At 29.8% G+C, this 144,179-nt stretch overlaps 2 protein-coding genes across 11 annotated transcripts; one reads left to right on the top strand and one right to left on the bottom strand.

Annotated features, from left to right (window-relative positions):
- Window positions 1–77,571: 77,571 nt before the first annotated feature.
- On the bottom strand, window positions 77,572–81,256 carry LOC147806288 (uncharacterized). Its single transcript, XM_087149443.1, has 2 exons — window positions 81,016–81,256; window positions 77,572–78,428 (listed from the first exon to the last, which is right to left on the bottom strand). The coding sequence occupies exons 1-2, from the start codon at window positions 81,186–81,188 to the stop codon at window positions 77,891–77,893; spliced, it is 711 nt and encodes a 236-aa protein (XP_087005569.1). The 5' UTR covers window positions 81,189–81,256; the 3' UTR covers window positions 77,572–77,890.
- A 4,897-nt stretch (window positions 81,257–86,153) lies between these two features.
- Window positions 86,154–139,818, top strand: LOC107444174 (vacuolar protein sorting 15). 10 transcript variants are annotated; one of them, XM_087169102.1, is made up of 35 exons: window positions 86,154–86,538; window positions 88,336–88,445; window positions 91,002–91,046; window positions 91,130–91,209; window positions 91,349–91,404; window positions 91,494–91,643; window positions 91,734–91,835; window positions 93,157–93,389; window positions 93,541–93,667; window positions 95,813–95,982; window positions 97,823–98,072; window positions 99,503–99,597; window positions 99,684–99,723; window positions 102,108–102,190; window positions 104,431–104,515; window positions 106,021–106,168; window positions 109,664–109,710; window positions 110,775–110,876; window positions 110,963–111,097; window positions 112,960–113,097; window positions 115,400–115,576; window positions 115,661–115,717; window positions 116,382–116,425; window positions 119,918–120,052; window positions 120,149–120,200; window positions 123,256–123,457; window positions 124,148–124,349; window positions 125,421–125,551; window positions 126,162–126,246; window positions 127,400–127,497; window positions 130,255–130,359; window positions 130,796–130,921; window positions 132,955–133,115; window positions 135,508–135,686; window positions 139,282–139,818. In XM_087169102.1, the coding sequence occupies exons 2-35, from the start codon at window positions 88,354–88,356 to the stop codon at window positions 139,517–139,519; spliced, it is 4,170 nt and encodes a 1,389-aa protein (XP_087025228.1). In that variant the 5' UTR covers window positions 86,154–86,538; window positions 88,336–88,353; the 3' UTR covers window positions 139,520–139,818. The 10 variants fall into 10 exon arrangements, with proteins under 10 accessions (XP_087025228.1, XP_087025225.1, XP_087025226.1 ...); XM_087169099.1 differs by having other exon boundaries at window positions 86,188–86,538; window positions 120,131–120,200; XM_087169100.1 differs by having other exon boundaries at window positions 86,201–86,351; window positions 120,131–120,200.
- Window positions 139,819–144,179: the final 4,361 nt, after the last annotated feature.

Here is a 144,179-nt window from a genome sequence, read left to right as displayed (position 1 = left end):
ACTGCCCGACTGTTCCGTCAACGCTGCAACTGTGTCAATCGATGGTGCACCAGCTGTTAGTTGTTCCATATAGCATAGAGCCCTCGCCTCCTAATGAGGTGACCCGGGTTCGAGTTCCATCGATTGCTAGTCGATACGAATTCCACACTTGGTCGGCACCGGTTACAGTGCTGATATGAAATATAATTAGTGGTAGATTGACCATTAGTCTATATTGATCATTGGTTTAGAGTCCTCTTGACGGGAGTCTAACTATGGGTGGTTCTGGTGAATTTATTCTCCGCGTAACTCAAATACAGGTTAATTTCCTAAACAAGTCCTCCGCGAAGGCAAATTTCTCTCACTATTTAATCCAGGAATTCCCTTCTCTTCTGGGTGGAATTCAAAATGACAAAGCTAAAAGTTTGACCATAGGTAGTGCAAACTCAAATTTGGTCGGCTGTTCTGTTGTCAACTCCTCCGACTACAAAGCAAAACCACATAGTGAAAATTAAAAGCCTCTGTAGTCACTCAAGCTAATTTCTACTGATTCTCCTTCTGCCGAAACCATACGTGAGAGTCTGTTCGACAAAATGGCGGTAGCTTCAGAGTGACACGTGCCAGCTGCTGAGTCTTACCTTCAGAAGTTCAGGGAGTCTCTTAAACTCTAATTTATTAATGCTGATTTTAAAATGATGAACATTTAAAACTAAGGGAATCACAAAAACATGCATAATTCAATATTATCTCTCGTCCATCTGTAGCAACAGCTTCACTGCCGAGATTCAACTGTTAAGTGTCAAGTAGAAACTATATATATATATATATATATATATATATATATATATATATATATATATATATATATATATATATATATATATATATATATATATATATATATATATATATATATATATATATATATATATATATATATATATATATATATATATATATATATATATATATATATATATATATAATACGCGTCCATGCAAGTATGTATATACACACGGTATTAATAAGCTATCGTTAAAATGGCAATGTTGTATTGATAGTTTAGGATCATATTTTGATTAATTATATTATTTCTTGCTCAAGATATAATAAAGCAACCTTTCTGTCTCAAATCGGGCGTTTCATACTTAATACCGATATATATGGGCAGATCTCAAGAACCTTTAACTTTTGATAATAAAAAAATAATGATAAAAAATAATAGGCACACTATTTTCACACCTCCATAATTGTTTGAAACTGTATAAAATATCAGAAAATAATCGTGAACATCGAAAATTTTGATGCCCTTATAAGTATAAGCAAAAAATTAAAATTTTTGAATTTTCCCAATTTACCCTTTATTTTTCATCAAAAATTATAAGTATCATAAACGAATTGAAAAATTTTAATATTAAGTTAAATTGTTATAAAATGTATAAAAAGGCTTACTTTAATTATTTTCAGTCAAAAAATATCTTCAATTAGTAAAACATAGGGAAAAAACTAATTTCTGATATGTTAAATTTAATTAATTAATCCTGAGGTTACGGTTTGACAGGGTTACGGTCTGGACTACCTAGGGAATAGATCGAAAACTTTACTCAGATACAACACAATGCGATGCACACAACACAGAAAATAAATTAGGCAATGACAAACGTATGATCAAAATTTTGGTTGCTTTTAACATTTACATTTTTGATCTGCATCTGGTTACGGTCTTGACATCGTTACTGTTATCTCACCGAATGACAGTTTGTGATAAATTCGATTAATTTATAATTACTGCAAACAAAAACATTTATCTATAATAATGATACAAGTTTGTTCTACTTTAAATAAGCTTTTGGAATATCACTAACATAAAACAGAATTGGATTGTATACCTTTTTTTTTCAATTTTCGATGGTTACGGTTTGACGTGCCAAAATTTGGCCTCAAACTTTAAGTGTTTGCAAACGTCAATATTCACGAAAAACATCACTCAAGAAAATATGATAGTACAGCTGAGCTACTACGTTATGTTTTTAGTGATTTTCCGTTTTTTTTAAACAGAATATATATTGAAAAAAAAAAAAGCGTGCTAAACACGCTAAGCGACACTCATGAAAAGTTGTCAAATGTAGGATTGAAGTAAGAAATTAAAACCAAAAGCAAGTTACTCGCGATGGAAACTATACGTAAGATAGTAATGAATAGTTATTCCTGTAATTTTATTAGAATTAATTTTCGCTTATTATGTTATATATTTATGAGAAAAGTTTGAAGACATATAGGTTAATGATTCCTGAGATTCGCCCATATATGTATATATAATTGTAAATATTTTCAGTCAACCTTATTTAAGACAACGATATATTATGTATGCAAACAAAATAACAAAAAATAAATGATAAAAAAAGGTTGCCTTGAATAGCTGTTAACGAAATTACTAAAGTAAGTTATTTTAAAATTACATTTAGGTAAAAAAAATATTACATCTTCTAATATTTTCTTATTATATCTAGTTACATTTTGGTTAAATATCTAATGCGAAGGAAAGCACTTTCATTTTATTTCTTTTATTCAAAATTTAAATGCGAATGTTGTTTAAGCGAATCAAAATTTAATTGCAGAAGTAAAACTTGAACGTGATGATTAATATCTGAGAATTAATGGGTACTCTAAAATATGTCTCATTTATTACGCATTTATATACTTAAAAATGGTGTTTAAATTATGGGAAATTTATTTTTCCACTTTATGCTCTTTCTTTTGCGCTTTGAGCTTCATACATTATTTATGAAACAATGAAATCATTTTAAAGTACATGAGATCCAAGAATGTCCAAAACGAATATTTTTATTTACCTTCAATGGGGAAAATAACATTTTTAATTTCCCTACAATCATTTTATCATCTTCTTTGGTCACACTGCTAGTTCTGGTAAGGTGCATAAATAACCGTAAAAAAGTTCAAACACTTTTTTTAAATATATCTTTTAAAACATTGAGAAGCATAATTTTTTTAAGAATTCTCAAATTAAAGATGTCTAGAATATGTCTGGAGATGTTGAGGTTATATGGTATTAAAAATAAGGAACACAAGGTAGATTCCAAATGCCAGATCTTTTTGAGAGTTATGTTTTTTGCTACAGTAATTTTAAGTCAACTTCATGCTCTTATAAAGTTATTTACAACAATGATGCGAAGCTGTCAAGATGCATTTTGTCTAAAATGGTTCATATTTTATTTACTGTGGAGAACATTTGTCACTGGGATCTGGATTAGCCTGTATGCTAAACGAAATAAAATTGGAAATGTACTGCTAAGATTTAAAAATATAGAACGATTCATAAAAATTAAAGTATATAAATCTATGAAAATAATGAATATTGTCTTCATTTTACATCTTTTGCTCTTAGCTGTTTTAATTTGTTTATGTATATACAAGTATATTGATCCGAAATCAGGAGATAAATGCTTTTTGTTAGTGATGTTAGGTAAACAGTTTGAAGTGAGGAACGAAATAAAGATTGTATTTTGCACCTGGTATTTAATTTATTCGAGATTCATTAATACCGTTATGCCAACCTTGATAAGTTTAGTTTTCGTTTTCTGGTGTCATACATTGACCCAAAGTATAAAAGAATGTGGTAAAAATGTTTCATTGGTAAATAGTTTAGACACTACAAATGCAGAGAATAGTTTTATTCGACAATACAGTCAAGTGCATCGACTTTACATCGAGATGGATTCCAGTATGTCCTTACCCCTATTCTGGATACTGGGATGCCATTTCACGGTAATTTTTCTCAACTTCGCAAGAAGTCTCTTTTTTAACTCCGTCAATTATGAAACTTTGCATCTTTGTGATTTGCTTTATGGGTCCACGACGCACAGTCTTTTGTTTTTTCTAATTCTGTACTTTGCATCGAATGTTAATGAACAGGATCAAATTATGCGGCAGGATGTTAAGAATTATGCTTACATTTTAATTGCATCGAATGACTATCATAAGCTGGGGAAAAATCTAAACCATTTCCTTGACTCGAGGCGTAACATACTCTTAAACGTCTGGGGATCATTCTGCTTTACTAAGAGTGTACTGATTTCTTCAGTAGGTATTATTGTATCGTATAACCTTCTCATTTTACAATTTACATAACTTTATGTTCTATTTTGATAGAAGATTATGGGTCATTCTCACTGAAAAGGTATAACTAGACTAAAATTTTTTCTTAAATTAAAATAGTTAAAAAAGTGAAAAAATTACATAAATACCTTTATTTATTTTTGTTATATGTCCTTATAATAATGGTCAAGTTTTCTGTTTTATTTTTCACAAGTTTTAAAATATTTTAAATTCTGTCTTGACCACGGAGGAGATGTAATAGTCGACGGAGGAGACATTTTATGTTATAAAATGTCAATGAAAAGGAAGACTGATTCATTAATTCTTGGGTACAACTGATACGAGTTTAACATTAATGAGTAAATAATAATATATTTCATTATTAGAGCTAGAGCAACTTTCGATTAATCATGCTATTATGAAAGGAAACATTTTTAAAGGAAGGAAGCATTTTTAAACTAGGTGTACAATTTAAGTAACTCTTGTTGAACATTAATAAATTAAAATGTAAAGATTCTTGAGATAAAAATTCAGACTCCTCATGAAAGTAATTTATGTTTTCCAAACAAAGAAAAAAGTATTTTTCTCAATAAATATTAGAAAATATAAAGATTAATAACATAAATTTTTTAAAAACTAAATTTCTTTCATTTCAAAACTGTAATGACATCTGGAGTCCAAAACAGGCTGTTTGAGAATATGAACAATGTCAACAAGAGAAATATCATCATCAGCTGTAAACACAAACTTGTTTTTCCTGCTGATCTTCTCATAAATTTAATGGTAACCTCACCTAAGTTTTCTGATACAATTAAGCCTATGTAGTATTTTATGCTTTTTACCCATAGAAACTGTGCTACAACATAATCTTTGGTTTTGGGTATTTTAAACTTGTTGGTTAATTCTTCTGCACTCTCTAAAATTTCCTTGTCACTTTCAAAACATCATTAAAAAATAATTAGTTTGTTGGCATTTTTTCTCGTAGAATCAGTTCCAAATGGTAATGTTTACGTTGATCACTTTGGCAACTTAGGCAGATGAGGGATCTTGCTTCAATATCTATTTGGTCCTTTTTAAAAACAATTTCATGAATTTTCATTGTTCCAGGAAATTGTGCAATATGCTTCGGAATTTTAAATTTTTTTTAAGGCATTTATTAAGTATTTTTCTTGCAGTAATTTTTTTATCTGATTGTATAACCGATACTTTTTAATAATTTTATCGGTCAATACTTGTAATATTGTCTTTTTCACTTTGTAAGATTTTGTGCTTTTAAAGTTAGATTGAATTTGTCGGCCAATAACTTCAGCAAATAACAATTTTCTAAACACATTAGATTTGCTTCTTCTATCTTTACTATTCTCTTCTGATTTTCCTTCTTGGTGATTCATTTTTCTTCTCTTCACTTTTCTGAAATCTGCTTAATTTTTTTTATATATCTTCAAGTCCAGTATTTAGTTTTTTGTTTCTCTCATCTAATTCTACTGTCTTCTTTTTAAATTTATAACGGTTTATTCTTACTGTTCCTTTTCCTCTTAAAATTCCAGAATTACTTTCTTTGACAATGCTACCATTATTCAATTCTGTCTAGCTTGTCTTATGCTAAGTTTTTCCTGTTCCCTCCGCTTTTAGATTTGAACATTTGATTGCTTTCTTTTTTTTCACATTTTAATTTTGCCATTTTTTTTCCTGAAATTTGAAGAAAAGAAAATGTTAAGCATCACAGAAATTATTTAGAAAAATTGTCAATATTTACTTCTCCGATAAGAAAAAGTTAAACTTAATTGATTTTTTTTAAAAATACAAAGAAATTAACACATTTGTTCCATTTTAAAAAAAATATCAATTAAAAGAAAATAGTTTTTTAATTAATAAAAGTGTGTTATTTGGTTGTCTAACACATTGTCTCTTCCATTGACTGAGTCATCTCCTCCGTGGAACTGTTTTGTCCACGGAGGGAGTCTACGGAAGTCCACGGAGGAGACAAAAACTAGTTCTTGAATTTTTCTGGTTTCTAATTTTAAAGTTACAAAAAAGGCGCAGTTCTTTTTATTAAATATACTATTTTTGCAATCTAAAATTTATATATCAAAAAAATAGTTTTCTCTTACCTTTTTAATGATGACCACGGAGTTATACATTGAGAACTTTGCCAAACCTCAGTTGAACACAACAATCCAAAACTAACACGAAAGAGAACAAAAGCAACTGACAGCTAACACTAGAAAATTAAATGGTTACCTTCTCCACCAGCTGTCTTATAGAGATTACACATATGCTGCCCTCTATTGCATATTTACTGAATTATATTGATTGTCCATGAAGAGAGGCTTCATTTTTGATGGACAAAGTTTACTAATCATTTATTTTATAAAAATAAAACTTTTTTAAAAAAACATTTCATAAAAAGCTACTATAAACATTTAACTAGTTAAAACTACAAAAATCATTAAAACAACATTTAAATTGTTTAACAGCAATTAAAAATTATTTTGTGTCACAGAGGTAGGGACGTCAAAGGAGGAGATTTTGAAGTTATGTTTATTAAAAAATAGGAATGAAATATTAAATGCATTCAGAAGAAATGCATATTATTGATTAGTTAGACCTTTACGAAAAATGGTGAAGAAAAATATTAAGAAATCTGCTGTATTTCCTAGTATTTATTACTAAAGGAATGAAAAAATCACCTTTTTGTGAGAATGACCCTTATACAGATATTTTAAATTTGTTGTAAATCAGCATAATATTCAATTGCATAATTTTCCTTCTCATATAGTATTCATACAGTGATATGAAGTGTAATTTGAGAAATCAGCATGTCTTAATTAGAATTTAAACGAAAAACATTTATTATTTTGATAAAAATGGAATAATTATTTGCAAGATTGAATCATTGTCAGCATTTTTAGCTCTGGGAGTAAGTAAATTCCATTCTTCAAAAGTTCTCATTAAGGGCACATCAACTTTCTGCTTCACAAGCTTATGTTACCTCAACCCCAACAATACTTCAAGAATACATTACTCAAACTACATCATAGAATGCTCTAAATTCTTCTGCTATGATAAAAATCGTGTGAAAATCTCTGTGTGAAAATATATATATCAAGTGATAGGCAATTGAAAGTATGGACAGAACTAGTTTACCATTTATACTGACAAACTTAAACATTTCTATTGTTTTAATGCAGCTTAAATATGTAGTATTGCCTAAAAAAATCTGGTGCTTTCTTACGTGATATATCTGACCACGACTGTCTTCATAAGCATCAAGCTTCTGATTCACTTTGTTTCCGTGTAATTTTAAATAAGACATGAACTTTTGATTCCAATTTGCAAGCACTACGGATAACTCTGAATCCCTAGATGGAGCACTGAGTCCATAGATGGAGCACTGAGTCCATAGATATAGCACTGAGTCTGTAGATGGAGTACTGAGTCCCTACATGGAGCACTGAGTCCCTAGATGGAGCACTCAATTAATAGATGGAGCACTGAGTCCATAGATACTATATTATTAATGTGATTCTTATTTTTAATATATTCTATTTGATTGTCAGCTGCCATGTTGCGTGTCATTTACCAAAAAAAAAATCCATAATTCAAGGAATACCGATAGTGAAATATGCTTAAAAGCACATTTTACATCGACTAACATTCAATTATCTCATCTTTTACCATTGTTTATCACAATCAGCCTTCACATATAATCTTCAAAAAGGCAAAACACGCAAAGAAAATATATATTTCGAAATAAAGCAAATGATAATTTAAAAAACAAATTTATGTGTAATCTGTGCTACTTAATTCCCATAATGGCAATTTAACACTTCATTGTAAACTTATAATGGGAATAGAAATCATTAACATATAATTGCAGATTCTTAAATTACATTCTGTGAAAGAATTATGCAGAAATGCTTAAATCATACAAATGAATCCACAAAATGACGTTGCCTTTAATTTAGGTGGAAAATAGCAAATCTTTAAAATCTCTTAAGAGAGAGCAATGGTGTAGACTGTTTGTATGTTACCCGCTTCATATACAGCACCAAAAAGGCCAGACCTGTAATTTGCTGTAACTTGGAGAAAGCAAGTTACTAACTGTCATTCGTTTTACTAGCCTGTACACCGCAGTAATTAAACTGGGTGCAAACTATTTCATTTTCGTCAAAAACCATATAGCTGTGTCCTTTATTAAAGAAGTCTCTAATTCTATTTTCAGAATAGAAATGCATAACTGCATGTTATCCGGACTTTTCCAGTTTTTCTTGAAAGAAAATATGTCTATAGTCGCCAGGAGAGTCCTGGTGGCTCGGGAGTTTGAGCACTCGTCTACCAATGAGGCAATCCGGGTTCAAACAATAGCGATAGCTGGCCGAAAAGAATTCCTCACCATCAAAAGGCTTACAAGGCAAATTTCTCAAAATACTTAATGAAGGAGTCTCCTTATCTCCTATATTGAATTCAAAATTACAACGCTTTAGGCCTGCACATTGGTAGTCGTAAACTCTAAATTAGGTCGGTTGTTCAACAACGGTTATAAAATAAAATAAGACAGCTCCAGTGGCCAGCCGTCAGCTCCTGGTTGCCGAGTGACTGGCGCTTCTACTGTCAAATGACTGTTGCACGAGATTCCCGGAAACTTTATAAAACCTATATTTGCCTTCTAGTACAACTAGATAAGGACTGTTATTTCCGCCAGGAAATGCGACTTTCGATAATGCGACTTAAGATACGAATGCCATAATTTCCTGCAAAATTATTCACTTGTTCTTTAATCGAAAAAGCATGTACTTAAGAAATGGTGTTTTTCATGATTGCCAGCAGTCTAAAATAAGTCATGTAAAACTAAAAATGCCATCTTTGATAGGAAAAAATTTAAGTTCTGAATTTTTTATAACTTTAAACATGCATAGTAAATGTATTTAAGAGTCAATTTTTTTTTTTTAAATTCAATTTTTTTTTGAAAATTTCTAGGTATATTCTTTAAGTAAAACTATTAGATTTTCCTTTTATTGTGATCTGAATATTAAAGTTTAAATCTTAAGGTTTTAGAGGGCATGACTATGCTTGTCTATTATACGAAACACCGCCGATTTACACATGGTAATATTTTTGTATATATATATATATATATATATATATATATATATATATATATATATATATATATATATATATATATATATATATATATATATATACATCAAAATGAAGAATAAAACAAAGAAAAATTATAGATTATTTCCTTTAATATGTCTATAATGTTTCTTTGTTTTATTCTTCATTTTGAACTTATCAAATGAGTTCTGATTACTTGCAGCTTAAGCGCAATAAATGAAACTCATTGTTTTTCTTAACTTTCTCCGTGTTTTCTTGTATTTATATATATATATATATATATATATATATATATATATATATATATATATATGTAAAATGATGCAGTCGGACCGAGCAGGAAAACAGACACAGGATTTTAATTAAATCAGAGTAACTTTTATTTGATTATTCTTAGTTGAGTGGGAGCGAAAAAGTGATGTTTACTCCATCAGCAAACAGTCTTTCTGGTAGGGAAAATCTTGCAAAAAATCCTAAAATGTCTCTATTTAGGGAAAAGAGGGAAATCTCAGAAATTACTATTGGTTAATTAAATAGATCACGCGATTCTCACAAGGCTTAAAAGGAAAAATATCTTCATTTAAATTTATGTATAGTTGGCTAAAAATAGATTTAGAAACAGGATGTGGTTTCTTAAAAGTATCATAACGTGCTTCGATTTGAAGAATTAAGTAGTAATAAATTAGGAGTTGTTTTATAACGAAGAAACTAACATAAAAAGATTAATTGAAGCTTTTTATGTTACATCCCCCCTCGCCGAAAATTTTTTGACTACTATCAAAAATTTTAAAAATTATCCCTTTGCAAAACTTTCCCTATGATGACACAATTAAAATTAAAAAAACCAATTTGCACTTTTAACAAGATTTCAAATTAATATGAATTATACATATATATACATATAAGTACACAATATGAATATACATATAAGTACACAATATAAAAAAAAATTTCATGAAAGTCTCGAGAAAAAAAATTTTTGAAGTAGCGCTACCATCAAATTGAAGTGTTAGATCTTCATTTTCAATAGTTTTTGTGATTTAAGTTTTTTCAGTCCTTTTTGAAAATCACAGTAAATAAAATTATTACTCATACTAACACAATTAAAATAAACTTTTCACTATAAGAAAATTTATAAAAATTTTCTTTAAAATGTAAATATTCAAAAACATGAAAGATAAAAAATATGAAAATACAAGTGATATGAGATATACAAATACAAATTGACACTTTTTCCAAAAAAATTTTTCTTCAGGATTTGTACATCTTGAAAATAAAATGTATAAAAAAATTTGACACAATGGTCTTTAATCTGAAATTTAGGATTTCAGTGTTGTTAGGGGAAAATTTTTGCTGGATTAGGGGCTGTATTCCCCAAATGGAGGAAAACAGTCCCTAGTCTCAACAATGATGTGCTGGAAGATCCTAGTTTCAATAGATGCTTAAGTTTAAATTTTTTTGGTTTTCACCACAGAGAGAAACTACCATCGCCCCATATCCTTTTAGATTGGGTAAACATTGAACTTGAAGAAGAAAATTTGAAAGGTCGGATCTTCCAGAAAAAAGGGGACCACATGTTCATTGAACCATGTGTAATGTTGTCATATTCGGTGTTTTTAATTTATTTTAACAATGAAAAATCATTAAATTTAATATAAATATATATAATTATTTCTATTATTTAAACTATTACATGTTTTTTATTCGTGACATAATTTAAGTTTGTCAGGTGGGTGGTACCTTCGCAATTTTGATATATGAACTATTTCTGTATTTTCTTTATTATGAATATTCTTTTTATTTATTTTATAATTAACATCAGAAATTTTTTCAAGAATTATATATGGACCGGAAAAAGTTGGGGTAAGTTTCCTAGTATTGGGGTATTTAAAATCTTCATACATTACAGTATCACTAGGGGAAAATTCAATATGAGTGAATCTTGCATCATAATAAATTTTATTTTTTTCATGATATTGTTTAGTTCTTTCAACTGCAATTTTCCTTGCTTCTTCTATTGGTGGAAAGATTTCTTCAGATAAAGGATGATTAAATGGGAGAGTGCCAAACATTAAATAAGCTGGTGGGAATTTAGTTACTGAATGTGGAGTTAAATTATATTCTTCGGTTACTTCTTTTAATAATTTAGGCCAAGGAATTCTTTTAGAAGAATCATTAATTTTACATTTTAAACGTGTTACAATGGTTTGTCCTAAACGTTCAACTTTTCCATTAGTTTCGGGTCTATGGGCTGTAGTTAACAATTGTTTGATTTTGCTATGTTTACGAAATTTTTTAAAGTGGGAAGAAGTAAACGCGGCGTTTCTATCACTCAAAATACTTTTAGGGGTTTGAATTTGAAAAATTTGGTGCAAAAAATTTACATAAGTTTCCGTACTTATTGATTTAGATGCAAAAGACCACATATATCGAGTGTGATGATCAATTACTAAAGTTAAATATTTTTTGGTAGAATTGTAATAATTAAAACCACCTACACTATCGATTGCAATTATTTCAAAAGGTTTGTCAACTGGGGGCATTTCCTGAAGTAACCCAAATCTTTTCTGTCTAGGTTTTTTATTAATTTGACAAGTATGACAATGTTTGTTAAAATTTGTAATGTCCAAAGTAATATTTTCCCAATAGTAAACAGGAGTAAGTAAATTAATAGTTTTTTGAATTCCGGGATGGCCAAATTTTTTTATGAGTAATTTCAAGTAATTTATGCCTTAAAGAAAATGGAACAACAATTTTGGTAAAACCCTTTTTATGTATACACAAAACATTATCTATTTTAATAAAATTTCCAGTTAAATTATCATTTTGTTGGGCTTCGCGAATTTCGTCTAATTGCAAAAGATGGGAAAAATGGCTTACATTATTTAAATCAACATTACTATTGTGTTCAATATTGTCAGGAATGTCTCTGGATAACATGTCAGCTTCAAAGTTTAAGGTGCCTTTTGTGTATTTTATATCATAATCATACATACTTAATAGTAAGGACCATCGGAACAATCTACCTTTCAGATTTTTAACATTTTTTAACCAAACTAAAGCTGCATGATCTGTATGTATGGTAAATTTATTTCCAAATAAATAATGATAAAATTTGTTTAATGCATCAACAATAGCAAGACATTCCAGTTCTGTGATAGCATAATTTTTCTTATAGTCTCTAAGAGAACGAGAATGGAATGCTATTGGATGTAAGACACCTGAAACATCTGGCTGTTTCAAAATTGCTCCAACACCACTTTGACTTGCATCAACAAAAATATGACATGGTAATTTAGGATTAAATATTTTCAAAATTGGTTTACAAACTAAAGCATTTTTTAAAAATTCGAATGCTTCTTGACATTTGGGAGTTCAACACCAGGGTGTATTTTTCTTTAAGAGATTATTTAATGGTGCTCTAATTTTAGCATAATTATTTATAAATTTATTATACACATTTATTGAACCTAAAAATCGTTGAAGAGATTTAACATTAGTTGGAGGTTTCAAGTTTTTAATTGCTTCAATGTTGTTGTTATCAGGAGTTACTACACCATTAGATATTTCATATCCTAAAAATTGAATTTTAGTTTGCAAAAAAGAACATTTAGAAGCTTTTAATTTTAAGTTTTCAAATCTACATATTTCAAAAATTTCCTTTAGATGATTTAAATGTTCTTCAAAACTATTAGAATAAATTATGATATCATCAAAATAATTAGCTGCAAATGAAACTTTATATTTAGTGAGTATTCTACGTATTGTTCTTTGAAAAATACTAGGGGCGTTCTTCCACCCAAATGGCAATCTTAACCATTCGTATAACCCACTATTGGTGACAAAAGCAAGTTTTTCAGTGTCTTCAGGGTTGATTGGAATTTGCCAATAACCACTTACCATATCAAGCCTACTAAAATAAACACTGTTCCCTAATTTATCTATAAGAGTTTCTATAAGAGGTAATGGTTCTGCATCCGATTTAGTAATTTGATTTAATTTTCTGAAGTCTATACACAATCTACTTTTTTTATTTTCATCTTTTTTATAATCTAGAGTTACTGGAGCAGAATAGGGAGAAGAGCTTTCTTTAATTATATTATGCTTTAACAATTCTTCAATTTGTTTATCTATTTCCTCTTGTTGTTTTGGGGAAGTTTTGTATGCTCGTAAGGATACTGGTAAGTCTGATGTTAATCTTACCCTTTGAGGTTCAATTCTTATTGTCCCTACATCATACTTATCTTTAGCAAAAATATCTGAAAAATCTTCTAAAATTTCCTGAAGTTGGGAATTTTTTTCATCATCTTGAATTTGCATAATTCCATCAACATGGTTTTGACAATGTTGCGCACCATTATCACCTTTAGTCTCAAGAACATTTGAAAATTCAAGATTATTTTCAGTTTTGCTATTTAAATCTTTATTTTTTATCCCATTTTTCTTATTTTTCCTTAATTTCACTTTGTTTACATTTTTATCTTTGTTTATTCTCACGTCCAAAATTTTATTTTCCATAACAAATTCTTCCTTTTGTTTATTTTGATTTGATTTAACATTTTTTCTTTTATTTCTGCTTTCCTTATTTTTATTCTTAGCTTTATTTTCTTTATTGGTATTTTTATTGCAATCATTAACCTGGATTTCAGGAGAAATGTGTAAAGACAAGTTGCTTTTATAACCCGAAAAAGTGGTCAGTTTTCTTTGATTTTGCATTACAACTTGTTTATCACAATCAATCACAAATTTAAACCCATTACATTCCTTTAAACCCAATATGGCATAAGGTAGATCAGTATTTAAAATATAAAATTCCACTGACCTAGCTATATTTCCAATTTTTAAATTTAAAGTACAAATGTGGTTAAGTTGCAAAATACCTTTTGTTTGTTTTACATTAACACAGTTCTTTCTTTCTTTTTGGACATTAAGTTTTTCAAAAAGTTTAGTTGGGATGATATTTAAAGTACTACCTGTATCAATATTTAACAAGATAGTTTTATTTGTCAAAATCGGGTATTTGTCACTTTTATATTTATATTTTTTATTTTGTATGTATCCGGATACAATTAATTGTCAATTTTTTGGTTGGTCACTTTCTTGTTTATGCTGAGTTTGATTCTCAGTCATAAAAGAATTCGGTTTGTTTACACAATTTTGGCCCCAATGATAAGCATTGGTTATACCGAGCTTATCACAGTATTTACATGGCTTAGGAGGCAACTCCTGGGAAGCCTGGGCGAAATGACTAGTTTGTTGTTTATTTCTTTGAAACTTTTCATTTTGAATTCTAGGTCTAAATTGGGATTGTTGGTTATAACTTTGATTAGGCCGGGGAAAATTTTGATTTTATCGAGGATTATAATTTGGATTACTTGAGTTGTTAAAGAATGGCCGCCTTGGTACCCAGCCTTGATATTGTGGTCTATACCCATTAAATTTAGACTCTGGTAATTTTTCAGTTTGGGGTAAGACCGTAGGTACATCATGAATTATTTTCGAAACAATAGTGAGCCATTCAATCGGGGTTTTAGGTTCTTTTAAAACCAAAAGTGCTTTAATTTGGGGAGGCAAACCTATAGATAGACCCTCAATTATATGTTCATTACTTAAATTTATTTTTCGACCTAACTCTACCTTTTCAGTAAAATATGAATTTAGGTCTTTAGCTTGGCCAGAAAATTTTAAATTTTGAAAATCATTAAAGCCAAAGGGAGGTGAAAAATAATGCTCTCTAAAAATTTCGACAATTTCTTGATAGGAATTACAATTAAGACAGTTATTAATATACAATTTTAAAGCTGAACCTTTAATGAATTTTTGAAAATTTCTAACTTTCCATTCGTCATTACATTTAGCATCTAGAGTTTGTTTTTCGAAATGTTTGAGCCAGGATGTGAATTGAACACCAATGTCAGGCTCAAAGACTAGTATGTCTGGTTTATTCTGTACACTTTGATCCATACTTAATTTTTGTAAATTATCACTCAATTCTTTTTCAGAATTATCTGTATTGCTTTTAGCGTTTTCATCCATGTTAAAAATGTAGTTTTTGCCACTCCGTAAGGGCATTCAAATAATAATCAAATTTCAATAATTAAATATAACATTTAGAAGGAAAAAAAACTTAAATATATGAATAGTACATCTTTAGCTTTTTCAAACACCTTAATAAAATAAAAATTTAAATTTATCTTCTACAATTAATATAATATACATTGTGATATATAATGCAATAAAAAGAGTGATTCCTTAAATAATTAAAATTATAATCATACTGAATCGAAAGTGAAAAAAAAAATATATGATGGTAATACTAAATTTTAATATTATTTAATTTAAACAAATAATATTGTAAACCATTGAATAATAATATCAATAAATGGAAATATTATAAAAATAAAAATATCAATAGCCATAAATTAATTAGTTCAAAATTCGAGATATGACCGTGAATGATTAGAAAGTATTCACGTTTAAAAATTTCACCATTAAAAATCAATTAAAAATTTCATCATTAATATCAATCATTAAAAATATCAGAGCACGATTTGTCAAGTAAGTATAATTGATATAAAATGTGTAAAATATTAATCCCCCCAAAGAAGATTTTCATGGCACTATCTATTTTTGTTCACGAGTTTTCATCACTAAGCACGATCCACTAAAGTTCACACACTGAACACATAGCACCAACAGTTGAGGATTTTGTTAACGGGTGTTGAAAACCATTCAAGGTTTTGTTTTTGAACATATGAGCAGACAGACTATCTGACCTCTGATGACGCATCGCGTTGCACAAACCTATCGTAAAATCATTTTCTTTTTATTATTATTTTATATTATGACATTTCCATCAAGTTGATATACACAAATGGGATTCCATCAAAGTGCTTCTAGCATTCAAGTGGGTGAGAATCAAACCAGGCAGCGTTGAGATCCACTTCTGTAATAACGGAAACGAAGACGTCAGGCACTGTTAAAATACAGTTGAGACCACTCCAATGGATACTTGAAAGAGAAGTCCCAAAAATCTTCTTTTAATTATTTTTGGCATCAAATTCCTTTAGTCATGTTTCAAAAGAATAATATAGTGTTTCACGAACAATGTCAGTTCAGCAGCAATTTTATGATTCCGCCAATTGTATTTTTATTTTCACTTTTGAATTATATTTTGAAGAAGCATTTTAGCAATTATTATCCTGCGCCCGTTTCATCAGTTCTTATAATCCTGCTCGGCTTGTAAAATGATGCAGTCGGACCGAGCAGGAAAACAGACACAGGATTTTAATTAAATCAGAGTAACTTTTATTTGATCATTCTTAGTTGAGTGGGAGCGAAAAAGTGATGTTTACTCCATCAGCAAACAGTCTTTCTGGTAGGGAAAATCTTGCAAAAAATCCTAAAATGTCTCTATTTAGGGAAAAGAGGGAAATCTCAGAAATTATTATTGGTTAATTAAATAGATCACGCGATTCTCACAAGGCTTAAAAGGAAAAATATCTTCATTTAAATTTATGTATAGTTGGCTAAAAATAGATTTAGAAACAGGATGTGGTTTCTTAAAAGTATCATAAAGTGCTTCGATTTGAAGAATTAAGTAGTAATAAATTAGGAGTTGTTTTATAACGTAGAAACTAACATAAAAAGATTAATTGAAGCTTTTTATGTTACATATATATATATATATATATATATATATATATATATATATATATATATATATATATATATATATATATATATATATATATATATATATATATATATATATATATATATATATATATATATTGTGCTATGTAAAGAGATCATATTTAAAGCAGCTTTAGCGCTTAATATTATCTACTATTAGCTTACTTTTGTTTTCTTTTTGTTTCCGTTTTTAGTTTGTCTTCTAATTTCGTGTGTTAAGGACATTGCTCTTTGAGCCTAATTTTTGGATTTCAGCAGCAATAATAATTTGGCTCCTGCCAAAAATCAATTCAAAACGAGTAAATCCTGTTTTTTTTTTTTTTTTTAAATAATTGTTTTAATTATCAAACTTTTTAATTATGAACTTTAAATTATCCTGTATTATATTATTGCCTTGCGCGCATCCATTTTCGGGCCCACCCAAGGTAACTAACAAATTAGACGCGCTTCAGTTTTGCAGGAAGAACGTGCCATAAGATATCACTTTATTTATGCTTCTGTTTTCATATATTGTAATCTGGCAATCGTATTACGAAAATATTATAAATCATTCTTGAAAGATTCCGGTACGGGTAAGTTCATTTAATTCGTTCCTCACTATGTAGATTTCCTTTAGTGTACTGTTCTCTAAAGTCTTTACATTTTATTTTCAGTTTTTTGCTTGATATATTTGTTTGCTTTCCGTACATATTTTTTACTTAATGTGTTCCAATTTCGTTTAAATTTTTTTTAGTGCTCCTCACACTGTTGTATTGATATATTTTGCTTTGGCTATATTAATACAATATTAGAAAGCACTCCTTTTGCGGATATGATCGTGTGAGCTGATGAAGAGATTATATCTTTTCTTAGTTTTGTTTTCCAAATTTTAATAATTTTTTTTTTTTTTTTTTTTTTTAAGGTATTAAAAATTATGTTTTTTAAATACTTTTAAAAAATTTTTGTTAATAATTTTCTTCTCTTGTCTTTATTTTTTATTTTTTTCCATATTCTCTGAATTTTTTAGCTTATTTTATGAGTTCTATATACTTGCAGCTTATGCGCAGTTAATAAAACTTATTAATTATTTTCGTTTTTCGCTTTGTTTTTATAGTACTATATATACAGGGTGTCTATAAAAGAACTCCGGGGTTTTAAAAATTCATATCTCACTAACTATAAAAGATAGCAAAATTTTGCCGATTTCTCTGAAAAGAGTAGCTCAAAAAGTTTTACTCATACCAATTGGGAATGTTTGTATCAACTGTTGGCGGCGCTGCAGGGCGTTGACCTTGAAATGGCGTCGCGAAATTTTAAATGATGGCGACTCCGCAACAAAAGGCTCAATGTGTTATTTGGCTCATAGAAACGAAGTCTTTAGTTACCGTACAAAGAAACTTTCGACGTAACTATGGTTTTAACCCGCCTTCTGACAAAACCATTCGTCAATGGTTCGGTGCATTTAAGGAAACAGGAAGTGTTTTGAAGCAAAAGTCGCCGGGTAGGCCGAGTGTGTCTCAAGAGAAAGTGGACAGAATCCGAGCTTCATGCCTTCGAAGCCCTAAGAAATCGTTGACAAGATGCAGCCTGGAGTTGGGATTACCAAGATCTCAGGGAACGAATAGTCAATTGTGTGGCAACCATCCCCCCAGACATGCTCGCCAGGACATGGGAAGCGGTAGAATACCGTTTAGACGTCTGCCGTGCCACTAACGGGGCTCATATAGAACTTTACTAAGTGTTAAAAAAAACTTGATAATGTAAGCTTTTCAGTCATGTATAAAACATGTATGTATGTTTTTTATTTCATTAAAATATTTTGCCTCAAAACCCCGGAGTTCTTTTATAGACACCCTGTATATATATATATATATATATATATATATATATATATATATATATATATATATATATATATATATATATATATATATATATATATATATATATATATATATATATATATATATATATATATATATATATATATATATATATATAATTGTAAGCATTTTCAGTCAACCATTTTTTAGACAACGATATATTATGCAAGTAAACAAAATACGAAAAAAAAAACGATTAAAAAAAGGTTGCCTTGAACAGCTGTTAACGTAATTACAAAAAAGAGTTATTTTAACATTACATTTAGGTAAAAAATATTACATCTTCTATTTTCATATTATTTCCAGTTACTGTTTGCTTAAGATTATACGAAGGCACTTTAATTTTATTTTTTTCATTCAAAATTTAAATGCGAATGTTGCAGAAGTAAAACTTGAACGTGATATTTAATATCGCAGAATTAATGGTTACTCCAAAATATGTCTCATTTATTACACATTTATATACTTAACTATAATGTTTAAATTATGAGAAATCTATTTTTCTACTTTGTGTTCTTTCTTTTACGCTTTGAACAAAGAACAGAATGCTTCATACATTATTTATGAAACAATGAAATCTTTTTAAAGTACATGGGTTCCAAACATGTCAAAAGCGAACATTTTTATTTACCTTCAATGGGAAAATAAAAATTTTAATTTCCCTACAATCATTTTATCTTCTTCTTTTGTCACACAGGTAGTTCTGGTGATATGCATAAATAACCGTAAAAAAGTTCAAAAAAGTTTTTTAAACATATCTTTTAAAATATTGAGAAGCATGATTTTTTTAAGAATGCTTAAATTAAAGATGTCTGGAATATGTCTGGAGATGTTGTGTTTTTATGGTATTAAAAATGAGGAACACAAGGTAGATTCCAAATGCCAGATCTTTTTGAGAGTTATGTTTTTTGCTACAGTTATTTTAAGTCAATTTCATGACTTTATAAAGTTATTTACAACAATGATGCAACACTGTAGCGAATCGTTCTGTCTAAAATGGTTCATATTTTATTTACTGTGGAGAACATTTGCCACTGGGATCTGGATTAGCCTATATGCTAAACGAATTAAAATTGGAAATGTACTGGGAAGGTTTAAAACTATGGAACAATTCATAAAAACCAAAGTATATAAATCTACAATAATAATAAATATTGTCTTCATTTTTTATCTTTTGCTCTTAGCTGTAATAACTTATTTATTTATATATGAAGTTACTGATACGGAATCAGAAGATGAATGCTTTTTATTAGTGATGTTAGGTAAACAGTTTGAAGTGAGGAGCGAAATAAAGATCGCATTTTGCACCTGGAATTTAATTTCTTCGAGATTCATTAATACCGTCATGCCATCCTTGATAAGTTTAGTTTTCGTTTTCTGGTGTCATACATTGATCCAAAGTATAAGACAATGTGGTAAAAGTGTTTCATTGGTAAATAGTTTAGACACTGCAAATACTGTGAATAATTTTATTCGACAATACAGTCAAGTGCATCGACTTTACATCGAGATGGATTCCAGCATGTCCCTACCCCTCTTCTGGATACTGGGATGCCATTTCACGGCAATTTTTCTAAACTTCGCTAGAATTTTATTTTCAAACCGTTTTGGCACCCTTGACACTTTAGAACTTAGTCTTGTACTTTATGGGTTCGTGACACACAGTCTTTTGTTTTTTCTAATTCTGTACTTTGCATCGAATGTTAATGAACAGGATCAAATTATGAGGCAGGAAGTTAAAAATTATGCTTACACTTTGATCACATCGAATGACTATAATAAGTTGGGGGATAAGCTGAAAAAGTTTCTTAAGTCAAAGCATAACATACTCTTAAGTGTCTGGGGATCATTCAACTTTACTAAGAGTGTAATGATTTCTTCAGTAGGCGTTATTGCATCGTATAACCTCCTCATTCTACAATTTACATAACTTTCTGTTCTAGTTAGAAGGAAAATTTTACAAATATTTTAAATTTGTTGTAAATCAGCATAACATTCAATCAAGTATAATATTCAATTGCATAATTTTCCTTCTTGAATATTATTCATATAGTGTTATCAAGTGCAATTTGAACAATTGGCATGTTTTAATTGTAGAATTTCAAACGGAAAACACTTTTTATTTCCAGTTTTTTTTATAGAATTTCGTGAATATTTTAAAAATATCTTGCAAATTATGATAAAAAAGGAGGTAATTCTTTGCAAGATTGTATCATTATCAGTCACTGGGAGTTGCGAATTGTTTTAGCAGCATTTTTAGCTCTGGGAAAAAGTAAATTCCGTTCTTCAAAAGTTTTCATTAAGGGCATATCAACTTTGTTCTTCACAAGCTTATGTAACCTCAACCCCAACAATATTTCAAGAATACATTTCTCAAACTACATCATACTATGCTCTAAACTCTTCTGCTATGAAGCCACTGCGATTATGAACATTGGTAGAAACAGGCAATTGAATGAATGGACAGAACTGGTTTACCATTTATACGTGTTGACACTATCAAACTGTGTACAATTTATCAAAAGTGACAAACTTAAACATTTCTACTGTTTTAATGCAGCTTAAATTTGTAAAATTGCCTAGAAAAAAAAATCTGGTGCTTTTTTACTTGATATATCTGACCACGACTGTCTTCGTATGCATCAAGCTTCGGATTCACTTTGTTTCCGTGTAATTTTGAATAAGACATGGACTTGTCATGTCTGTCTTGCTCTTCTTTTGATTCCGATTTGGTTGCACTACAGGAAGAACTGAGTCCGTAGATGGAGTACTGAGTCCCTAGATGGAGCACTGAATCCATAGATGGAGCACTGTGTCCCTAAATGGTGCACTGAGTCTGTAGATGGAGCACTGAGTCCCTAGATGGTGCACTGTGTCCATAGATGGAGCACTGAGTACCTAGATGGAGCACTGAGTCCATAGTTGGAGCACTGAGTCCATGGATATATAATAAATGTGATTCTTATTTTTCATATATTCTATTTGATTCTCAGCTGCCTTGTTACGTGTCATTTACCAAGAAAAGAATTCCATAATTTAACGAATACTGATAGTGCAATATGTTTTACACGTTTTACATCGACTTACATTCAATTATCTCATCATTTACCATAGTTTATCATAATCAGCCTCCACATATAACCTTCAAATAGGCAAAACACGCAAGGAAAACACTTAATACAAATGAGATTTCAAAATGAAGGTAATGATTATTTTTCATAAAATTGTATGTATAATATGTGCTACTTAATTCCCGTGATAGAAATTTAACACTTCATTGTAAACTAATAATGGGAAAAGAAATCATTTAACATATAATTGCAGATTCTTAAATAACATTCTGTGAAAGAATTATTCAGAAATGCTCAAAGCCTACAAGGGAGAATCTACAAAATGAAGCTGAAGATTATTTTGGTGAAAATAAATAAATGCTTAAATTCTCTTCAGAATGAGTGAGAGTATAGACTGTTTGTATGTTGCCCGCTTCATATACAGCACCAAAAAGGCCTGAACTGTAATTTGCGGTACCTTGTAGAAAGCACGTTTCTAATTATCATTCGTTATAGTAATCTATACACCACAGTGATTAAACTGGGTTCAAACTATTACATTTAAGACGCGTTAAAAACCATAACTGTATCCTTTATTAAAGGAGTCTCTAATGCTATTTTTCAGAATAGTAATGCATAACTGTCCGGCGACCCGGCCAATGAGGCGACCCAGGTTCAAATAATAGCGATGACTGGATGAGAAGAATTTCGCACCATCTAAAGTTCTACAAGACAGATTTCTCCCAATACTTAATCCAGGAGTTTCCTTGTCTTCTATATTGAATTAAAAATTACAAAGCTTTGGACTTGTACATTGGTAGTCGTAAACTCAAAATTAGGTAGGTTGTCAACGACGGTTATAAAATAAAATAAGACAGTTGCAGTGGCCAGTGGTTGCCGAGTGACTGGCGCTTCACTTTTCAGCAATTACTACTGTCAATTAACTGTCGCATGAGATTCCCGAAAACATTATAAAACCTATATTTGCCTACTAGTACAACCAGAGAAGGACAGTTGTTTCTACCGGAAAACGCGACTTTCGGTAATGTGACTCAAGATACGAATGCCATAATTTTCTGCAAATTTAATCACTTGTTCTTTCCTCTGAAACGCATGTACTTAACAAATACTATTTTTGATGTTTGCATTACTTTTTGATGCACCAGCAGTCTGAAATAAATCATTTAAAACTAGTAATGCCATCTTTGATAAGAATAAACTGAAGTTCTGAATTTTTATAATTTCAAACCTTTATAGTAAATGTATTTGAGAGTCAGTTTTTTTTTAGATTCAATTATGCTGAAAATTTCAAGATATATTCTTTAAGGAAAACTATTAGACTTTTTATTTTTATTTTGATCTCAATATTAAAGTTTAAATCTTAAAGTTTTAGAGGGCACGACTGAAACTTGTCTATTATAAGAAACCCCGTCAATTTATACTTGGCAATATTTTTGTGCTAAAAGTTAGCCACGAAAAAGTAAAAATTCAAAAAGTAAAAAGTGTCTATAGTGTATATAAAAAGTCTCTCTCTCTCTCTCTGTATATATATATATATATATATATATATATATATATATATATATATATATATATATATATTGTAGCCTCTTAAAATTAATTTAATTTTAATTGTCCAGTATAATAAACAGTTTATTTATTTATTTATTTAATTATTTTTGTATAAGTGGAATGGGCTCTGGTTCGTAAAGAACCACCCCAAATGAATGCAGGTGATACGTGTATACTTTAAAATTATGTAAGGTTGTATGAATGAAGAATAAAACCTATAAACGGTTTTCTATTCCTGTATGCAGGCTCTGATTTTTAAATAAGTCACCCTATGAAAGATGGATATGTGTATTCTGTAAAATTATGTTAGAATTTATGAATGAAGGATAAGTCTATAAACGGCTTTCTATCCTGACAGACTGACTTTTAAATTAATTTCCCTATAAATGAATTTTTTTTTTTTTTTTTTTTTTAAGACTGCTAATTTATTCAATCCGTTAAACATTTTTATTATTATTTCAATTTTATTACCTTTTTACTAATTGTTTCTCATAGATGGCAGCACTAATATTTTACCTAAACATTTTTTTTCTTCTTCTTCGATAAAATGTTTTTTTAATTTTATTATATTCGATTCAAGCTATAAGCAATATTTTACATCTTCGCGATTTTTGTTAACTGTTTTATTATTGTACTTTTAAACCTAAACCGCGTTTTAATTCACGCCGGTAAGTTTGATTTCCTTTTACATTTTTCTGTTATTTCATGGTTTTTTACAACATAAGGTTTTTTGCGATATCGACACATATAAAGAATAATTTTTATCTTAGGATAATTATTCTTTATTCAGAAATATCGCATTTATAGCAATAGATGTGTCTTGACAACGACTATTTGCTTTTACCATTCTTGTTTCTCTACCATTTAGTTTTTATTTTATTCATGTTTTTCATGTTAATTTGTGTATATATATATATATATATATATATATATATATATATATATATATATATATATATATATATATATATATATATATATATATATATATATATATATATATATATATATATATATATATATATATATATATATATATTCCTATAACAAAATTATTTCGGACATATTTGTGTTAATAATCATAGTTTATTTTTTTATTTTCCTTTAAGAAAATATTATTATGCTTGTGCCAAGAGCTTGACAACTGTTGGAATCAAATCAGACAGCACTTCTTGGCAAGGAATGTTAATTTGAGTTTATTTAAAAATGGTTAATATATTAATTTGCTTTTGTCATACTATATATTTTGTCATAGCACTAAGACAGGCTTTTATTTCTTTAGAGAAAGCGGCTGTCAAGATGGACCTGAGAATAAACGAGAGCAAAACTAAATATTTGCCCTGTACTAAAACAAGATTCAATAACACCCATTTAAAAATTGAGGAATATAAATTGGAGGTTGGGGACAGTTTCGTTTACCTGGGTTCTGTAATCAGCAACAGGAACAGTACCACAATGGAAATGCAAAGAAGAATTACTATAGCCAATAACGGTTTTAATGGAATTCGAAAATACATAAAATCTAATGTAATTCATAGAAAAACAAAAGTTTTTTTTTATATAAATCTCTTATAAGATCAGTTTTAACAAATGTTTGTGAAACCTGGACAATATCTTGTACGGATGAGGCTATTTTGGGTACCATTGAGAGAGAGATCTTGAGAAGTATTTTTAGAGGAATTCAAAAAAATGGTGTGTAGCTTAGAAGATCAAATCTAAAGCTTTATCACTCATATAATGATCCTGACATTATTAACTTTATTAAACGACAAAGAATAAAATTGGCAGGGCTACTTTATCAGAATGGACAAAAATTATACCACAAAGAGTTTTCATTGCCAGATCAGTTATCACACGAAAAAGAGGCAGGTCGAATTTGAGATGGATAGATGGCCTAGAGCAGGGGTTGCCAAACTTTTTTGATCATCGACCCCTGCATAATTTTTCGAAATCGCCATCGACCCCCATAAAAGTAATTTTCTGTTAATTAAAATAAAACTCTATTAGATACTGTGTTGTACATTTATTTTGTGATTTTGAACATTTATTAAAGTAATAGTACATAGTATAACAATAGTTTTTTGAAAAATATACTAATGTTGAAATATAAATACCTTAATATTTATGAAATAATAAGTAATTATAAGTAAGTAGAAATGATAAGTAAAGTAACTACGGATTTATTGCTTCTTAATCAATGACATGGGTGTGCCTGGTGTTTTTTTTTTTATGCAAGGTTCGTTATATTGAGTTCAAAATTGGTCAATTTTAATCTTATATCCCCTCGAAACTCCACATTTAATATATTTCTGTTCTTAGTTAAGATTGAATTTACGTGACTGAAACCGGCTTCAACCATATAGGAACTTGGAAATGCTATCATAAATGGCTGAGCTATTTCGTAAAGTCTTACATATTTTTGCATTATATTTATATTTGTCCAAAATTTGCTTATTGTTAAGTTTTTAAAAAGCGTCTTTGCTTCAAATCCCCATAATAATTCAGCAAGCTCATCTTGCAGGTTGATGTCCACGTTTTCAATTTGAGCAAAAAAAGGCCCAATAATCCAATCAGGGATGTCAGTGCTTTCCAAATTAACAAAACGCAGTTTAAAATCGTCGCTCAATTTTTGAAGATTACCTGTATATATTTCCAAGTCTTCTTCTTTTATTTCTAATTGTCACATATCTGAAAAATACTGATAATCCTTCGACCAATCGACTCTTCCGGTTCGGATCGACCTCCATTCGATCCCCTGGCTCAGATCGACCCCCACTTATGTTAAATAGACCCCTGGGGGTCTATATAGACCACTTTGGCGACCTCTGGCCTAGAGAAAGACCTTTTGGTCTTAAAAACTAAAAATTGGAAAACACTAGGAGAAAAAAGTCAGCCTGGAAAAAACTTCTTAAGAAGGCCAAAGCTAACCCTGGGCTGTCGAGCCATTGATGATGATCATGATATATTTTGTCAATTTAATTAGAGTTCTTTTATATTGCATCTTTGAAAAATATTTCCAAATTAAAATGCGTATTTTATTTTAATATAAGTTCCCAAAGGAGCAAGTACGCAACTGAAAACCTTTGTTACAAGTATTTTAAAGTTAAGAAATTGAAAGTTTGTAATATAAATAACTGCAGTGCAAATTACTGAAAGTTTTTATTTGTATTTTGATAAAATTTATAACTGGATAGTAAAATAATCAGAGTTAAATTTCATATTTTTTCCCTCCTTGAATCTTTTTATTGGTTCATAATATTGCCGCACACGACGAAATCTTTTTAAACATTTTATAGTAATGTTTTTGTGTCTGAATTAACTTTTAACCAAATCAGAATGGAAAGAAAAATTAAGATTTAATAATAGTATTTTGAAAGCCCAGGTGCCATAACCAAATTTCGAAACTATGCCTAGTTGCCACGCACAGTGTTATAAAACTACCTGTATGTTTTAAAGTAGAGTTATAATGAGATTATGTTTCTTTCAAGAACTCGTTGCTTTCATCTATTAAAAAAAGAAATTTGCACACTGATACTATCATGATTAACACTATACACATGATTAACACTATATACTTTCAAAACAGAGTTTTTGGAATTGAACCAAGACTCACAAAAAATGCACTTTAATTCAAATCGTTAAATTTGCAGATTTGTGATTTTAATCATTTACATTTAATCGCATGATAAAGTATAACATAGTTTTGAAACATCCTTTATAATATACTAAAGATAATACATTTAATAGTTCAGTAACTATCAAACCATTACACTCTTTCTTTTATAGCTAAAACCATTTCTAAAAGAAGTTTACGTAATGAAAGCTCGTTCGAAAGATGTAGTTTTGATAATGTAGTTTTGAAACGGCAATTCATCTCAAAGCGATCCAATTTATTTTATAAATACATTTGCACGCAATACTTAAATACTTGTTTCTCAACATAATGCAGTTGCAAAAGCTACAGAGAGAAAATTGGAATTCAATATATCGTTTTCTTATTTGAGCATTTATGTTAAAGGAATAAAAATACTGCACTTGACAGGAAATGAAATTCTGTTTCATTATAAAATAGGATAAAAAAAAGTCGTAACGCCTACTCTAAATTATACATTATGCGTTTTCAAATTATTGAATGATACCTGAATGATACATTACTTAGAAATGAATTGGCATAAACATTCGAAACATTGAAATGCAGTAGATTCAGGTATTTCGAAGGTATTCTCACTATAAGGCCTTTAATTTTTATTTTGCAGAATTCATCAACTTCACAGTTTGGTACTTATATATCCTCACAAACAAATATTTTATATGGAAAATCCTATGCATTTTCGAAGAACGTGTAAACAATTTGCAAAATCATGCTTTTTCACACGGATTTTATGCCTGTATGGTATTAAAGATCCAGACGATAAAGAAAAATCTAAATGCCTAACATTGCTGCATGTTTTTTCTTTTGTGGTCGTACCTTTATCTGAACTACATGCTCTAATACTATACATTATAGACATAAAACTATCATGTTCAAATACGCAGTGTCAGAAAGCGTATGCGTGCTTTACATTATGGAGATTATTTGTATTTTGCAGTTGGATCAGTTTATTTGTCAAACGAAGAAAAGTGGAGAATTTAGTACAAAGCTTCAGATCCTTAGAAAGATTACTTGCAATCAATGTGAAGAAATTTACAGTGGTTTTGAATTCTATCGCCATTTGTTTTCTTCTATTCACAACAATTTTGCTGTCCTTCTTAGCAAGTTTTTTTATTAAAAACAAGAGTGTTACAGAAGAATGGTTTTCATCATTGGTGTTAAGAATAAATTTCGACGCAAGCGACGAATCAAAAATTATATTTTGCCTCTGGTACTTGCTTTCATCTAGATTTATTAACACGGTGATGCCATCGTTGGTAAGTTTAGTTTTTGTGTCCTGGTGCTACGTGCTGAGCCAAGCTATAAAAGAATGCCGCAAAATCATCTTATTTACTCACAAATCAGACGCTACAATTGCAGTTACAAATTTTGTTCAACAATACACTATTGTTCATCGATTATTTATTGACATGGAGTCTACCTTGTCTTTGCCTATATTCTGGTTAATAGGGTGCCATTTCTTTGTGCTGTTTAATTTCTTCGCAGAGTTCCTTGGGTACAACTTATACCAAGATGATATATACGACATTGAAAATTATTCCACTTCCGCAATTCAAGGTCTTTTGTTTTTCATGATCATATACTTTGCATCAGACGTGGAAGAACAGGACCAGGTTATGAGGCAGCATATCGAAAATGTCGCGTTTATTTTAGCTTCTTCAAAGGACAATGATAAAAACGGGAAACACTTAAAAAGGTTTCTGCACTCGAAGCAATGTATTATTTTAAGTGCTTGGGGTACATTTAACTTTACCAGGAATTTACTGATTTCTTCAATTGGTGTTATTGTAACTTACAATCTTCTTATCTTACAAATTAATATAATTTTGCCTTAATGGATGTCTTAGGCATTTGTTTACGCTATCAACTGTTCTTTCCATTCTATTTCGAGTGAACCAAGCCCATCAAGTATCAATTCTCTTAAGTGACACATCCTGAATTCTTTCACAAGGATTCTTTCTCAAAGATTTCAATTCTTGTACTGTATATTTACACAGACTGTTAAAACAATGTGCGTATCAAAGTTGCCAGGGACACGAAACAAAAATATATCACGATTACAATAAAATACATAAATAATAAATATAAGTTAAATAAAGAGAAGTAGACGAAAAAGAATTATATTTCCACTAATTCTACGTGCAAAGCGGCTCAGTATTTAATTAACTTATCGTTAATTAACATTCTAAACTTGTGTAAAAAAAACTTAGCTCAACTTAAATACGCCATTTTTTGATAAAGATTAGCTGACGTCATTGGTCACATGTGTGGGTATAGGAAGTCTTCTTCTTCTTGAAGTGCGAGTACCCAGTTGTTACATGTGCATATATAATTCATACATTACTTTAACAATAAGAGCATAGATACAGTGACAATATTATAATTCATGTTTACACTATCTAAGCAGGCATGTGTGTTATTTCATGTTCTGTGTATATTAAGACATATATTTAAATAATATGTCAATGCTTGCATTTATTTTTGTGGTATATAGAGTGCTTAGGTATTAATGTTCGCTAAAGTGTGAAAACTTTCGCAGAATCCCTATGGAATTCCACCGAATTTTTAATTTTATTAATGGTCAGAAGTATTGTTTTTTCAGAAGATATAGAATATATTGATTTTACTGAAACCTTCCGATGAATAATCACGAGCGCATTGAGATGACAATTAAGATATGAAAAGAAAAAAAAGTTTTCGTACAGCACAAAAAATTACAGCAATGTTGAATTTTTTTGAGTGATTACAAACATGTTTCAGTAACAATGAGATTAAAATATATCAAAAAGTGCTTACAGAAACATTTTCCGGTATAACCATTTCCTTATAACAGCCGAATTTTTGTGGGTTTACGACTGCTTACGTTCAATTCCGAAGTCCTGTAATTTTTAACCCAATGCAAAAGAAAAGGAAAGTCCTGGCTCAAGTATTGGGAGAAATTTGCCGCCTGGGAGTACTCTTTGAGGGAATTAACCCATATTTGCGTTGTATGGAAATGAAAACCACGAAAACCTCCCACGGTTACTTTGATGGCAAAGAGACTCTAACTCATGATCGGTCTACCACTGACAATATTTTACATTAGCACTGTGGTAGTTGCAAGTCTGATATGGAACTCGTATTGACAAAGCATCGCAGGAATTCGAACCCTGTTCACCTCATTGGAAGGAGAAAGCTCTGTCCCCTGAGCCATCACGGCTCCAGGCCGAACCATTTTTTATAACAGTTGTTGAACAGCTGAACCGATTTTTGAGTATACGACAAATAATGTCCATCTCCGTAGCCGTGTAATTTTGAACCCAATCCAGAAGACAAGGAAACTCCTGGATCAAGTATTGGACGAAATTTGCTTTCGTGGAGGACTCTGTCAAACCGTTTGAAATATTAGAATGCAGATAATAATAACTATGTTTTTACAGCTTCTATTCTTGATATAAAACTAGCCACCACTACGCGTATGCATGCAAAACACGTAGCTTAGACGTACGGTGCGTACACGTATCTTGCTGAGAGCCATTTAAGACAAAAAAAATTATTATCGTGTTGAGATAACTATTAAATTATTTTAAAAATTAGTATTTGTCTGTCAGTAAGTATTTTAGCATTTAATTACTTGGATGCATTAATAATGGTTAAATCTTTTTTTTTGTTTGTAAGTAATATCATCTTGTTAAAAAAAAATACGAATGATCTTATTGACCGAAATTATTTCAAAAATTTCTAAATATTACTACCCAAACCATATTTCGTGAAATAATTTTCATATTTCAAAGCTACTACTGTTTTTCCTATTAAATTTTATACATTAAAAATAATGCGATTAGGAAATAAAACAAAATAATATGTTTGATTTTACAAGAGAAAGTAAAGTAAATTCTTTAGTCCTCCAGTTCGGCTTTTGTTTGCATTCCAATTTCCGTAAAATAAAAATGATTAGATAATCAGATTAGACAATGATCAGATGATTAGATAAACAGTATAATTATATAGCTACTATAATTTATATAGCTATTAATTTTAACTCAGTGTTTTAATATTAGATTACATATAGTCGAACTCAGCTGCGTTGGCGAAAGATGCTGATTTTTTTATAAGTAATGGCGCCATTATCATTCGTTGATATTTTGTGTTCCCTCATTTACAAGTGAAAAAGACGTGGGCGTTAAAAGAGTCCGAATTGAGAGGGGGGTGAAATTAAATTATGTGGTCACAATACTCTTCTAAACTTCACGCATAAAAAAAAACATCTTAAATGTCTAAATACCTGCAAGATGATAAATTATTTTTATATTTTTCTCGCATTTAAGAATTCGAGGATAATTCTCGAAAATTGTATTTATGTGTCTGAAACATTAAAAGGGATTTCAAGAGATTTCTAAATAGTGAGGGGAACACACACACAATCCACAAAATTGGTCCACAAAGTCCCGGTCGGCACAATCCACAAAATTGCGTAAAGGAGAATTTTATTCCGTCAAATTGAGCCAAAACGCACCAAATCAACACCAAATCAAGCGTTCATATGTGATTTAAAGGGTTTAGTTAAAGTTTAAATTCTTAGAATTGAATAATATTATAACAAATTTTCACACTTTTACACCATGCAAGAATTAATTTCACTTCCGAAACCACCAGTGTTGGCGGGTGCTGAGAGCAAATCAGACTGAAAGTCACGTAGAATAAACTGAAAACTTAACTTTTATTTACATAAAAAAGAATATAAAAACAATAAGATGTTGCCAGCACAGGAAACTCAAACTATCTAACTAATCTCGAACTCAAACCTCAACATCCTCCTCACCCTGGTCGACCTCGAGGGTCATGACCAGAGCTACCGGACGGGTTATATTGTGACCATTAACTCTCAGCTCACAGGATCTTATTTTTCAATCTCGTCCTTCATGCAAGTTCACCACTCTAGCTTTCTTCCACATGTGACGTGGTCGGACATCTTCTTGTAGAAGTACAATATCGCCAATTCGAACGTTAATGATATTGTCCTGATTACGAACTTGATGAAATGACCGCATTTGAAGCAAATATTCCTTGGACCATTTTTTCCAAAAGCAGTCGAGTAAGTCCTGCTGCTGCTACTTGTAGATTTTTCTTAGCTTTGTGTTGTTATTTGGGCTGGATGGAATGGCCGTTAGTGCTGTCCGCTGTAGTGCCGCCGTAATGTCCTGTCAAGAAATGGCTTTAATTTTATCTTGTAAACGTTCAATGTTGTATTCTTTTTCAGTTTGTGTACTAGCAGCATCGTTCAATTTCGTCGTTAGTTTCGTAATGGCGGTACGTAGCGTTGTTCGTTTGCGTTTAAATATTACAAGTTTTTCACTACCGGTAGCCATTCCAATTCAGATTTTTGACGAAAGTAATTATAACAAGTTCAGTATGACTTGCCGAGTTATTTCGGCGGGAAAAATATACTTGAGGGTGCACCTTGGCGAAATTGGCGACTTATGTTTGGCGCCATACTTGTTTGCCCGTAACGCCGTGGTAACCCACAAACAGGACATTTATATTTATTACTAATTAAACCTTCATTCCTACACCAGTCAATCACTGTTTTTTTTCATTGTTATTAAAATTGTACAGAAACTTAAGATTTATCTTATTGACAGTATTCATTTTTAGTACCAGAAGCAAAAATAACCTTACCAGCCGGTATCCAAAGTAGAACTAACGGATCTTTGAAATTACATTTAAAAATTCATTTAAAAACAACGCTAAATTCTAAACTAATCAGAATCACGATTAAAATCTAAACCAATCAGAATCACGATTGGTTTTCAACATCACCTAGCTTGGAGATCAATCGCGATCACAACTTGGCGGGGGCACCCTCAAGTATAGTCTACCCATTTCGGCACCAAATGTTGGATTTTCTTGAGAGCAAATCAGACTGAAAGTCACGTAGAACAAACTGAAAACTTAACTTTTATTTAAATAAAAAAGAATATAAAAGCAATAAGATGTTGCCAGCACAGGAAACTCAAACTATCTAACTAATCTCGAACTCAAACCTCAACAGCGGGCTTTGAGTATCAAAAAACACCAAGAAAAATAGGATTAGTTTGCTTACTATCTTGAATGAACTGGTGAGAGTTAGTTGCCATTTTCAACGCAGATATTTGTGAACAGAAACTAAAATTCGTCGTTATAAATGTACGTATGTTTTTAGTTAGGTATTAAGGGTAGTTATATATTTATTTATAAATCTCTCTGAGAACTGTATTAACTGAGTTTATTATGCATAATTTCTATCCGCTTCTGTTCTGTTAAGCCCTCTGTGCTGAGCGGAAGTTTGATTCGCAAACTTATTTTATTTTAAGAATTAGTGTATATATCTATTCTAAGGCGATGATTCCTACTTTGTGTTAAAAGAATAAATTTATCTTACAGTAATTATAAATTTTAATGATATTGAATTATAAAACTGGAGGCGGCTATTTTACACTAAGTTGTTCAAAAATAAAAACAAATACAAACATTGGTGTAATAAAACAATAGATCGAAGAGTTTTGTATACTATTCCATTACAGCCGTGATGGTTCCGTGATGGCTACAGCCGTGAGCGTTCGCCTTCCAATGAGGCGAACCGGGTTTGAATCCCCGTCAATACGAATTCCGCATCCGGCTTGCACTGACCACAGTGATGACGTGAAATATCCTCAGTGGTAGATGGATCATGGAGAGTCCTCTTGCCGTCAGGCTAACCATGGGAGGTTCTCGTGGTGTTCCTATAATTAATATTTAAGCCGGGAAAAACAAAAACAAAGCAAACAAACTACTACCTAGAAAGGCACGTGTTGGGTTTTTTTTCTCCCTGAATGAAACAAAAATGAGCAAAAAGGCAAAACTTTATTAGGCAATTAAACTTGTTTAGCTATTTATTATACATTTTCTCTTACTTTAAAGTATTTCTATTCAAAGCAAATTTCTTGTAGTTATATTTATCCATAAAATGAAATTGCGTCTCATTTTTTATTACGTTTTTGCGTTTTTCCTTAAATAGGTTCTTAAGCGCAGCGAAAAGTCTTTCTACATTGCGAAAAAGAAAAAATTGTCCACCCTGAATAACTTTTCAACCAATGATCGGATCCTTGCGTTCTAGGACTCAATCTCAATGGTTCAAACAGCTAATCATGAGAGAGATGACCTCAGAATAATTAGCTCAAACTATATTTAAAATTTCGAAATCAGAAACAAAAGCGCACTTTTTGTGAATAGACATACTTTTTTCCCGTTGGATTCATATTTCTGACTTTCAAAATATAGAGGGTAGCCGCAATCATGGTAAATACGGTCACAATAGTTTGATCATTAAAGTGGTTCAAGGTTTGAACCCTTTAATGTTAATTTCACTTTGTGAGCATTACGCCATATCGCGAGAATTTTTTAAGGGAATATAAAAGTTTTTGCACACAATTATGAAATTTGTTTATCCAAATTCAATGCAAAAAATATTTTTAGTGAATATTTATAATTTTATTTAATAATCGCCAAAAAAATTTGAATTGTGAGATATAGAATAATTTACATCATTTTAAAGAATGCAATTTTGCAATGCAGTCCAAGAAACCAAATTTTAAAAAATTCGTATTTTTCATTCCTCCGATCACTAGATCAAAAGTTATTCAGGGTAGTCTACTTTTTTTCGCACTATACGCAATTATAAAATTATTTTCCTCTTCTTTTTCCTCCCTGTATCCCTTGATAGTCTTTAGTTATCCACTGTATTAGAATTCCAGTTATTATTTTAATTTTTTTTCAGGTCTTCTTCAACCTAATCTAGGCAACTTGTCTTTAGTCTTCCTCTTTTCCTATTATTATAATTCTTTCAGGATTTTTTTTAAGCATGTCTGCTTCCTTCATTCTATTGATATGTCCTATTCACTGTATTCCTTTAGCCTTCATAAATCTTATGTTTTTCTAGTATTCCTCATTTTATTCATATTTGTTGTTCTATCTTCTTCTTAATGTGTTATTTTCATAAATAAACTAAACTCAGTGGCGTGACACAGCCCATAGAGAGCCAAGGCCTACTGCGCCCATCTCAGTTTTCTTGACCTTGGGCTCTGGGGTGCAGGAGCAGATGTTCCGGTTAGGTGGTCAGCCGAACGCGAAACCCCCAGCGTTTAGTTCCCAAGCATGCTTGGTACTCATTTATCGACCCACTGAAGGGATGAAAGGATGAGTCAACCTTGCCCAGCCAGAGGATTATTTTCATAAATAGCTTCATAAATTATTTTATATTTCATTTTATAACCGGCGTCAAACAGCCTACCAGTTTTTAGAGCCAGAGTTTTCGATTATCAATGTTTAACACCATAGCATTTTAATTTTTCCCCCAACCCAGAAGACAAGGAAACTCCTGGATCAGGCATTGTGATAAACTAGCCTTGCAGACGTCTTTTTCATGAAACTAATTCGCATTTTGCGTTACATGGTAAGAAAATAACAAAACTCTTCCACTGTTAGCCCGACGACAAGGGGATTCTAATCAATGATACATCCATTACTGAGAATATTTTAAGTCAGCACTGCAATCGGTGAGAGCCGGGAGCAGAATTCGTATCACCCAGCCACCGCTTGGATGCGAACATGGGTCACCTCATTGGGAGGCGAACGCTCTATCCTGTGTCCACCCTTAGGAAAATTTGCCATAGAGAAGCCTATGGTAATCTATGGCAACCTATGGCTACCATAGAAATTTGTATGGCAAGATACCATACGCCTATGGTTACCATAGAGATTTGTACGGCACAACACCATAAGTCTATGGCTACCATAGAGATTTGTATGGCACAACCCCATAAGCCTATGGCTACCATAGAAATTTATATGGCAAGATACCATACGCCTATGGTTACCATAGAGATTTGTATGGCAAAACCCTAAAAGCCTATGGCTACCATAAAGATTTGTATGGCAGTATACCATAGACTAATGGTAACCATAAGGATTTGTATGGCACGTCACCATTGGCCTATGGCAACCACAGAAATTCGTATGGCAGTATACCATAGGCCAATGGTAACCTTAAAGATTTGTATGGCAGTATACCATAGAGAAAAGCTGATCTAGATCTCCACCAACGAAACAACAACTTCTATGGAGTCCTGAAAAACATCTTCTAAAAGAGATAAATATCCATTATTTCACCCCGAAGTTAATTAAATTCAACATGTAAACCCACAAGGCATTCCTGGTGAGTCTTTTCCGGCCTCCGGGTGGCCAATTTTTCCAATTTTGAGTGTTTAAAATCCGATGTTCCATTGATTTAGGCTTAGAGTATCAGACCGCCATATTGACGTGTCATCCACTACAAGTGGAATCTTTCGCTAACTTTGGCTACTTATTTTTATATTTTTTCTATCTCATTCTTGGTCAAAAACGTTTTATTGCAAACGCCTATGCAATTATCTATCTGAATTTATTAAGTTTTTTAATTTCCGGCTGTCTGGTACTTTTATCAGTGTTTACATTCTCATTAGTTTTTTATTTTAATTCCACTTAGGTTCTGGCAATGCTTTTTTACATTATCTTACATATGTTAGGGCTTTATATTTATATTTTGTGTTTAATTTTTGCTTACCATTAAATTGTTTTTTATCATGTCTCTGTGTTTTACTATTTTACAACTAATATTTCTTAAGTATCCACATATATTTGTACAATGTTCTGTTACATGTTTATACATAGCTTAGGGTCATCACTCAACTAGATTTGCTGGATTACTGGTTGACAATTGTTTTGCTTCAATATCATCAACTGGACAGTCCCTGGTCATATCATCTGCTGCTGTAACCAAAAATGCTTTTAACAATTTAATCTTTCCTTAAGTTTGCAACTTTTTCGTCATAGTGATTCCCTACACCCAATTAACTTTTATTTACTATCCCTGACCAAGTGTAAATTTGTCAATAACAATTATTAATTTCACCAATTTTAATCATGTCTTAAACATGTTTTGTATTTACCAATGTTTCTATATTGCGTTCTCATTTCTAACTGTGCTAAACACAACTCAACATAAATTTTCTGAGTTTTAAATCTCTCACTATTAGGGGATCAACTAATTTAGCCTGTTTTCTATTCTTAGCTTTTCATAGTCTAATACCATCTTTTTTATAGATAAAATTTTGTTCACATGCCACCACTGGTTGCACCGTTACATATTCAGCTTTTGTCCCGTTTGATCTATTTTAAACTAATTTCACTTCGACCACCGGCCCCACTCTTTATCTTTTGAGTTTTAATAGTATTTTATTGTTTTAGTAGTCTGTTTAATTTTTAGTTTAGTATCACATATCAAAATTTAAAGAATTTTCATACTCGCTCCGACCATAGGACCGTTATTTTGCTTCGCGTTCTTTTAGGTTCCTCTAATATCTGACGCTTATCTAACTAATTATGATACCAATCAATCAGATTAACACTTTTTATAACTCGCTCCGACCTCCGGACCCACTTTCTATTTTCTTGTTTTTACAGCTTTAACAAATATTAGTTGCCTGTACTCAATATATTTTGTTCCTAATCAACATAACCAATATTTTCCCCACTCGCTCCGACCACCGGACCCATTTTCTAGCGGTTAGTACTAACTGTTTGAAATTTATTTGAATAAGAACCGCATACAAAAAGGATTCTGCAAGTAAAACAGGAGAAGTTTAACAAAGAAATTTAAAAAAAAGCTTTCTGGATATATATTTATTCTACAATTATTAAGTTTTGCATTTTTAATATCCATTGCGAAAGATTCTTGTAAGTAATTATTTTTTGACGTATGGTAAAATATCAACGAGAAATGTTGCCATAGCTGTATGGCAAAGGAGTACCATAACCTATGGAAAAATATTTCTTCATAAACTGTAGCACATCTTAGTTTTATGGCAAAAATTTGCCATGTAAAAAAATGCCATAGGATATTCCTATGAGGTTTTGCCTATGGCAAAATTTTGCCATACACTTTTGCCATACACTTATGGCAAAACTTTGCCATACAAAAAAATGCCATAGGATATTCCTATGGGGTTTTGCCTATGGCAAAATTTTGGCATTCAAAAAAATGCCATAGAATATTTCTATGGGGTTTTGCCTATGGCAAAAGTTTGCCATACATGTATGGCAAAATTCTGCCATACGTATATGGCAAAAGTGTAAGGCAAAATGTTTGCCATAGGCGAAACCCCATAGGAGTATCCTATGGCATTTTTTTATGGCAAACCTATGGCAAATTTTCCTAAGGGATCGATCAGTTTTTTGTTCTTTCAATACTTAGTATATCATCAGCGTGCGCATAAATTTGTGCTGATTATAAGCTATATACCGTATTAAACAGAAACACAATTTTGAGCATAGTACAGTTAATACAATCGTCAAAGCTTTTAGTCGAAGTAATTAGATATTCATTAAAAAAATATTCTTAGCTCAGCTCTTTTTCCTGTCATTTTTCAAAAGATGACATTTACTTTAGTCATTAAAAATTTATCGCTTAATTATATCTGGAAATATTATATTTCGAAAAAGTACCTTTTCGCAATATGAAGAAATATCGTGCCGTCGTTAAGCGAAATCAATAAATAAGTCAACCGACTTAAATATGCCACCTGCAATTTTCATTTCGAAATATTTTATCTTTTTCAAAGTGCTTTGCAAGTAATTACTTAATAATTTGAACTTTCTTTTCAAATGGACAAAATTCCTTGTTTTTCATAACATTTCATAACTTTTCAAAGCAATTTTTGCAAAAATATTTATATTATAATTTTCTATTTGATAAACTATCTCTTGCGTATTGCTACTAATCCACTAACTGCTCAAATAATTATTTGACTTTGGTAACAGCCTAGAATTTTATTTCCGCAAGGAATACAATGAATTTTCCTAGCTTTCTAAATTCAATTAAAATTCATTTGGAAAATTGCACTATTTTTCTGTCTTTCTTTTATGTTCTAGGAGTAAATATAACTTGGAAAAATTTAGGAACTAAATGGAAGCTAGGACTCCATAAGTTATCATTATTTTTGTTGCCGTTAATTGAAATTTATTCCATTTTAACGACAATTCTTGATATAAAAGGGATGTGTTCAGGAAGCCATTGTAAAAAGGCTTGCGTTTGCAGTGCGTTATGTAAGCTATTTGTTTTATGTGACTGGATTACTTTGAATTTGAAAAGAAAGGATATTCATTATTTGATTCAGATCTTTACCGCTTCAAATCTGAATAGAAATGCTATAAACAAATATAATCTTATTACCAACTCCATATCTATTCTAGTTTTATCGCTTGGTGTGATATTATTCGCCTTTATCTCGATAACGTTTACTCAAAATGTCAAACTTATGGAAGGATGGTTTAAATCCACAGTACTTTACCTTAATTTTGATCTGTCTAATATTACTAAGAATACGGTTGTTATTGTTTACTATGGACAATTACAGTCAAATTTTTTTTTAATTTTAATGCATTCAGAATCCCTCAAAACTCCCAGAAAACATTTTATTACTTTTCTAAGAAGGCTATTTATTTAGTTATTTTCAATCAAAAAACACTTACTCACGTGATTATTCACGAACTGACGTCACACGTGTCCATCGGCCGTTCACTTACAATAGCTTTGCTGTGAAAACCAATACGTTCTTGCTTTCGTTTAAATTTTCTAATTAAATCCAACCATTTTAGATGGTCTAAAAGCAATCTGTATAAAAAATTGCGCCTTAATATCGCTTAATAAGAATGTGGATTTGATATAACGTATTTTAATAATGTTAAATTGCAGTGGTACCCACTGAAACATTGTTAATACTTGACGAAATTTTCCAGCTCGGAATATTTAAGATTTTTTAGTTCAATAAAAAAAGTGCATGGTATTGCTTATAAATGATGCGTTATAAATACAAAATAACTTCGTTTTTCCATTTTTTAACTATAATCTTAATTTTAATGTATACTTCAAGTTCATTTGGAAGATTTATTTTCATCTTAAATGAAAGAAATGTTGGATCAATTTCTTATGTAGAATAAAAATAGTTTTAGATTTTAAAATGTAGGACAGCTTAAGTTATTTATAATTTTTATCTATTTATTCTAGCGTGAATTCAAAGCATGTAATTGTCTTCATAGCAGTAGCCTCTTAAAAAACTTGTGATCCCAGCAAAACTTTAAATTTATATATATATATATAAATATTCCTGCAGATTTTATTAACTTTACTTTAATTGCCTTAATCTATGTTATAAGAGTATTTGAAATCAAGCATATGCATTTATTTAGTTCTTTATTGCAGAAATAGGAATAAAATTTTATAAATGCATATAAAAATAATTTTTCGCCATAGCAAAGTTCCTATTTACTCAAAGAATAAAAATATTGAGAAAAAATATCAACATTACTGTTTATTTTTTAATTATTTAATAAATAATAAGGAACGTGCATTAGAATTTCTTTCCATTTTGTATAAGTTAATTTTTTATTTTTGTTCCCTAGCTTTAGTGAAACAAAAACTTCCAGCTTAATCATATTCGCCGAAATTTTGTGGATAAATAAGTTAATTAGATATGGAAAAATGAGAAATTAAGTGAAATTTTAAGTATAACTAGATTATGGTGATGATGATGGTCAGATATATTTCAATGGACTAGATTCTTGAAAGTGTTGATACGTTTTCGGCTATACCGTGTGCATAACCTGAGATTTTTTTAAAACTATTTTATTAAATTTTTTTAAATTAAAAATGTATAATGTATTAATTTTACTATTTTAGAATTCTTCATTGCAGGCACTGACAAATAGCTTGCAAAAATAAGGAGAGAAATTAACAATAGCCATACTTTATTAATACTATATTGCAGAAAAAGGAATTAAAATTTATAAATTTAAAAATAATTTCGAACTGTAACGGAATTCCTATTTAAGCTAGGAATAATAAATATAAGCGTTAATGTGTATTTAAATATTTAATACATAGGGAAACAAACAAAAAAAGATGACATAAACTGCATTCGTAAATATTTACTTAAAAAGAAAATTCTTCAACTCTAGTAATAAATAAATAAATTAAAGAAGCAACATTAAATTACATTATTTGAATTTTTGATCATTAGCACATAGATTGTAACGATGATGGACCGATATTTTTCAATGGACTAGATTTATGAAATGTAACCATGCCAAAATGTATAAAATTTCTATCCAATCTGCGACTTATTTTAATTAAGTAATTAGGTTGTAATGAAGCATTGTTTTAATTTAAAAGTAAGTGGAATAAAATAGTATTTTCTATGAACTTTAACACCACTGATTTCAGTCGAAAAGAAATGTTGATTCGCTGTAAAGAGCTACATAATCATTTCTTCAGATATTTTAATGATAAATAACAACGTTTGAAGTTTTAAAATCTTTCTTTCATTTTGCACACACTCTCAGAACCGTAAATTTAATTCACAAAATTTTTACTGATAATTTACAAAGGATGTTCATACGATATGCGTGATATCAAAACTAAAAGAGCATTGAAATAGCCTTAGCGGATGGAGACGGCGCGTTTCCCTTCGGCACATTTGACGTCATAACCAATTAGGGGTCGTTTTTGATTGCATCACTTACGGAGGCCTTTTGGGGCAATTTAAATGTTTAATAACTAAATAAATTACCATTTGCCGAAATAAACAATCAGATTTTCGGTTTCAGGGGAGAATTTCCAATACGTTAGGTATGAAAATAAGAAAAATTATGATATGCTGTAATTGTCCATTGTTTGACGAGATTAATAAACTCGTTACTGCCATCGCTTCTGAGTGTAGCGTACATTTCGTGGTGTGTCATCTTGAAAGAAATGATACAGGATTGCGAAAAGAAAGTTATTTATATTAAAACAAAAAGCGATGCTACTAGATTCATTCAACGGTATAGTTATGTCCATCAATTGGCAGTGGAAACTGAACAGGCCATGTCTGCACACGCTTTCTGGTTGGTTTGCTTGCATTTCTTTGAACTATTTATCTTCTTTGCTGACTTCGTTGGCTATGATTTAAATCCGGACTTCATTTACCTAATCGAAAACCATTCAATATATTTAATTCAAGGATTGTTGTTCTTCGTGATTATTTATTTTTCGGCTCAAGTGAAAGAGCATGATAGATATCTCAGACAAAAAGTCGAAGACGTGGCTTTTCTTATTATTTCGACACGAAAAGTAATCCAAAAGGGGATCCACTTGAGAAGATTTCTGCATTCAAGACGCCGCATTGTTTTAACTGCATGGGGGAGTTTTTACTTTAAAAAAAGTTTACACATCTATTCAGCTGGTGTCATTATCTCATATAACCTTCTCATTTTACAATTAAATACAATTTTATCTTGAATTTCTTTATATTCGTTCTTTTAATACATAGTAATGGTATTTAATATATATATTACACACACCCATGGTTATGTCGTAAGCACCATCGAAGCCGAAATATTATCACAAGTGTGGGATATATTGGCGAATGTACCTCAAGACGACAAATACGCCACAATTAAAGACAGGCTAATTGCTTTGTTCGCAGACACGGAAACTCAAAAGACTCAAAAGCTGTTAACCGAAGTCGATTGGGGTGATAAAGAACTTTCTCAGCTATTATGTGAAATGAAAAATTTGGTGACTGATAAAGTGACTGAACCATTTCTTAAAACAATTTGTCTTCAAAGATTGCCCTAAGAAATAACAAGCATTTTATCAATCAGTGACGATAATTTATCAAAATTGGCGACAATGATCGATAAAATGTGGGAAATGAAAACAACATCGTCTCAGAGTGCCGTAATTGCGCGTCAGAATAATGACAATGTTATAGTTAAACTACAGGAAAAAATTTCGGAACTATCGCTACAAGTTAACGAACTAAACAAAAGGCAGTACTATGAAGAATCACGCCATAGATCCCGCGCTAGAAGTATTTCTTGTAATAGGCGTGATAATTTCGAGCACAGTACATGTTATTATCACTCGAAGTTTGGCGACAAATCCTTCAAATGCAATAAACCTTGTGATTGGCATAACAAGAGAGATCGCCAACCACAAGAAAACTAGATTCCCGGGCCTCACTGACGACAGAGAGTCAAGGGGTGGAACTGAGTCGTCTTTTTATTCGGGACAAAGGGACTGCCACCCATTTTTTAATTGATACAGGTGCGGAGATTTCGGTGATACCCACATTACCACAAGAAAAAGATCTGTTGACAAACTAGAGTTGCTTGAAGCAAACGGAAGCAAAGTTAAAACTTACGAGCAAAAGCTGTTAAAATTAGATTTGGAACTGAGACGAGCATTTAATTGGCCTTTTGTGATAGCAGATGTTAATAAACCAATAATAGATACTGACTTTTTGTCTTATTTTCACCTTTTAGGTTGACAATAAAAATCGCAAATTAATCGATGGCACTACATCCCTATCCTCTATTGGTTTGCCTTGTTATCGTATTGATACACCAATATTAAATGCTGTGCAAAATAAGTACGAAGATATTCTTAATCAATTTCCTGACCTCTATTACGACCAACACTCGTCAATAACAAAATTAATAATCACAACATTGAACATTTTATAGAAACCAAAGGAGCTCCTGTTACTGCAAGAGCTAGAAGACTGGCATCAGAAAAATTGATAGCAGCAAAAGAGGAATTTAACTTCATGTTGCAACAAGGTCTTTGTAGACCTTCAAAAAGTTGCTGGACCAGCCCTGTGCATCTCATTTTAAAGAAATCAGGTGACTGGAAACCATGTGGAGATTATAGAGCCCTTAACAATATCACTATTCCAGATCGTTACCCTTCACCATTTCTCACAGACTGTGGTTCTATTCTACTTGGAAAAAAAAATTTTCTTCGATAGACTTAGTTCGAGCTTATCAACAAATTCCAGGGCACGAGGCTGACATTCCAAAAACAGCAATTATTACCCCGTTCGGGTTGTCTGAATTTCCTTTTTTTGACTTTAGGTTTACGTAACGCAGCTCAGACCTTTCAACGATTCATGAATATGGTCTTATCAGGGTTAGATTTTGTGTTCTGCTATTTAGATGACATATTGATTGCCTCCCCAGATGACAAAACTCACCGCGAACATTTAAACATAGTTTTTAAAAGATTAAATGATGAAAACATAGGCAGATAAACAGCAGCCATGTGTGACAATTTTTTAAAAAAAAATGTAAGTTAGTTAATATTCGTTTATCGGACAGAAATTTAAAATTTGTAAATTGAAGAATAATTATAAATTTAAGGTATATTGTTTGAATCTTATATTTTAAGCCGATGGACTAAATTTTTTTCTCAAATGGAGAAATTAGCATTTTGCCGGATATAGGTGTTCACTTTAAAATCATCTTTGAAAAGAAAAAGGAATCGCAAGGAGAAATTTTAAAAGTCTCTTTGTATTTATTTACAATATATATTAACGTCGAGTCCCCTGATTAAAATAGACTTTTTTTTGTCCGTAAAATTATACGAGTATTATGTAACAATTAAAAAAAAATCTAATTTTACAATTTTATGGGCATAACCATTTCGAAGTTCGTTCAAAACGGGGCAAGATATCTTTAGATAGAATACATGGATGCAAAAAATGTACTTAAAACTTTATTTGCAAAACATTTAAATAATTCAAAAGCCAATCGATGCATATAAAAATAGCATTACATATCAAAATGTTCCTAAATGTTTTGTTAAATGTGCATAAAATTTCAAATTTTTATAGTGAATAATTTTTGCGCTATGAGAGTAAGAAGCGTAGAAACTTTTTGAAATAGCGGTTACTGCTACAACTATTTTCCTTTATTATGAAAGTAGTTTTTACACTTACAATGCATGGTAAATTGCATCATATAGTACAAAATACATCGATAATAGAAAAAAAAATTTGATTTAAATTTGCATTAAAAGGAATCTGCACATTATGGTATCAATATTAGTAATTTTAGATTCTTAGAAACACACTTGAAAAAAAATGATGTTAGGAAAAAATGTAAAGCATAAAATTGGTTTTAATTTAAATATTTTGAATTAATTTGTTTGAGTCCCCCTTTCGGGGGAGACTTGACCGCTTGTCGGGCAGAGTCAGGCGCCATCCTTGCTGGAATTTAGAATTCTTTTACGTTTTACGGTTTTAACACCATGAAAGACATGTCAAGTACTATCGCGACCGCTATCTATTCACCAGCGCGATTAACAATTCTAATGTTGGGGGCACATCTCGTAATCGCTAGATAGTACATTAACTCTGTGCAGTCATTTATCTGTTTAAACCTGTTATTAGTTTATTAAAAATTCAAATCAAATGATACAATTAAATTGATGCAATTAAAATATGAATTAACTTACATACTATTCGATACTATTAAAAACAATGAATAAGAATAATCTGGAGTGGCAATAAAAAACTATGAAACCTATTTAATTTTGCTATTTTTAACGATAAAGTTTATTGCTGCCGTAGATTATAAAGGTTATGTAGAGTATAGTTTGTCTAAAGTAAGAACTCACCCAGTGATTCGTCTGGACTCGTGGCGGTGTCTATCGTCACGAGATGTAACTATTTCAAGTAAGGGTGATGGGTCATTGTTTAGCACAGGTTTTGGTTCGGGTCGACGAGAGAAATTTCTTCTGTCTATTGTGCTAGTGCTAGAGTGAAGAGAAGTTATCCTCCCAGAAATGCGCCATTCTTGTTTCTATGGCAGCAGACGGCCTCAGATTTTGTGGCAGGGGGAGTTCTTACCGTAGATGAACTATAAGACCACTTGGCAAATTTAAAATTTTAAAATTACACTACCCCGCAGAGTTAGATATTACATGACTCAGTCTTGCTCTGCTGAGAAAATTTTTTTATGTGTGTTAAGTCATGACTAGTTAAGTCATGACTAGTGATACTGATAACTATGACAAGATATTTCTTAATATTGTAAAATGGGATTTTTTTTTGGAATATTATATTACCAAAGAATTGGTAATTGGAAAATTATAAGCGATAAATTTATAATGGCTCAAGTATAAATGACGAAAAAGAGCTAGGCAAAGAATGTTTACATGAATGATTTAATTATTTTCTAGTGAAAGTTTTGACGATTGTATTAACTGTATTACGTCTTAGATTTAAAACTGCTTTTCTATTTGCAAAGACGCAAAGCATTGGATGATGATTAAAAAATTTTTAATGTGAGTATGAAAAATGTAACCCACATTTGATAAATTTTAAAACGAATAATAACTTATTTGTTTTTGAGCCGCAGATATTAACTTTATCACTTTTCTTCTCCGCTTACCTAAAATTCCCAATGCCTTGTTCCATTTTTGATTTACAGCCTTTTTCAAGCTTGGCAGGAGCAAACCGCATACCCTGCCAATACAACTTTGGCGACATCAGTCAAACCAAACACGCTTTATAATTATGATAATATGATAGATTTGTCAGACATCAAGACATAATCAGACATAAATCATCTTTTCTGCACATTGTTGGAAAAGTGCGCATAAATTTTCTTTCGATAACGCCAATTTTTTTTCAATTTTTGTCTCATCAGCTCTTCTTCAAGCTCTGACATCTTCTTTTATACCAAAGACGGTCGTTATTCTAGAATTCCGATACGCTTGTCACGCCTGAGTTCCTCACTAACATAGCACGCGAAAACGCATTCTTCTCTGATTTATCTCTAACTGTTTCGTTTTCTTCATTCGCGTTTTGGGAGTCTTGAGAATGGATGCTGAATTTTGAGCGCTCCTTACATGCTGACTTTGTCCACTATTATTAATCTACATAGGAATTTAAATGTTTGCATAAAGAATTATATCAAATGATGCCAAAATGGATCTAAAAGTGTTTCTAATTGTTACCTTTCAACTTCTCTGTTCTTCCGGAAATCAAAGAGGATTGGATGTTTTAAAAATCGCTTGCCTAGGAATTCAATTGTTAGATTTCGATGACATTTTTGTATTTCAATTATTAAGCACTTTAATTTTTGTCTCCAGTTTCGGCAAGGAATTTGAATATTTATATTAATGATGATTACTATGAAAAATCCAGTAAAATGTGCAATTTACTCTTCCCATTGACAGTTTAGTTTATTGTATCACTCTTATGTTACTGTCTATGCTACAATAAGTAAGATTAAAGTTAGATGCTTTTGTTTCCCTCGATGATGTATTATGTTTACGGCATCGCTCAAGTTTCGTATTATGTCAGAAAAATCTACTCTTCAAAAATACATGTATCATTCATATTAAAATTTACTAGAAGTAGACAAGATTTTTAATACTCGTATGAAAAAAAATTTTGAATATCACGTTTCATGCTATAGCCCAATGCTATATGTCATACTAAACAGAAACGAAATTTAAAATCTAACACGTAATACAGTTATTTAATACAATCGTCAATTCATTCGAAAATCATTAAATCATTCATTCAAACATTCTTTCTCTTTTTCTTCTCTCCTCAAAAGAAGACATTTACTAGAGTTATTAAAAATGTATCACTTATATTTGGTAATATAATATCCTGAAAAAGTCCTTTTTTGCAATATTAAGAAATATCGTGCCGTAGTTAAGCGAAATCAATAAAAAGACAAAGGATCTAAATACTCCATCTATATTTTTCATCTCGAAATACTTTATCACTTTCAAAGCATTGCAAGTAATTACTCAAACAGTAGTTCTAACTTTTCTTTAATATAAACAAAAAAATTTATGTTTTAAATGGCGTATATTGCATAACCTTTCACAGCAGCTTTTTCAACATTTTATATGTACTGTTTTACGCACTGCTACTATCGACTAAACTGGACAAATAGTTACGTGACTCTGGTAAGAGTAACAATTTTATTTTCAAAAAAACGCAAAGAAGATAATGAATTTTCCTAACATTCTAAATTCAATTAAAATTCATCTGGAAAACTGTAATATTCTTCTGACTTTCATTTATGTTCTTGGAGTGAAAATAACTCGGAAAAATGGAGGAACTAAATGGAAAATGGGACTCCATATCTTATCGTTGTTTCTGTTGCCATCAATTGAAGTTTATTCCATTTTGAAAGCTATTTTTGATATAAAACATAAATGTTCAGGAGGTCAGTGTGTAAAAGCACGCGTTTGCAATTCGTTATGCAAGCTACTTGTTTTGTGTGACTGGATTACTTTGAATTTAAAACGAAAGAATATTCATCATTTGTTTCGAAGCTTTTCCTCCTCAGATCTGAATGGAACTGCTGCAAAGAAATATAATTTCATTACAAACTCCATATCCATTCTAGTTTTATCACTTGGTGTGATATTATTCGCCTTTATCTCGATAACGTTTGTTCAAGATGGCGAAGTTATGGAAGAATGGTTTAATTCCGTAGTGCTTCACCTTAATTTTGATCCAGCTAGTTCTACAAAAACTATGTTTGTTATTGTTTACTATTGTTTGACGAGATTAATAAACTCGTTAATGCCATCGCTTCTAAGTGTAGCGTACATTTCTTGGTGCTTCATCTTGAAAGAAAAAATACAAGATTGCGAAAAGAAAATCATGTTTACTAAAACAAAAACCGACTGTGCTGAATTTATTCAACAGTACAATTATGTCCATAAATTGGCAGTGGAAACTGAACAGGCCATGTCTGCACACGCTTTCTGGTTAGTTGGCTTGCATTTCTTCGAACTATTTATCTTTTTTGCCGACTTTGTCGGTTATGATTTGAAACGGGACTCCATTTACCTAATCGAAAACCATTCAGTATATTTAATTCAAGGATTGTTGTTCTTTGTTATTATTTATTTTGCGGCTCAAGTCGAAGAGCAAGATAGATATCTCAGACAAAAAGCCGAAGACGTGGCTTTTCTTATAATTTCGACACGAAAAGTAGTCCAAAAAGGAAACCTCTTGAAAAGATTTTTGCATTCAAGACGCCGCATTGTTTTAACTGCATGGGGTAGTTTTAACTTTAACAAAAGTTTACTCATCTCTTCAGCTGGCGTCATTATCTCTTATAACCTACTCATTTTACAAATAAATACAACTTTATCTTGAAATTCTTTTTATTGGTATTTTTTTACTGTGTAGTAGTTCTATTTAATCTCTTAGGTATGTTTAAAATACGATAATTGTTTTATTTTTTGTCTAACGAAGAATACTTTTCTACCGTATTGTTTTATAGCATACGCTATTTAAGGTGTTTTGGGCACTTTTTTTGACATTATGCCTTCAAGACAATTTAAATATGAAAGTAAATAAATATTTACCTTCTTAAAGAGCACGACATATGCATCATATTGCGTTTTCCACTGCACTATATTGTTACACTACTTTTCTATGGCTCTCTTGCTATTTGAAATTTTGCTTTGTGTTTATAATATGGTCATTAAAAATATTTTAAGAGAGGTTATAAGTATTACATTGTTTTCTTATTCTTACTACTATATTAAGTGCGTGTATATAAATACGCATTTTAGGTATGTTTGGTAATGCTTCTTTTAACCTTATATCTTTATGAAAATAATTACAATGTGAATTTTAAAAAAATGTGAAAAGCTGATCATACTGAATTCTCACATGTGTACTTCTTTATTGAGTTAAAATATTTTGCTACCCTTTACTTGGACTTTGCAACATCGAGATACTACTTGTAATAAGAACATTAAAAGTTTTTGTTTTGTGAAGAGGTTATGATTTCGCATTTGAAAGCATTTCAATTTACGCTTTTTTAATTCGATTTTTTAACTAAGAGATAAGATATTGTTTACCCCTTATAAATATACAAGAACAATTTTGTTTGGTAATAAAATGTTAAAATATAATCTTGTTTATTTTCCCCAGACGGAAAATAGGTGTTCTTCTAGGTAATAGGTTTGTTTCGACCAGATCAACTTCATAGACTAGATCAATTTCAGCACAATAATCACAAACAAATAGTTGTTAGAGTCATAAAAAACCAAGCTAACAGAAACATTAATAAAAATGCCGTGCAACGAAATCAAAGAAAGAAAAAATGAGACGATAATTATAGAGCTTTTGGATTCGCGTGCAGGTCGTTGGGCTATGGAAGCAGAGTTGCCATCCCCTCTGCAGAGGATCAGAATTGTGATGGCATGTCTTCAGATCATCCTCAGGGATGTTTCCCAGACCGTCGCCAATAGACGACGGTAGTGCGACATAAATGAACTATAACTAGAACTTTTGAAATTAACTGTTTTTTCCTTTTCCTTATCACCAGCGTGCATTTTTAATATTTTCACATAATATTAGTTTAAAGTCCTGGATAGACTGGTTGTTAGGGCGCTGAGCCTACACCTCCTAGGAAAGAGCAGGCCTAAGCACGGGTTACCATAAACAAGACAGTCGATCCTTTAGTGGTCCAAACGTAATGACATTTTTCGTATTTTTCATTAATGCGCAGCTTAGTACCCCGAACGTAATGACATCTTTCGTGTTTTTCATCTACTGCGCAGTTTAATTTCGTTACATCGAACTACTGAATTGATCCGTGCTGAAGCCTTCCTTCTTCTAGGAGGTGTTGGTTGGGCCCATGTCCAAGAGGTCGTGAGCTCGATCCTAGCCTGCCGAAAACTTCTCGTGTAGTAAATGGTGACTGGTGCACTCAAAAACTGTCGGATCACAAAGTCCTCCATGTTTCCAAAACAAATTATACCTCTGAGGGTACTGAATTGGTGATTGATTTTTCTCTGGTTCGGGTCAAAATTAAGATGAATAAATGGATGTATGAATGGGTCCACCCTAAAAGCGAGTTGTGAAATGTGTGCGGCTGAAGTCGTATACTGAGTCGTCGTACATGAAACCCACCCTCTGCTTTAAATTTGCTTGGTTACACTAAGCACGCTGGCGGATATTGGCCAGTCGCATTAGAAACAGCAACATATTAATCGAAAATATTCTTAAATGTTTTCTTACGATTAACTTATCCATAAGTTCCGTCTTGGCGACAATTTTAATCCAAATTTGAATACTGAAAAAGGTAAAATAATTTTGTGACGTCTTAAAAAGCGTATATTGGTTCTAGCTGAAAATCAATCAAACACATTCGACAAAAATAGAACAAACATAAATTGATGCAGTTTTTGTAACCCATGACTAGAAATCCTGTAGCGTTTACCCAGAAAAAAAATGGATCAATGAAGAGCCAGAAATCTCAATAGTACAATCACAATTTTTCTCTTTTTTTTAACTAATTGTAATTATATAATTTTATTTCTTTACTTATTTGCTTCCCCTGCTTTATTTATTTTACAACAGGGGTTCGCCAACTTTGACTCGCCACTTTTTCTCAAAATCATGCGATTTCGAAACATTAACGTTTTTAATTAAGAAAGTGAATTTCAAAACAGCTGTAGGAAGCACAATCAACCCGTGTGTTTAATAAAATAAGCACTTTATTAAAAAATTTACAATATCATTCACCATTTTAAGCAGTTTCTATCCTCCATTAAAAGCTATAATGTTTTCCATAATTTAAGATTTAAACAATTAAAACACTTGGTGCAACAAGTACAATCCAATTTTTTCAATTTATTGCATTTTTGACTGTGAACAATATTCCTTCTTCGTGAAGTGCGAGAACCGGGCATGAATTTAAACTATGTCTACTAAAGTAGATAAATGGTGAAGCTTAAAAACTGCGTAAACACATTAAATTTTTAAATTTCATTTTGATCTCACCAACAATTTGTGAATCTGAATTTTCCTTGTTATTGCACCAAGTACGATAGAGATTTTTCTCATTAACCAGTGTAGTTCGTTAATTCAGCCTGTGACTTAAAATTTTCCTATCTAGGAAAAAAATATAGTGTTGCGAATTTGAAAGTGAGGCTACATATCTCAGACGGACACTAAATAAACAGTTGCAAGAGATTAGAGTAATTTTAGTGCGATTTAGGGAGAAAATAACATCAGCAACGCTTAACCCCGTCCCGCTCCCTGTCGGGGGCATCCGAGGAGCAATTTTATTGATCAGCTAAAAATACAAAAACAATTCCCAGTTTGAAAAACAAAGGGAAGATTAGTATTTACAATGAGGAATAGAAAGGGTGACTTGAATTCAAAATATAGATAGCAAAACAGATGAAAAGATGACTCCATCAACAAAGTATCGAAAAATGTAAAAATGCAATGAATGTAAAAAGCAGATGTTTGAACAAATGAAAAGTTAACTCGGTGCACAAAGTCGTTAATTTTAACAGATGGAGAGCTGACCCAGTCCACATATGAAAACAAGTTTAAATGTGAAAGTAAGTACAGGTGAAATGTTAATTCCATACACAAAGTGTCCTATATTTTAATTATAAAAGTCAGGGTAGGTGGAAAGGGAACTTTCCACCTTTACAACAAATCGAAAAGTTTGATAAGGTGTGGATAAGTCTTTGAATTTCAGTGCGTGATGTCAATATTCAGAGAAAAAACAGTTTTGACATTTTCGTTATTATGAAACGTTATAAAGAAAATAACATCTAATGCATTTCCAAGTCTGCCAACTACTACGCTTTTTGGAAAATATTTTACAGAGTGGTAACCTTTCTCGCAAAAACGAAACTCGCAAAGTTTATGGTAATTTTGCCAACATTTTGAAAGCTTCCCCACTAAAGGTCTAGAACAAAGTGGCGTTGCTCATGAACTTTTTTATTTTTTGTATGTAGAGGTGTGGAAAATAAATTTAAGTGAATAAAAATAATAGATTAAAACTTAAACATAGCTACCACTAGAATATTTTTTTACAGAAAGCTTATAAAGTTGACAGCCCTGTATTTCTCATGGACGATTCGGTTTGGTGCCATTTGACAACTTCGATAGTTTTGGTGATTTGGCGACCATTTTGGCAACAAAATGATAGTTCTAGGAAATTCGAGTTATGAAGCGATAGGACTAACATTTTACGGAAATATGCGAGAATTGTCTAATAATTGTGTTGCATTGAATAATTCCAAAGGCACAATTCTTGTTAAGTAAAAATATGCATAGCTTCCTTACATTTAGAACTAATTATTTCAGTTAATTCCTTTCTCAATAAATAAAAATCATAAAAATAATCCGCGATTTTTTAATTCAACAACCTTGACTTGAGTTCAGAATAAAATCTTTTTTAAAAAAAATTCCCTCTACATCCGACAAATATATCAGCAAAGAATTCGAAAACCATTACATGGTGACTAAATGTTTCGATTTTATTAAAATTCTTTATTATTTATCACCATTTTTTTCCTCCAATATATTAGCAAATGTATACATTTCAAGGCATCAAAATGTGAAAAGGATCCTTTGCAATAAATTCAAACGATTAAAGGCCCATATATGATTCTTTAACTTTTCTTAGAAAAGAAACTATTCGAACATCTACATATCACTTGCATTCTTGATTTCGTCATATTTGGAAGTTTCCTTTAAGGGCTTAGCTCATGTAGCCACACTCTGGCCCATTTTCGAAATTAATGGTTTTTTTTCGTTTAATAATTAAATTTTGTAAAGAATCGCTGTAACTCTTGATTAGAAAAAATACATTATTTTGTCATTAATTTAATTTGTCTCTTTATTAAATTGGTCACCACAATCCAATTTTCCATTCCAAGGCCGCCAATGACGATTTATTTCCTATCATAATATAGTAGCACGTGCAAAACAATTAGTTACTAGCAGCTTGAAAAGAAGTGAAATGATTACACCTAACCATGTGATTTAAATCAGATTTAATTGGATACCTGTAAGTGACGTCACGTGTGTGCCAAACCTGATTGGCTTCTGAATCAATAAATGCCAGGATTAAGCTACGATGACGTCATTATCAGACAGTATCAAATTGATAGATCTTTTTCCTTACAAAAGGGTATCCCCAAAACGCTCTTCACAACATTAAAAGTTTGATTATGTATCAATAGCCAATTATCCAAAACATCTATTGTCAATTCCTAAATGTAATTTTGCTTATTCTATTGTTTGCAAGGCATTTTATTACCAATTCAGGATCATGCTTCGTAATGTCGAATTTAATAATAACACACGCAAACAATTAGCTTTTTTTTCTTTATGAGCAAGCCTGTATACAATCGTTTATAATCAAGTTCACTTTTGGCAAAAAATAACCACAAAAAGTTTCCTTCAGAAACTGATACTTCTAAAAAATGATTTATCCACGTGGACCTTTCTCATATCATTATTCTTATAACTATTAAAATTTTTTCAATCGATATATGACTCACCGCTTAAAGAGCATTTATATTGCATAGATATTCAATATTGCCATCACTAAATATCTTGAATAATTAGATAAACGTTTTTTCCTATATTTGATGGTTGCATAAGTTTCTGTCACGCTAGAGGAAAAATATGCAACGTAAACATTCAGAATATCATTACTAACTGCTTTATTAAAATTGTATAGCATTATGATAAATTAAATCGATAAGTTTGAAAATAGATCATCAACCTAAGATATACGATGAAGATGACCTGTTTTTGAACTTAATGATTCAATTGCATTCAACTGTCGTTAAAGTCAATTTGTATATTGATTTTCGATACAGAAATAATTGCATGGATACATAATTAAATTATTTGCATGTTACATTATTATATTAATAAAAAAAATGGAATTTTCGAAACTCTAGGAAATATTACGGCCTGTTGCAAACACAAAGTGTCTTATTTTGCCCATTCATCTATGAAGATCGTTGGCAAGGAAAAAAAAGAGCTTAGCTGTTTTTTGAAGCTTATATTAAGCTGTTTTAAGTCACAATTTTTAAAAAAAATGTGACTTTTATATCATAAATATTCACTATAGATGTATAAAAATTAAAGAAGGTAAAAAACGAAAGATAGTTTTCGAAGTTAGAGGAGAGTTTCATACTCTTTTGCATTCATAGAACATCTATCCTTTAAGCTCAAGCATCTGGGTGGATGTTTTGATGTGAAAAGATAATTTAGGCTAATATAAGTATTAAAACTATGATATTTTTTCAATGTTACCATTCAATTCATTGTATTACATGGTCAGTGTAATCTAAAAGGATAAAATTGAGAAGAAAAGTTATGCATCATCGGTCCGTTTGTCATATTCTTAAAGTTCTGAAAAATTTCATAGTCTGGTGAAAACATAGAATATTTAATTATTCTTCAGTGAGTGTGTTTTACAATGAACGGAGTTAGACTGGTTTTTGACATTTCAGTGAGATAATTTAAGATAATACTGGCTGTTCTTATACAAAATATTTGCTAAACAGCTCAATTATATGTCTTCGCAACTGTAAGATAATATGAGTTTCCTAAATATGTTTGCTTTATTTCGTGAATTTCTGAAGATCTGTGATTTTTTTCCAACATTGCTATTTATCATAGGTGTACAAAGTAATGGAAAAAAAGTAAATGCTAAATGGAAATTATTACTTCTCGCGGTGCCAGTTATATTGATACCCTTAACGCAAACCTGGATAGTTCTGTTGAAGGGCTACTCAATGCTATATTACTGCTCGAACATTAAATGTACTAAGAAAAGTTTATGCCAATTGTTAATCAGAACCTTTGTTGTAGCTGATTGGATAACTCTAAAAGTCAGAGAAAAAGAAATAGCTAGTCTATTACTACGTTTCAAAACGTTAAAGGGATTACGTGGAAACTGTAACTTATTCGTAAATTCAGCAACCATTATTATCCTGCTGCTTTCTACTGTGGTCTACATTTTCATAGTTAAACATTTTTTGACTAACATTGAAGACAGCAAACGTTATTTCGCAACTGCAACTTTCAACGCTGAAATTTCATTAGATGATACTGCAATATCCGTTGTTTCAGCTTTGTATTTTCTCGTAACTAGATTAACCAGGACTGTGATTCCTTCTTTATTAAGCATAATCTATATTGCATGGTGTAATGTCTTGCATAAAGCATTGAAAAGGTGTAAGGATATGATTTGCATTTCAACCACGAATAAAACTTTAGATTATCTTCGATTTATACAGGAGTACACCTACACTCATAACTTGATAACAGAATTCGAAAACACTTTCGCTTTGCATGTTTTTTGTCTGATTGGAGCGAATTTCTTCATTGTCTTTCTGTCATTTACTCAATTTGTTGGCTTTAGTTCAATGTTCGATTTGCCTCAAAAAATTGAAAACTTCACAATATTGTTCATTCAGGGAATCCTCTTTTTTGTCATTATTTACAGAGCTGCAAAAGTTGGAGAAGAAGACCTATTAGTAAGAGAAAAAGTAAAAAATTTAGTGTTTTTCTTATTCTCTTCAAAAGAGACTTATCAGAAGGGCAATTTGTTAACAGAATTATTAAAGTCAAAACCACATATTGCCCTAACAGCCTGGGGTACATTTACATTCACCAAAAGTTTACTTTTTGCTGCAATTGGTGTCATTATCACTTATAATCTTCTTATTTTACAACTAGAAGTTACTTAAGTCGTCAATATTTCAATAGGCTACCAAGTCCAAAGTTTTTCAATTTTTAAACTTTAATTAGTTTCTAACCAGGCTAACAGTTTTTTTTAACTCTCTTGAACTTCCTCTCATTAGATGGTCCTTGACGAAACAGTTTGGTCTATTGTTTGGCCTATCGCTTTGTCTACATCAATTTCTTCAACAAAAAAAAGGAATAAAGAAATATTCAAGGAAATGTGAGGTTTTTCTTTTAAAAAAATGTGCAGGTTTCTCATATTTAAATATCAGTCCCAACAATCTTCTGCAAGTTAATAAATTTTGCTGCAAAATTTGTTTTTTCAACAAACCTATACATTTAAAGGTGCTTTATTATCGTTAAAGTCATTCTCCCCGTTTGTTATATCTTCTCTGAAACTAAATGTGCGAATTTAAAATTTTTCATGCCATACACATGTACTCAAACAAAAACATTTTATACAAAAAAAATTATAAATTTTGCAATTAATTAATCCTTTTCATTATTTTACGTAATAATGAAAAAAAATGGCAATGAATTTTCAGAAAACTTTAAAAGACACCAAATCCTCCAATTAAAAAATAGCACTAAACCATAAGCATGCTAGTGATTTAATCCTTTCAGCTCCTTTACGTGAAAATTCGAACACTGTATCTAACATTATTTTAAAAAAAAATAAAGTCAATGCTTTTAAATATTTAAGAAATATATAAATTAATAAATAAATATATTAATAAATACATTAATATTTTAATATATTTCAGAAAGTATGAGGCATTAAAAAACTTAACTTTTAAAAACTTATCAGGAATTATTAATATTTAAGTGCCTAAAAATGACTTTAAATAGAAAAGTGTAGTCTGTTTGAACTAATTTAAAAAAAATTAATTTTATAATAATTTCATTAAACTATATTTATAACGTTCTAAGTTTTAAACTTATTTTAACTAAAAGCTGGAGCTTATAACTAGATTAATTCAAATTTTATATCATACAGCAGAATAAAACAAATACAATTATAAGTTAACTTATATTGCAAAATTGTTAATAATTATCAATTGAAAAATGTTTGTCAATTTTATGATCTCTATTTTTGGAGTAAGTAGAGGTTCATTGTACGATTTTGTAAATACGGCACTCACTTTCTACATTAAGATAAACGTTAAAACAAACCTATAATTTTCGTTATAAATTGCGTCAAAAAATTGATGTAAACGGCAGTTATCACTAGGTTTATTGATATTAGTTGATGGAAGATAATTCTTAAATCAATTCTTCCTTTTCCAAAGATAATAGACCAACATATCTAGAAGCTTAGTTACCATCTACAAAACAGATTAATGATAGATATTGTATCATTTTTGAGTAGGCTTTTGCTAATTAGGTATAAATTAATGATTTCTTTCCCGATAAAATCAATTACAATTCATGTACGAAACTAATGGCAGAAGGATTTCTAGGCATATTTAAGAACGCAAACTTCTCATTTGCCATCAGAAATGAGAATAACAAGTTGAACTTCTGTTGTTGATTCATATAATCTATTCATTTTAGGAGACTCAAATTTCAACAATATATCTACTCCAGCATTTCCACTTTATTAGTTTCAATTCACAAAAGCATTACAAACTCGGCTATGCTATTTAACTGTTTTGCAAGACGTTTATTAAAATATATTATTTCTAATTCATATAATTTATTATAAATGAATAAAACTAAATATAAAAATATGATCTCGTAAAAAGTATGATTTTTTTTTTTTTTTTACACGTGACATCAAAAGAATGACCTCCCAAGAATATGAAAAGAGTGAAACAGCAGGTACCACTTCTTTATATCCATGTGCAAGTTATTCAGGAAATCACCATCAGGATTTAGTCTGTTTTCTTCTAATGTGAAATGGTGAAATGTTTATTTTTATCTTAGAATAATCTATTCTGCATGACTAAATCGATGAATATGAATTTCGTGAACATCGCAAAACACTCACTAGAAAAGTATGATTTTCTCTCAACTCTTCTTTCTTCACAGGAGTTCTAGTATGATTTTCTCTCAACTCTTCAACTCTTCACAGGAGTTCCATGCAATAGACTAGTTCCGAAGGCAAAATGGCAAGTACTTCTCCACCTGATATCACTTATTGTAATACCTTTATCGCAAATAGCTTCGATTTTGGCTCTGATTTACGATACGGCATCTCATTGTAAGGATATACAATGCAAAAAAAGAAGCATATGCACATTGTTAATTAGAACTTTTGTTTTTGCCGATTTGATTACTTTGAAATTCAAGCGAAAAGAAATCGATAGCTTGTTGCTCAGATTTATGACTTCTGGGCATCTACGTAGCACAGTCGTAAGAAAATATAATTTCATAGTAAACTGTGCAACTATAACAATTATGCTTGCAAGCGTAATCGTATTTGCATTAGTAATTAGACATTTCCTTGCAAATAACAGAGATAGCAAAGCCTTTTTCTCGCATATAACGTTTTTCATTGATGTACCCACTGATGATTTTACAAAAGCGGCTGTGACAGCTCTTTATTATACGATGTCTAGATTGATCAATACGTTGATTCCTTCACTGTTGAGCATCATCTACATCACGTGGTGCTTTATCCTAAAGAAGATTGTGAAAAAATGCGGCAATGTTATTTCATACTCAAAAATAAACAAATTTTCAAACTATGCGATATTTATTGAGAAGTACTCTTTCGCTCATAGTTTGGTATCGGAAACAGAGTGTGCTTTCTCTTGGCATGTGTTTTGGCTGATTGGAACAAATTTTTTGGTTTTCTTTCTGTTTTTCGCTCAATTCATTGGTTTTAATTTGAGCGTAAATGGAGCTCACAAGATTGAAAATAATACAATAGTACTGTTTCAAGGACTTTTATGTTTTGTTATAATTTACTATGCAGCAACAGTAGAAAAGCAAGATCGCTTAGTAAGGCAGAAAGCGACTGATCTATCGTTTTACTTACTCTCGTCACCAGAGACATTTCATCATGGTTATTTACTATCACAATTTTTAAGTTCAAAGAGAAGTATTTCTTTAACTGCAGGGGACACTTTTACCTTTACGAAAACCTTGCTTTTTACAGCAACCGGTGTCATTTTTACATATAATCTGCTCATATTACAAATAAAAATTGCTTAATGTTGTTGAAGCCTGCATCACATAGGCACTACAAGCAATCATGAACTGTAAAGCATTCGTCATGTTATTTGTTTTTGTTTTGTTTATTTGTTGTTAGCTTTAAGCAAACTATTGTAATGATTGGTCAAATTTTAAATATATTACCTATAAATAATGTTTAACGAGCTCGTTACAGCTGAAAAGCTCAGACAAATTTGTAAAAGCAATAATTAATTTTAAGTACTACAAACTTTGATATTCTTTGGTGCAATTTGTAAAATGTTACTTGAATTTTTTCTTTGCATAAATATAACTTATAATGTGTTTGTAGGTTATAAAAAATAGATGTTTGGTGACTGATTTCTAAAAAATTTTAAATTTTTGATCGAGTATTCTTTTATAAACATAAATACTTTTTCAACAAAAAGTTCTCTAACATACTTTCGTTTATTAAATATTAACAAATTGAAGTTGATAAAGTTTTACAACTTATAATAAACATCAAATTATTCAATGCTTTTAATTTCGTTTGATGGTTTAGAAAATATTAACAGCTTTTCTTTGTATGTAAATTTTTGTATAAACAGAAAAATGTTAGTTATTTTGAATTTGTTAAGTCATTATGTTTGTTGTGATTTACATTTACAAACTTTCGACAACTATTAAATGTTTGTCACTTTCCGGGAAGTTGGATACGTCAGTGACTTTATATAATACCTTTACAATTGAAATAAACTCGATTTCAAAAGATTTTTAAAAAAATTAAAAATAAAAAAAAAACAATCAATACAATTTTCAAGAATTTTAATTAACGTATAGAAAATTTGTAAGGACTTAAAAGAAAAACTTATTTTATCTTAGTTTGTTTAGAAATGTTTTTGGTGTAAATGAGCAAGTAGAAATATCTTTTAAATAATGACTTTTAAAAATAAATGCATATTCATTTCTCAAAAATTTTTAATTTAATTTCTATATTATGCACACAAAAAAATTTAATCCTTACTTAATTTTTTTAAATAGCATCATATATCCATTAATAAGATAAATATCCCAACCCTGTGCACTTCAACGAGACATTATGGGACATTATACTGAAATTTAAGACTTGGTCTTAAAATTTAATAACCATATTATTTCATGACTTATTATTTGAAAATGCTGTATATACTGCATTTTCAGTTTCTGTACAGTTGTATTGTACATTTGTTGCAGTTTGAATATCGTTTTAAAATACTCGAAGTGTATAAGTTTGGTAAAAAGCACTAGATGTATTTTTCCATTTTATTAAATACAATATTTCATGTAAGGGTTAAGTTTCAAATCTATTTCAGTAAACTTTTCTTAAAATGCGTACTAGATAACCTTCACACTTCAAAATAGTTGCTCCGTCATATTATTGGCATGTCTTTTAATACTGAAAATAGTTTAGAAATTTAGATTGACAATCCTTAAATAATCATTGAATGGATTATTGCGTCAGGTATTGCTCAAATATTTGCGAATATAAACCTTATAAGAAAGTTTCCATTTTTATTAAGATTCACTTATTACATTAACCTGTTGTAGAATTGTAGAAAAAAAATATTGTATAATCTATTTTGTTTTTTTCTCCTTTGCAGCTTTTTTTATTTTTATTTTTTCAGTTTCAGTATTATTTTCCCCCCTATTTTTAGGACATATAAAATAGGTTTTGACTTTGATTTTCTTTTCATTTCTCAAGCATTAAATAGAGGAAAGAGGAGTAAAACCGGGTATTTTAACGAAATTAGTTCTGTCTTATTCTGACGGATAAACTCAGAATTACACTTTATCGAGTCAAGGAGAAGGACGTACCGTATTGTCGTATTATTAGTTCAAGGCATCTATGTAGATGCGTTTATTTTACTTTGTCAACTCTCAAATGCTCTCTTGTTTTCAAGCTATCCTTGTTTATTGGTAATTAAAGTTATAAAGATTATTTTTTGTCCACCTTATTATATGTTTATTAAATATTCATACACTAACAATCAATGAAGATTAAGCCAGACAGTTTTAAATATTATTTTTAATCCAGCTTTTTATACGGTTATTAATGATTCATATACCAAAAAGCAATAAAAATCAAGCCCGACAGTTATAAAAATTATTTTAGCCCAATTTATTATACGGATTAAAGATTCATGCACTAAGAAACAATAACGATTTAGCCCGATAGTTATGTTTCGTTTCGACTATTCGTTTCGTTTTTGTCGGACCTTCAACTGTCCCAGGCCTCGCCCCCCTCGAATACGGCCTTGACTTCATCACATGTAAATTACATGCATAATTTCTTTAAATTGCCGTATAAAATAAAGATGTCAGCTGCTTTTTTACTGAAATTCTAGTATTTCTATTTTCCCATAGAGTTAATATGTGTACCCGGTTTTACCCCACCAGTAGGGAAGGTTTGCCTTTTCATAGAGACAAAAATTCTTTATAAGAAAAAGGAATACGTCTATGTCCTTTCGAGAATGATATATTGTTTATAAATAAAATACAACTTAGTTAAATCAAACGATTTCTAGGTCAAACAGTTAAGTTCCAACAGACCCTCGAATCTTATCAACGCCGTAATACCCCAACTTCCCATACATATAGCACAAATATGTATTTATATACATTTATATTATATAGGGGAGAGTCGGGTAGCCCCGCTCACTTAAGGAGTATTGCTTATATTTCTGTATAATACTGAGTAATAATCAATATTTTTGTATGTTTCGATTGTTTTATCATCTAATTAAATAATGCAAAAAGAATAAACCAAAAAAAGAATAGTTAAACTTTAAAAAAAAGAAATTTGAAAAAAGAAAAAAAAGAAAACATGTTTTTCAGCTCTTTTCAAAATGTGTCGGGTAGCCCCACCCAGTTTCAAAAATTGTGTTTTTTGGCTATTTTTTCAGGTGTAAATGAGAATGATCAATGTATTGACAATAGATAAACCTCATTTATCATTTTTATCACAAAATTATTTTACTTATTACATATTTATATACTTTTAGTGAATTCTATCATTTAATAACAGCAAATGTCATACTTTTTATCATTATTAATGTATATTAATATATTATAATATTAATATATATTTATATTAAACATTTAACGAAAATAATTTAATTTAAGTAACAATAATTAAAAACAATAGTTGTTTTTCAATATAAACTAATTTGGTTGATCTCTTCTTATAAACTTAATATAAAATACTTCTTATAAAATTACAAATTCACTTTGTATTTTGATCTCATTCAAATGCTTCTGTAGATTGATTCGTTCACAAATAAGTGAAAGTAAATAAGTAAGCAAATAGCTTATCATAATATTTATGATTTCTAGATATTAAATTTAATTTGGATATATCAATTACATTTTAAAAATATTTAATTTTTCATTGTTAAATAAATAAATTTATGCTTCATATAATATTAAAACATATATTTGTTGTTAAAAAGGCATATAACATTGAAATTTGAAGCAATGAAATAATAATCTTTGCAACCCTACATTTATCGACGAAATAAAATTGGGCGGTGATACCCGACATTCATGTGAGCGAGACTAGACGAAATCCAATTTTTTTGTAAATTTGTAATTACTCGAACAATTTTTTACATACAAACTTCTTTCTTAGTGCAAATTAAACTTAAGACTACATACTTTAATGCTGCATGTATAGAAAAAATTATTTTTTTAGTATTAAAATGAAGTTTAATCGAAACATTCAACCAATTTTTCTTAATTTCATGACTACTGTATTCAACATATTTTCAAAACTATTGTTTACCATGTTACCAGCTGCATAAATACTTGAAACCTTGAAAATAATCTCTTTTTAATATAACAATTAATGTCCGATGGCCCATTGACTTGAAAAAATATTCTATACATATGAAATTGACAGTGGGCTGGGGTACCCGCTGGGTGGGGCTACCCGGCTCTCCCCTATATATTGGACTACGCTCTTCATATGCGTGAAAATATACCCATTTATCTGTGTAATGATTGCGTCACCCCCCTTTTTTTGCAATACAGCATGAACAATGATTAGGGGAGTACGTTGTACCTTAAACCAATACCAAGGTACCAACAGGTACCCAGTCGGATACCTTAAACTTTTTATTTTCTATTGCAGAAAGTAATAATTTAAATAACTTATAATATATATATATATATATATATATATATACAGAGTGTTTATAAAGTTCCGGACCCATTTTGATGTTTAATAACTCATAAAATAATAAAGATAGATTAAAATGAATAACATAAATGGTTAGATAGACTCAAAAAGTTTCATGACCCTTGACAATGAACTTCCATGTGTGCCCCCTTCGTCGCACGGAGAATATCAGGTCGATAGTCAATCTCACGCCGGGTAGCGGTAGGCATGTCGGCATCCACAGAGGCTATTGCTGTTGTATTTCTTGCTTTTAGGTCATCAATGTTCGACACGATCCTCCTGTAAACATTGTCCTTTATAAATCCCCAAAGAAAAAAATCCAGCGGCATTATATCAGGTGATCTGGGTAGCCAAGGAATTTGACCTCCTCACCCAATCCATCTTCTTGGAAAATGGTCATTCAAGGAACGACGAACGATGATACCCCAATGAGGTGGTGCACCATCTTGTTGCGATAAGACGTGTGTCTGAAGCTCTTCTAGTTGTGGAAATACGAATTTTTCCATCTGTACCATGTGTACAATTTTGTAAAGTTAATGATCAAGCAAAATCAAATAATAAGTATGAAAAATCCTTATGATCGTATAGTGAAAAAAACATTACTAAAAAGAAGATATATGAATTTTGCCAATTAGGTTCAAGCCGAAAGAATCAAATTTATTTATTAAAAAAATTACTTACCATCAGCTTTTAACGTACACACAAGCTAAAAAAGAAAAAAAATCAACTCCCCCCCTTTTCTTTAACAACCTATAATATATTAAATAAAAAAGAGAAAGATAACTACTAACATTTCATTAAAAAGTGCCTCGTACATAAAAGGTAATAATAAGTTTATTGCTGATTAAATTGGCATATTATATTTAAACATTAGGATGACATTAGTTAATTTTAAAAAAAATTAAAGTTCGTTAATTGCAATCGGTGGTGGATGAACATAGATGAAAATTCCCTGTCCAGTAGAAGCCTTAAAACAATTACTAGGGAAAAATTTATGAAAACAAAATCATACCACATGCCCCCAAGGCACGGACTGATTGTTAATTCAGCTTCGCTGTTAGCACTTCACAAGATCTTATGAGTCCTCGCATGGTCACTTCATCAACATCGCTATTCTCCGCCAAATTTTCTGCGCTCCCATGGCACACTTTTTTTCTGAGCCCACATGGCACGAGGTTTCTTCATCAATTTACAAGGAATAACACCAATTTGAGCTTTTACATAATCACCAGAAAGGAACAAAAAAGAAGAGAAGAGAGCACTCTCAGAACTGAACTGAACTGAGTATAGTTTCGGTGTACCTGTCCGCGAAGCGGACACTTCACATCTTCATCTGAAGTTGTGCCCGTGGGCACCTGTAATGATGGCATTGCAAGTGGATTATGGCGGTGAATTTCGGTGGTGGTGGTCAGATAAAATCTACATTCTATCTATCCGCATAAAATAATAACATGATTGAATAATATGATTAAATAATACTAGCTGATGGTTAGAATTGATATAAGTCTCTGCTATAACAGTGACCCGGCCGTCCTGGTATTCAACCAATCGTACCGGGTTGCTCACTGTACTGATATTAGTGGAACTACGGCTTGCCCGGATCGGACCCTTTTCAGGGTTACTCCTTCACCGGGCTTGCCGTAGTCCAGTGTATAAGCTGTGTGTGTATTGAATTTATTGATAATATTTAGATATTATCATGTCTGAGAGAAAAAATGAAGTAATCGGGTTGTAGTATTTCATTTCGGTAATAAGATCTTTGTCTAGAATTTTATTAAAATCAGCAGGATCCGAGTTATTTGCGTTTTTATAAAAAGCTGCATTTAGTTTGTTTATATAATCACTAATGCTATCTATTTTTAAGTCATTCCTGATAGAGGTGTTTGGGAGGTAATAAGGTGCTCCTGTGATGCGCCTGAGAATTTTATTTGGACTATATCCAGTTTTTTAACTTGGTTTGGCTTAGCGCAGCCCCAAACTGGGCTGGCGTATGTCAGTATCGGTCTAATGCATTGTAAATATAGCAGCCTCTTTAGGTTAAGTGGGAGTGCTGATTTGGAGTATAGTAGTGGCCTAATGCAGCTACAGGCAGCATAGGCTTTATTTACTGTTTTATCTATATGGAGATTCCATGTGAGTTTATCGTTAATGCAAAGTCCAAAATAATTGGCCTTATTTGTAATTGGAATATGATTATTGAATAGTGTAACATTGCTATTTATGTTTTTAAATCTCTTTTTCCTCCTGATGACCACTACATTGGATTTATTGGTGTTTATAGCAACTTTATTTTCAATACACCAGTTTTCAATAGGTGGCATAAGTTTATTAAGATTAACGACGGACTGGTTTGGGTTCATAGAACGCATGGCTATTGCGGTGTCGTCCGCGTAGAATGCAATAAGGTAGTTGTTATTATTTGCGTTTACTGGAAAATCACTAGTATATATATTAAGTACAAAACTTGACCTAAAATGCTGTCCTGCAGCACTCCAGCCTTGATCTGTCTTTTATCTGAGAGTTCCCCATTCAATCGACCTCTTGGTTAGATACGAATTTAGCATATTGATCAAATCAAATGGTAGATTTTGTTTAATTAATTTGTGGATTAATGCTTCATGCCAGACGTGGTCAAAGGCTTTGGCCACGTCTAGCATGAGTAATGCTGTTGTCTCATTTTTGTAAAAAAACCATCACTTATAAAATCAATAAGTCTTACAAGTTGCTTAGTTGTAGATAATTTTTTACGGAAGCCATATTGTTCTTTAGGTATGAATGCTAGAAAAGGCTCCAATCTGTTTAGAATTATCCTTTCGAATATTTTTCCCAATGTTGGGAGCAGGCTAATTGGTCTGAAATTTTCAGGATTTCTGGCGTCTTTCCCCGGTTTGGGGAAAAGTATAATCACATCATTTTTCCAAGCATCTGGGAAATAGTTGTTTATTAGACAGGAATTATATATATTGATAATATCATTGATTTTATTTCCTGGTAGGTGCTTTATCATTTTGTTGTCAATGTGATCCTCACCAGGGGCTTTTCTATTGTTTAGTCTTCTAATATTTTGAATTAACTCATCTTTAGTAACTTTATCAAGCATATCAAGGCCGCTGTTGTTATTGAAGTAGTTATGATACTCTAAACTAATACTGACATAATTTTGGGTATTTGTAGTATACTTATTTAATGTGAGTTGCTTTTCAATAGTATTAGCGAAGATTTTTAGCTTATCTTGGTTGCTGTATACATTGCTGCCCTCATGGAGAATTGGCTTATTGTGTGCTTTAATTGACTTAAGCGTTTTGGTCATTCTCCAAATTGACCTATCGTCTATATTTAAGCTAGTAACTTTATCTTGCCAGCATTCTTTTCTAAACTTATTACACTTAACTTTAATTTTCTTAATGAGCCTATTTAATTCTAATTTGTCCTTCGGATTTCTATTCTTTTGCCATAGCTTTCTAATATAATTTTTACATGCTATAATCTCTTTGATGTTATAAGGCATTTTTTTATAATTATCAGTGGAGGGTACTTCTGTAGTGGATTCTTCCAGGGCTTTCTGTATATCATTCGTGAGGCAGTTAATATTATTATTAATATCTGCGATATTATTTGGTGGTTGATACTCATTTTGTAGAGTTAGGATATTATAAAATAAGTCCCAATCAATATTTTTCTTTCTAATAATATTAGAGGAGTGTAACTGTAAGGATGCAATTACCGGTACATGATCACTAGATTCTCCCAGAAATAGAAAGTCCCAATCAATATTTTTCTTTCTAATAATATCAGAGGAGTGTAACTGTAAGGATGCAATTACCGGTACATGATCACTAGATAGTTCTGTGACCGTCAATGTTATTATTTACTACAGTCAATGTTATTATTTACTATGAAAAAGTCTAGTAAGTCCGGTTGGTGTTGACCATTCACAGGAAAGTAAGCCGGTTCAGTTGGAGCAATGACCGTTAGGTTCATATCCTTAATTAGTTCACGAAGTTTGATTCCGCAGCGATTATCCACTCTAGAACCCCAAATGGTGTTCTTTGAGTTAAAATCACCACCTATAATACAGTTCATATCATTAGGCGTCAGAGAATTTAGTAGTTCTTTCGTGATAGTGTGGGTGGGTCTATTATATATGCTAGTGATCTTCAGGAAGTCTTTGTTATTCAAGTATAAGAGAATAGAAGTCTCTTCGTAACCATCGCCAGTATTAGTGCTGTATAGTATAGTATTTAGAGATTTCTTTGCTATGATCGCTGTACCGCCACCTCTGAATTGTATACGATCCGTTTTATATGTGTTGTAATTAACAACATTCAGTTTATTGCCAGCATTTGCATGTGCTTCAGTAATCAGTGCAGCATCAATATCATGATCAAATAAAAAGTTCGTGAATTCACTAAATTTCGTGTTTATATTCGCAGCATTCCATAACATTATCTGTAATGGCTTTTTCCTGTTAATGTTTCTATCCATGATGTTTATCATTAAGTTCCTCTGTTATTTTATCTACTGCCTCATTTAGGGCTGGGAGACGTTTGGCTTCATGGACTATAGCGACTAAGCCGCTTAAGTCATTGAATACTTGTTTAGCTTCGTTTATAGCTTTTCTTAGCTCTTCCGTCTCATTTGATTTTGGAGCTTCCGCATATGACTTATTTTGGTAGATTTTGTCTGGTCTTTTATGAGTTTGCTGTTCTTTATTATTAGGAGCAGCCGGGAATTTAGAGCATCCTCTATAATTCGCTGGATGATTATCTCCACAATTGCAGTAGGTGGCTTTTTCTTCCTTAGTTTTGCGACATTCGCTAGTGAGATGGTCTTTCCCACATTTGACACACCTTGGGGGGAGGTGGCATGCAGTTGCTGAGTGATAGAAATTCTGGCATCTATGGCATTGAGCCACTGCGCCTGATCTATTTTTGTAATTTTCTACTTTAACTCTTAGATTGTCTAAGTCGAAGAGGCCGTAGATTTTTTTTGTAATTCCCTTCTCTTTTAAGTGTACATAAGAAGGGTGGGAGTTTTATAATCTCGCCATTTTTTCTCCTAGTCATTCTAATGGCTGTGATGCATTGTGGAAATAGACCTCTTATTTTATCAAATACCCAATTATCATTTAGATCGTTTGAGATGCCTCTTATGACAATTCTGAGGTTTCTTTCAGAGGGTAGGAGATACGTGAAAAAACCAATTTTTCTATCCTCTAGATATTTCCTTATATATCTGTGTGCTTCTTCATTTTTAGGTTTGATGTTATAATTTCCATATGATTCTTTAACAATGTAATCATTTATTCCTTCATTTTTCGTGTCATCTCTAAAGATTTCGTAGTCGAATTCAGAACTTTTCACTGTTATCGGTGGTGGTCTATTCTGTCTCTTTGCAGGTTGGAACTCATTTTTATTGGGGTCATCATTTATTGTATCCATGATTTCCTCAATTATTTGTGGGGATTCATCCTCAGTAGCTAAACGTTTAGTCTGATTATCTTTAGTAGGGAATGGGGATGCTTTACATTTTTTGTGGGCAATTTCATTAACTTTTTCATTTGTTAAGTCTACAAATTCTATCTGATTTAATGGTTCAGGAATATTTTCCTCATTAACGAGAACATCATATTTATTAAAAACAGGTATTGGGAATGGTTGATTTTTATCTAACAATTTTTTAGTTTGACTATTAGATAAAGCTAGTTTTTTAGATTTAATCTTTCTACCGCGGCTTCACTACACGCCAATAATCCACGGGATTTTTTATCTATTCCATACTGGAGCTGCTTATCATTGAGGTCTTTAAAGCCTGCCTCAAATTGTTTTAGTCTGTTAATTTGATCGCCTTGAAGTTCGACTATGTTCATAAGTTCATTCACGTATCCTCACAGGCAGTTTATCATGCTTTTGATTTGGCTATCCAATTCCATGTTGGAAGAGGCATATTCGATGCTTGAAATTCCGTCGGTCATTTTCGTTAGGTCACTGGTAAATTGGGGAATCCGTACCTCTTGTTCCTCTTCTCTCTCATTTTTAAAGGTAATAGCTAACTCTTTATCACTCCTAACCGTGCTGGGTGCTACTATGCTCCCAGACGGTCCGTGCGGTTCCGGCGTAGCCATCCCCGTCGTTGCCGTAAGGGTGCAAAGCAGCCCCGTATCTCGTGGCTGTGATATGGCCGTGTCCCCCACTTCCCTGTCTAAGAGCCCTGATAAGGGCTGGGGTGAGTGAGCGGACGCGAGATACAAGGAATCTACAGACGGGGTGCCCGCCCGTATACCTCGCAGTATACCTCGGTTAAAACGGCGACCCGGTCGCCCCGGTGCTCGACCGCTCGTGCCGGGTTGCTCATCGTACTATTTTAATAGGCCTACAGCTTACCCAGATGGGACCCTACAGGGTTGCTCCTTCCCCGGGTTCGCTGTAGGCCTAGAGTCATGACTGTGTATATGTCCGTATATGTTAATTGTTTGTAATCTTAAAGTACTTGGATAAGATCCCGTCTGAGAGTAGGAAATTAGTAATGGGGTTATGGCTTTTAGCATCTTGTAATAGTTCTTCGTTGAAGATTTCGTTAAAATCTGCAGTTGTACTGTTCATTGCTGAGCTAAAAAAGCCGGCGTTTAGTTTGGTTGTAAATTCAGTTATCGTATCTAGCTCTAAGTCTTTTCTTAGTGCTTTATTAGTGATATACCACGGTGCACCCGTGATCCTTCGAATGAATTTATTTTGGATGACCTCTAATTTGTTTATTTGCGTATTATTGAGGCAGTTCCAGGTTGGGCTGGCGTATGTAATTATACGACGAATGTAGGTGATATATAATAGTTTTTTGAGATTTAATGGGAGCTTAGAGTTTGCATTCAGTAGTGGTCTAAGACTGGAGAAGGCTGCTGAGGCCTTGTTTTTAACTTTATCTATGTGGCTATTCCAGTTCAGTTTGTCATTGATTGTTAGACCTAAGTAGTCTGCTTTAGTGACAATTGGCAAATTATTTGAGAACAGAGTAACTTTGTCTTTAATTCGTTTATGCCTTTTCTTTTTTCTTATGATCATGAGTTTTGACTTTTCAGTGTTAATAGATATTTTATTAGCAGCGCACCACTTCTCAATGGATGGCATTTGATCATTTAATTTTTTGACTGCTGGGTTTGGGTTGAGAGAGCGTATGGCAATCGCCGTGTCATCTGCGTAGAACGCAATCATGTAGTTGGGGTCGTTTGTAGTAATCGGGAAGTCGCTAGTATAGATCAAGTATAGTACAGGGCCCAAGATGCTGCCCTGTTGCACGCCTGCATTGATTGGGCGTTTGTCTGATAGTTTGTTGTTTAGCCTTATCTGAAAAGTTCTATTTTTCAGGTATGAGTCTGTAATATGAATGATATTATATGGCAGTGATTGTTTTATCATTTTGGAGATCAGTGCTATATGCCAGACGCGGTCGAAAGCTTTCGCCACGTCTAGCATAAGCAGTGCTGTTGCCTCATTTTTATATATACCGCTGCTTATGAAGTCAACCCGTCTTATGAGTTGTTTAGTTGTAGACAAGTCCTTTCTAAACCCGTATTATTGTTTGGGTAGGAAATCAATATGGGGCTGTAGTCTGTGCAGGATAATCCTTTCGTATATTTTGCCAAAAGTGTGTAACAAACTAATGGGTCGAAAATTGGTTGCTATTCTGGAATCTTTTCCCGGTTTGGGAAATAAGATGATCGTGGCGTTTTTTCAGACATCTGGGAAGATGTTACTTTTTAGGTAAGCATTATATATATTGCACAGTTCAATTATTTTATTGGCTGGTAGGTATTTCACCATAATATTGTTTACATTATCCATGCCTGGAGCTTTTCTATTATTGAGTTTCCTAATAATATTAACTAGCTCTGTATAAGGGAGTTCCTCGAGGTTATTAATGCAATGATTATTATTGAAATAATTATCATAGTTGTCCTTGGTAATTTTATCTTCATCAGAATCTGACGGTGTCTTACTGAGTTGGAATTGCTGCTCTATCGTGTCAGTGAATATCTTAAGTTTTTCTTCGTCTCTGTATATATTTTGGTTATCATGGATTATCGGCTTATTTACTGTTTTGACTGTTTTTAAGCTCTTGGACATTTTCCAAACTGTCTTCAGTACATAAGCTCGAGACTTTATTGTCCCATCTCTCGTTTCTAATTTTTTGGCATTTTTTCTTGATATCTTTTGTGAGCCTATTCAGTTCTGTTTTGTCTCTTAGATTTCTATTATTTTGCCACTTTTTTCTGATATAGTTTTTATATCCTATGAGCTCTCTTATATCCTGTGGCAGGGCCATATAGTTATGTTTGTTGGTATTGATTTTAGTAGCTTCATTATACGCTTGTTGTATATCACTTGTGAGATTGTTTATAGCAGTGTCTATATCATCTTGAGTGCTTAGCGTAGTATTATTATTATTTAAAGTGAGGATATTGGAATAAAGTTCCCAGTTAGTCCTTTTCGTAGTGATGGGTGTATCTTGGATAGTAACAGCGAGAGTCGCAATAACCGGAACATGGTCACCACTTAATTCTGTAACAGTGTGGCAACACATTGCGATATTATTATTGGTAATGAAGAAGTCTAACAGATCAGGTTGTTTATGTGGGGTATACGGAAAATAAATTGGTTCCATAGGGGATATAGCTGTTAGGTTGAGGCTTAGTATATTTTTATGAAGTTCTTTGCCGTGTTTGTTATTCACTCGGCATCCCCAGATGGTGTTTTTGGCGTTGAAGTCACCTCCTATAATGCAGTTTATTCCATCGGGTAATAGGTTTTTTATCATATCTTTAAGGATGTGATGAAGTTTATTATACATAGCTGTGATTTTAATACAATCTTTACTATTTTTATGTAGTAGTATAGAGGTTTCTTCAAAACCATCACATTTATTATTACTGTATAGGATAGGGTTGAGAGTTCTTTTAGCGAATATGGCTGTACCACCACCTCTACAGTTGGTCCTATCCGTTCTATAGGTATTAAAACTTGCTAGGGTTAGCTTGTTGCATGCATTAGCATGCGTTTCAGTAGTTAAGGCGATATTAATATCGTGCTCTAGAATAAAGTTGCTGAATTCATGGAATTTGGTGTTGATATTTGAAGGTGTTATGCATATCTGAATTATTCTGTTGCTTAAGTGCGTCAGCGTAGCTTTTATTTTGAATTTTTTTTTCATTGTGTCTATTCCTCTTTGGTTTTGAGTTTTGGGCTACTGGGAATTTTATGCATCCTCTGTAGCTGGCCGGGTGATCCAGGCCACAGTTGCAACATTTTGGTTTTTCATCTCTAGGTTTATTACATTGAGACGTTAAGTGTTCACCCGCACTTTTAACACATTTGGGTGGGAGGCGGCACATTGCTGCTGAATGATAAAATCCCTGGCACCTGTAACATTGCGCAGGGCCAGGTCTAGTTTTATAATTTTCTACTTCTATTTGCATACTATTCAAAGTAGTTAGGCTATATATTTCCTTATATTTTCCTGTTTTTCTAAGGGTGACTAGGAACATGTTAAGTTTTGTAACTTCACCCTTGTATCTTTTGGTCATTTGAACAGCATCTATAACATCAAAATTTTCAAAGAGAAGATGCTCGATTGGATCGTCTTTGCAGTAATTTTTGGGGATTTGCTTAATTACAACTCTTAGATTTCTTTCGTTGGGGAGTCTATAAGTATAATCTGCTATGTTGTTGCCTTCAACATAGGATCTTATAAATCTGGCTGTTTCCTCATTTTTTGGTTTAATTACCATACTATCATGACTGTTTTTGCATACATATTCCCTAATATTATTTTCTTTCATATCTTTTGTGAATTTTTCATAGTCAAAGTTTTCATCTCTTACAATTAGAGGTGGATTTTTGACAGTTTTCTTTGGGGCTTGAAAATCAATTTCATTTACTTCAATTTCGTTACTGTTATTTTCTTCATTTATATTTTGTTGCATATCATCAGTAGCTAGTCGTTTATTCTCGCTGGAGCTATCCTTGACTGGGGAAGCTTTCCTTTTTTCCTTTAAATTTGTTATTATTATTTGCTTGATTTAGCTGTTCAGTTTCCATAGTGACATTATTTTCTATATCTATTTCTTCAATTTCTAGGGGGCTGAAGTTCTATTATGAATTGGGATTTCCATATCTCTCTGGTATGTGGTTTTAGAATTTGGGAATGGGGGTTTATAATTTTTACTATTTAAGCTATTTTTTGTTTTGGGTTTACTCCATTCTCGGCCTGACCCATTTTCCTTTATATGCCAAGATACCTCAAGTCTTAGTTTGTTTATTTCATCTCCTAGTTTAGTCATCTCTCCTACTAGTCTTTCAATATAGCAATGTTGGACTAGAATTGTATTTCTGACGTCTCTATCCTCAATATTTGGGACAATGTATAAATTGATCCTATCACAGCTATCCTTTAGTTGATCCATCGTCAGGTTATTATCGTAGGGGTCCTGAACAATTATTGTTTCCATGTTGGGGCCAGAGATATGATTTACTTTGCCACTCCTAACCGTGTTGGGTGCTACAAGGCTCCCAGACGGTCCGTACAGTTCCGGCGTAGCCATCCCTGTCGGTGCCGTAAGGGTGCCAGGTAGCCCCACATCTCGTGGCTGTCGCCTAGCCATGTCCCCCGTTTCCCTGTCTAAGAGCTCTGAAAAGAGCTGGGGTGAACGGGTGGACGCGAGATGTAAAGAATCAACAAGCGGGGTGCCCGACCGTCCGGGGGGTCTGGCTCCAGCGACACTCGGACTGTCCTGCGCCTACAGACTCGTCGTCGTTTTCGTTATCCATATAACCGGTTTGAGAAGCAACCTCTCTCAACCGTGGCTGAAGTCGGAATGAGAGCACGCTCCTATGCCTATGCCTATAGCAGATGTTTATCTAAGTACCGGCCCCGTTACGGGCCCTAACTCATTCATCTCGATGGGAAGTAAATAAAAGTGCCGAGGCAATTCTGAGGTGGGAGTAGAAATGTAAGTCCATAGTTGGTGTAGGCCTGAGTTGCACTGAAGAAAGTCATCATTGGGAAAGGGAGTTCCCCTGGAGAAGTGATTGAAGAAGGCTGGGTGTCTCCTGGTTTTTCAGAAGTTCTTGAAATTATTTCATTAGAGTAACCAGTCGATGCGCTGAGGAAGCTGTGGTTTTGGCTTTGTTGATGGGTCTTTTTCTCCTGGGGCGGGCCTCGCACCCAGAGAAGTTCGAGGTATGATCTTTACTGAAGTTGCAGCAGGTGGCTGGTGTGTCCTTGCTTTTAGTACACTGGAAAGAGAAGTGCCCACCGGCACATTTCATGCATCTTGGATTGGCAGTGCAGGTACGCTGAGAGTGACCGAAGTCTTGACATCTAAAACACTGTAGCGGCCCCCGGCACCTCTAAACTTCTCCACACTGATCGGAATGTCCTTAATGGTTTCAATGTGGTAGATCTTCGTGTAGTTTCCTATTTCAGGCAGAATGATGAGGAAAAGTGGGAGTGGCCTATAGGCCCCGCCCACTCTCTTCTTGAAATGCACTACTTTCAGGATTTCTAAGTTTTGTTTCCCTAATTCAAGGGAAAGCAAGTCCTTATTAAAGTCCACAGGAAGCCCTCGGATGAGAACTTTTACGTTCTTGGATGGTTGAGCACTCTGTACACTTGTGGGTTGCTCAGGAACTTTATTTGTACTCTCCTCAGAAGTTTCCATTGGGTCTGAAGTGGAATACACCGGTGGAGTTGGAGGATCAGAAGAAGGGTTAGTAGGCTTTGTTGGGTCTACATCAGTTGATTTCTTCTTCTTTTTCCTCTTTCTCCTTTTGGTGTTAGATTCCGCAGGATTTACTGACTCAGAGGCCGAAACCTCTACAATCTGTTCCTCCTTTTGTGGAGTTGGTAAGCTGGGAGTATTTTCGGTTTGAAGATCCATCAATTCGGAGGCTACTTCGTTTGACTTGGTTGATTCGGGGACAGGAATGGGATTACCCGAGTAGTAAGGTCTCGTAGCTTCTACGGGAACAATGAAATTCCGGATAGCTTCACAGCCGTTTCCATTTAAATACGGCCTGATGAAATGTCCGGTTCTGGTTTCATAGATCTCACCAGGTTTGGCATCCGGTTTCTTGTAATCAGGATAGAGAATCGGAGCACGACCAGTAGGCTGTGACGGTGTGGCAGACATAGTCTTACCGCCCTGTCCAAATCTTCGAGCATGCATGATCGTACAGAGCGAGACAGAAAACGTCCGCCCTCTGCGAAGGCTTGAACTGGAATGTGGTAATGAAAATGCGAGAGCACGCTCACAGCACGCACTCGTTTAAATACTCTGCCAAAACCACCACCGCTGCCACCACCACAAAACTCACGAGGAGAAATAATTTTAAAATAATATTATTGCCTTAACAATAATTGAAAAATAATTAAAAAAGAAAAAAAAAGAGAGAGAGAAATAACTGGTACATACGCGTGAAACATCTTAATGATCATTTAACAAAGTTTTAAAAATTTTATTTATCATAATATATTAAATTAGTAGAAACAAAAAAAAAACGTGAACTGAATTAACTCAAAATAACATTAAAAGCTTGTTCTGGATCTTTACAACCCAACAGTAGAACTGATGCTGCCATCTGTCTGAAAAAGAAACTAACTTAACAAATGTTTAAAAGGAAACTGAAACTTGTTCACTATATTAACTAGAAATATAGTTAAATATATTTTAAGAAGAAAAGTTAATAGCCAAATAAATTCAATAAAATTACATATCTAAAAAAACTGAATTTTTAAAGAAAGTAAAAATATTAAAGTTTATCTAAAACAAAAGAATTTAAAAAGTTAAAGGTTAACAAAAACATGTCGAATTTATGAATTCTACACAATATGTCTAAGTATACGACTGATGAGACCGTCTTTTCTGTAAAAAAGAAAGGCCCAATGACTCGGTCTTGCATTATCCTTTGAGATTAATCAAAAACCAAACAGAAACAGATATCAAGGGAAGAAAATTGCGTAAAAGGGAGAAAATTGCGATTTCAGGAAAATAATAATAATAATAAAGTTATACAGGGTAATAATGTTTCGTAAAAATAACCGCCAACGACAACCGCAATTCTTTAAAGGTCTTATTTTTTTTATTATCTTCTAACTGCATAACTTCATTACTGAAAAATAAATAAATATTCGGTAACATAAAACTTTTAATCCTGTAAAAAGAAATAAAACTTTTTAGTTCAACAATACTTATTATCAAATATTTGTATTGTGTTACAGAAATATGGAAGTTATCGGATATGTGCTAACACAGTGTATTCCGTAATCACCACCCTTAATATATGTTTTTAAAGGCCTTGTCATAAATGAAGCTACAAATTCATGTAAAATCTTACCAAAATATGCCACATTCATACTGAGAAAGTTGAGATTAAGGACGCCAGAACAAGTTTTATAATCAAAGAAAACTTTAAAGTGTTTCCAATGATGACTCTTTTTTTCCATGTGTAATCAAACAGATTTTGTTATTTCGAATTTTGCCTGCTTCTCTAATGATTTGCCAAATTTGGATAACGTTTTTATTTTTTTATTTTAATTTCTTGAGTTTCAATTTGCAACAGTTTTTACTACACTTTTGATCAGGATTCTAAAAATATATATTTACGGTGGTGATTACAGAATTTCCAAAATATGCACTGCATATATATTCTATATTATGCATTGCAAAATATGCATTGTTTAAAGTGAATATAAAGTAATACGTAAAAAAGTAAAAATATACCAAATACTGAATGTGCAAAATTAATTACTTGACTTAAAAGGTGTAATTAAACTTCATTAAATGGGTAGAAGGCTTAATTAATATTTCAGAATTATCAATCAAGTTGTAACCAAATTAGAGGTCTTGAAGATAAATTAAAGAGTATTCAAAGTTAAAAAGAAAAACAAGTTTAAAATTAAATCTAAAGCACATAAATTAAAAAACTGCAAATTAGTTAAATCTATTTAAGTAGCTTCGAAATTTAAGTAAAATTATATTAAGCAAATAAAAAAATCGATAAATATACATAAAATATAAGTTATTGATATTAACATAAAAGTCGTAAGTAAGCTTCAATTGTTGTTGGGAGTCTTAATTGTTTTACCCCCCTCGGCCATAATCCTGAATCCATTAAGGAGTATCTTATAGCACATCGACTTAAGTGTTGCAGTGATCTCGGGGTTACTGAACCAATGGCCATTTCAGGCAGTTCTTGAATATACAACTGGCAGCAAAAATTAATGTGGTCTAAACAGTGTTGAGGACAATTTTCAGTCGGATTCCTCTTTTCAAAAAGATTTGTGATTTCTTGGATTCGGATATAAGGTACACTATATACTCGCCAAACATCTTTGAAACAGCACATCATATTCAATCTCACTCGTTTTAAAGGTGATACCACTAGCTTCAACAGAAACAGTATCACTTCGTTTATCAAGTGTCCTCTGTGATGAAGGAATTTGTTCGTAATCCTGAAAGGCGATGCTTCGCAAAAGATGCTGTTGTGAGCAGTACAGTAATGAGTTTTAAAAATTTCACCAATCAGTTTAATGTGATCACATCCGAATCCTTGGTGTAAAAGCATCCTAGAACAAAAATGTAATTAAAATTAACAATTAAATAAAATAATGATTTCCTTTTTTTTACAATATTTATTTATTTATTTATTTATTTATTTATTTTTTGCAGTGACAGTTTTATTTGTACGAAATTTTTTATTGGTAGAAATTAATATATGAATAAATAAAATAAAAACGCAAATGAATAAATAAAGCTTAAAATGTATTACTCATAAAATTTCAAATATATAAAGACAAAAGTATAGCGTATTTCTCATAAAATTTTTATGTAGTATTTAAAGAATAAAGTTGCGAGTAAAAAAATAGATAGTAAAAATTAGTTCAGGGAACAAGACATTCCCTTATACTTAAATTATCTAAAAAGGGATCGATCATATTGTAGGGTATCTACCACTACAAAATTACAATTATAATTCACTAGTATATAAGACGTGTTAACTCGATTCTATGATGGGGTACCTTTTCATAGATGGCGGTTGACATGGTCTGTAACTACTATCTACACATTGGTGACCCGGACGTAATGTGAACACGCCTATCTTGGCAGTAACGCCCACTTTGACATGAACACGCCTATCCTGACAGTAACGCCCACTTCGATCTGAAAATGCCTACTTCGATAGATGGTCCACATTGAACAGTTGACTTACTACTTGTGACTGTGATATTATCCACCTCCTCGCACTGTTGCTACTCAGTCTCGTCTCCTCTCGATCACGCATAACGTCGGCTTGCACACACTCGACTGCTAACGGCAACACAGGGGCGACTACGACCGTGAAGTTAATACACCTCTCACATTCAGCACTTAAAAAATACGGTGATCTTAATTCAGCTCTCCCGGCTTCTCACAAAAACAACAATCAATCAACTAGTGGTATCCGTTAATCGAGTTCTATCACACATATAATTTTGGTGAGGGAGTATTGTAGGGTATCTACCACTACAAAATTAAAATTACAATTCACTTGTATATAAGACGTGTTAACTCGATTCTATGATGGGGTACCTTTTCATAGATGACGGTTGACATGGTCTGTAACTACTATCCCCACAATATTATCAAATACTAAGCTGAAACTTATGCATTTCTGTAATAGCATTGGTTTCTTCAAATTTGTTTATTCGTGTATGAATATTTTTCTAAATCTGGTCACTTGATGCACTTAAACTATATTTTTATGTTAAGAACAATTTAAACTATATTTAAATGATTTTTTGATGCTCGATAATTAAAAATTTGATAGATTTCAATTCAAAATTAAGATTTTTTTTAAATTTTTCTTTTTAGTTGTTCTTTCTTCTTTTGTTTTCTTTATATATATATATATATATATATATATATATATATATATATATATATATATATATATATATATATATATTTCAAATGTTTTATCCAGCACTAGAGGCAATGATGAGGGGAATGCTTCAACGATCACAGTCTAAGAAAACATTTAATATGATCGAATGATTCGTTCTGAGAAATAACAACATAATTACATTCTATACATTACGGAAGTGACTATGAAAAATAAAACACCGTTCAGGGATCTGTATTCTAAATACTACAAGATCTTAATTTAAGCAACAATAATAATAATTTTTTTATAAATCATGTCTCATGTTCTGGAAAAATACCTTTTTCATATTTAATATAATTTTACCAGTAGTTTTCCAACAATAAGTTCCAAACACTGAACGTTATTTTAAGATTAACATGTATATTACATTACTTAGATAATAAAATAAGTAATATTAATTAATAGTCTCATTATATGTAATATAAATTTTATTTATTTTTAAATATATTCCGATTCTGCATAATAAGGCTATTTATTTATTTATTTTTATTCTAAATAGAAATTTTTAATTATAAATTTTTTAATTACAAATATTTTAATTACAAATATTTTAATCACAAATATTTTAATTACAAATATTTTAATTAGCAAATATCGACATTTTTATTTGTTGCGTCTTCAAATTTATGTCATCATATTGACTTAACTTTGCTTGAACACATGGCACAAACAAACTAATGAATTAATGTTCAATTAGATTGAATGAATTAGACATTATTGATTAAATGAGTACGACATTAATTCAACTTTCAATAATTATACTTGTACATACGTGTAGTTAAAGCTTAGAACAAATTTTAATTAATTTAATCCTCAGATTAAATTTTACTATCGATTAAATATCCTCTTATAAAAAGGAATATTCGATATAATACGGCAATTTTTATAATTAAAAATATCTTATTTTTATACGAATTTTGACATTTTTGCGTATGTAATCAAATTTGTACTATCGAATATATTTAATTTCACATGAATTCAAGACACTAAATAATTTATCTATTTATATTAAGTAAACTCAAGTTGAATTAATAATTTAATTAAACATTGATTGGACAACTGCACACTCATAACTAAAGCATAGAACAAACGCTCACTTTTAGATTAGTTGAATTATGTCAACTATTTCTACTAAAATAATTCTTAATGATTTCTATTATCTTTATAAATTTAAAATTAATTTGAACATCGAAAAAATAGCTTTTTTAAAAATTATAACTTTTACTTACCAACATGATTTACAACGATCTTCAAATTCGCATTCAAGTTGTGCTATTTCATATTTGCTGTAAAGCAATCGACGAAATGTTCGTCTTCTGCCAAGTAACGTATAACAAATTAAAGAGCTTATTGAAACTGTTATTCTGTTTCCTTGATGCAGTTCTAAACCTAATAAGGGCATGTTAAGGAATAATACTAATATTCTTATTTGACAAAATGTGTATGTTCTTTTAAAGGTAAGAAAATCTAAATAAGACACCTCTAAAAAATAATTCACTAGAAACAAATTTATTGCTAAGATATCGTCTGCATTTTAATTTTTAAAAAAATTAATTAATATTATCAAATATCGTCTGATTCTTGAAATAATTTTTAAAGAAGTTTTAATTTTGAAATGACCTTTTTATATCATTTGGATCTGGATCGTTATTTATTTATTTATTTTTATATTTATATACATGTTATTGTCTTTAAAACACTGTTACATACCAAAATCCTTTTTTTTTTAAATCACTTTTTTGTTCTTCTGATCTCAGAAACCCGTAAGTTATGTACTTACAGCGAAGAATATACATAGGGAAAGAAAGTTAGCTTCCGTATGCATAATGTAAACCAGTCCCCCATGAATTAGTGTGGTTATTGATGGAAAAAACAACATTTACGGGTACAAAAGCTTGACAACAAAATTCACGCTCCCCTCCTCCTAACCACTAGTGGAGTTGGGGAGGAGAAGAAAAATTCCTTTTACATTTATTATTGCTCTGCATTCTTACTCATGATAAACGCTACTGTACTCTTAATAAAGATATTCCTTTGAGAATGCATTTATATCATGTTGATTAAATCTGTTACCACATTTTGACTTAGAAAGAAATAATAAAATAGCATACGAGTGGCAGCGTACCCAATCATACATGTAGAGTTAGCCAACAACCTGTTGTCATATATATATATATATATATATATATATCTCATATATCATATATATATATATATTATATATATATATATATATATATATATATATATATATATATATATATATATATATATATATATATATATATATATATATATATATATATATATATATATATATTTTTTAATGGCGGGCACTTGGAGCTGTTGTCCATTGGCCACAGAAAGTGCCAGAACTGCTAATTCTCTTTTCGTTACCCAGTGGGCACCTGTGGCGAAGCCACGGCGGTGGAACAGCGTCGCCCACGTCACACTACCACAACCCGTTTATAGGGCGGGTCACATTCACACATTCACACACAAAGGAGAAAGGACATAGAACACAGATAGAGGGAAAGAAACATCCATGCCTTGCCCGGGATTCGAACCCAGAACCTTTCTGATGCAGGGACAGTTCCCTGCCCCCTACACAGACTGGTCGGCATATATATATATATATATATATATATATATATATATATATATATATATATATATATATATATATATATATATATATATATAATATATATATATATATATATATATATATATATATATATATATAATATATATATATATATATATATATATATATATATATATATATATATATATATATATATATATATATATATATATATATATATATATATATATATATATATATATATATATATATATATATATATATATATATATATATATATATATATATATATATATATTGCAACAGGCTATAGATCATTTTATGTTTTCCAGACATGTCCAGACGAACCGAGCAGCAGCTCCCAGCGTTAATTACGTCTTCTTCAAGCTGGACTTCATCTCATTTCTATATTCTTTGCTTGGAACTCAAGTAAAGGATCACTGATACACAGAAACTTGACCAATAACCTCGTCACCAGCTGGTTGTTTATATGCAAGATGGATTATAAAAGTGAAAGAATTGATAAAATTGAAAGAATGAGTTTTAAAATAAAATGAGCATCTTAAAAGTATTTTTTGAAGTAAATAATAATTATTGCTCGCTTTGAATTTTTGAATAACATAAATGTATGTCCTATTTTGTAGTTTCTGAAATCACCTGCTTGGCTGGCTTTTTGATTATAAGCTTTGGCACACTTCTGTGAATTTAGGGTATGAACCTGCAATCTACACCTCAGTTCAGCTCTCGCTAACTTTATAGTCTTTAAAACATTTCATAAATCTATAAATTTCAATCTATATTCTGCTTGCTACGAAGCTAATGATTTGAGTAAAAGCATTATCAAATTCCTTAACATAAATTAAATTTGTTATACAGCTGAATGTTCTTCCTAAATATGAACTTAAACTATTAATATTCTATGAACATTTTTTTTTCTAAATTATTAAATAATCCCTGTATGTCGATCATATTCGGGTCTTCAGAGTGGAATTGTTTCCCAACAAATTGGTTCGAATTTAATGAAGTTGAGAATATATGCTCAAGTAATATATTTTCTCGTAAAATGAGTGCAATATCGAATTTTCTTTTAGAGTCATCAGTAATATCATCAAATAATTAAAATCTATTTTAGCAATTGATGTAAGGAATCTCTCTCTCTCTCTCTCTCTCTCTCTCTCTCTCTCTCTCTCTCTCTCTCTCTCTCTCTCTCTCTGTTTCTCTCTCCCTCTCTCGTTGATTTCAAAAGTTATCTGGGAGGAAGACCATCTGGGGAGAAGACCGGTGCCATATGGCACCGGCATATGTCTTTATCCTCCCCTTCTCTCTTCTTAGTTATATAGGATATTTCCTCCTCTATATATCCTAGGAATATTCCTAGGATATAGGAATGCACTACGATATTTCCTCCTTTCTTAATATTTTTCATATTTAACTGTCAAAAGTTTTTTTTTTTTAACTTCCACTACACTTTCTTTCAGAGCTGCGTTCATTGTAGTTTTCAATTCCATGTAGTTTTCGAACTTAAAAGTTTTTAATCTATTTGAAAATCAAGACAGAAACTAATGTATTTCCTTCTCCTATGACTCTCCACTGGCTATAGAACTACCTACCTTTCATCATTATAATGGTGAAGGGTAGAAAGTTCTACTCTACGACACCTGTAGCCCATTTAGATTGCCAATAGTTAACGAGTAAAATTATTTCGCATTTATTTATGTCCTCCAAAGTCTGTATTCCTAAATATAATTCGCGATCGCAAAGCTTGAATACGCCCTCTAGCGGGGATGATATTCTCAGGCTTATATTTATTAAGTTTATCAGAGTTTTATTTATTAAGTCTATCAGAATCATTGGTAGAGTTTTCTCTACCAATGATTCTGATGCGTCCTACAATGATTTTCCCAGCTGCAAATAAAAAGCAAAATTCCCTTATGGAAAAGGCAGAAGAACTTGAAGAAGCGACCGAGAACATTCGTAAATCATTCGGAAACAGAACGGGCCCAACATTTGAAGAACGATTTCTCAATAATTCTTCTTCTAACAAACTTGAACCAGTGATTTCCGTTTTCGTGATCGCATTCTGTTCAAGATATGCGAATTAAGGTAAAATCCATTATTTATTTTTTTTTTTTTTTTGTCTCTAATTCATGAAAATTAAAATGAAATTATTTAAGTCCACATTGCTTACAACATTCCTATGAATAAATGCTATTTTAGAACGTGCAGAACAGTAATAGTTAGAGAATATTCTTTTTTTTATAGAATACTATACATTTCTGTATCTGTATAATTCGGAGAACAACAGTGAAGAATCATCCGAATTACTTGAAATGGCATCATTTGTGTTGATTATTAATGTGCATTTTAATTATTTTTTGGTAAGTATTTTTTTAATTTTGAATGATTGAAATTCATATCGAGATTATATAATTATTAAATTTTATTGTGTGGTTTGTCATCTTAAAGTTAAGGGATAATCTATGTATTATTTGAAAATACAATTTCTTACAAACTTAGAACATTTGATTTTGTATTTCTCCGGATTTATAAGGCAAATGATGAGTGTTATGATTTTTGTAATAAAAAATTTACTTGCAAATAATTTGTTTTCTAATTTGATGATAGTTCTCAACGGAATGGTATTCTACGTCTGATTGAGAAGACTGAAAAAAAAAAAAAATTATGAAAACTCTTTATTTCTTAATAACGAATTTTCAGGATCGTTTTTTTTTCTTTCTTAATCATAAGCATTTTTTATTTTACGTTTTTTAGTTTATAAATAATGATTTTTTATCGAAACTTTAAATTTCTTGATCAAAATTGTGGTCAAAAAACTTTTTTTTTCAAGATTAAATTATATAACATTATGTGCCTGTGTATACTCTTTGCATAGTCTCCAGTGCAACTGATGATCGTGAGACGAATTACTGCCAGCAGTCATTCGTCTCAAATAACAGCGCTCCCTATAGATCGTTGCTAACGTGAATTAATTATTTTTTAATTTCTTTCCACTCTCGGTAGATGGTTTTTAAAATAACTATCTATTGATTAAGCAATCAAATTTATGACTTGTTTACGATAAACCAATTTCGTGTAGGACTAGCGTGGATAAAAAAAGTTTTAAAAAAAACTATTCAGATTAAAAAAAATCATACACAAAACAAAAAATTATAACAAAAATCAGGCAATTCAAAGCTAATGAAATTCAAAATGAAGATAAACATTCGAATTCTAACTACGAAAAGAAAAAACTGATCATGTTTAAAATGATGATTATTTACCTTTAACTTTTTCCAGTCCCGCAGTGGACTGATCGTTAAGACACGGTTCCCAGCAGATCACCGAAGTCAAGCATCACTGGCTACGGTCAGAGTGCGGGTGGGTGACCACTTGGATCAGTCTGCGTAGGGACCGAGGGTGTGCGGTATTGGTCCTCGTTAAACTGTGCTACCGTAAAGTGCTCGACTTCGCGCGCAGGTCGTCGGGCTACCGAAGCGGGGGTGCCATCCCTTCCGCAGAGGATCAAAATTGTGATGGCATGTCTTCGGATCATCCTTCGGGATGTTTCCCAGACCGTCGCCAATAGCCCATTGTGCAGCACTAGTGCGACGTAAAGTAACAACAACAACAACAACTTTTTCCAAGAAGAAAAAAAAATGTGTGCTATGCAAAACGGATAGAAACAGATAGCGAAAGGTGACTTATGACGTAATAAAATAAGACAAGGCCGATTTCAACCAATTTCCTGAAAATCCTCGCATTCTAACTCTTGAATCAACCAGAAATAGAGAGCTGGAGGCGTTAATAATAAACAAATGACAAAGCCCAAAACAGATGATTTATTTGTAAATAAAGCTTGAAACTGAGCAACTTTTTAATTTGACTCTGATATTTAAGTCTTTCCTTAAGTAATTAATGTCTTCAATCAAATAAATCGCTTCCTAATTATTTTTTTAAGTTAGTTGATAATTTTTTCGTAATCTGTTGCTATTCAAGATAAGTTTAATTGTCATTTCGAAACTAGGCTTGCTTGGATTGTTATTGAATTTAAAGTAATGATTAAGTGGAATTTGTGTAACTTTTAAAATCTAAATTTAATATGAAATAAAAATCAAGGAAATCACAGCATTTGAAGTATAATTAGGTATAGAAAATTTTCTGGAATATTATCTTCTAACTTTTATGTTATATATGAAGCGTACAGAAACCAATGAATCTGTTTCAAACTGCTTTTTTTTTTTTGTCTTCGATCAATATTACGTATTGTTTTAATTTTACATATTCCAATGCTAAGAGAAATTTAGTATTTGCACTTCCAAAGTGTTTTTTGAAATTACTGTTCGTGATTTCATACTTGAAACAATAATGTACTTATATCTAGTGTTAGTTTATTTCTTTATAAAATAAGCAAGAATTTAAAAGTTATATGTGTATATTCATGCACTGTGATTATAAAAATACTATTACGTTATATTTAATATCAAAACTATTTAAATAAATTGTCAAAATTTAATATTGTTTAAATTAAAATCCAAATTAGCTTTTATTTATTTTTATCTAGAATAAAAACTTAAGTTTTGTAGGATTAAAATTTACTTTGTTTTAAAATCATTGTTTTTAATTGTTCAGTTGAACTTAAAGTCATCTTTTGTGATTATTCTTTTGAATTTGGCATGGAAAGTACATTATTGTTTCAAATAAGTTCCAATCTAGTACAGGATTCAATCAGTCGCAGCAATTTTTCATATATTTACACTTTTCAGTATATATTAATTGTTATGGCATCCGCTGATCATTTTTTATATTTTTTCATTGAACTTGAGTGACAATGAAATTTTACAGAGATGTTTGCCTTAAGTCGTAATGCATTTTTATAATACTTCTCCAATTTGAATATAAAAATAATTTAATCAAAACTTAAATTCATTGTTAGTTTAAACTGTGACTAGAAAAATATTGCCAGTCTTTAAATTTGTTAGGTATGAAATTAATAATTTTCATCGCGATATGCACCCATTTTCCTTTTTAAACAAATTAAGTTTGTCAAGTTGCATTTTAAAATTTTTTTTACAAATAATTTCTCTTTGAATAACCTTTTTTTTCTTAACCTTAAAAGGATTCAAACAGCGTTAATTAAATGATAATTAAAATTAACACAGTTTTTAATAACTTTTGCCTGTTATAACTTTCTTTAATGAATTAGCAAGTAACACATAAATATCTCGGATACCTAATCTCTAATTTGTTATTTTGAAATATTTATATGTAACTGTATATGTAAATTCAATAAAATGTACATTTACTTATGAGTATGGTATTAATAATGTTTTAATTAGAAGGAATCTTGGGGGGGGGGCAATAGTGACACATTACCGATGTCAAGAGTAATACATGAAACGTCTCCCACGACATGGTAATATCAATAATCATCATCTACTTGGTATCATTTATGTGTCTAAACTAAATGCTACAAGACAAATGGTTCTGTTATATTTATTGTTAAGAATTATTTATTACCTCAAGAGTTTAAATTTAAAAAAATCTTCTTTTGTACCACATTTTTAACAGATTTTTACAATTAAATATCAAAATTAAAATAGAATAATGAATTTTAGGACTAAGATTAAATTGTTATCAAATGTCAAAAAAAATTTTTTTAGGTTTATAGTGAATTATAATAATGAAAAAAAAAATTTTAATATGTACCTAAACTAAATAATGATTACCATTATCTGTTTTCGTAATCAGTTAACTGTTTCAATTTCGGAAACAGATCTGCAAGAGACTGCCCCTCTTATGATTTGCTCTCATGTTCATGAATTATTTTTAGTTTATTGCATCAAATAAAATGTAAGGTTTCAAAAATTGTAAATCAATACATTTTTTAAGTCTTATATTTTTAATTAGTCATCATGTAATGTTTACCCCCTCCAATTTTTAGTTATTGTAGAGCTGAACCATGGGAAACCAACTGACTGGCATTGCTCCCTCACAGATTTTTCCTGTGGAGTACTATTTCAGTGATCTTCCAGAATGCAGCTTTGATTTAAAGTAATATCTTGTTTTTTGTTATACTTAGTTTTATATTTATACCAGTTTAAGTTACTTATCTTTTTATGTTGCTTTAAAAGGTAGAGCCCCATCTTTACTGGTTCTGCATGCTCAGCAGTTCCCATAATTACTTGGCAATCATTTAATTCCTACAAAAGATTAAATTATTTTGGACTCAAAATACATTTTTTAAAAAATGTTTGGTAATTAACAGAAATATTTGCTTAGCAATTCTGTTGATTCATTTTTGCCATTTTTCAGTCCTCAGGACTAAAATCAGTCTTAAGAAAAAGTCACTGACTAAATTTAGTCCTCTAATTAATATCTATTCAATTTGTTTTTTAAATTCCTTTTATCTCTTAAACTCTTAAATAATGTACTAACAAATATTTTATGTTAAAAATAAATAAAAAATATTTCTTTTTCACAGTTATTGCTGTATTTCCCTCCTGATGTTTCAAAATACTTTGAAAAGTTAAATTGGGATTGATTTTTTCTTAAATGAAATTTATAGAGCTAAGATAAGAAATTAATGATGATGAAGAGAAAAATAAGCAGAGATATGAATATGGTTCTAAGAAAAAATTATAATGCTGTACTTATTCAGTGATTATTATAAAATTATATACTGAGTTAATTGTTACATTTGCTTAGCTTGCTGTAAAAATAGACTAATGAAATAAAGAAAATGAATAGTTTCTTTAAAAAAAATAAACAAGTCATTGATATAATATGTAGGTCATTCTTATGGAATGGTGCATTTTGCAGTCAGTGAGCTATTAATTTCTAAAAATTTTGCTAAACAACGCTAGATCTTGTTAGTTAGTTGAAAAAATTCAATATGAAAATTTTTTGGAGTTGCTCCCTTGTGGTGATTATTTAACAAAATTAACAACGAATGCAAATAATACAGTTGATATTTTTTCAACAAAAAAAAGGAAAAAAATTATTTTAGTTCATCATAAGCTTAGATTAAAGAAAGGCCTAAAACTTGATTTAAACTACAATGCCTTAGTAGTTAATGCACTGATCTATCATTGTCATTGTACTGCCTTTCAAGCTGCCATTATTTCCCAATGGCAGCTTGAAGCTGATTAAGTTTCAAAAGAATGTGGGAAGTAAAGGTGACTTTTGCAAAATGCTGACAATATAACCATACTCATGCTGTTGATCTTGAAATTGTGAAGCTTTATCCTCCATGAACTAACTCCCTGTCTTACAATGGATTGTCATGAGAGTATTTTACTTTGCAAATAATTTCATCAAATTTATTAATTTATCTAAGTTCATTAAATTGTTTTTTAATTTCATTGAATTTATTTTATTTATTTTCTTTTATACTTCACTAAATTACCAAAATCAAAAATGGTAATAATAGTAACTAAAGATAATATTACCATTGATTTGGCTTTTGTAATGAAGGGAAACAATTTTGGCTTATATTTGTGCATTGTTTCTTCAATTTAATACTGTCTCATTTTTTAAGTTTATTAATTCTAACTACATTCAAAATAGATTTTTTTCAGGTAAAACGGCAGGTCTTTTGCACTTGACTGTATAAAAGAGAAAGTGGCTTAAGAAACACATTGAAAATTATGAGCATAGTTGTATTACAGTTGTAGTAAACAATCTTTCTCAATGCCTTCACAGTTTATGAGGAAATATTTCATTTTCTTTATACAGGGCCCATGCTAAGGACTTCAAATTATTAGCCAGTAAACCATCCAAATATCAAAAGTATTTTCCAATTCTCAAAATTCCTCGCCAAGGGCAAAACTTAAAATTTTTTTTGATTGATTTTTCTCCCTGAAAAACTTCAAATCAAAATACAAATTTACTATAAATTATTTTATAAAATGCAAATTAAAACCTAGAGTCATTTTGCTGTTGGGAAGGATAAATGAGGATTAAATGTGAAAGAAATAGAAATGGGTTGGGGTTCATTTTTGATAATTTCTTACTAGAGTAGTATTAGAGGGATAAATCTGAAGCAACACGTTGTCACATTATTGATAAATTATTGTCACAAGAAAGCATATATTCTGCACAGTCTCATGCTTACTTAATTTCTCTTGTTGCTTACACTTACATTATCTGGGTTTAATATAATTCTAATTCGTTATGTAACATATCTAATGGAAATTACTGTAATCATATAAAAACTACAGAATTTGTTCAAAAAATTCTTTGCACGGGCCCTGTTTTTAGTCAAAAAAATTTTTTTTGCTTTACTTCAGTTATTTGACTGCTCTGAAAGAAACAGTTCTTCTGTCATTCTTATTTTTCTTATCATTTTTATTTATTTTATTTATTTATTTTTTGCTTTTGCCAATTATTTGAATTATGATTTTATAAATATACCTTAACATTTTGTACTGCATTCTAATTATAGGAGTAGCTTAAAAATTTTAATAAACTAAAAATAAGAATTTTAATATCAAGTATATGTTGGTAATTTTTTTTATCTGTTTTGCTTGCTCAGTTTTGATGTATATTTCTGCACAGATAGTAAATGGCACAAATTCAAACAGATTTTATTCTTTTTTTTTTTATTAGTTTGGGAAGTACGAGATTTTTTAAAGTTGCTAGAGCAAAACACAAGTAAGTACATTTTTATAAGTTTTTAATTACTGTGAGATATAATCACTTTTTAATAAAATAATTAATAATTTGTCTTTGTTTAGGGAAGGATTGATTGTTGTCAAAGTATTTGCCATAAGGGATCCTTCCTTGCCTTTAAAAGCACACAGAGATCGCTTAGATGGTAATTAATCTCTCTCTTCTGCCTCTCTCTCTCTCTCTCCCTTTTTGATTAATGTGTGCAGACATTTCAATGTTTCAAATAGTATAATACTAATTTCAAAATTCTCAATCATCTAATTTAATTTTTCTATTCATTTTAGAAATTAGAAAGCTCCTAAAAAATGTGCCAAATGCCTTGCCTTTTCAAAAAGCTATGGTATGTTTAAATTTTATTTATTCTTGGTATACCTATTTGAATCATAAAAATACATTCTCATATTTGAAATTTCTTATATTTATTTATAGATAACTGATAAAGCTGGTATTTTAATCCGTCAGTATGTCAAAGATAATTTATATGATAGAATCAGTACAAGACCTTTTTTGAACAGTATTGAAAAACGCTGGATTGCATTTCAACTCTTACAGTGTCTCAGTGAATGCCACAAACTTGGTGTAAATATTCCTTCACTCATATTGAATTTTAATCTTAGTTTATTTTTGTTCAACATGTGTAATTCTTTAACCTAATTTTATTAATTTAAGGTGTATCATGGTGATATTAAACTTGAAAATGTTATGGTGAGCAGTTGGAATTGGCTACTTCTTACAGATTTTGCAAGTTTTAAGCCCACAAATCTTGCTGAGGTAATATAGAAAAATTTATAACTTAAATATTTTTTCATTTCTATTTTCAAGTTTAATTTAGTGTGTGGTTGCCTGTTCAAGGTTTTAAGCTTGATTCACAGTGAACTCGTTTTAAAATTTTAATCTTAAATTTTGTAAAAATGCTTTGATGTAATTATATAAATCTCTTATATTTTCCATAGGATAGTATATTTTAAAATATTGTTAAATCAATTCAGTGGCCCCTTAAACATGGCCCACTATTTTTTTATTATTGGCCTAGACTTTAAATTGTTTATTTTTTAACTGTTTGAAAGAAAGTAACTGACTGTTCGTGAAAGATTCTTTACTTATGAAAAAGTTTGAAATAAAAATCATTTAGTTCAAGTTGTTCAAAAATTACAAAAAGAAAAAGCAGTAAGAGTAACAAAATGTTGTGCCTTGGGACTATTAGCACAACAAGAGATAATAATAAATTGTGGGTGATCTTTGCAATGACCTTGCATTATTTGAATCTAAGTAATATTTTTTTTAACAGCATATTTTTTAAAAAAAAATTAAACTAAACATTCCTTATAATTTTCTCCTATATGTCTCGGATCGTGTTATGTAATGACTTTCAATGAACAAACACAACTGTCAACATTACATTTGTTTGTTAAAATCTCTTTACTTTTTATAATAAATTTTTTCATTTTATTAAAATGAAACCAGTATTTTATATCTATTAATATTACTGCAACTGTAAATTAAGGACTATATTATTATATAACTAATTGTAAACTATATAACTGTAAATTATTATACATGATAAGTATATCAGCAAATATAACTAGAAATCATATTTGTTTGTTAAAATTTCATTATTTTTAAAATTAATTTTTTCATTTGATAGCATTTTTTTAAATATTTCAAATGGCAAGGCAAGAATAAACACAAAAAAGAATGCAGAAACAATAATAAATAGCGAATTAGAATTCAATTAAAAGAAATGACGAAAGTCATTGCCTTGAAAGTTCTCTGGCTCATCAGCAAAGTGCAGTTGCGGTAAAGTGAGGCACACAATGTCTATAACTGAATTACTAAACAGCAGCCAGGTTTCGAAGAGATTTTAATGAACCAGACTGTCATGTCAAGTAATAATTATAAATCAATATTTTATACTCAGTTAAGGATTTTGTTAAGTAAAGGCTTGCAATAACCAATTATGACTTCAGAAAATACTTTTGCCTTTTTATTTATTTATTTTTTAAATAAAATTTCTTCACCTAATAAAAACAATTTCAGTATTTTATATTATTTTCAATATTGTTATTGCATGTAATATATGGTAATCTCATAGGACAACCCTGCTGATTTCTCGTACTTCTTTGATACCTCAAGACGAAGAACTTGCTATGTTGCTCCTGAGAGATTCATTAAAACCATAAGTTCATCGAGTGTGTATAGCATGGCTTCAACCGTAAGTTCTTCCAGTGGAAGTTCAATAGCTCCTCCTTCTCCATCTCTCATCATTCACGCTGATGAAATAAAAACTGGTGATTTGACTGGGGCAATGGACATTTTTTCTTTAGGGTATGCATGTTTTTAATTTACACATTGTAGCGATTCACCTCATGAAATTTTATAAGTCTTGTATAAAAATTTCTAGTTTAAATGGAATACTATCGTTGAGTAAAAATTCTGTTTTTAAATGTGTGGTAATTTAAATTTATTTTATTTTCAGGTGTGCATTAACAGAACTCTTTACTGAAGGTTCTGCTCCTTTTGATTTTTCTCAACTGTTACGATATAGGATAGGAGAATATGAACCATCTAAAGTTCTTGAGAAAATTGAAGACACTAATATGAAGGTAATTATGATTGTGTTTACTCATTTTTATTCTAATTATATAAATTTTATACACCTCTAAACTGGTATTTATTTACTAAAGAAAATAAATATTTTTGGATATTGTATTTATTTGAATGAAGTTGCTAAAATGTTACTATTAGCAGGCTACTTTTAGAACTAGTTAAATATTTAAAATTATGAGGTGTAAAACTTAAATTAGGCTTCTTTTTTTTTGTAATTTATATGAAAATTAATTTGCCCATTCTTAAATGTTTGTGAAACACAGACATGAGATGCTTAGATAGAAACTAGAAATACACAGATTATTTCTATATAGACTTCTTAAATTATACCATTTCTAAATACAAATATACATCGTTTGAAAGAATATATCTTCCTTCATCAGAAAAATAGGAAAGCTCTTCCTCTTTCATCTGTTTTGCAAAGATATATTTTGCTTTGTTCTTCTTTTTTGTATATTGTAAGAACCTGCTTTATTCATATTTTTTTTATGTTTATTTATTCTATTTATTATTTATTTATTTATTTTGGATTTTATATGAAAATTAAATTAGCCTATTCTTTAATGTTAATGAAATGCAGGCATGAGATACTTAGATAAAAACTAGTTGAAACTCAGATTATTTCTATTTAGACTTCTTAAATTATACCATTACTAAACACAAGAAGATATTGCTTGAAAAAATATATGTTCCTTCATCAGACATGATGTACAATATTTTATGTTACAATATTGCAATATTTTACTCTTATTATGCAATATTTTACTCTTATATTACTCTTGCAATATTTTATGTTACCCTGAATTTCATAAATTGAAATCACTAATGCAAGTGCATTGAGGGTTATCTCTTCATGAATCTACAACTTTTGAGGAGGGAAAGATGAGAGAACTCGTTAACAATGGGTTAATAGAGATGAAGTCAAAAGAAATATGTATTTGAAGGAAAAAACTAATGTTAAGCAAGAAAAAACAAATGGAGTATCAAATAGTGACAAAATACTATTGACAAAGGTGGTTTTATGATTACAAGGGCGCCGGCAGAATAATGTAAAAGGAGTTGCAATCCTCTAACAAACTACCCCCCCCCCCAAAAAAAAAATTACAAATATTCTGTTATTACATATACTTTCATCTATTCATTTTTTTCAAGATACATTTCTTCATTGTTAACAAGATATTTTTAAAAAAAGCACGAATTTCTTGTTCTTGCAAATTTTGCCACGCGAAACTGTATTGATGGAGCTGGCATAGCTACTGACTTTGAAACACAAATAACTACAAACAGTAGTTTCGTATACTAACGGGTTTGTGCATGCTTAAGATTGTTGTGTTGTGTTGATATTTATTGAGTTTTAGAAGATATATATATACTATGCATAAAGATCTGCCCTTACCGAATTTCATCACTGAAGCTACAAAGTGGTACAAAATGTGGTAGAATAGAGAAAATTCTTATGAATCCCTCGAATACATCGATTTAGTAATTGAAGCCATACAGTTTTATCCAGCTGTAGCGGAGGCAATCACAATTGGCCTAACTCTTCCAGCTACTACGTGCACTATTGAACGTACTTTAAGTACAATGCGACGCATCAAAACATGGAATCGGTCTACAATTAAGTAGTTTGTGCATGCTCAATGAGCACAAGAAAAAAATCAAAGATGACTCAGAATTCATTGAAAAAGTTATATACATATTTGGACAGCAAACAAGACGATTACAATTCTTGTTTGATTAAACAATTTTTTAATTGTTATGTATCAATAATTACTTAATTATTTGTTTTTGAATAAAAATGTTTGTAATAAAAAAAAATTTATAACAAAATTGTTTTTCTGAATCTCTTTGTTTGTTTAAAAAAAGCCAGGGGGTGCAAATGCACCTCCTTGCATCCCCCTGATCATCAAAATCTGTTTAATTGTCCAAGGAAACAGAGAGAAGTTGAAATGTCATTACTTGAAACAGCTTGAAGTTTCACCTTGCACTCAGGCATGTTTTGATGTTTTTAACCATTCTTCCTCAGTAGTGATTTGTCAAATGATCCATCGTATTTGTCTTTCGCGTTGTAGTTTTGTGAATAATGGAATTTTTTGGTGATAAATAAATATATGTCTAATATCTTATTTATTATTTTTCAGAAACTAGTGCAAAGTATGATGCAAAAAGACCCATCTGCTCGCTTGAGTGCAGCAGAGTATTTAGACTTACAACGAGATAAGGCATTTCCTGAGTATTTCTATTCCTTTCTTAATGACTATTTCAAGATATTTTCAACTTATCCTCGTTCACCTGATGAAAAAATTTATAAGTATGAGTACAGTTTAGCTGAAATGTTGCAAAAATGTGATTTATTTTGTTTTAATTTAAATTTAGTATGCATTTTTTCTCGTATTCGTTGAAGTGCTTTTAAAATTCTATTGAGGTAAATGTTTCCTGACTTGAAATGAAAACAGAAGTTAAATTTTTTTTTAATATAGGATACAGCTTGTGATTTAAAAATAAAACCTGTTGCAAAAAATATTTTAAAATAAGAAAATGAAAACTCAACTTCCATCATATGCAATTTTATGAAAGATGTCCTTTTTTTTTCAATGTTGACTGTTTCCTTATGTAATGCAATTAAACTCTGTTGCCATTTTTTCTTAGAAAATGTATATTATTTTATTAACTTATTATAAAAACTTATGAATAAATTAATTAATAAAAACAATTTTAACATTCAATTTTTTATATATACATACACAGTTTATGTCACACGAAATGTATATATAATTTGTTTTTTCATTTATAAATTATTATGTATTTATTTATGTTACATAAATAAATACAATTGTAGTTTAGCTGAAATGTTGTAAAATTTTGATTTATTTTGTTTTAATTTAAATTGAGTATGTATTTCTTTTATTTTTTGAAGTATTTATAAAGTTCTACCCAGGTATGTTTTTCTGAACTTTTACATGCATAAATTTAAATCAGATGTTTAATTTTTTTTAATGTAAGATACTGTGTATTGCTTAAAAATAAAGCCTGTTTCAAAAAATATTTTAAATAGGAAAATGAAAACTGAACTACCATAATTTGCAATTTTACTCCAGATCTTTTTTTTCTTCTTCATAATGTTTACTGCTCGTAAATTTGATGCAATCGAACTCTGCAGCCATTTTTTTTATAGAAAATGTATATTATTTTATTAACTTTAATATAACTTACAATAAAAAGCTAATTGAAAAAACAATTTTAATAAATACAAATATTTTTTATAATACATAAAAATATTGCTGTTCAACAATTTGAAAAACAAATTTAAGAAATAAGAATGGAACTGTGTACTTTAATAGCACCCTTTTTATTTTAACAATCATTTTCTTCTTTTTACTTTAAAATACTATTTTGAAGTAATAGGAGCTCTCTCAAAATACGTTCTTATTTTGCAGTACTAGTTTGCAAGATGTATATTTTCTGGTACTAATTTTTGTGGAAAATTGTCTTAAATCTTACTTTTGTATAATCATCTCAAATGACAAAAAAAAAAAAAAATTGACATGATTTTCAGAACTGTATGTAAATTTTAAGAAGGAAAATGTTTATGTTGCAGTATTCAAATAGCAAGATGATAGAAGATGAATACATGCAAACAGTTAAAAAAAAATTGTCAAACTTGTTTTTCTGTTTCTAGATTTTGTTTCTTTGATATACATTTTTTTTCCTTCATATTGTAGTGGAAATTGGATTTAAATCTAACAAAAATCGAAGTCAAGTTAGAATCAAAATGAAGCGGAAAGTGGGAGATTCTCATCCCTGCATACTTTTTTTCCAACAAGTCGCAAATGCAAAACAAATTTGATAATTGATAAAGATTTCTGTTTATTTTGATTATTAAAAAGTGTCCGGAAAAATGATACTTCCGGTAAATGAATGTCTGGATATGGGACTTTGCACTGTGTATATATATATATATATATATATAAATTAAATATTTTAAATTTAACTAAAGAACTCAAAACTTTTTAATAACTAATTTATGTTAGTAAATATTTATGCGGCTCTATTATTGTATTTCCAAATGGGTTAATTCTGAAACCCATCCCCAAAGATTAATTTAATAATGAGGAATTATGAAAATGATTTTTTTTCTTCTTTTTTTTCAGATTGAAAAAGGATATTTACAACATAATTGATGTTATAACAACATATGAAAAGCAACTAAGTGTTAATGAGTCATCTAACAATAAGGAAAATGTAATTAGTGAAGGCCTTGTCATTGTTGTTTCTCTGTTGACTTCTTTATTGAGGGCCTTAAAACATTGCTCTGCCAAACTTAATGCCTTAGATGTCCTGAAAATCATGGCATGTTACTTAAGTCCAGATGTAATATTAGACAGACTTCTCCCATATTTGGTATTTAAAATATGTTTATTATATTATAAAAATTATTAATGTTTTTATATACAGTTGAACCTGTTTATCTCGAAAACCTCTATATCTCGAAATTTTTAAAAATCCCTACATTTACTGCCTAAAATCAATATATTTTGCATGTTTATGTCGAATTTTTTTTTCAAAACCTCCGTTTCTCGAATTTTCAATGATAGAGCACAAATGTCAAAACTTTCCTTATCACTTGAGCTTTATCACAGAGATGAATTTCGTTAATCCACAGGAAGTAGGGATGAACAGGTTGGTGGTATTACTTAGAATTTCAATCACTATCCCTGCACTTCATTAACTAGAAAGGAATACAATGATTCTGGCAGTAAGTGAGGGGTGAATCAGTAGTGACCACCAGGGGTTAGCTTTTCAACATAGATAAGAAAGCTAAGAATAGAAATTCATTTTGACCTCAAAATTGCAACCTATGGATCAAAGGATAATTAAGAGTTTTAAAGTGAGTTATAGAAAGCGATCTATGAAGAATTTGCGATCTTTCTAACCTCAAAAGGAAAATCGAAACAAATAAGGTTATTAGTCAAAAATCCTGGGAAAATTATTTTCAGAGTTGAATGAATGTTAAAAAACTGTTATGTAAATAAATATGTTATGCCTCCGTGTTGTGATGGCCCGGTGATCAAGTGTAGAGGTAGTGAATAAAGATGTGTAAGAGTTCGCACGAAGTGGCTGTGAAGTAAAGACATTCTTTTGTAGGAGTCTAAGACTCAGAGAAATTATTGTTTGGACAGTACGATATCACAAGATGTATGTGGTATAATTAATTTAATGAAATGTCTATATTTTTCTACTAAAAACAAAGCACTCTTAATAGAATTTAAAAATTTAATTTAATTTTTTTACAGTACCTGTATAACTCGAAACCTCTTTATCTCGAATTTTTCGGCTTTCCCGTGACATTCGTGATAAACAGGTTCAACTCTATTAAATTTGTCATTTGAATTTCTTTTTAAAAAAATTTCTATAACTTTTATTATTTTTATATAACTTAGGCCTATTGTTGGCATTGGCTATGTGCTAGACCTAGTATTGTCTCTGTCTCATGAATTTCCCCTGTCTGCTTGCATCGTTCTTCTCATATTTCTTTGCACAAGAGCTAAATTTTCAAAATTTTTCGACCAAGCTATCCAAAAATACTTCTTAAATGTTGTTCTTTTCTGTATGTAAAGTTTGAATAGAATAATTATTTAAAATAAAGATGAAAAATTCTTTCTCTGTCTTTACTTTTTATATATTAAGTTTCTCTTTACCACAGCACTTTAGATCTAAAATTTCATTTTTGAAGGCAATTTTTCTTTCATTTCAGAAATAATAAAAGTTTTCTGTTGTTGATTTTAAAGGTGTATAATGAAGCTATTGTGATTGTAAATTGATATTTTTAGGTGTACTTGGCTAAAGACAAATACCCTAAAGTCCGTGTTGCAGTTATTCAAACTCTCACTGAATGCCTTTCTCTTATTAAAAGTATTCCTAGAAGGTATTTTAATGAATATATCTCAACTATTTAGCTTTTTTACTGTTAACTAATTTAAAACTATAAATTGAACTTAATTTTATTTTTAGTGATGGAAATGTTTTCCCTGAATATATTCTGCCTAATTTAGTAAGTATTTTATGTAATTCATTTTACTCTTTTTAACTATTTTCTTTTTATTGTATTTTGTTCAAAATACATGTTTCAATCAAATTTAAAATATGTTATTACATTTGTTGATGTTTTTATTATATCCCATTCAAAAACAAGTTATTAAGTATGTCCGGCTTAAAACCTGATTTTTAGTGAGTCATGATTTTTTAAATTTATGTATTGTATATTTCTTTAATATTTATTAAATATTTATGACCTCCGTACTTAAAATTTTAAATTTTGGTTGTTCTTAGTTTCCAACATTGATTATAATAGTGTGCATGCATTTTAATTCTTTTTTTTTCTTTTTAAATTTATGTCTAATTTTGTTATTTATGGCTTAATCATTAATTCTTTTTAGCTTCTACAATCAGTTATTTTTATTCTATACTATTTTATAGTTTCAGTTCTAAAAAGGAGTTCATGTTAATTTATTATAAAAAAAAATTTTAGTTTTATTTTGTAATGAATTAAGTTATAGAATTTTCAGGGAATTCTGTTTTATTTCTTAAAACTCAGAGAAAATGGCTTTGTTCAGATTTGAAGTATTTAAAAATTTAGTAATTACTTCAAACTAAAACTAAATATTTTTGCTTGTTGGGAATAACATCAAAGATTGGTATAAATTTTTCTCTGAGAAATTTTCTGATGCATACTTTTTGATAAATTTATCATATTAGATAGGCATCTCCTCAAATCTTTTTTATTACCTAATTGATGCATTGATTCTAATTAAATCTATAAAAATCATATTAATTTTGGAAAATATTTAATTTAGTATTCATTGAAAAATGTTGCACTGACAAAATTATTTGTCTTCAATATTAACAAGACAATTTTAGATACTTATACGGACCAATATTTTATAAATCAATTCAAAAATAATAGGTTGTTCTTTATGTCTCGTTAATACTATATAACTGAGTCCTTCCAGGTAAAGTTTTGAACCTTTGTATTAGATAAAATTGTTTTATGATGGAATTTTGCCACGGGGGGGGGGGGACTTTAGTTTAGGAATAAGGCAGAACTAGAAAATAAATAATAAACTTTGTGTCTTTAGATGTGATAAGAGGGTGTTTAAAAAAAGTTAACCTGTGAAAATCAGGAAGATATCTTTCGCGGAATATTTGTTGCCAACTTGTATAAGTTGATAATAATCACCCATTAGCTTTTACTTGTATGAATCCTTATAACAATGTCCCCACTAAAAAAAAAAAAACTTATGTACTCTGTGAAAAAGCAACCATAATATACCCCTCAACTTTAGGGTTAAAAAGTGAAAGTTAGTAATTTCATGGATAATTGTGACACAGTTTGAAAAAACCCTGTAAATTTTATGTACAGAAACTCAGTGTCAGGATATCAGTTTATGTACCATAAATGTTTAAGAAAATGTTTAGATTTCTAATAATTTACCTAACCGTGAAGAATATCGTTAAAATTACCAAATAATAAAAAATATGATATACCTTTACAAAACTAAATTAAAAAATTTAGTCAAGACAAGAATTGTGATATTGGACTTTTAAAAACACGAAAATACGCAATATTGGATTTCAAATTTGCAGGATTACGAATCGTAGTGTTGGATTTTAAATTCCCAGGAATACAATACGTGACATTGGATTTTAAAATCACAAAAATATGAATTGAAACATTGAATTTTAAACTCCCGTGAATATGAATGACAATATTGTTTTTCAAACTCACATTAAGATGAGTTGGGAAACTGGAATTTGAAAGTGCGTAAAAATGAATTGCGATAATGGATTTTAAAAATGCGTGAAAACAAATCACAATATTGTAATTTTAAATCATGTGAATATGAGTGTTGTGATGCATGATCTTTAAATCGTGTGAAAGTTACAAATTTTAATCTGTCGCTTTTATATCAGGAAAATAGGAAAATCAATGTTTGATATTAAAATCATGTGAATATAAATCACAGTATTAGCGAATGCTTTCACGGTTTCAAATTATCAAAATGGTAAAAATCTGCTAAATCAGAACAATCAAATTGGTGAAAAATTCGTGTGTATGTACATGTCTCATTACTGAATTAAGCAAAAGTTTCGAAACGTAAATTTTAGACTGTGGAACTCTATGAAAATTTCGTCAGGTTGTAAGTTTTTTATTCACAGAAATAATCAGTGGTCTTGAGATACAAAGAATTCTGCAATTAGACTTGGAAAGATGATATGGAAAACCCAGAATGCAATCACCCCTGTATTTTATATGGCAGTCTTTCTTAGTATAAATTTGTTTTAAATATAGTTGTCCCTATAATTAACTACTATTTTTATTTCCAATAAAAGCATTGCAATTTATTACATTTATCTACAATATTATGTTTTTTTTAGTCTCATATTGCTCATGACGAAGCTGTGATAGTACGCATGGCCTATGCTGAAAATATTGCTTCATTAGCTGAAACAGCTTTGAGGTATGTCTAACAAAAGAATTTTTAATATATATATATATATATATATATATATATTGGTCAATTTAATGCTTAAAATTGTTTTTCTGTTAATTTGGAAAAATTTATTTAGTAAAATGTATGGTACAAATACATGCTATGTTTTACATGTAAGTTAGGAGTAAAAGAAAAAGAGATTGTTTACATTCAAGTAATAAAATATTATTACAAACCAATGAGAAGCCTGAATTCCTAGAAATTTAAGGACATTTTTCAAATCCACCTTGAATATGATGAAACTACTGTATTAAATTATGTATCATTTGTAGTGCATATATTTAATTATTTTTCTAGGATTTTATTTCTAAACTTTGTGTTTTTTAAATTGAAGCCAATAATATATACCTATTCTTTATCTAAATTCTCTTAATTTATTATTCAAAACAAAACATTGTTCGTACCCAGCATTTTTATTCTAAATTTGAATTAAAGAATGCTAGAATTAAGTTTTTATTTTTTTTACCAACATGAGAACCGAAGAAATCCCTTAATCTATTTTTCAAATGAATTTTAAGAAATAATACTTCTCTTTTTGCTTGTGACTTGAGAGATCATTGTGTTAAATTTAAAAGATTTTCCTTGCCATTTTAAAAAGCATTTTGTTTTTGTATGATTTGGTTTCTTGCTTTCTATACTATGATTACAAAATAAAAACTGTTTTGATTGTTGCATGTATGCCTGCTTTTTTTTGTTCTTGCTTGACCAGACTGTCATACATATATAATATAAGAAATGATTCGATACCAAAAGCTATAAAGTATTAAGTATCATTATCCAAAAATAAGTAATCTATAAAAAATAGTTTATTCTTCTAATCAGTAATCTTTTTCTCAGGAATGGTATAACTTGAACTATAATTAATTCATTATTTATTAATGCATCATGAGATGAAATGATATTAAAAAAACAGTAAAATAATTTATAAAGGCCTGATTAAGATTTGGAAAAGTCATATATATTGTTGTCAAGGTTAACTATTTTTCTTTCATAGCTGCACTCTTGAGGTGTGAAGTTTATGTTTCTCAGGGCTTCGGAGCTTGCTCTTAATAAAATTACATTCTATAATGTTATTTTTCTGTACTACTATTAGCACAACTACATTTTCATCTCACCTTGAATTTTGTTCACAATCTACGTAATGTATATGTTACTATGAATGGCCGAAACCAAGAGAATGTCGATCGACTTTCACCAGAGTAGTCGCTTTGTTGAATGTACAAAATATTTGTTTTATCAGATTTGATATTAATTTATTTGTTAATATTATTATATTTATTCAATATTTTTAAATTTGCTAACTGTAGATTAGGAGAAACATGAGTTTTTAAAGTATAGGTTAAATGCATACTGGGGAGTGGCAGTTAACTTTAAAAAATTATCAGTGTAGGGCAGGGGTGGCGAACCTTAAAAAAATTGTTTAATGAGGTCATAGACATGCCGACAAATGGTTTTGACTTCGTGGTTATTGGATAAATTATAATACTAAACACTGTCAACTCAAAATTCTTTATTTACAACGAAAAAAAAAACATTTTACAATGTCTCAGTTATAAGCGTAATTCAACTTAAAGTAATATCAGCGTGACTTCTGTTGTTGTAGATTAGATGACAAATAACTTATATTAGGGTTACAAGATATTAGTTTAAGCAGAGCTGTTTATTTATAATTTTTTTTGCTAGTCATTTATTGTTAGCTTGTTTTTTATGGTTATTAATTGCTTTTTTGACATTAATTGTTTTTTATTAATTATTTATGAATTTTAATATAACTGTTAATATGCTTCATAGTGAACTTTGTGATCGGTGGTGTGCCCAAAACATTGTGTCACGTGCCATTGGTTCGCCACCCTGGTGTAGGGTATACGGGGCAGTGGCACTGAACCTTAAAAAACAGTGATGTAGGTCATACCAGGCAGTGGCGCTTAACTAGACCTAGTATATATTTTGGATATTTACCAAAACGACTATGTGATTATCAACATTCACCAGTGGAAATCAGCAACCACCAATTTCGGTCATTTGCAGTAGCATATATATATATATATATATTGGTTGCGAGTAATATTTAAGGGTCCATTAGATATCTCTGATTTGAAACCTTTGAATGAAAGAAAATATACTGTATATAAAATATTGAATTTGTTATTTTCACCTGAATAATTTTAAGAATAGCACCTCTTAATTTTTTTTCTTTGCATAATTAGGTTTTTAGAAATGACTCATTCTGATATGGAACCTGATCCAGACAGCACTTTCCTGAGTGATGAAGAAAGAAATCACCATAACAAAGTAAGAAAATTAATTATTATATCAAGCATTTAAAATTCAACAACTTGCTGTTTGACATTAAAATTAGTAATTTAAAAATTTCTTGTGAAAAATATAAGAATTTAATTCAAACCTAAATAAAACATTAACAACTCTAAATTTCTAAAAACTCTAGGGTTTAATCGGTTTTAATTTGTTATTAGAATAACAAAACAAATAAAAGTTTTTAAAGATTTATGTATTAGATTCCAAATTGAATCTTCAATGTGTCAAGTGAAACTACCTTGTGTTTTTTTTTTTTTTTTTTTTTTTATAATATTTTTGAAATAAGTATAAAGGTTTGTCCTGTACTTTATTAGTTTGCTCCATTCCCCAAATTTCTTTTTTTTGTTTCTGATGCGCCTTTGAGTGGTTGTGATTATTTTGATGCAAGTACTGTTAAAAAAAACTTCCCATTTACAGCATGAAGAAAAGAAATTATTCACAAAAGACATTTCAAAATTTTCAAACTTTATTACTGTTATAAGCACTTTAGTTATCAAAACTTCTTTATTGCTTTTTCTTCTTCAAAAAAAATTTTATAATCTCTTTTTAACGTTTTTATATGAAATATTGTTTTGAATTTTTATTATAAGCTAATTTATTTCTCCGACAATCAATTTTTAATGAATTTCATAATAAATACTTGTTCAGTTTTTTTCTTGCATGCAGATTGCTTGCTCCAATTGCAATATTTTAACATTTTGAAAATATTCAAAATTTATGAAATATTTATAAAAAACATTTTTTTTAAAAAACGTACTTTTTTTCGGAAAAATTTATTGTTGGTGACATTTTTACTTTGTATTTTAAGCAAATAATGCAGATTTTTGTAGTTAAAATATTGTTTATGTACCCTTATATGTGTATAAAATTTTGTTGATGCATGAATGTGTTAAGTAATTTTAACTTATTATAGAATAACTGTATTTATTTGCATATGAATTTATAATTGCTGTTTTAGCCAGTTATTGGTCCCACATATTGACTGATAATATCTAAACTCCAACAATTTTGTTTAGTTTTGTAGTTATAGACAAATTTTGTGGTGATTATGCAGTTCAAATTTATTGTCACTTATTAGAAAATCCTTGCTCATTTTTTTAGAAAAAAATTACTCTTATAAAAATTTCTACATTTTCTACCAAACAGATAAATGTGCCAACGACCTGTCAGATTACTGTGGTAAACGTCCTCGTCCATACCTGTGGCTTATCATAACATTTTTTTAAATTTCTTAATATGATGAAAAAAATCTTTTTTAACTACACTATTAAACATTAGTTTTTTACTGAAATTGAAATATAAAAGAAAAGTGTATTGTCACAGATGACTAGCATGGCTAAATGAGAGATAAAATGTATAAATCAATTCTAGTTGAAATTCTTGTATATTAAAAAAGATTCGGTATTGGAATTGTATTACAATCCAATGGAGATTTGGTTTATTTTCTGTAGTTATTATAGTTTGTATTTATTGTTTTAAAGGTTTCTTATGATCATGAACTGCAAGCTTTGCAAGAGTTGGTACAGCAAAGTGTGACAACATTACTCAGTGATCCAGTTAATGCTGTTAAACAGACTCTATTGGAAAGAGGAATACAAAGGCTTTGTGTCTTTTTTGGAAGGCGAAAAGGTTATTATGACTATTTTTTAATGTTTAAAATATTAGTCGAAAAATCTAATATATTTAATTTAATTTTAATAAAGTTATTTAATAAATTCGTGTTATGTCATAAATTGGACGATGTTGCATTGATAGTTAAGTGAATTCAGAGGATAGTCCACAAAATAGTAAATAGATATCCTACTATATAGGTCATTTTCAAAATAAAGATGCATTTTGAATTTTTTTTAAAATAAATATTCAAAGATAAAGATTTCAGCCGCAGTAACAATGTTTTTAGTTTACGAAACTTAAAACAGCAGTGCACTTTTTTATTTGGTGTAAAAGGTAAAACATTAACTTATACAGTCGAACCTCTCTAACTCAAACCCCGATTTCACGAATTTTTCGATATCTCGAACGAAAAAAAATTCCCTTCAAATTTCCTATCCACTCAATGTTAAAAGGACTTGATTTCACGAAATTTTTTTTCTAATCCCTAGATAACTTGAATTTTTTTCAATAAATAGTGTAGTTTTTTTTTTCTAAAATTAAAAAAATATTCCCCAAAAAATAAAAAAATTTAGGAATGGCCGACAAGGTATGGAATGATGTGTCTTCCTCTACGATAATGAATGGCTACAAGAAGTCTGGATTCATTAAAGATCACAAAAGTAGTCAAACAATCAATATCGTTAATTCTGCTGAAAACTACACAAAAATTGATTGGAACAGATTGACCGAACTCATGAAGCTTGATGACATGGAATTTCATGACTTTGTAAACGTAGATGATGCAGTAACAGTGTGTGGTCAGTGGGATGACAATGATATCATCGCTCAAACGAAACCTTCTTGTGAACTATCAGAAGAAGAGGATGAGGAAATCGAAGATTTTCCTCCCAATGTTACTAACAGACAAGCACTTTCTGCAGTGGACACTGTAAGGAGATTTATTGAGAGGCAGCCGAATATGTCAGTGGGCAGACATTTAAAGCTATAGTTCACTTAGAAAGTGTTATTGACTAACTTTCTTACACATCTCTAAAGCAAATAACAATTGAATCTTTTTTAAATGAAAGTGTAAGAAGTGTTTTAGAATACATATGGAATAGTAAATAATGTATGTAAAGAGCATTTTTCTTTATTCTACCTTCGATAACATGCGATTTTCGATAATTTGAATTTTCGATGTCTCGAATTTTTTCTCCTCTCCCTTCAAGTTCGAGATATCGAGGTTTGACTGTATTTGCATTATGTTTCCCTCTGTTACTAATTATCAAAAGTGTTTAAATAAAAACATAGGTTACCTAAAATTGTAAACAGTTTTAACTCATGTCAAATTTATACTGTAAAAAGCTTATTAAAATTATTTTCTGTTAAATTATATAGAGAAATAAAGTTTAATAAATAGCAGATAACAGAGTGGAAAAAGGGTACAAAGGGGAAAGCTGACAGTAAGGCTAAATTTTAATATTTTCTTGCATTTCAAATTGCTGAATTTTGTTGCAAATAATGATACCTACCTATATTTCTTTTAATATACTTACTATTTAGTGAAATATTGAATTAAAAGTCAATAAATAAAATTACCATGGATGTAGTGACTGAGTTGAAAAAAGAAACTACAAGTCCATTTTCTTGGCCAAATTCATTGAAAGGAAGTAATGTTTATTTAAAACTGGAAAATGAACTATAAAAAATTCAATGGACTTAAAAACAATAAATTTAAAATGAATATGCTAGTAACAGAGGATAAAGTAACATCCTTACTTTGTCAAAGTTTTATTTTCTTAAAATACAGCAAATCTGAGGACAATTTTTGAAATAGCTTCCTTATCTAAAAATAGATCACCCAAGGACCCATTTTTGCCAACTTAACAGAAATAATTTAATCAGGGCTGATTGTGCGCCGGAAAAAATCCGGATTTCCGGAATTTTCGCTAACAGTGATCCGGAAGTTTCCGGAGTTCGATGGTTCAGACATTTCAAAAAATCATTGATCACAGAAGTTTCCGGAAATCAAATTTTCAAAGGTGGAACTTAAAAACATAGTTTATTTTATTTGTTTGTAAGGGGGAGCCAGATAGATACTTTATAAGCTTACATTGATGATTAATATTAATTTTTTATCAGTAAATAGTTGTTATAATCATAAAACTCAAGAAAGAAAGACTATTTGTAAATTATAATTACTTCTCCAGGTCATCATAGGTATGTGTAAAATTTTAAACATATTTTAAGTAAACTAAGAAATATTGAGAAAAAGGAGAAAAAGCGTGTTTAAATTTTTACTAATTTTTCAATTTAAAATTATTTTTTTTTTTAACTCAAGAAATTTTCCGGAATTTTGACTTGAGCTCACAATCACCCCTGTTTAATACAATAATTATGGTAAAAGAGTGGGGGAAAGAGTCTTAGATCAAGTCTTTCGTCAATATTAAAAGAGAAAAACGTTTAAATGAAATGCAAATAGAATTTCTACATATATTGTAAAAAGTAGATAAGGATAAAATTCATGCTAATAACTTTAATAAGTAATAACTTTAATGATCAAACTTGCTATTAACTTTAATCTAGGTTTTGCTTTTCACCTTTTTCCTAATGTTTAAATTAATTTAAATTTTTTTAAGCAACTTTCAATATATCTTATGAATGAAGGTATAGTAAATATATTTTCTTTTATCTTTTATTTTGAGTATTTTTTCTAAGCTAAATCCTTCTCGTACTTGTTAAATCCGGAAACATTTTCAGAATAGGCTAATTAATCAGGAGTAAGTTATTTATTTAATCAAAATATCTGACTGTAGACTTCACCTACAAAAATGTTTGATTGAGTATTTTTTTTAAACTAAATCCTTCTAGTACTTGTTAAATCCTTAAACATTTTCAGAATGGGCTAATTAATCAGGAGTAAGTGATTTATTTAATCAAAATGTCTGGCTGTATACTTCACCTACAAAAATGTTTGATTGAGTATTTTTTCTAAACTAAATCCTTCTGCTTGTTAAATCGTGAAACATTTTCAGAATAGGCTACTAAATCAGGAGGTTATTTATTTAATCAAAATGTCTGGCTGTAGACTTCACCTACAAAAATATTTGATTTATTTATTTAGCTTATGATTTGTTCTTATTTTCATATCTATTCTCTTATTTTTATTTTAAATTTTATAAAAGTCAAGCAACATTTAACTTAGTCTATTTCCACCTAAGTAATTTACTATGCTTGCAAAATTTAAGTAAAATTTGTTTTTAGTTTTGTCTTGGTTATTAGTTAATTTTGTAAAAATTATAATGCTGAAAATGAATTAATAGAAATTTTTATTAGGCTTATGTATATCTTACATATTATCAAGAAAATAACTAATTACTTTAATTGTTGGTGCATTTGGACATAATGTTGAATAGGGTATTGAAAAATTATGTTAAAAATCTAGTTGATTAATTTTGTTCTTTTGAGGAAATATATACCAGGAATTTTAGAAGTTTTTTTTTTTAACTTTTCTAATTTTTTTCTTTACAGGAAATGATGTTTTGCTTTCTCACATGATTACTTACCTAAATGATAAGGTAACAGTTAAGCCTTTTTTTTCTTTCAATTTTTGTAAATTGAACTTAATGTTAATGTTTTTTAATGTTTTTTCGAATTGAGTTAGTTAATTAGTACTTAATTTTTTAGAAAGGTTAATACTTCTAAAAAGCCTATTATTTATACTTCTATAAAGCTATTATCTTGTTTTATCGTCATCAATAAACAGCCTATAATTATTAAATTTGAAACATGTATTTTATCTCAACTCGGACGACAAAAGAACTTCTGAGTTATGTAGCGAGACAAATTTGTCTTGATAGAAAATATTTTGAGTGAAACATGCCCACATCTACATTGCATAGCTAAAAAGAAATCTGCATTTGAACTACTACAACAACTTTTCAAGTTGAACCAAGAGTACACAAATTTTAACCCATGATTCATCTGCCACTAAGGATAGTCTTGTGATCATGAGGAAAATTGATTTAACTAACAATTCCATGTTCTTATAACATGTATTTTCCAGAAAATCATTTTTGAAATGTAGCCATTACTTTTAGGAGACAAACTTTGCTGGAGTGCACAATTTACACTCATGCACAAAATTTAAAAAAGAAATGAAGATTGAATGAAAATATTGCTAAGAAATCGTTTAAAACAAAGCAGGATTATTTTATCATAAGGGAGTTGATTTAAAAAATATCTAACCCTTGTTTAGTGATTATTCTGAACCATTTTTATAATTCTTTTTTTCTTTCAACTTTTAAGCTTTGTTCTATCTTTCTTGGCGGAGAATATTTATTTCAAGAAATAAAAGTATTATATATTTGTGATTTTTGTTATGTCTCTAAAACTTTTTTTTTAAGTAGTAATGTATTCCGAGAGTTACAAAGCAAGAACTGTTGAACTTGCATAAGATTTGCATCAATCAGATTCAAAAAATTAGTTGTGTTTGATACCTGTATCATTGCTAAACTAATATTAAAGTCAATTATCAGAAAACGTTATAAACTAGTTTGTATTGCACTACTAAACTACACTGCATTTTTTTAAAAAAGCAGCAATCGATTCACTGCTTATAATTTAAAATGTATATTTTTAGGAAGACAGACATTTGCGTGGGGCTTTTTTTGATGCAATTGTGGGAGTGGCTTCTTATGTTGGATGGCAATGTTGTCCAATATTGAAACCTTTATTGCAACAGGTAATGTTTCCATCAAAGGTTTTGTTTTATTCCCTCAAAATATTGTATTATCGTATTGGGATACTATTTCTTTTCTGTTCTTTTAGGGTTTAACTGATTCAGAAGACTTTGTGATACGTAAAGCCCTTGCAGCTTTATCTGAGTTAACTGAATTGGGACTTCTTCAGAAGCAAATGTTGTATGATCTCGTTACTGAAGCCATCCCTCTATTAATTCATCCTGTAAATATTATTTGTAGTATTCTATATTTATAGTTGCTTTATTGAAATTTAGTCTCTGTTTTAGTTGTACGAAATTTTATTTATTCAAATTAGCCCTTCAATTATTTCTGAAACAAATGACTCCATGCAAAATTGCTTAAAGTTTTCTTGCAATGCCCTATTTTCAATTATAAATTGTAAAAAAAAAAAAGAAAAAAAAGAAATTTTGAAAGCTATAAGCTTAATAATTACTTAAAAGCCAGAACTGTGATTTAACCCACTAGTAGTTTATGAACCATTAATCAAAGTTAATTTGTAAACAAAAAGGTTTTATTTATAAAAAATAACATAAAAGTGAAAAAATGAAAAGTATGCAAGATATACTAATTTTAAAGACTAATGTTGATATATTACTAATTAAAATCATGAATGGAGACTTAAAAGATAACCTTAAAAATAACAACAAAGAAATGCTGATTATATTTTCTCTATGTGTGTTTAATTTTTTAACATATGAAATGTTTCAAACCCTTTTACAGCTGGAAGAAAGGCTGTTTACATAATACAAATATTATGATCAATTTTCTATCTATATATAGATATAAATCATATTACAGTTTAAAAAATTCTATTTTTAAAATGTTCTTTTAAAAATTGTTTTTTAATATCATGTGCATATATAGCAATTTAGCTTTCATCAGAACTAGATTTTTTATTATAATTAGTCAATTTAATAGGAATTCTACAAGATCTAATGTCAACTATTCTCCTTATTATTGTTTTTCTTGTAAAAAATTACTGACAAACGATATATTTTATCATAAAATTTTTGTTAGTACACTGACAAGTATTTTGAGGGTATTTATTACTTTTGAAAGGCAGGCGACGAAAAATTACCAAACAATTATTCATGCCTAATTAATATTGGTCATAGGTACTGTGGTAATAGGTTCTTTTATTTTTCCTAAAATAAAAAAGTACCATTTAATAAATAAGGTGTGTAATTTCTTTACTGAATCAGCTTTGTCATAAATTATAGACTAATTGATATTTTAATTCATCTAAGTGCTTGGTTATTGTTATATACTTATATTAATTATCTTAATGCTCATTGTTGATACATTATCTTCTGTAGCTGTTATTTATTTTTAATGTGTTAATTCATAGGTTCCCAACATGACTCTTGTTGCTACATTGAAGATTTCTTGTGTGTTGTTAGGTTTTTATAGAGGATGTGTAAAAATAATATGCAGAAGAAAAGAAAATGTTTTAAATATAGAGTACATTTAAGAACTAATAGTTTATTTTGCATTGAAATATCACGACATACCATTACATGTAACTAAAGTACTCATTAATTCAGCAAACATATGCTTATATTGAAAAAATTACCAACCAAACATTTTTTACACTTATAAATTTAAGCAGGCATTTTCTTTCTTTTCGAAATTCAAACTATATTTTAAGAATTTTTAACAGCGTATTTTAATAATTTTTATTGATATATCATGAACATAATGTAACAGTTGTTTGGGATTTATAAAAAAAAAATTTTTAATTTATTTTACACTCCGCTTAGAAATTTGTTGTATATATTTCTTTTTAGCAAAAAGGCTAGTTTCTTTAATAAGTTCAAATATAAAATCATTGGTCACTAGAAATTTTTAATAGATTAAGTAAATATGTTTAAAAGTGTACCATGATGAATGTAAAAAAGTTTTATAAATTCTTTTATAAATGTTTGTCAAAATTTTTTTTATGGGCCATTGAAAAAAAATATGTCTTGCAAATTGTGGGGTGAGTCAAAAAAAAAATTGGAAACCTATGTATTAATATATTGTAATTAGTGATAGTTTTATTTTATGAATTTTTTTTCACTATAGAATTTATGGATTAAACAGTCTGCTGTTGGCTTTGTTTGTGTTGTTGCCAAATCTTTAAACTTAGCTGATGTTCAGTGCAGGCTGATTCCTTTACTTCAACCTTTTCTAAGACATTCTGTCATTCAAGTTGACAAAGAGGTAAAAATTGGGAAGGTTACTTCTTTCTTTTATTGTGTTATTTTTAATGTTTAGTTGTATTACTTATTAATTTTTATTCTTCATTGCCTATATCATACTTGCTTTACTGAGGGGCAGAAATTAAGTATCTTTAAATTTCTGCAAAAAAAATATATATATATATAGAAAATTAAAATATTGGTAACTCATCAAATAAGTTTTTTTTAATATTTTATTGTAGAAATATTTTTTATATGCTTATTTTCTTTTTTTGTTCAAGTTTATAACTGTATAAATATGCTTACATAAAACAGATGATTTCAGAATAAGTTTGTTATTGCACATATTTCATATTGTATGCCGATATTCCACTTTTTATCAATAATTAGCAAACTTATGATTTGTACATACTGTTTATTTTTTGGTTATGATATAAAATGTATTTACTAGTTTTAAACATGCATGCATTTGCTTCATTATGACGTTATTTAAGTCAGGGACTTCGTAATTTAATCAATACAATAAAGTTTTGAGAAGCATATTAAGAGAAGTTTTTTTTTGTATCATTACGGCGAATTATTATATTCTTTGTTTTTATTGAAATGCATAAAAACAGCTAAAATAAAAGCTATAAATTAAAATCATTAGATGAAGCAAAAGAAAGAGAAACAAGATAATTTTAAATTCTTTGATTTTCATCCTTCTTTTTTACCAAAAGAAATAATAATAATAAATAATAAAAATTTAATGCATGAAAAAAAAGATTTTTTTGTTTGGACAGAAACTTCATAATTCCTTCATGACCACAATCATGCTATTAGTCTTCTTTTTTTTACGAAAAAAATTTTAAAAAAATATAAAACAGGAAATTGAATTTAATGCATGCAAATGAATATTGTTATTTTGGGCTGACTTTTCATTATTCCCTGATCAGGGTCTCCTTTTTTATAAAGAAGGAAATTTAATGCATAAAAATGAAGACTGTTTTTTTTGGAGTAGGGGAGGGCAGAAACTTTATTGTTCCGTTTATAATCCCCATCATACCATTAGTCTTATTTTTTACCCAAAAAAAATTATAATTCATTAAAATTATTATTTTGGGTAGAAACTTCCTTAATCCGTTATAACTACCATAAAACCATTGATCTTTAAAGTTAAATTGAAATATTTAAATTTTTTTTCATTATATTTGTTTTCCAATTTTTTTAACCATAGAGAAGATAAATTTGATTACAAATTTGTTTATACCACTATGAAATTCTTAAATGATTCATATAAGCAAGTTATAAATTAATAAACAAATATGCTTTTTTTTTGTTAAAAGTACTGTTACAGCTAAAGTTAAAATCTTTATCTTAACAGCTTAAAAGAAATATTTTTTATGTAAGAAAATTTTATTCATTATGTTTCTACAAAATGGGCCAACCTTCTTGTGAGTGTTAGAAACACTTTACTGTAAAGTTTTTAACTTTCATTCTGAAAAATTTCGGAAAATTTAGTCCACAGCCACAAACTTTTGCTGTAGCAATGAATGTTGAATAATAATGTGCTTTTGCTAACCATATTTACTTAGAGAAAAAACTGCATTCTTTTCACTTCATTAATCTGTTTTTGTAACTCAACCATGATATAATATCAATCCATGGTTGTTTTTATTTTGTCATTTGCTAATGCAAAATTGCTTTAGTGTTTTGAAAAAACTTTCAGGGATGCTATTAATTAAAACTAACAGATTAAATTATTTTATCCAATGCAATCAATGATGATATCTAATTTAATAGGTTTTTTTATATTATGCAAAATTTTCATATTTTAAGATTAAAGAAAAAGGTTAAAATTAGGGCTGTAATGCACAGCTATTTGACCAAATTCCTTTCGGCTGAATAGCAAAATTTTTTTTTAAAGGAGTCATTAATATTATTTTTTCTATAGAATTAGTTTCATCATTATTAAAAAATAATCAAAACTTAGCTGCATTATTGGTTTGGGGTACAAGGAAAAAAACTTTAATAGAAATATTTAAGATGAAAAAAAGTAATTAGATATTAAGATAATTAGAAATATTTAGGGATTGGTAGGCGTAAACTAAAATTTGGGTCAGCTGTTCAACGGCGGTTATAAAGTATTGGCATGGGGCTTATATTTAAAAGCCTTAGGAACTAGGATGTCTCAACCTTTGTTATATATCTATTATTTTTATCAGTATCACATTTATAAATTGTTAATAAATGTTATTAATTGCTAAATAATGTTCTTTCAAAATGTTTTTTTTACAGAATTTAATAGATTAGCAAGTCTGAATAAATTTCTTTTAATTTTTTAGCTTGTGCTACTGAATGCATTGCAAGATCCTGTTCCCAGATGCATTTTTGATTTTCTTATTAGACTGCCTACTTTAAGAAACCTTTTAGAAAGTTTGTGTGAAAGGAAAATTTCAAGATCTGTTGCCAGACCAGGTCATCTTCCTGCTTATCGAGAACTGGACCCAAATCTTAATATGGTAATATAAAATAAAAAGTATTTATGTCAATATATTTTTGTAAATAGATACGTACTTATAGCTATTGATATATTAAAATTATAGGTTTATAATCGCCTGCAATCTGATGGAATGAATGAACTTGTTGAAGAAGAAATATTGGTAAAAATGTATTTTATTTCAAAACATATTTTTGATAATTTATTTAGGTCTGTGTAGAATTAGAAAATTTCTTTATCGCTGTTTTCTATTCGTGGTATATAAAAATTAATATTTTAACCCTTATGCTTATTCAAATAGAAAAATTTGACAGGATGTTTTCCTTTCTTCTTTTCCCTAATCATTAACTTGAAAATAGCTGGTTTTCTATGTAGTATAAACTGCTAGTTAAATGGAATTTTCTATTTGTCTGACTGTTTAAAAATTAAACTTCGTGCGACTTTTTAACAATTGCTATACTATATACTTTTTTATACATACAAAGATTTTAATCTTGAAATAACTATGTTTAAAATGAAAGTAATTAAATAAATTTATCACCACTAATTTGTAATTATTACTCTAATCATATTATATAAAGTTTCTAAAAAACAGTAAGGTGAATAGAAATAAAGCATAAAATATTTTAATAATAAATTGTGTAATACATAGAGCTAATATGTTTATATACATTTTTAATCTTTTTTATTTATTTTTGGTATATTCCTCATTTTTTTAACACCAAACAATATGATTAATCCAACTCTTAATATATATATATATATACATTGCATGTTAAATATTTGAAAATTAATTTGTTTTCATTTATATGGGTATATATTTTTAGGCAATGAAAGATCATTTACTAAAAGTTCAGCTTAAAAAGTGTGGGTAAGTAATTTGATATTTATTTTTCTAACTCTCTGCAGTTTTACCTTGTAAAGTTTTAAAAAGTGCATTGTCATCTGTGAAATCAATTTATTGTTTAAAAATTTTTAAAAAGAAATGATATACCAATAAATAATACAAATAAATTAGTATAGTGGTCTGCCATCCTCTTACAATGCAGTGCTGAAACATTCTCTCTTTTTTTCATTTTTTACGTAAGGCTCCATATTTAACCAAGCATAGCAATTTTTATGCATAATGAAGGTTTTTATTACTTTTATTATTTTTTGAGGTTATCAGTGTATGAAATCATTATTTGAATATTGGAACTTTACTTTTTTTTTTTCATTTTGAGTTACAGAGCCTTAAAGTGATGTAAATATAATTGTTTTTACTGTCTTTTCTGATTCATGGTATATGTACTGTAGTAAAAATAAGCTGAAGGGTGTACTAATTAAGATAGAAATAATTTAAAGATAGAAATTTAATATTAGATAGAAATAATTTGCATGAGTGTGAATGTAAGGCTAACTACATTTTTTAAAGTGGATTTAAACCATTATTCAAAAGTCTTTCATATATGATTATCAAATTTTTAGATATTCTGGCAGCCCTCTCCCTGCAACCAAGAATGTAGCGAGGCCGGAGCAGGTCAATTCCCATTATTCATAATTATTAAACCTTTTTTTTCTTAAATCCTCAAATTCTTTTTTGTAAAAAATTAAATGTATTTTGCTGATACATAGCACATTTAATTTGATAATAGTTATGAACATTTAGTAAGCAGTAAGTCTAATGAAATAATTGGGGTCCACTAGTGCTATTGATATCAAACATTATTAATTGTCATATTTTTTTTCTTCTTCTTTTAATGATAGTTTATACATTTCAAAGCTTGTTTCAAGTACTTTTTATAACAGCTACTTAAATAAATCATATTAATTGATGGTATTAGAGGTAGATGTGAACAGAAACTGAAAATTCAAATTAGATTTTTTCCCTTCATGTTGCTTTTATTTTAATCAGTTTTATTTTTATTGTGGATTTTTTTGTAGCTATAAGTAATCAGTAATAAATAACAATAACCAATATTATTGCCCACTTGCAAACAATACAAACAATTTTTAAAATAACATCTTCTTACTGTGCTTGATATGTTCAGGAAATGAGAACTCATTTCTCACTCTGCGAGTTGGAGTTTAATATTCAGTTACGATGAAGGATACCTTTGTTGTTCTAGCTTGAATTTATCATAATCTTAGATTTGCTGTTGCAAATTTTGTTGCAGTTGTTCTAAAACATGTATTTTTGTTATGAAATAACTCCAAATCTAATATAATTTAACTTATCTGAACTAAAAACATTTTTTTAAAAAAGAAAGAAAGAAATTAAATCTGCTCTAAAATTATTTTTATTGTGTTGTTGTTAATCCTCACTGGTTACCCATTAGACTAAACCAGATCCTCAAGGCCATAAACTAATGCAAAATCCATAACAAATAAAAGATTCTGTAATAAATCCTCCTTAAGTTATTCTGAGTACGAAAAAAGATGTAAGCCATGTTACTTTTTCTGCAATAGGGGAAGTTCTTATTTTTTCAGTGAAATTTGGGATATTTCAGGTGTCAACTTAGGGCACTGACAAAGCAGTCTGTTGAATTTGACTTGCTTAATAGCAGTACCTCTTGGTTGCTTACCATTGTTGCAACCAAATGCCAGAGGAGATTCCCAAGAAGATGCAATGATAGATTTAGCTTTAGATTAGATCTTCCAATTGATGGGGGTTCTAGAGATCAAGTCCATTGAAATTCATTCTTTAACCTGGATATCAACCAATTCCTTAAATGAATATTGTGGAAGAATAAATGATATTGTACGAGTTTTGTAGTAGAAGTTGAAAAATAAGTAATTTTACTTATTCCCTACTTTTTAGCACTGCTTAACAATCCAGAGTGCGTACCGTTTTTAAAAAGTGCTTAAAGGTGCTTATTTTCATTTTTTAAAAGCCCTTAAAGGTGCTTTGTTTATTGGGTGTTTTTAAACAGTGCTTAATTTTCCCTTTCTCAAATTGACACTGTTCACATTGTGCTATTCGACGTTTTCACAATTAATTCAACCCCAATCTATTTTGGCTCATCGTCAGATTGTAGCTTATGAAAACGCCATTCAATTTACATGATTCAAAAATTTTGACAATTATCAAAAACAATGCCAAAAGAATTTTTTTTGACATGACTGTTAAAACCAGATAAAATCGTCAATTGTCAAAAATTTCCAACCCTGCCTAATTATGATATTCTTTTAAAGTACTTAAAAATATTATTAGAGTGCTTGAAAAGTGCTTAAAAGGTGCTTATTTTTTGGTGAATAATTTGACTATAAACCCTGTAATCACAATTCTAGTTAGATTTAATATAGTATTCCAAACACCTTTAAAAGTGTAAAGAATTTCACTTCTAACTGCTCTAAAAAAGATTCAATAGTTCTAAAGTTACTGAAAATTGAAGTCCCAGACTACTCCAAAATACATACCAAACACACTGGTCAAGTTGTATTTCATGTGATAAGAAGATCACCAGTGAGAGTCCTTTTTACTCTCTTTCTCTCAGAGTGGAAGGTTTAAATGTTTTTTATCATGTGGATATGTACAAATGATTTGTTTCAAAATGTCTTTCTATAACAACAAATTTTCTCTTGATACTTGCAACAGTAAATGTTTTTTAATTGAGTTAAATTGAGTAGATCCGTTTTATCATTGAGTTAAAAATTATACAGACCTAAAATAATTAATAAGAATTTTATGGATCTACTGCATTGCTTAGTTGTTTGGCAATGCAGGTAAGTAAATAAAAATATGTATATATTTAGGCATGATAACTTTAAGTTTTTATAAATATTTCTGTAGCATTTTGTGTTAAGAATCAATTATCTCTTTTTTATAATTTGATTAAAAAAGTATTATTAAATTTTTCCAAGTCAGAAATAAAATTTTCTTTTTTAAAAAATAAGTTTGCTATAACCATAAGTAAAAAAAAAATTTAAAAATTAATTATTAATTACACATAAGTACTGATTTAGATTTATGTGAACAGTTTTTAAAAATGAAAGTTCTGCTTTGAAATTATTAGATAAAAATTTCTTACAAGGCATTTGGAAATTTGATTTAAAAAATTAGCAGTGTCATATTATCAGTTCATCAAGCATCAGTGTATCATATTATTTTCAGAGTATCTTAATAATTAATCAAATATTGAAACTGACATTCATTAAAAATGTTTATTAATTTTCCATTTCTTATGACTTATAACTGGATTAGTTAGCTTTTCAATTTAGCTTTACAATAGTTACTATTTTTTTTAGGAAACTTCATTTAATAAATTAAACTCTCTAGCATATTGTGTAAGACTTCTGACATTAATCGAAAAAGAAATTAGAAAATAATTTTTCTCTCTTTCATTCATTTTTTCTGTTATTTCATAATCCTTTTCGTTCTTAGTGATCTTGTTTCTTCAAGCAATATGAATGAAGGTGAAATCGATCTTTCAAGTTATCCATTTCCTCCGCAGACTTATTCTGTTCCTTTGGTTCTTGTTGAAAATCATTTTGACAAACCAATGCAAGCTGTTCAAAAGTATTAATGTTTTCCTGAAACTTTAACTTTTATTTGTATTTTTTTAAAGAAACTACTTCTATACTAACGACATAAAAGTTCTGTATTTTATTCCAGCAGAAAACCAGCAAGAAAAGCAAAATCCACTATAGAGTCACCTACTGTTATGGTATGTACTGAAGATTTTCAAAATAGCATCTCTATTCACACACTTATTGTTATAAGTTTACAAACATTATACAATTTATGTAACTTTGGCTATTATCTATTTTAATAATAGCTCTAACTATTCAGTTTTGACAATACCAAATGTAACATCAGTGGTTGATTGAATATGGACTTATTGAATAAATTCCAAAATTAAACTTAATAACATTTATTAAAAATTAGAAAAACAAAACATAAACAGATTTGTCTTAAGTCAGTCTAGTATCAGCGGTTCATTGAATATGGACTTATTGAATAAACTCCAAAATTAACCTAATAGCATTTATTATAAAATTAGGAAAATAATGCATAAACAGATGTGTCTTAAGTTAATGTAGCATCAGCTGTTCACTGAATATGGACTTATTGAATAAACTCCAAAATTAAACATAATTTCATTTATTGAAAATTGGGAAAATAAAACGTAAACGTTTCCTCCCCAAGTAACTCAAAAGCGGGGTAGTTCCATAAAGAAGTTCAAAATTACAAGACTCCAGAGTTGAGCAACACTAGTCATGAACCTAAAATTGAGACGGTTAGTAAACTCTACGTTATTTTATTCCTTTAATGTTGGCAGGTATGGGAATGAATTTTAAACTGTTCAATTATTATTTTTTTTACTTTCTTAATGCTGGGCTCTAAGAAAAAAGTTTTCACCTTATGTCACATAAAATAGATAACATTTAATTTGTTTTTCTTTTTTTTTTAAAAAAAAAAAGAATATTAGTATAGTTGAATGGGGGAAAATTTCAATTTAAATACTCAGAGTATTGAAATAATCTTGGTATATTTTATAAAGTCATAAATAACTGCTACATGGAAACTACTAAATAAAGTGCACCAAAATACATGGATTAAGTTGAATTCATATATATATACAGGGTCTTTATAATTAAAGTGGAATGGCTATAAAAATAAAACTACCCGACCAAATGTCATCAAACTTGGTAAATGTCTATAAAAGGTCATAGAATTTTAGTTCCTGCAAAAAAAAAAAAACAAAAAAAAATTCAAAAATTCACCACCAGCGGAGAATGGCACTATATGCAATAGTGTTAAACAAATGTGAAATATGCAAATTTGTTTTACACGTCATGTGACTTGGCAGTTATAAAAGTGAGGCGCCTTGTCTGAGCTGTCAGTGTTCTGAGTCGACAATGTCTGTTACCATGCAAGACCGTGCTTTGCTCGTGAAATGTTACTATGAATGCGACAGCAATGAACGAAGGGCTTTACAAAAGTTCCGTACTGTAAGAGGAAAACGCCGAGGTCCAATGACACCGCAAGGCTTACGGCAAATTTGCGGTAAAAGCCGTGTAAAACAAATTTACATATTTCACATTTGTTTAACACTATTGCATACAGCACCATTCTCCGCTGGTGGTGAATTTTTGAACTTTTATTTTTGTTGCGGGAACTAAAATCCCATGACCTCTTATAGACATTTACCAAGTTTGATGACATTTGGTCGCGTAGTTTTATTTTTATAGCCATTTCAAAGTGGAACTTTAATTATAAAGACCCTGTGTATATATTTATGTATCATAATATGTGAAGAAGATATTTCTTATTCAGGAAATGAACTTATGGGGCTAGAGGTGATTGCACAATCTGCTGCATCTCCTTAAAACTCTATTACCAAAATTTAGATTTATCAGTTTAAAAAACTTTATTATCTGTTTCAAACAAGTTTTTTTTTTTTCAAAAAATTTTGCTGCCAAGTCGGTGTAGAGGGCAGAGCCTTTACTTACCAAAGCTTGTGCTGCAGCATGATTCTTTATTCTGAAGGCTAGGTGTCTGACCATATCCTATATTCTCTGATTATATAGGGGTTTGTAATCCATTTAAGTGTAATGACCCTGGTTTTTTCTGCTTCATAAAAATCTGTGTGCATTTGGGAAGCATGATGCGTAGACTGGTGATTATTCTCACAATTTTTCTCTATGCTTATAATTGTGGTAATGTAGTGTGCCCTTGTGCCAGTAGTTCCATTTTTAAAAAATAAATAAAGTCAATGTTTAAATAATAATTACATACTGATAAAATTATCGGCTTTTATGGGTTAAATTCTGATTACTATTACAAATATTTACTTTGTTAGGATTATTCTCAACTGGTTTAATTTTTGTAAGTTTCTCTTTTTTCAGGAGGTATATTAATGAATTTTCTAAGAGGTTTTAAATTCTAAAATTATTTTTTAAATAAATACCTTTTTTTTAAAAAAAAAATGCACCTTTATATGTTTATTTTTTCATAATTTTCAGTTTAAATTATAGAAAAAAAATTTCAAAATATTAAGTTTGATAAAAAAAAAATGATTAGGTTTATTGATTAAAACATTTTTTTAGTTTATTTATTTATTTTAAGAAAATAATTTATGCTCAGAGATGCCCCTTTAAAACTCAAAGTTCTCTTTTCTGTGAGGAAGCTCCTTACCCTTTTAATACTCAGAGCATTGAAAAAATCTTGGGTATTGAAAAAACACGGGAGAACTCAGCACTTATTAACATATACTGCATGAAAATAATAAAATTGATACCTTTCAAGAGCCTCAAATTCCATAGCTTACAATTTTCGAACCCTAAGGCTACCAGGAAATTGTTGATCCAAACTTTGTAAGCAATCCTTTAATAACAAAAATAGAAAATTCAAAATGATCCTTAAGGATGCCAAACCATTACAACTAGACCATTTGTGTACCTCTAATGCTACATTAGCAACTAATTCAAAATTAAAAACTATTTTTTTAGTTCTAATTGAAAAAAAGTTACTTTAATTATATTTCAAAAAAATCAAGTTCTATATTTAGCTTATTTATACTAAGTAAATTTACATAATTTGAAAAGCAGTCTTCAAATCCAAAATAAACTACTGGAAGTACTGAATGTTATTTAAGCCTCTATCTGCTATACATTATTTTACTACATTTTTCTGCTTCTGTATAAAATTTTAGTTTGAATAGTGACGTTTAAAAAAATTGGTTTAATATTTTTGCAATTTAATTTTCTTTGTTTCAGAATGAAGAATGGCAGCACATGTTTGGATCTAGTGAAGTAAAAAGCCCTCCATCGCCAAAACTAACACATCAAAATTCTGATCCTTCATTAAATTCTTTCGTCACCAGTGGAAAAGTAACAGAAGAAGGTTTGGAATTTATAAATCCTATAGATGATAAAAACATTCCATTACAGTTAGATATTATTGAAGACATGAAACCAAGTAAGTTTGTTTATGTTTTTCCTCCAATTCTTAGATTAAATATTTGCAGTCCTCTACTAAATTTATATTTTTCTCTTTTCTGCTGGACATGCAAAAAAAAATTTTTTATACGGAACTTTCTGTTACCAACAGGTCGTGTTCAGATCCACAAATCTATGTGCCTAGTTTTGGATGTTCTACGAGATTTGCGTTAGAGGATAAATTAATACCATAAAACTGTTTATACTTATTTTAATTTATAAACCAAAATTTAAATTTATATTAATGAGTTTAGTCTTGCTAAACCTTTTCTTTTTATTCCTCAAACATCATGTGAGAGTTTTCTTTTTAGGTTTTAAATCTGAGTTAATAAAGTTGGGAGAATCTCTATTTTTGAAATCTGTACGTTATAATGTTAAGCATTTAATCTTTTCCTATACTATGACCACCTTTCATTTACCTTTCCAAAAGTTTCTCTATGCAGGTTCTTTCCTAGATTATTCCTCATGTATGTTTAATTAAATTGTTTCACATACGGGTATTTTATTTTAGACGTTGCTTCATATTTAACTCCCTTTCAAGGGAAGAAATATCGTCTCAATTAAGACTATTATTTTAGATGCTATTTCTTGACCTAATAGTTCATGTTGAAGCAAATGTATTATTGCTTGTATAGAGGGTAAGTTTAAGGTATTTTTTGTTTTTTCCTAGATCACTGTGCCCCCTGCAGGGAAGAGTTAGCAGCGCTCATATACAAGAAACAAGAGGAGTGGATTAGTGATGAAATTGCTAGGGAAGCAAGTGATGTGAAACTGAAAGATGAAAAGCCTCAACAGAGTAGTAAAAAAAGTGTTAAAATTCCTGCTGGTTCACTTATAGCTCATCTCCAAGAACACAGAGGTTCTGTCAACAAGTAAGACCACTTTTCTTTCTTTCTATCTTTTTCTCTTCTAATTGTGCAGTACTTTCATTCAAAAAGATATCAGCAGCATCAATTTACTTGATGTTTTTGTATCATTCTGTAAGATTTGTTTTGTATCATTCTGTAAGATTTGTTTTAAATTTATTGTTGAAATTTGTTTGGTAATATATGTGAACAATATTCTCTAAAAAACAATCTTACTAGATGACTTTAGAATATCAAATGAATAAACAACTACCTTGGTTCTTACGGCCAGAACATGTTTAATTAAAAATGCAGAATTTAACCATACCTTTATGATGCACAGATTTATAATTTTTCATTTTATCTTGATTACTTTATTTTCCAATTTCTTTTCAGTTTTTCTTAGGAAATCTTGTTCGATATTTTTTAGCTGTAATTTCTTTACCAGAGCCAAAACTGTTCTTTAAATTTAGGCTTTTATTTCTGCCTATTATATTTTAGAGTAAAATTTATGTGATATTTAACATTGAAATGATTTCAGAAAGTAAAATTATGTTTATTCAGTTTGAGCTGACAAAAGAACCTTAAATTACTTAGTAACTACTGTTAATGCATCTCTCTAATTATTTTATTTTAAACCTGACAGCATAATTGTTTGTTAAAGTTTATTTATTTTTTCTAGCAATTGAAGAACAATATGAACTAATTTTAAAGAATCAGTTGTCACTAACTTAGACCTTCTAACTACAATCCTAATAACAGCTGTTATTTTCAACAAATTTAACATTTTTTTCATATCTACATGTATTTTAAAAACAATTGAATACTTATTAGTTATTTTTTTTCCCTATTCATTTTATTTCTTCAATTTTTTTTTGCTTTTTCTCTTTTAATTTATTTCCGCATTCTCACTGGTAATTATTTATTTGATTTGGTATATAGTGTTTGAAATCTTTGGGGCTACTTGATTTAGAATATAGGGGAAAAATTGTTCTAAACTTGTAAAAGTGTATTGATATATATGTTTTAAAAATTACAAGCACAATATTTCATATCCTTAAATATATCGTTTAATGTTATTGGGTTACTTATTTTCAGGATTCAGGTAATTACTGGCACTTGCCTTTTTGCCACTTGCTCCAATGATGGAACAGTCAAGATATGGGATTGTGAAAAAATGGAAGGAAGAAATGTAGCTAATCGATCAAGACTCTCTTACAACAGGCTAGGTAATCAAAAGTCAAATCAGTTTTTTATCCTCTTTTGCAGATAATTTTTTACATTTTCACATCAATACACCAATTCTCTATAAATAAAATGGTGGGCAATCTGTGTGTTTTACAGCTCCTTACATAAAATGGATGAGTTCTGAGAAACACATTTGGACAAATTACTTTCTTTAATTAGTATGTATTTAGTTGGAAAAAGTATTTCTGCATTAAGTTATTATTAGTAGTGAATGCACACACAAAAAAAAAGATACTAATAATAGAAAAAAAGTCTACTTCTCTTTTGTATTTGTTATATTTTTTCACTTATTTTGTGATAAATAAAGTAAACAATTTTTTAAATTCAGATCTTTAGTTAATTGCAATTTTCTTTAAATTTGTATATTTGATTTTCTCATTTTATTATTTTACTAACTTGTACATTTAATAAAATATTGAGAAAAAAGTTTATGGGGAAAAAGGGTCTAAAAAAGTCGAGAAATTTTTTAAGAAGTTTGCCTATCACCCTGTTTTATGTTTGATTGTTAAACATTTTATTGACACTTTAACAGTGAAATTTTGTCAGTTTGGATTCGTAATTAATATTGCAAATATATGTTTATGTTTGCAGATAGTCCAGTATCTTCTATGACTTTATGCCAAAATATGCAATCAATAGCTGCTGCATCCGATAATGGAAGCATCCATGTTTTTAGGTAATGGGAAAATTTTTATAAATACTACTTATGTAAATTAGCTTTTTAATCTTTTTTAGTTTTTCTACTAAATTATATTATTTATAGAAAACAATGTTTTTTAGCATTTTTAAACTAAACTGACTTTCAGATTTATCAATTTTTCTTCTACTGTTATTTTAAAGAATAATAAATATTTTAAGGAAATTCTATTTTACTAGTTTTTGCTTAAGAACTTGAAGGAAAAGTTATCTCTTCTTTGTAAGCATTTAAGATATCTGCCTGGTTAATTAAAATTTTAATTTTATGATTGGGGAATTAAATGAATTTAAAGTATAAAAATTTATACAGTATTTTTTAAAATTATTTAGTAAATTGGAGCTTAAAAACTACAAATTTTTCATGCCATACTAAGATATCTACAACAAATTGTAACGCATAAATTTCATAATATTTTGTTTTCTTGATCATTAACGTTTTGTTCCTGTGTTTTAAACTCATGTCTTGAGAAAATTTCAAAAGAACAATGAAATGAAACTATAATATGGATTGAAATTTCAATGAAAGTTTCTTAATATTCTTACTTAGAAACTTGATAATTCACATTTAGACCATAACTTTTAGTTCAAAAATTGATAGCAATATTCAAAATCGAGATACAAAATTTCAAAAAATTCTGTAATAAACTTTTTTTGTTAACGTAAAGAAATTTTTTCAAAATCAGCATTCTTCAGAAAATACATTTTCTAATTCTGACAACAAAAAATTAATTATTGGAAAATTAATTTTTGAATATGAATTTTATTTGTCTTAAATATATACCTTTATTTAATAAAAAAAAACTAAGATTAAAGTACTCAAAGCCCAACAAAAAATCTTTTAATTCCGTTTTAGAGAGTTTACTTCTAGTTTCGATTTTATTTGTCAGCATATGGAGAAAAAAACTATAACTTAATTTTTAAAAATCGGAGTTTTATCAGTTTCAGCCATAATTATTTACAGTTATAATATATCAAAACTTTATTTTTGATTTTTGCTGCTTGCAATATTGTCATTTGAAAAATTTAAACAGAAATGTTTTCTAATGTTTCACATTCTGATAAAATAAAAAAAAATTTCTACATTACTGTTGACTATGTTACTACTCTTTTCTAATAAGATGTATATCTTTCAGATTTCAGTATGAAAACACAAAATCAACTCTACTCTATACAAGAAATCTAGATCCTGTTGAGGAAGGCTGTGTGGTTGACATTGATTACTTTGATACAGGTTAATAAATTTATAAATTTTTTTGATTTGTTGAATGTTTAAAAAAAGAAATTCTTGAAAACTGTTTTGTAGAGCTACTAAGAACTACAAATAGTGTACGACCACTGAAATGTTAACTTAATCTATCTCATAATGCTACAGATGTCCATCAATTTAATGCAGAGTAGTAGTAGTACTTTAACTCGTACTAGAGCACAATTAGCTATTGATGATGGTCTGGAAAACATTCCTGAGGATGATCAGCAGATGTGTCATCACAATTTCGATTGGCAGCCCTGTGACCTACATACAAAGTTGAGCACTTCGCAGTACAAAAGTTAAATGAGGATCAATATCGTGCATCCTCACCCCTCGCAGACTGATCAAAGTGGTCACCCACCACTCACTTACCGCAACTAGTAATGCTTGATTTTGATAATTTGTTGGGACTCTTGTATAACAATCAATCCACTATCAGAAATTAATGTAGAATAATTTAAAATTAGTATGATTTTCAAAAAAAATTACTTGCTCTTTTTTCTTGAGCAAGGCAAATACGTAACCAGTCTGGAGTCATAAAAGAGAAAAAAATTAAATAAATCTTTGTTAAGTGTGCAGCATAAGAAGGCACATCTAGAATTTTTTTTAATGTAAATGAGCTGGATCTCTGATTTGCAAAATGTAGTTATCAGTAATTAAATATGATCATGCCTATATGATCGTATTTCAGTGATGAAATTAGATCATATCAGCATCACCTTGATTATGAAATGAAAGGATATTTTTTCAGTCGTAATTTTGGCGGTGGGGCAGTTATGGTATGGGTAGCTTTTTATAGCTTTGGAATGTCTTTAATTTGGTGAAAATGAACCCAAATGAATTCCACTTAATACACTCCTATAGGACATTTTATAATATTATACAGAAAATTGGGATGAAGAGTACTGGACTTTTCAACAAGATAACATGAGTAACCACAATTAAAAAGCCTTAAATCATTTTTTCTTTAAACAAATCAAAATTAAGGATTGGCTATCAAAAGGCCTCAACTGAAGATTAATTAAAAAATATATATTTAGGGAGCCATCATTCGTAATATATATGAAAAGGACTATTTTAACAATAAGGGCTAAAATAAAATTTGGTCAAATTTGTTTAAAAATGATTATTATTAAATAACAATATTACTCTTCATTAAATAATGTTTTGAAATAAATAACAAGTAACTTTATTTAAATTTTCATGCACTTCAATAAACGCAAAAAATACTTTTGTTCTCAATTATAAATTAATGATTTTAGGATTGGTTTATTTTTCTTTCAGTTCATCTTTCAGTTTCATATCTAATGTAGAAAATCAGTAGTTGTATTGTGATTTACTTAGCAGTTGTTTATTAAACACAAAATTTAAAGTTATCTGTAATAGTACAACAATCAGATTACTAGCTTTGTGTATGGCAAATTGGTAATTAAATTTTGATTCATGTTCTGTTAGTGTTAAAGGATTAAGTTCCTTTACACTAACAGAACATGAATCAACCACATGACATCGGTTATGCTGTGAGCATTGTGCACCGTCCACCAGAACCGTATAGCATACCTGAACGTTGTTCGTGGAAAATTTGTCACCATCGCAGAAATTTTTTTACTATTGCTAAAAAAAAAATAATCTGCCTCTTCAAAGAAAGTTTGTCCGTTATCGAATTACCAAGAAAAAAATGATTCTTTTTTGCACTTTTTGTAATAATGCAATTGTGAAATTTAAAATTACATTCACATGATTTAATATTTCACATTGTGATTCCTGTTTACGCGATTTAAGATCGCGTATCATGTTTTGAATTTTCAAGTGTTTTTTTTTTTTTTCAAATATCGCAATATGTATTCACGAGATTTAAAAGCCACTATTATAATTAGTGTTTAAGTGACTTAAAAATTATTTACAGGAATTTGTATTCACTCAATTTTTTAACCCAAACAACGATATTTGTATACACGCAATGTTAAAATCAAACATCGAGATTGGTATTCGCGCGATTTGCAAATCAAACATGGATTTTCATGTTATAGCAATTTTTAAATTAAACATTATATTCGTATTTACACAATTTTGAAATTAAATGTCGAGATTTGTATTCACGTGATTTAAAAATCACACATTGAGATTCATATTCATACAATTTAAGTAATAAATAAAATCTCACATCAATATTTTTAAAACATTTATAGCATTCTGTGGATAAATGTTTCCTACATACACTTTCTCTTGTACAAATGTCAGGTATTTTTCCAATTATTTAAAAAGTTGTTTTGCACATAACAATTTAGGATTTCTATTTTTAGCATTTTTGGTTTTTTACCAAACTCAGCCCTGTTATATGAATCAATATAGAGTTCTAGAATACAGAGAGCAATCATGATTCTAATTAAATTGCTATAACTTATTTGAGAACAGTTTTAAACCATATTTTATGCATAATTGTTGTTAAATTTAGTACGAAATACAGAGAATCAACACTTTCAAACATATTAGTACACTTACCATAATTTAAATATTCTGGGTACTTGTTATTTGAAGGATTTGAATCTTATCCCTAATTGTCATATTTTGATGTATTCATGGTTTTTTTTTATTTTACAATATCATTAATTTTAAACTGTATAGCTGAGTGAAATATCTTTATGGTTGTGATCTTTATTACATTTAAGTCTTATTCTTATATTTAAGAATAAGTTTGTATTAGTTGTTCCTAAACTCTCACTTAATACTTTTTTATAGGTAGCCAATCTGTTTTGGCATATGCAACAGTAACTGGATCAATTGTTGGATGGGACTTACGCTCTCCTGGAACAGCCTGGAAATTGGAAAATAGCCCACGCCAAGGTCATTGTTTATTGTCTGTAAAGTAAAAGACATGCATTCTAAAAATATATATCTTGGATTGTTTCGATAATTATTAATTCTCAAATATTGGGTGTTACTTTTTTGCGATTTCTCCAATTCAACTATTTAACAACCACTTATATATGAAAAATTACTAAGATTTTAAAGTGTTAAGCAATGTAAAATTAACTCTTTTTCTTCTAATTTTGCAACCATTTTATGGTATATTATAATTACTCCCTTTAACTATTTTTGTTATACTTATGCTATTCTTTAAGTTTTTCATTGACAAATTTGTCAATTATAATTTTTTATCTTTTTAATCATCTCTCATTATTTTCTATTTGCATGTATTGAAATTTTTACAATATTTTTATTGTTCTATAATTAATAAAAAATTTAATTTTTAATTGTAGATCAATTTAAATATTTATAGGTGTCATTACATCATTTTGCACTGATCCTCATCACTGTTGGCTTGTTGTTGGTACATCTCGAGGTCACATGATTTGTTGGGATCTTCGTTTTCAACTTCCAATCACTACAGTGACGCATCCAACAAGTAAGCTATTCTGATTTTATTGTAATTTCAACACATGCAGTGAGCTTAAAATCTCTCAAAATATATTTTTCCTAAAAACTTAAATTATTATAAAAGTGTTGATTTATTTTTAAAATAAATAAAGTTTTGTACCTTTATATATATCTATTTTTTGTACTTAGCTAATTTCAACTTGATCATGTCATTTTTTTTCCTTTAAAATATTTTTTTAAAGATATCCATCATGAAATAATCTTGCAATACTGCAATTTTTTTACCTTATGTTCTGTACATACTTTGTTTGCTGTTTTTCCCTCCATTTTTTAAAGTTAAAAAGCAAAATCTGTTTTGATATTTCCAATTTATATTTACTGAGCCTTTTTTCATTCACTTTTTGTACAGTTTATTAACTATTACTGCAAAATATTTGAAAATGCCTGAAGAGTGTTCGAATATATGTAAGAATACGGTGCACAAAAGGAAAAACAAATTACCCTTGTATAACTTTTTATCTAATAATTTGATTTTTACTTACTAGGACTTCATCTTAAACTTTCGAGGAGGTGACTTCAAGCATGCCAATTAGTTAACGCAGATGATATTTTAAATTGCAATATGAGACACAGAAGCGTACTTTCTTTAACTGAACATACCTTATTTATGACGGATTATGATTTGCCATCCCCTACCTAATCTGATACCCAAATGCAATCTGGGAAACATGATTCCAGTAGTTTGGTCAAGAGAGCAGTCCTAAGTTTGGATCCCATATTGTTAATTATACTTTTTGTATATTTTGCCACATCTCAAGAACTTCTCAAGAAGATAGAAAAAAAATTGCACATAATTATGATATTGAGCTGTGGATTATAATGTATATTACATAATTATCAAAGTAACAATTGAGTCTTCAGAAGATATTAGAAATGCCAAACTTATTGAAACTGTTAATGAGAAAATAAACCCCAAGGATATAATACCAAAAGGAATCTGAGACATCTGTAAAGAACACAAGTCTCAAACCCCTTATTGTGACAGGTATTACATTATGTCCTGAGGACGTAAATTCTGACAAAATATTTAGAATATCACCACAGTAGGGAAGACTGCGCACATACCACCACTGCATAATAAATCACCATCGATTATAAACAAAGCCAGCCTAATAAACTAACTCCATAAAACTCATATAACCAAGAAAACCAGATAAAATACATTAACACTATATCTCACATAAAATAAAATTAACTGGCTCATTCTCAAAAAGTTATGTAATCCCTAATGAATGCATTTTATCGCTTACAAAACATTTTTGCACAAAGAAATCAAAGTTTTTTTCATACATTTACATAATAACAATATTATCTATGTCACAAATCCTTGTTGCCCTAGTCTCAAGTTTATATACGTGTGACATAACTTTTCTCATTGAATTAAAGGATTTTTTTTTGCATGTCGTTATGGACTCTTTGAGTTTAAGGTATTTCAGTTTCTTCCTGACTTAACTCGAATTGAGTTTTTCAACTTTCTTCCCTCAAAGGAGGGAAAAACTGATGCTTTTCAAGCTTTGCTAAGCTGCCAATATGCACTATCTGGTCCATAGCACTATCCCCAACAAGAGCAATTTTTAAATTCACTCTAGAAATTTTTTCCAAACTCCATAAGGTCTCTTACTTAATTAACACAATTTCTTTGAATGGCCTATAGGTAAAGCTGGAGAAAATAACATTGCTAAATTACTGACTCTTAATTTCTTATCCACTGCTGTTTTTGATCTTTAAATTACTTGTTTTACAGCTGTTTTTTCTAATTGTCTTTTGACGCTCAAAAAATATTGCTTAGTTTGTTTAATGGACTATCTGAATACCTGTTCTTCTTATAGGTAAGAAAAAAAGTAAATAATCAATAAATTGGTGTTAATCAATAGGACTTAATTAATCTATGAGACATACACAGACACAAATAATAAAGATAAAACAATTCAAATCTTTTTAAAATTATTTGTTGCCCTTCCTGTTGCCTTTACTAAGCAAAATATGTTTTGTTTGTTTTAGATTCTCGTATTCGTCATATGTTAGTCCACCCCAAAAAGAAGTCTTCTATCTTTACATCAGTCCAAGGAAATAATGAGGTGTGCTTATGGGATATGGAAACTCAAGGAAGACTAATGACTTTGTGGACAATCAATAAAGCAGCTCCACTTTCTTTAACCGAGGTGGTTAGTCCTTCATATGATTCCTTTAATTTGTCGATTGTTGCTTTCTGCATTTAATTATTCAGAAAACTACAATAAGTTACAGATGTAGTCCAAAGAGTCACAATAGCTATGAGTTGTTAAAGCAGAATTCAGAGTTTTAGCATTTAGTCCTGAAATTTCTGATTTTGTATGTGTTCAGAAAATACCATTTTCTGAGAATGCCAAATACAGATTTAAAAAAGTAGATTTGTAGAGCCAACTGATTTAGGTTTTTGATCCAATATATTTTTTTTTATTTAATAATGCTTGTGGAAATCGCAAAATTCGATTGTTCTAATTTAGGGACTGTCTATTGATTTTAAAATTGGTTCAGGTATTTAGCATTGCATGTAGAATTCATTGTTTCAACCTCTTTAAGAATTAAATTCTATTAAACGAAAACAGAATTAACAATTTTATGTTGTCAAATTTTTATGATGATGATTTCAAGGGTGATAGGCTAACTTATTATTTTCAGCAACTGCAGTAAAAAATCTTGTAAGATAGAGTTTTGTAGTTTCGCATTTTTTGATACATCTGTTTTGTGCGATATTTGAAATAATAAATTCCAATCAACAATACAGTAAACATTTCATAGCAGTTTTAAATGATTAATTCAGGGATCTCCTACTAAGTTAGTACAAAACTTCTAAGCAGCATATTCACTGTGTTTTCATTTCGAGATTATTGAAAATAAGATCCTTAATTAAATAATTGACTTTAAAATTATTTGATTAAGGATATTTTAAACTATATTATATATTTTATTTATATATTGATGAAAAGGAATATTACGTAATTGATACTGGTAATTTTTTAACACAACAGTTCAATAAATTGTTTTCATGTATTGGTGTGAAACTATCATGATTTGTTCACAATTGATAAAAAAAATTTCTGGAAACTGTTAAAACTTTCCGTTCTAAACAAAGTAATTATGAAATTTTAACTAGTAAATAGTCTATTTTATTATTCTTTTGCAGTAGAAATTGCTTTTATTACTCTAAAGATGAGTAAATTATACTTTTTAATTAGCTATTTACCTTTTTAAACATGTATGTGTATATGTATACAGTAGATAGTTCTGAAAAATGTCCCGATTTTTTTAAAAATATAATGTCCTGAATTTTTCTTTGGCCCACTATTGAACCTGTTGAAGGTCACTGAACTTTCATAATGAAGAACTTAGATATATTACTAAGAATAATATAGTGGGAAATATTACTAAATATATTGATTAAATATCCATAAGTTTGTATTAAACTACTTTTGTTTTTGTTGTTTTTTCTAACCTACAAGTTTTATCCAATAAGACCAATTCCATAAGTCCATAAACTTTTAGAAAGTCACTAGTACACTAAAAAATTTCGAAATAACCTCGTCGAACTTAAAATCAGTACAGTTTAATATTGTTGCAGATAGCCGCTTTTTTGCTTTCAGTGATGACGCAATTCGAAACTTAATAATTTTCTCGATGTTTGAAAAGCAAATCACAGAGCTCAGCGCAACGGCATAAATTTCTTTCCATGTGAACATGAAAAACACATATACCATGCTTTAAAATTAAACCTTAAGCTTTTCAAATAATCATGAATCATCTAATTTGATAAATTTAATCTCTCTGTGATCTTGTGAACTGCTATTCGCCAGTTAGCATCAATTAATGCCTTTATTGTGTCGTCATCAGCTTAAATTGGTAAGCTGTATTTTTGTGCATCTGAATCAAAATGTCATCAAATTATAATTTTGCAAATTGTACTGCACTGTACTGTCTATTTTTCCATAAACATCAGATTTTTTTTCTTGCTTACCTTTATGATAGTAAAAAATATATAATATGCCAAAAATTCTGCTTGTCCCTTTGATTATTTGAAAGGGCACCAACCAAAAACTACCGCATAGAATTAATCAAACTGTTTTTGCAAGTAAGCCCTTCTATATCAGCTGCCTAAATACATAATGATTATGAGGCTTAAGTGTGAAATTGTGAAAAAAATATAATTAAGTCCTCTATTGAAAAAAACGAAAAAAAAATTCCTAACCACCAATTGCTTTTCTATTTCAATACTTAAAGAGTAAAATGTTTATATTAAAGACTATGTTAAAATATCAATGTCTTTTGAAAAATTAAAAAAGGGACTTTCTGTTTCATAATGAAAAATGTAGTTTGCCACCCCTGTAAAGTTTTGAAGAGCTAATTTTAAGACTAAATGCCTCAAATAAATATGCGTTTATGTAAAATCAAAGTATATGTCTGTGGCATGTATTTACTGTCAATGCATTGAATAAATATATGTTTAAATAAAATCAAACTCTACATATATTTTCTGTATAAAATATATATTTTTATGACTTGTATTTCTTTGTACAGGCATCCGACGATTCCATTTATTCCATGTGCTGGTCATCTCATGAACAAAATTCAGCTCTTCTAACAGCTGGCTCTGATAGAAGAATACGTTATTGGGATTTGAAAAATCCCACTGCCTCTCGTGTGATTGTGGGAGCTGTTAATGATCGCTTTGTGCCACTCTCCAGCTTCAACTACACGTAATCACATTTAATTTCTCTTTGTTTACTTTACAGAGTGAAATAGCATTGCTTGCTAATTACTTTATTGCAAATGAGTATTTTCGCGTGAAAATCTATTGATGAAAACAGTAACTCATATAGTATGTAACTCAAAATCTATTGATGAAAACAATAACTCAAATAAGTTACATTTTATTTTTACTAAATGCTTTCATGATGTAAAGTATTCTCAGTGGTAGACTGAACATGGGTTAGAATATCCTTGTCGTTAGTCTTACCGTAGGAGGTTTTCCTCTCTATGTATAGCAAAAGTAGGTTAGTTCCATCAAAAGATCCTCCACAAAGCAGGGCTGATTGTGCTCCGGAAAAAATCCTGATTTTTTGCCAACCGTGATCCGAAAGTTTCCCGAGATCGAAGGTTCAGATGTTTCAAAAAATCATTGATCACAAAGATTTTCGGAAATCAGATTTTCAAAGGTGGAACTTAAAAAACACAGTTTATTTCATTTGTTTGTTAGGAAAGCTACTTTATAAGCTTATATTCAAGATTATTATTCATTTTTTATCAGTAAATAGTAATTATAATCATAAACTCAAGAAAGAAAGACATATTTTTAAATTTTAATTACTTCTCCAGGTCATTATAGGTATGTGTAAAGTTTTAAATATATTTTATGTTGACTAAGAAGTATTGAGAAAATGGAAAAAACCTTGTTTATATTTTTTTCTAATTTTTAGATGTGAATTTTTTTTTTTTTTAACTCAAGAAATTTTCTAGAATTTTGACTTGGGCTCACAATCACCCCTGACAAAGGCAAAATTTCGCCCCATACTTGATCCAGAATTTCTCTTGTCTTCTTGATAGAGTTCAAAATTACAAGGCTACAAAGTTGAACATTAGTAGTATTAACCCCCCCCCCTCCCGAAAAAAAAAGAGTCAGCCATTCAACGACTGTTTATAAAATATTTTTTCCACTTACTAATATTTTACAAAATTTTGCTTAACTTTTAAATTGTCATTTTAATTGATTTCAGATTAAAAGAAACTTTTTAATTAATTTATGTGATGAAATATTCTTCTACTCAGCATAATAAAACTAAAATTTATTTTACAGGTTCAAATCATTTACTTTCATTTTTATAACAAAATCATTTTTACAGAATTGAGTTTCCTGCCAGTGAAATTTATACATTTTAAAATACTGAAACGGAATCAAATGTCTAGCTGTAAATATTTTAAAGTTCATTAATTTTGATCAGAATCGTTTAAAATTTATAAATAATAATAATAACAAGATAGTTTAAATTTGTCTAAATTAATTTATTCAAAATAATTAACTCTGTAACTTATTTAATGTTTATTACTTATATTTCTAAATTGAAATTAATTTATTTTTTCCATGCTATCACTTATATTCCTAAAAAAAAAATTTTTTAATACATTTTGTATATTTTTAAACCTGAATTAATTCACTTATAAACCTTTTTGTGTATTTCTACACCAAAATTAATTTAATTATAAATGTTACCTAAATTGCTTCTAATTACTTAAATTGCTTCTAATTCCATTAGAATTTATTAAAGTATTTATTATTTTCCTTAGATTATCCATTACTTATCCAAATTCTATATAGAAGTAGTTTACTTAAAAATATTTCGATGAATTATATTGTATTAAAATACTAATGATGTTAAATTTATTTTAGTTTTGTTTTATAGATTTTGCCCTGAATTTTTTACAGGAATGAAATAACTTAAAATTCAATTATGATGAAAAAATATCTATAAATTTTTTTTTATTATTTAAAATTATCCCTTTTATTTATATACATTTGCTATACTTTGTTTATTTAACACTCAAGCTTTTATACAGTATACACGCATAGTCAACCAGACATAATATGTAAATGCTTCATTTGATTTTCGTTTTTTATGTTATCATCATCCAATTCAGACTTTGTATTTGGTGTCATTCATTTCTGCAGAATAATGTTAATAGTGTGCGTATTCTAAAAATTTTACTAAAAATTTTTTCAGAAAAATATTTTAAAAACTTTAATGAAGATTTCAAAATAATATATAGATAAAATTGATACATTTAAATGTAATAAACTATTAAAAAAAAAATTTTAATATGAAATGTTCCAGAAATTTTAATAAAAGTATAAGTATTCCAGAATGTTTAATTAAAAATATTAAACGGTTTCAGCTATAAAACCTTCAAAGTATTGTTATATCATTGATGTTCGTAGTTATCTTAAATTTTTATTAACCTAAAAGAACTTGGATGTTATGTACAGAGATGCCAATTATAAAAAAAATAGCCATTAATTGAAGTATAATCCTGTTTCTGACATATGACTTATAACTCTCAGTTATAAAATTGGTTTTAATTTAAAAGAATTAAAATTTGTTGGTTCTTTCTACCCTATGGTATTTTTATTCATATAAAAATAAACACACTTATAAAAGCTAACTTTATCATGATAATTCTACGTTGGGCAAATTAGTGCAGAATTTTTCTTTCTATGTGCTATTTTTGCATACAATAAAATAAAAGAAACCTTGTCCTTTGCAGCAAAAAGTTTACTACTGCTTAAAGTTTTCAAAAAATTAGCATAGAAGATCTCACGGTTAAAAATTTTTATAAGCAAACCATAAAGACAGTTATAAAGTTAAAATTTTATTATTGCTCAATAAATGCAAATGTTAGTGAATTTTCCATTTGTTTTTATTTTAATTCTTTACCTTTTAATTAGATATTACTTCACTACATTTTTATTGGCATTTAATTTAATTACTTTAATGTTATCTGCATTCAATTTAATTACACTGGTTAATTTAGAATATTTTGTTAATTTTACTTGAATTTTTTCTTGTATTAACAATAAGTCACTGTATTCACTTTGAAGGTGGTTGGTGTATAAAATGCGCCTCTAATTTTCTTATATTATTAATAACCACAAATGTGTTCTTAAAGATTAAATAAAAGTTTGTGATGTATGAGTTATTTAAAACAAGCTCAATGTTAAAAGGTATTAAAACTACTAAACCATAAGTAACCCTGATATAATTTAAGCAGGGTGTTCCTTCATCAAACACCTTTATATGTGCTTCTTTAGAATCCAGTTAAAAAAAAAAATTAAAAAGTTTATGCATTAGGAATCTTAAATTACTTTTTGAGCAAGGAAAAAATGAATAATATTATCAAAATCTGAATTACGAGGAAGGAAGACTAGATGATAAACATTAAAACCGATTTGATTGCCTGGTAGAAATAGGAGCTTCTAATAATCCATGTTAAACTTTCTTTTTTCTTTTGGCAATAAAATATGTTATGATATTTTTATACATGGAATAATAGTAATTGGTAATATTCTAAAAAATTTTATTGTTTACTCTTTTAAATATTATTGTGTGAGCACTAATGTGTATATTTTTTTAATTCATTTCTATAAATACAATTTAATTGTAGGTAATTGCAAACATCCTTAAATATTATAATATATCTTGTAATTAATACTATAACATCCTGTATTATTTGCAAATATTCCTGTATTTATTGCAAACATCCTGTACTTTATCCATGCATTATTTGTCAATTATTTTTCAGTCTTAGAGTGATTGATGGAACGGAAGTATTATGTGAACATCATCCATTAGAAAATGAAAAAGATAAGAACTCATCTTCGAGTGGAAAAACATCTTCAGAAGATGTGGTTGTCCGTCGTTACCCAGAAACCCCTCAACCCGGACACTATGACATCATTAGTGCTATTTCCACCATTCAAACCTCCCAGCACCTTGTCATATCAGCCTCAAAAGATGGTGTTGTTAAAGTTTGGAAATGAGTTATCTTCATTATGTTAATCTTTCAATTATTATTTATACATAGTTCCTGATTTAAAGTAATATATTGTATATAAATTAATTAAGACACTAATGTTGTAAGTTCAATTTTCGGGACCATTTGTAATCAATATTTTTCTTGTGTTCGTCTAGCAAATGCGATAAGATGTAAAATTGATACTGTAAGAATTATGAAATATGAGTGAGCTTAAGTGTCCTATAATTACCTATGTCAAATCTATGAAATCATTATGTAAAAAGGAATTGTAAATTTCTTTTGTACAGTAAAAAATCATATCAAGTTTGTTTGTTTGAGTTTTTTATTATTAAAAGAATTTGATTTTAAATGAGTAAATTCTGTTTTAAAATTTATTGAATTTATAAGTTTTCTTTCTTTTTTTATGTTTCTAACTTCACCAAAAGAACTGTTTAAGTGGTATGTAGAATACTACTCAGGCAGCAGAATGCTTCTGTAATGAACTTAATTACCTTTTATTTTCATATGTCCTTCCTAAATTTGAAATTATTAATTTACATTTGAAAGAATACATTTAAAATAATGAGGTTAGATTTGCCAGAATCACCTGCACACAATATTTGAAGGGCATAAAATAAACTTCCTGCAATTAACCCTTCGGTGTGGATGTAACACTGGTGTCCGTCTCTATATATTTCTTTCTGACGTTCTAATTAACAAGATATTATGTACCCAACTTATTTTGTTTACATGAATATACTCTTATTTTGATGAATTCGAATTTAGAATATCAAGACATTATGGCTACAATAGTTTTGTCGGGGAATTGATCATAAGTATCCTATACCTTCCTACCATTTATTCAACTTTTGCATATTTGCTTGAGTCTTTATAGAAAATTAAATTATTCATAAATAATTTCGCTAAAATACTTGTTTGTATTAACTTATTAATACTTCTCATATGTAGTTTGATACTAATCGTTTTAATATTTTATGCAACAAAAAAAAACTAGTTGCTATTCAACTGATTAATTTCCGATTTCGTATTTTGGCATGCTGTTAAAATTAAAGTATCGAAGTTAATATCTTATAGTTCAAAAATATTTTTATTGTCCTTAAATTAAGTGAGAAATTGTTGTTTTTTTAATCTTGATATTTTTTAAAGAAAATACGGTAATGTAAATGACAGAATATATAAATATTTCAAGCAACAAATTTGTTTTCAATACATATGGTTTTAATGGCATTTATTAATGACCTGGCAACAAATGTCTATATGATTTTATATTGGCGCTGGTGAGAATTGTTTCATAAGATTTTGATAGAATTCTTATATTTACCTTGTTTAAATATTAATATTGAAGTCCCAGTTGTACATTTTTTAATTTAGTTATTGACACTGGTTTTAAAAATTGTAAGTATTAAACGTGGTGATTACAGAACTCCCTACTTAATCTATTGCGTTCTCAAAGCGTTTGACTCTATATTCTAAACAGATTCTTTGTAATTATAATTATAGGTGTATGTATTTACCACAAAATTTAAATAAAAAAGTTTCTTTTCCTATTTACATAAAGAATTTTAATTGAGCAGATAAGGACACTGATTCTTCTGAGAAAAATCAAATTCCGAAAATAAAGGAACTTTAGATTCAGAAGAGAGAACTTTGGATATTTTTTTCCACGCAATCTTTTTCTCCTAGAATCGAGTCTTAGTTCATCTGAATCAAATTCTATTATACAATCATTCATATGAATAGAAACTCTGGCTTTAAAAATAATGAAACGCAAAAAGTTTACGAAAAAAACAAAGATTTTTCTAACAATATATAATCAGGAAATAAAAATATATTAAATTTAAAGATAAAAATTGCAAAGCTTTAAAAATGGCAGCTTATTCTGGAAAAAGCGTTTTTAAGAATCCAATCAGCGTGACATTGTTTTTTAACCAGCCATTTTTCACAAGTTCAAGTTCCACAAATTAAAATATAAAATCTTTGACATCTAGATAAATACTCAAAGCCTGCAATAATTTCTATGCTACCAGCCTCAAAAAAAACACATTTCGCTTTCCCTAGCTCAGAAAATTTCCAAGTTGTCACATTCTTTCATTACTAAGCAGCGAAATATTTTATTTCATAACTGTCATTGAACAGCCGACCCAATTTTTTGGGTTTACGACTTGGTTTTTTTTTTTTTTTTTTTTTTTTCTTGTTTTCTTTCGTAGCCTTGTAATTTTGAACTCAATCCAGAAGACAAGGGAACTCCTAGATCAGGTATTGGGAGAAATTTGCCTTCAAGGAGGACTTTTTGATGGAACTAACCCGCATCTGCGTTACATGCAGAGAAAAACCTCCCACGGTTAGCTTGATAGCTAGAGGACTCAAACCCATGATCCTTCTTGTACAGAGAATATTTTACATCAGCAAAGTGGTCGGTGCAAGCCGGATGCGGAATTCGTATCGACCAGCCATCGCTGGGTTTCGAACCCGGTTCTTCCCATTGCAAGACGAATGCTCTATCCCCTAAGCCACCACAACTCGCAGCGGAGACTTCTTTACTTATGAATGGTGTCGTACATGAACATGATTCTCTAGAGTAGAGGCACTCAATTCTAATTTGTTTCCCAAAGTCAAGCATCACTGGCTACGGTCAGTATGCGGGTGGGTGATCACTTGGATCAATCTGCGTAGGGACCGAGGGTGTGCGGTATTGGTCCTCGTTAAACTGTGCTACCGTAAAAAGTGCTCGACTTCGCGCGCAGGTCGTCGGGCTACCGAAGCGGGGGTGCCATCCCCTCCACAGAGGATCAAAATTGTGATGGCATGTCTTCGGATCATCCTCCGGGATGTTTCCCAGACCGTCGCCAATAGCCCATAGTGCAGCTCTAGTGCGACGTAAATTAACAACAACAACAACCTTAACTTCCAAAAGTAATTTAAAATTTATAGTACAGAAAAAGTGAGTTCAGACAAACCTAGATGATGTTTGAAATACTGAATAGAATTTTTAAAATATCGAAAGGAAAATAAATTATGAGAAGATAAGCAAGAATTCCGCAATGAGGAAGTTCTCTTCCAATATTTTGAATTTTTTTCAGCATTTGAAGAATTATCGATTACTCTAGGTTTGCCTGAAGTAATTTTTTCTATACTTTAATTTAGTTAAGGAGGTAAACAAAAATTTGCAATGAAAAGTTTTCCCTGCCGTATGGTGTCCTCCAGAAGTGAAATAAGCGTTAAATATTCTGAAATTTTTTTCTTGCAGAAATTGAGAACTGGAAAATAATGGGTTTTTGCTAATTGTTGATACGGAGCCATAATGGTTCAGGGAATAGAGCAATCGCCTTCCACTGAGGTAAACCGGGTTCGAATCCCAGGGATGACAGGTCGATATGAATTCCGCATCTGGCTTGCACCGACCACACTGCTGACTTAAAATATCCTCAGTGGTAGACGGATCAAGGGTTAGATTCCCCGTGCCGCCAGGCTAACCTTGGGATGTTTTTGTTGTTTTTCCCTCCATGTAACACAAATGCTGGTTAGTTCCATCAAAAAGTCCTCCATGAAGGCAAATTTCTCCCATTACTTTATCCAGGAGTTCCTTTGTCTTCTGGATTGGGTTTAAAATTACATGGCTTCGGAGTTGAACATTAGTGGTCGTAAACCCAAAAAATTGGGTCGACTGTTCAACGACGGTAATAAAATAAAACTGTTGATATGAAAATTGGTGAACTATATTTAAATAGAATCGTAGTCAATCGAAAATCGCTAATTTCTTCCATAGAATGTAAAAATTAATCAAACCAGTTTCCTATTTAATTTGATAAATATTTTGTCAGTTAATAATTATGTACGTCGTAATCACTGTTTCCTACTATCTTATGCTAAAAAAAAATTATTATTTTTTTTTTTTTTTTTTTTTTTTTTTTTTTGATAATTAGGATATAGTGAAGCATCGTTCACAGTGAACTTATTGCTGATTCCGCAGACAATTCGCAATAACTGGGTTCGATTGAACTATATATTTCGCTTTTAAGTAGAGGATGACTGGCAAAAATAGAAAAATAAAAATTTGCAAGTTTTAAAATTCCAACTATTGTTTTTAACCATTAAAAAGATAATCAAGAAATCATTTTGAACAATGCAGTTTAAATTCTTGGAACGAAAAATTATGTTTAGTTAAGGATTTTTAGTAATATTTAAACTAAACTCAGTAGCGCGACAGCCCATAGAGGGCCAAGGCCTACTGTGCCCATCTCAGTTTTCTAGACCTTGGGCTCTGGTGTGCAGGAGTAGATGTTCCGGTCAGGTGGTCCGCGGAACCCCCAGTGTTTAGTTCCCAAGCATGCTTGGTACTCATTTATGGACCCACTGAAGGGATGAAAGGCTGAGTCAACCTTGCCCGGCCCCAGGATCGAACCAGGGACCTGTGGCACGACAGCGCGAAGAGCTACCGCTCAGCCACCGGGCGTCTTTAGTAATATTTAGTTTCTTAAATTTTTATTCTTTAAAAAGTCGTATCTGTTACTCTATCTGGTTATAAAAATTAAAAATTTGATCGCAGGCATAAATAGGAATTTACAAGCTTTTCTTCTAAAAATTTGAATTTACTCATTATCAAATTAATGTCTTGTTGAAAGTATCTCTTGAAAATGTGAGAGAGAAAAATTGAGTTGCATTAA

The sequence above is a fragment of the Parasteatoda tepidariorum genome, chromosome 8 (genome assembly GCF_982258835.1).
Source record: "Parasteatoda tepidariorum strain Cologne lab strain chromosome 8, Ptep-v5.0, whole genome shotgun sequence".
Taxonomy (NCBI): Eukaryota; Metazoa; Arthropoda; class Arachnida; order Araneae; family Theridiidae; genus Parasteatoda; species Parasteatoda tepidariorum.
The sequence above is the reverse complement of the archived record's forward strand: the minus strand, read 5'-3'. Positions and strand labels throughout refer to the sequence as shown.

What these genes read in the sequence shown, in the direction of transcription:
- LOC107444174 (XM_087169097.1), top strand. Translation starts at nt 88,354, where the DNA reads ATGGGAAACCAACTGACTGGCATTGCTCCCTCACAGATTTTTCCTGTG. An exon ending in TTGAAGACACTAATATGAAG is followed by an intron (nt 93,668 to 95,812) that starts GTAATTATGATT and finishes ATTATTTTTCAG; the next exon opens with AAACTAGTGCAAAGTATGAT. An exon ending in TATTGAAGACATGAAACCAA is followed by an intron (nt 123,458 to 124,147) that starts GTAAGTTTGTTT and finishes GTTTTTTCCTAG; the next exon opens with ATCACTGTGCCCCCTGCAGG.
- LOC147806288 (XM_087149443.1), bottom strand. Translation starts at nt 81,188, where the DNA reads ATGCCCTTATTAGGTTTAGAACTGCATCAAGGAAACAGAATAACAGTT. An exon ending in GATCGTTGTAAATCATGTTG is followed by an intron (nt 78,429 to 81,015) that starts GTAAGTAAAAGT and finishes TTTTTGTTCTAG; the next exon opens with GATGCTTTTACACCAAGGAT.